The sequence below is a fragment of the Alligator mississippiensis genome, chromosome 10 (genome assembly GCF_030867095.1).
Source record: "Alligator mississippiensis isolate rAllMis1 chromosome 10, rAllMis1, whole genome shotgun sequence".
NCBI lineage: Eukaryota > Metazoa > Chordata > Crocodylia > Alligatoridae > Alligator > Alligator mississippiensis.
In genome coordinates, this window is record NC_081833.1 from 16,040,180 (window position 1) to 16,180,665 (window position 140,486).

The window sequence follows — 140,486 nt, forward strand, 5'->3', positions numbered from 1 at the left end:
AGCCTTTTGCCTTAGCACTCCCTCTACCATAGTCCTGCCCTGCCTTCTTTTCCCATGCTGAGGCAATAAAGGGTGGTGCATGCTTTCTGCTGCGGCTATAGCTGGAGCACTCCTGCTGGCCTGTGCTTACAAGCCTGCCCAAAGCCTCCTACTCCAAGAGCTGCGCTTTCCATGTATTACTGTTTGTTACCTTCTCTCAAAGAAAGAAGTTGATATTGCATGACTCAAGGTACTGGGTCCTGCAGAACTACTGACGGTAAGAAACTTCCATTTTAAAGTCAGGGGAGTTGTCACTATTAAGCCGTTCTCTTCTGCAGAGTATTCCTGAAAGCAAGGAATTGGTGTGGATTGTTTATAGCAAAGATGACTCATCTCTGGCAAAATCCACATGAGGAAAAGTCATATATTTGGGAAAACAGGCACCTGGCCTCTCTTCCTTGATTTTTTTTTTTCTTTTGAGACTGTGTACAAAAGCAGATATCACCTGAGGTAACCTGAGGGAGGACTCTTTGGAGAGAGGTGCTGTATCACCCCTTTCTGGAGACCACAGTTACCACCTGAAGGTTGAGAGGCAGTTTCAAGTCCAGTAGAGTAGTATCAGGGTCTGCCTGTATACAGAGATGCTCTTGACAGTGCACTACTACAGGATGTAAAAGCTCTGCATGGCCACCCACCTCACGTAGCCCAAAGTACCTGGTGGCAGTCCACAGTGTTAGCTGAGCGCTTGAAGAGAGTTCTGTGTGATTAGGCAAGACAATAGAGGGACTAGGAGTGGGGTGCTTTCCTTCTCCATAATGCTGCCTTGCAAATGGCAAGTTGGGAGATTGTTGGCTGGAGGAGGGAACTCTGGTGGCACTGTGTGAAGGGGAATCATTGGCAGCTTTGAAGGGGAGTGTTTAGCTGCTGGCACAGCAAGTGATGCTGCTGTGCTCTCCGTGCTTATAGAGGACCAAGGAAATCCCAGAGGACTGGAGAAAAGCCAACGCAGTACCTGCTTTTAAAGTAGGGGTAAAAAGAGGCCCGAGGGAATTTATAGACCAGTTAACCTAATGTCAATACCTGGAAATATACTGGAACAAATGATTAATCAATTCATAAGTATCTAGGGAGTAGAGTGACAAAACAATCAACGTGCAAATTTGGCAGGAACAAATATAGTTGAGTAGATCTAAGTTCCTTCTTTGACACACTAACTGGCCCAGGAGATGAAAGTAAAGCATAGGTATAATATTTCTGTAGTTTTGCTGTACCCCACAGTGCTTCCGGAGCTATGGATGCCCCAATAAGGCAGATTTATACCTGGTTGAAAGTCTGGCATTTGGCATAGTAACTGTCAAACTGGGAAGACACTGTGAGTAGGGTCCCACTAGGGTCTGTCCCAGACTCAGTTATCTTTAATATTTTCATTAATGGCTCACATGATGGGACAGAAAGCATACTTAACATATATAAGTGATTCCAAGCAGGGAGAACTTGTACACAACCTGGAGGACAAGATCAGGGTTCAAAGCTATCTTGATAAAATGGAGAAGAGGTCCTAAATAAACGAGATGAAATTCAATTTAAAAAAAAAAAAAGTATTGCAGGTAAAAAAGAAATCAAATACATACCAAAAAACCCTAAAAATAAAACAGAGAATGTAACTGGCTTGGCAGCATTACTGAGATTATAATGGATCGCAAATGAAATGCATCAACATTGTGATGCTGCTGCAAAAGAGGGAATCTCAGTGTAGGATCTATGAGCAAGGCCATCATGTAAGACCTAAGAGGTAATTGTTTCCACTTGACTTGGCACTTATCTGGAGTGCTGTGTTCAGTTTTGGGTACCATACTGTATTAAGGTGGACAAATTTGATTTTAACAACCATGTATTTGAGAGGAAAGGGATGAGAATAAGAGTTTAGAAAACCTAACTAATGGGGAAAGGCAGAGGAATTGGTTCTCCTCAGTTCTAGAAAAGAAAAGATGGGAGGAGGGAGGGGGTATGTGATAAATTTCCCCATATGTAAAAGTAGTTAGAAAGAAGGTACTCAGTTTGTTCTCCATATCTGCTGTGGATAGGACAAGATGTCATCTGAATTGGCAGCAAAGACGCTTTAGGGTAGATAAGGAGACCAAACTTGCTTTAGTGTAAGTGTAGTGAAGCACTCAACCACACTACCTGAAAATCTCTCGGGGATTCTCTAGGTTTACTTGATCGTGCCACTGTGCAGGGGAATTTGGATGATCCACTGCATCTCTCCAAGGCTGATGTTACAGTGCCTTGCAGAGATGTTGAACCGAGTCAGTCAAGCCCTTTGGAACGCTACAGTGAAAGATGCTTCTTGAACACGCATGAAAGGGTCTCTCCAGTGGGTGTAAAATATTCCTTCAAAGAAAAGATGTCTACAGGTCAAAGCCTTGGGTGTTTCTTGTAAAATTCTAATATTTTGGGGCTGTCTCTGCAGCTATATGGACCTGCAATAGCAGCAGTGGCAGGTGTCCCAGTGCAGGCTTTTACCTAGCTGGCACAGGTAATCACAGTGGAGGTGTTGGCAAAATGGTTTAGCAGCCACTGCACGTTCCTAGAGTCCTAGTGGGGGGAGCCTGTATTCTGACTGCTGGCTTAGGCCAGCCTCACTACACTTTTTTTTTAGCCCTGCTAGCTGGCTAGATTAAAACTAGCACAGCTCTGCAGACCTGTGCATCATTTTTCTGTGTAAATATACCCTCCGTTCAGAGGGCATGAAGAACCATTACATTTCATTTCTGTTTCTATTCAGATTAAATTACTAACTCACTGTGGGGAAGGCTCAGGTAAAAATGTCCTAGCTGGTCTGGAGCTGGAGCTCCAGTTCAGCACTAGAATCTGACTGAGCCCTTCTGTGAGCAGTCTGCTGCTTTACATTGAATCAGCCTTTACCAGCTGAGTTCAAACAGGCCCATGCTGCCTCCTCCGTTTAGCTCCTATCACAGTTCATGGCAGAACATCTCCCTTGTGCATAAGAAAATTAGTGCACAAATGGGGGCTAGAAAGGTTGTGCCAAAACTCAGTGAGGCTGATTACATCTGACATGGGATGCCCTCATCTATTGAGAGCACTAAACATAGCCTCCTTGTTGCTGTGCCTTCAAGAACAAAGAGCCATTCCAGGGTTCAGGCCTTTGAAAGAGCAGGAGCAGAAGGTTCCCTCAACTTAAATAGGCAGTTTAAAGTGCAGGGGGCTGACTTCTGAGAGAGGCACCAGGCTGAATGGCTCTTCTATTTCTCTTTGAAGGAAGCAATGACCTAAATTTATAGTTGTGGAAAGTGTCATTGTTCAGCTTCTCTAAAACCTTGTACCACTAAGGGGCTTCTCACTTCATTTTTAATTCAGAGTTTAACGAACATTATCCTTCCATGCATCTTTGTCCATGCTGAGATAATGATTTTGTCTGTTGTGGTTTTTAATTGAGACACTTAAAAAAACAAAAGCAAATCAAAACTCTTTTTTTTTTTTTTTTTAAAGCAAAAGCAGCATACTTAACCTTTTGTGGAAAAGACATCATTAGGAAAGGAATAGCGGAGGACCTGGGTTGTCCTTTACCTTGTGTGGGAGAAAAGGTTCTGTAGCATTACCTCTTCTTTTGTATGGCTGACTTGGAGCAATAATTATAAGTCCAGTTTAAGGTTAGTTAACCGGTCTAATGCTCTTGAGGAAAGAGAATCTATCTGCAATGTCACCATCAAATTTGTGGAGGGCAGTGTTGTTCTGTGGTGCATAGTTTGATCAGGATTGCCACAGTCACATTACAGTGTGTAAGGATGGAGAGAGACCAAGATGCTAGACTGAAGTAGTCATTGTGTCAATGGGTGAGCTTAAGTTGCTAAACTTGTTGTTTTGTAGAAGATTGTACCCACCCCTACCCCCAAATCGGAAGATAAAAACTGATGCCTTTAAGGTAAGTGGGCTGGTCAATAGAGCTTCTTGGAGCAACAGGATATTTCATGCCATGGGGACTGCTTCCTACAGTGGTAGGGTAGTTAAAATAGTAGAGACTCTTGTCTATTTCTATTGAAAGGCAACTTGGAGGAAGAGGAGGGTTAAAACCCCTTGGCCAGGGAACCTTTAGAGTCTGATTATAGTTCCACCATGGACTCATATTGGCAAGTGCTACTCACATTTGGGACAGTGTGAGGTGCCATAGAATTGTGTTGCCTTCTTTCTGGGAATTGTAATGGCTGTGGGGCATACCTGAAGCTAACCCAGCACTATGACTCAAGCCCCTTTGTGCCATCTCTTCCATCCTGAGTTTGCACTGTCAGACTTAGAACAGAACACTGGCATTAGTATTTTGGTTGAATTTGCATTTCTGGAGAAAGATAAAATTAAACTTTTTCTTCTAAACTTCTCATCGCAACATAAGAGCTTGCAGAGAATGGTGTGTGCCTGTGGAGTGGTTCGTAATGGCAGTTTTCTGGGTCATTTGATTCTCCTTTTTAATGCTTCAATCTTTTTATTTTTTTACTATGTTCTGGATAACTTAGGCAGCTGCTCTATAATGTGCCAACATCCATGGGATAAGTTACATGCATATTCTGAGCGCTTTATATCAACCACTTGATGATCTCCAGTGATACCACACCACTGGGCGCCGTGTTTGCTGAAAACCCTGTCAGTGCTTACAAGAGAAGAGTTGATAATTTACATTGCTCTTTTGGAAAACAATATCTTGCCCTCTGGGGACAGTCTTGTAGAGCAGAGATATTGTTTAGGAAGTTGCTTGGAGTTTAGTCAATAAAGTGACCATATTTTTAACTGTTCGAGTAAGGAGGGAGGAAAAGGGAACTTTCCCATCTGAAGGGCCACAAACCGAAGGCATGTCATAGAATCATAGAAAATTAGGGTTGGAAGGGACCTCAGGAAATCACTTGGTTCAACCCTCTGCTCAAGACAGGACCACCCCCAAGTGGACCATCCCAGCCAAAGCTTTGTCTATGTGGGTCTTAAAAACCTCCAAGGATGGAGAGTCCATGACCTCTCTAGGTAATCTGCTCCAGTGCTTTACTACGCTCCTTGTGAGTTTTTCCTAATATCTAACCTAAACTTCTCTTGCTGCAGCTTGAGACCATTGCTCTTTGTTCTGTCATCTGCCACCACTGAGAACAGTCCAGCTCCATCCTCTTTGGAACCCTCCTTCAGGAAAGTTGAAGGCTGCTATTAAATCCTGCCTCAGTTTTCTCTGCTTTAGACTAAAATAAGCCTAGTTTCCCCCAGCCTCTTTATAAGTCATGTGCCCCAGCCCTTTGACCATTTTCATTGCCCTCCACCGGACTCTCTCCAACTTGCCCACATTCTTTCTGTAGTGGGGCCCCAAAACTGAACACAGTACTGCAGACATGGTCTCATCAGTGCTGAATAGTGGGAAGAATCACTTCCCTTGTTCTGCTGGTAATGCTACTACTAATGCAGCCCAGTCAGGACCTGTCTAACCAATGAATGTTTAAGCAGCTGGCACAGCTTTCCACACTTACTGTCTACAAGGGAAAGTTTTCATTGGCCTCCAGATGCCTTTGCTTTCCAGCAGCTTTATTAAATTTGGGGGTAAATCAGAGGGCCAGATACCACAAAGGAAGATGAAATTAGTAAAATCTATCATTAGCTGTATTCATGTTTTAATCTGGCATCTGTTTCCATGGCAGCAGGAGCCATCAGCAGTGGGCTTGCTTTAGCCATATGGCTTGCTTCCATGGCAACTGCTTGATTGAACAAGGAGGAGACGGTAGGAGATTGAAAATGCTACCCTGCTGAGTCAGCTCTCCTCTTCGCCTTTTTTTGCCCATCCAGTAGCCAGGGGGAGCTCTTGTGAAGACTTTTTGTTTGGCAGCAGAGCCTTGCATGCCAAACACACATTTCAGATGTGTAAACTTCTCTGTCTAGAGCAGGAGTGGGCAAAATGCGGCCCAGGGGCTGGATGTGGCCCGCCAGGCCATTCTATCTGGCCTGCGGGGCCCCTAAAAAGTTTAGAAAATTAGTTTTTATCTGCCCCTGGCTGCCTATCATGCAGCCCTCGATGGCTTGCCAGAACTCAGTAAGCTGTCCTCTTCCCAAAATAATTGCCCTCTCCTAGTCTAGAGCCTCTTGTACTTCAAATGCTTGTCATTCTTGAGGGAATACACTCAACTCACTTCCTGATGATTGATGCAGTAGTTTCTTATAGAGCAACTTGTGTGGGTTTCCAATCGAGGCCTGTGTTTGACTTCATTCATGAGGACAATCCTAGCCCCTACTCAGTGAAGTAATTAAGCGCCTGTTTCAATCCCATTGAGGTTAATGAGATTTAAGTGTATGCTTAAACTTAAGCAAACACTTAAGTATTTTGTGAAATAGGGATGAGATTATGCCCATGTATAACTGACTTGCTGACATGGGTCAGAAAGACCTGCTGTATTGCTGAACAGTCAGTGCAGCAACCACTAGTTAAAGGAAGTCACCTACCATAGCACATGGGGTCTGGGCTTGATTGTATCTGTTTATATGCCATAATCACTGTGGAGGAACAAGCAAACAAAGCTGCAAAGACCATCAGAGGATGGCTGCAGCATTCATATCTCCACCTGTTGGCTCTCTCTCTTCCCTTCTTGTACTGTCCAAACAATGCTGCCAACTAGGGCACTGAACAGCAGCCTCAAGTCCGTCAGCATGCCTAAGCATGTTTGTTCCTCCTTCCTTTGGTCAGGCTTGCAGGAGGAACAAAGTTGGGTATTATTCTTCCCATGTGTTGGCAATTCACTGGAGCCAGAAGGGCAAGACGCAAGCAATGGCTTATTCCCGGTGCCTTGGATGTGGCTTCTATCCACTTGACTGAGCTGGGTGTTGAGGGGAAGCAGGCAGTTCATCTGGGTATGAAAAGGGAAAATAAGCTGAACAGTAGCTTGAAAATGTCACCAAACACCACTTGGTGCTTCCCTCCCAGGTTATAGGGCTTGTAGAAGGTTTAGTGGTTGGCTGGCACTTGTAGTTACTAGTATATAAACAGAAAATTTTTAGCTGCCCAGAACCTCAGATGCAAAAATGTTGGAAGCCAGACACCTCCACTCCTGTGTTCACCATTATTTGGCTTTCTAGGCCTTCACATCCTCCAAGAATTGTTGGCTTAGGACTGACTCCATGAAAGAGCATGCAGGTTACCCATCTGGACAGGGCTGGATCATGCTGCTCCTTACAGCTGGTGTGGCGGCGAGATGCTGCCACAGGCTCCAGAAGGGGAGAGGGCAGTCCCCACGGGCCCCAAACCCCACAAACAGCCCCCCTGCGGGGGGAAACTTACTTCCAGGGGTGCAGCCGGAGCTGGAGCAGGAACTACAGCTATGCCTGTGTGAGCTGGCCTTACGCTGGTTGTTCAATCAGCTGTTCCCTGGGCAGGGAAAAGCTGAGCCAATAGTGTGGCTGTGGGAAGATTTAAAAGCCCCACTGGAACCCCGGGGGGAGAGAGAGCGAGGGAGCACACTGGCGTGGAGCACACCAGACGTGCTGAGGCTCCTGCAGCAGACAGGAGCAGCGCAGCTAGAGTCATTTGAGCCCCCTGGAGGAGACTGGAAGGAAGGAGGGAACTCTACACCCCTCTCCTCCCCAGGGGTCTCTTTCTTTTGACAAAAAAAACAGAAACAAAAGAGAACAAGCGTAAAACCAGAAGTGCCCTACTCGGAGGCGCTAAAGTAGGCACCAGCCAACTCAAGTCCAGCTTGCCAGTCTCCACAACAGGAAGGCTACTCATTGGGGCAGCCTGACAAGTTCCAACCGAACCCACACTGATGCGGGTTTGCCCCTCTAGGCAAGCAGGGGTCGATCAAGCACGACCAAACCACACCATTGGTGCTCATCTGGTTGGCAAGTGGACGGGGTGTAGGGGAGGCAGAGCCCTGTGGAACATCGCACCCGAACTGTGAGTACTGCCATTGCCAGGAGGCCCCCCAGGAAGAAGATCTCCACTGAACCCTCCCTTTATCTAATAATACCAAGTTGTGGCAGGCAAGTTGAGGGGAGGGGCCCTGCGCCGGACAGATAGCGCGTCACTGAGGGAACCCCCTCTTAAGGCACCTCTTATCACAGCTGGTTAGGTTTGGCCTGTAACTTTTAACCTCCTTTTTCATACAATCAGGAACTGCTGCAAGGCCCTCAGCTTTCCTGTAGTTAATGTTTCCCTGAAATCTGGCCTTTGTACTCCCTTTGGCCCCACCACATCAATAGACACTGCCTTTATGGTGTACATTAAGGTATAGAGGTGTAGCATGGATGCTTTAACTTTGTTGGAAAGCCTTCCATGGTTTCTCTTGCGTGGAAGATGCTACGGCAGGGGCAGGCAGTTATTTCTGGTGGAGGGCTGCTTACTGAGTTTTGGCAAACCATCGAGGGCCACATGACAGGCAGCCAGGGGAAGATAAAAAGTAATTTTCTCAATTTTTTTAGGGGCCCTGCAGGCTGGAGAGAATGGTCTGGCGGACTGCATCCGGCCTGCGGGTCACATTTTGCCGAACCCTGTGTTACGGTAAAATGAGCAATACAGCCAAATGTTGCGTGTTCCAAGAGGGTCCTATTGATTTTTAGGGTTCCCAAGGCTTGCTGCAGAAGCTTAGAAGACAACACGTCTGTCTTCCCACAAAGCAATCTAATTGTAAATTTAAACTTTCCAACTCACAGCTGGTGCAGATCTCGGTTATGAATTAGCCAATCCATCTGAGTGAGGTATTGACTGCATGTAATGTAAATAGCAACATTGCGAACTTCAGGGCTGTTGCACCTCAACTCTAAACTGGCTGAAGTTTGTTTTGCTGCTTCTGGTCTCTTAGTGGGAGGGAAGCCTTGCCCCTCCGACTTGTGAAAAATCAGTTTTCTCATCTAATTTCAGGCTTGATCTCTTCTCTGCATAGTATCTATGTGATGGCTGCTATGGGATTTCCCTATGTTTAAAACCAAGGGAAAGGATGGACAGCCTGGCTAAAGGGCTTGGTCATGGGGACCTGTGGAGCCACCAGGTCAGGGCCAGTCCAGCTCCATGTGGCAGGATCCTGTCACATGCCAACAGATGTGCGGATTCGGCTAAATACCTTATCACAAAGACACAGAAAAGGAAGGATCGTCCCTGATGGTGCATGTTTTTCAATAATTTGTGCGGGTGGGGGAAAGCTTTCCCTCTTCATGCTCCAGCCTGTCATGTTTGAGGGGCGCAGGAGTCACCCATGTTTCTCGCAGGTTTTCGGCGCGTAGGCATAATTGCTCTGAAAACAAATGCGGGCAGGTTTTCCTCCAAAAAGTCACCGGCAGCAACAAGGAGGCAGCAGGCCGGAGGCACTGGGGGAAGACACCCCGGGGGCGCAGGACTTCGTTGCAGAGCCTGGTTACCGGCACAAGGCTGAACACGCGCCTGCGAGAAAGGCCGGGTGCACGCTTGGCGGTGCCTCTCCGGGCCGGGCAGGGGGGCCAGACCCCCGCGCTCTCCGTAACTTTCCCTCAGGAAGCTGCCGGACAAGCGGAGGGCTGCAAGGACAGGCCCCGGGGAGGGCACGGGGCTGCTGCCCGCACCTCGGTGGGCCGGGGCAGCTGAACGTGGGAGATGAGGCGAGTGCGCCTGAGCCCCTCCCACGCCGCTGGGAGCCCCGCGCCCGCTGCCCACTCGGGGCGCCAACCCAGGCGAGGGGCGGGGCGGGGCGGGGCTCCGGCCCCGCCCCGGGCGCGCTCCGGCCCCGCCCGCCGAGGATGTGACGCGGCGGCCCCGCCCCTGCTGCAGGCGGGACCCGGCCGCGCCGCGCCGCTTATAGCCGGGCCGGGCCGGGCGGGAGCCGCGTCCGCCCCGACTGCACCATGGCCGCCCCGCCCGGCCCCCTTCGCCCGCCGCGGTGCCTGGCCGCCGCCGCCCCCGCCGGCAAGGCCAAGGTGACGCACCCCGGCAAGGCCATCCTGGCAGGTGCGTGCCCGGCCCCAGCGGGCCCGGGGGAGGCGTGTGCGCGCAGCAGGGGGATTTTGGGGGGCGTGTGCAGGAGGCTGGGAGGTGAGAGGGTGTGAGCAGGAGGGGGAAGTTTGGGGATGTGGGGGGGTGTGCGGGAGGCTGGGGGTTGTGTGTGTGCAGGAGGGGGAAGTTTGGGGTGTGTAGGGAGGTGTGTGCAGGGAGCTGGGGGTTGTGTGCAGGAGGCTGGGGGTTGTGCGTGTGTGCAGGCAGGGGGGAGTTTGGGGGGTTGTACGTGCAAGAGGGAGTTGTGTGTGGGACAGGGGAAACTTGGGGGATGTGGAGGGTGTGCACGAGGCTGGGAGGTGGGGGTTTGTGCAGGAGGCTGGGGGTTGTGTGTGCAGGAGGGCGAAGTTTGGGGGAGGTGGGGGGGTGTCTGTGCAAGAGGGAGTTGAGTGGGTGTGTGTGTGGGGGGGATGCAGGGAGCTGAGGGGTGCAAGCCAGAGCAGGGGAGCATTGCACATCCTCAAGAAGTACGGTGCGCAAGAGGGATGTTGTAGCCTGGGTGGTCCAGGGATCAGGAGAGGGCCAGGGGGTTCTTAGGATGAGAGGGATTTCTTATTGGACCAGCTGTGGCTGGGATCCAGCGTGACAAGACATCGTTGGATTTCTTCACTCTTAAGAAATCCTTGTCTCGTGAAACATACAGCACCCGCTACTGCTGGGCAGTGGCCCCCCCCCCTGCACGCCCAGCCTGCCCTGTCAGAGGCTGTGGGAGCTTTGTGCATCGATTTGCACCCGGCATGAATAGCAAGGTTTCCTGTCCAGGCTGTGGGCTGAGTCTGGCACAAGCCAAAGTCTTCATTTAGAGCAGTGGTTTTCAACCTTTTTAAACTCAAGGCCCTCCCTCCCCCTTACCACATGCTGGCTTTTGGCTTTCACATATTTTTGACTACAGGAAGACACTAGAGCAGTTCTGCTGTTGCCAACTCAGCTAGCCCACAGCAGGTCAGAATGGTCTTAACACTGTGGGTCCCTGTTTGAAATCTTTAGGTTTATCTTGTGAGCCATGGCTGCATCCCTAGCAGTGCTGACATTGTGCAGTAGTACCCTGTAGCACCCTGGAAAGGGTCTCGAGGCACCCCAGGGTGCTGTGGCACTTTAGTTGAGACGCGCTGGTTTAGGGTTCTAATGTCGGGCAACATGCCATGTGTACCTGGTGTGGGGTAGACTTGTATCCCTACAAATATTGCCCCTGGGGGCAGCAGGGCTCATTGCAACACTGGTTACTCATAAGCTTACTTGGAAGGAGGGGACTCCATTCTTTGTGGTGAGGCGATCACGTGTTCAGTGCACTGCAGGCCCTTGAGGTCCCAAATAAGAGGTTTTTCCTGCTGATGAGTGAAGTTCCCAATCCACAACTAATCAATGAGGGGAATCTGAGTAAGGCCTCCTCCCTGAAGTAATGATTGGGACACACACCTGGCTCCTTGGAGCTTTACTGTGATACTTGGTTTCAGCCCCACGCATGCATTTTCCTTGCTTTCTCTGAGCCTTGCCTTACCTACACCTGTTGCCTTGTTGGGGAGGGCTCATATTTTGCATTCCAGCTCCAAAGGTGTCAGAGACCAGAATTTTTTTTTTTGTGAGGGGGAAAGGGGAGTTGTGAATTGTTAGTATAAACCAGTGATGCCCAGCCTCTGGGCTGCAGGCAGAATGGGTCTCATGGGGCTGTTTTCCAGGCTGCAGGGCTCCCCACAGTGCTGTTAATTGCCACAGCTTCCAGAGCAAGTGTGCTCACCGCCTGGGCAGGTGGATGTGGTTGAATCGACAAGATGCTCTAATCTTGGGCTGTTGCTTTTGGACCTCCTCAGAGCCATGTTCATGGTTTATCAGCAGTGAAAAAGGGTGACCCAGGCAGAGCAGCAGTGTTTAGGTTTGCCTTGCACATAAGTGTAAGTTACTTGTATGCAAACTACTCGTGGGCTGTTATGAGTCTCGGATACTGCCTTGTGCCATTGGAAAGGCAGTTATCCACTTGTTTGGCTGTGAGATCTCAGCTACAGACTGCTATCTTAATTTGATGGTAGGCATCTCTGTCTGTCTCGCAAGACAATAGAATTACACCAAGCGAGGCAAATGGTTACAGGCCTTTTTTTATAGGTTGCCTAGAATTATTTCCTCTCCTGACAGCAAGCTCTCTGAGCACAGCCTATGGTTTCATTGAAGCAGCCTTTGTTGGTGCAAGGTCTCTGCCATGTGCCAAGTCTGCTGAGTTTGTACAGCGTAGGAAAGAGGGTAGAAAGGATGGATAAGGAAGCAAATGGGAATTGGCTCCTCTGGCTTGTCCTGCTTCACTACCTTATTGCGTCCTGACTGAGGAATTGTCCTCAAAGCTGTTCTGCTGGAGTGTTTTCTTAGCACTCATCCAGCTGTCCCTCTGTAATCGCACAAGATGAAATTCCACAAATGCACTTTTTATTTTCCCCTTGAACATTGAATTATTCCACTAGCTCAACATTTCTCTAATATAACCCTCACAAAGTGAGTGGAGTGCTGTGAGGATGAACTTGGCCTATTAATTATGTATCTGCCTACATGTCTGAGCTAAAACAAGTATGTGGTGGTGCCAGGAAAGGCTTGTGAACAGCTCCAAGCAAGTTTTACTAGTTCTCAGGTTTCCTCTGTTAGTTTGCAGGGAAATTCCCCAAGTGGAGATCGGTATCTTCCCTCTGGACTGGCTGTGGCAGGTTGCACACCCTTAGCGCTTTTATGCATTTCCCAGCCAGTTCGCTTCCTCTGATGGTGTCTTTCCTCTGTGTTCATCCCTCTGCCTGTCGGCTCTTCCTCTGTCTGACAGTAAAGCTCCAGCTGAAGAGACTTGAGAGGGTCGAGCTGCCTATTTGTTCTTCATGCAGGGGTGGCCATCATTGCCTCCCTGCCAGTCGAGCTCTGTTTGCTGGCTCTGATCTCTGGCCTTGCTGTCAGTCAAGATGCCTCAGTTACTGCCATTTTCTGGTACCTGCTCCATCCATCCATCCATCCTGCATCTCGACAGACCTGGCGGTCCCAAAGCAGGACTGTGGCATTCCCTTGGACTTGGGAGGGTCTTCTCCAGGCAGCCTGGGGGCTCTGAAAGGTCATGTGGCACAATAAATATACGGGCGCCATAGGCATTTGCCATTTCAAACAGGCACGTAAGCTTACTGCTCACAAGGGAGTCCTTGCTTTTAAATTGCTTATCCCTTTAATTTGAGAGGATGGTGTAGTGGGTCTTTAAGTCCCTTGGAAGATGGTGTTTATGGACTGCTAAAGCACAATGTTTGCAGCTTCTGGTGTGAGGGAAGCGGGGGGGGGGGGGGGGGGGCTGAGGGCTTGGGTCAGGGGGAAAGGAGTGTAAGGGAGCATGAAATTATGTACATCTCTAGCCTGAAGGGGTCCTGCCCTCTCTCCCTCTCCCCCTGCTTTTAGTCATCATAAAGCACATGAGAAGGGAGGGAGGCCTTATTGGAGTGCTGGTCCTGCCCTCACATGCTGTAAATTAAAACAGGTTTTTAATGTACAGCCTGACCCAGCTAGCCTCTTCTGGACCTAATTGCATTAAATAAATGGATCCTCTCCAGATCGGAATGGGCATTAGCTCTGCACTGTTCCTGCCAGCATGGAGTCATCATTCCTTTACTTATGCAGGCTCAAGGGCACCTGCTTTTTGTTAAAAGTGCGTTCTTATATTTAAAGGGCTTGTCAATTAAATGATTACTGATAAACTACCTGACTGCATTCCAGATCCTCAGACTTCAGGGGTCTGCAATGGGTTTAAAAACTTTGCTCCATATTTTTCTATAATCGGAGCTTCTTTTCAAGCTACTGCCACACTGACTGACGGTAGTCCCACACCTCAGTTGATCTAGTCATACCAGTGCAGAAATGGTGTGAAGACTGGGCCTATAGCAATCTGGGCCTCTGCCAGCCTGGGGGCCAAACCTTCCCTTATAGCGCTGTGTTTGGTCTGAAACAGTGGTGCTTGCAAATGTTCCCTTCAGGAGAGTGTAGCTCTTGCTATCAAGGATAGGGCTCTTCCCTTATATTTGCTGCAGTGTTTTTAAAATGAAGAATGGTAACAAAGCTTAATCTTGAGCAGTCAAGAATTAATTGGAGGAAGATGCTCAAAGGGCTTTGCCCCCACCAGGCCTTGGGGCTTAGCTCCAAGAAGCTCTAGAGTAACTAGTCCCATTGCCACCTCTGCTGATCAAAGTCCTCTGCTCCCAAGCAACAGGCTGCTATGGTGCCTTGGTAACCCTTTGGCAAGTAAAGACGTTTGTCTCTAACACGCACCAAGCACTTGGTTCAGCTCAACCATTTGGTTTAAGAAACAGCTCTCAGTTATTTCTCTTTTGCTCCATCTCGATACTTTCTTCATCCCGTGTGGCTTTTGGAGGATGTTTTCTGTCTAAAAAGAATACTTTTATCCTTTTCGAATGAGCCTCTCCCTCCTGCCAGGTTCATTTGAGAATGGCCACCTGTTTTGATATGAAAGATTCATAGTGTATTTCCCAGGTCGTTGGTTTGTGACCTGAAGTCAAGAAATCAAGCTATGGGGAGCTCTAGTTGGAGCAGAGATGTCCAAGGGAGATATGAGCCAGCTCACACCTGCTATGAAGCTTTGGTTTTGGGGGCTTTTTGAGTGATCTGCTGGCTCAGGTTCCTTGCCCCTTTTGCCAACCAGTCAGGCTGAATCAAGCCAAGTGAATGTTATGTGCCCTGTGGCTGTTGAATGCCTTGTAGAAATTTTATTTTGGTCTCCCATCTAACTGGAGCACTCCCAGTTAGGGGAGGTTGCTCAGGGTGGGCTTTGCTTGCTATGTGACGAGATAATTGATCTTTCTGCATTGAATACCTTTCTAGGACATCGCTGGGGTAGTTTGATCTAGCCACTTACAGATGCTACCAGCTTTGCTTGCTGCATGCTAGTGGGTGCTGCTGTTACACATCCTGGCCCAGAGGCTGGACACTGAGCAGCTCTAGGAACCCCAGGTCTAGGCAGAGGCATGTTAGCTGGAGCCCCCCACCCCATAATCCTAGACCCTTCCTGCTCTGGGGATTCACAAGGACCTTGGGTGATGGGAGCTGTTAGTCTGCCACCTATCGGCAATCCTAAAGCCCATTTCTAGATAGGAATATATGCTCTGATGTGCATTAGCAAGTGCCTTATCTACACTACAGGAAAGGGGAGGAGGAGCTGCTGCTGCTCCAGGGCACTCCCACTGTTAAAAGTGCTCTCTTCTCTTTGTGGTGAGCAGGGAACTTTAACTACTGTTTTTGTTGTCTTCTGGCATATAAAAGGTAATTGGGCATCCTCCCCTTCAACTGATAACTTGAAAGCACACTTCCTACCCAGAACAGTGGGCGCAGAACGATGGTATGTCTAATGTTTTAGAGCATGGGATTTTTCTCTTGAGCTTCCTAGCTCTCGGGCTTCCTTAGCTCCTGGGCTTCCTCCCTGTGTGCTGGGGAATGGAGCACAGTCCTGTTGTGCTGGGGATTACATTGCTGCTCTTCTTACTGGGTTAATGGTAGTCTGGAGATCAGAGTACTCAGATTTCTTATTGTCCCTTGCAACCCCACAGGGAAAATGACAAAATGCTCTCCACAGCTCAGAGATGGGCAAAGAGGGTCATAGCCTGGCTTTCGTATTGCCATTGATGCGTCTGGGCTTGGATGCAGTCTTAAACAGTCAAGCAAAGAAAGGCTGGCCAATCCACAAACCAAACTGCTGCAAGGGCTCAGGAGAGGCAGCTGTTTCCATGAGAAGCCCTGTTTTGCAAGCCGTGGGAAGGGAGCAGGTAGCTGAGAAGCAGTAGAATGGCTGACAGTAGGGCAAGAGCAGTGTTTCTGGAGCAAGTGTTACTGAGTTGGATTCTCCACTGTACTTAAAACTGGCCTGAAGGGGTTATAAAGCCAGAGGCTCTCCCTGGCTTGAGGATCTTCCTAATGCAGAAAGTCCCCTGCTATCTGGCAGTTTCCCTTGTTAGTTCCCTCAATGGATTTACAGGTTTCCCTTGCTTTATGCTGTACACACATTCCTGGAAAATGGTGCATAACTCAAATTCACGTAAAGGGAACCCACTTTACAATGTAACAAATAGGGATACGTTCCAAGATCTCGACTGTACTGGCCCTCTGTCCCATTTCTACCATTTTTACAAGACAATTTTGATACTAGCCAACAACAGACAGTACACACAAGCACAGGGTGGTGGTTAATGTTTAATTGGTGTGGGAGAGGGTGGTGATGGACCAGGGAAAGGGGTAGGAGATAACCTAGCAGGATGCTTATCCCCATTAGGGCTTCTGACAGCTATAGAAAACATGTCGCAGACAACTAGCGAGGAGCACCGATCCACCCAGGAGACTATATTTTTGGTGCATGTTACTCCCACAATGCACTGCACAAAGGCGCTGACTGGGCTTCCACCACACTGATTGCATAAGAGTGAATTTATCTTGCCTGTAACAAATTTTTGGTATAAAAAAACCTCATCGCAGAAGAACAAATTCACACGTACTGAACCCGCATAAAGCAAGGGAAATCTGTGTCATCAAGTTCCTGTGAGCCCTGGTTCATCACCTAGCCTAAGAACCATAGCTCGTCTTCATTTTAGAGCAGGCCTGAGGCTGCTCCAGACTGTGCTGGGCAGGTGGCTAGCAGAAAACCACTCCCATTATTTATCAGGGACTTGCAGCCCAGCTGGGCCAACCCTAATTCTTCGGTGCCTTGTCTGCTGCATATTGGACAGTGTATGGGTGTGGAGAGGGCGGTGGGAGGCTCACCATCATCTTTAAATGTATTCAGTTAAATTTTTCACACTCCTGATGCTCCACTTTGTATTCTACAGGCCAGCTCTTTCCTTGTGCTTATATAAGTTGTTTGGAACCAGCCATCACTCTTCCTTGAGTTAATCAGCACCTCTGGCTGACAGTTTGGTGATGTGACAAACATCTTTCTATCTACCTTACTCCTTCAACACCCCCCCCCCTTCCTTTCTCTGGAGGGCTTCGCAATGTGAATGTAAATGGTTTCATCCTGTCACCTGGGATTCATTTTGTAATCTCTTCGTCCTTGGACGTGATTTATTAGCAAAGTCTTGGGGGCCATTGATTTGCTGGTTTCTGTGGCTGTTCCCTATTGAGGACTTAAATCAAGCAGCTTGGGGAAGGTTTTGTTTGAAACAACTGAAAAGGCAGTTTGTGGGGGTGAGTGAGGTTCAGCTCCCAGGTTTTGGGTCTGCACATCTGACTCGGCAGGGAGGTGAGTTAGGCAAGGTGGTGTGTGTTCTCAGGGCTCTTATTGCATTTCCCACCTGTCCTGACTCCCAAAGCTGGGAAAGACCCGGAGCTAGAGCAACTCCCTGCTATGCAAGCATTTTGCGCTGCAGCAGTTGATCTGCAAACCACAGGGGTCTAGCCAACTGTTTGCATGGAAGTGCTTAGTGCAGCTGCAACAAAACAGTGGATTATTAGGCCTTCTGCACCCGTCATTGGCTGCTAGATGAACAAAGTATCTCCGGTAAAATATCAGTCCAGTCTCCTCCTGCTTGCTCTTTTAGTTTTCAGTGCCATGCTTGCTAGCAATATTAACCCCTTCCTTAGGGCAGTTGGTACTTACTCATTCCCCAGGTGGACTGAACTCAAGGGAGCATGTGTCGTAAGATTGGCTATGCTAATGCGGTGCATTTTGGTAGCAGGCCAAGGACAGAGTCCAAGTCAGCACTGAGGCATGTTGGCAGGGAACTTGGAGGAAGTGTGTCCTGCTGATTGTGCTCTCCTGGCTCTGCAGAGAAGGGCGGCTGTCATTCACACTACAATTCACCCACAAATAGAAATGGGTTTGGTGTTTGGGGTGGGATAAATGTATCGGGCTCATCTGCAAGGCCTCAGGAAGGTGTTTTTTTTTCCTTATGGAGGAAAAGTTGTCTTCCGAGGAGATGCATTCATCCACTACTTGCAGCAGATTTGTATCCCACTTTCTTCTGTTCTTGCCTAAAGACCACTTTGTCATATGGGTGGGAGAAGAGGGCAGAACCTAGCAGCTTGAACCTAACCTGCCTTTCACACTTGAGAAATTATTTGGATATTTTCAGTGAACTTAATTCTGGAATTGGGGTTTGGTTCCTTGTCACCCCCCCCCTCCCCCCACCTTGCTCTAAGAACCTTAGTTTATGCCACTGTGTGCCCTTGTTGGCACTGTCAGCCTTTCAAAGGCAGTAGTACATTATTGTAAGCACTCAAGTATATCTTCACCTCATGTACTAGACTTGACAGTGGGCTTGACAAACTGTGAAGGAGAAATCTGAGCTGAAGGCAGATGCAATGGGATCCTGTAGACGTGTTGGGAGCCAGCGTGTCAGAGCAGAATCTATTTAATCAGGTCTGCTGGAGCATGGAAATTACTGCACTCCAGCCGATTCCAGCATCACGTGTATCAGCATCCTTGTGCTGAAAGTGGCGGTGGGACGCTTTGAACTAAAGCTGGTTGGATGAGCTTTAGTTCAAAGGGCCCCACTGCCATTTTTCAGCATGGGGATGCTGATGCATGTGATGCTTGGGTGCATTTAATTGGCACAGCTTGCTAATTAACACCCCCCCCCCCACCTCCCAAAGCATATATAAAAATGCCCAATATCTTTTAGTGAAGGAAAATAGCTTTCTGGACAAGTTGTCTCTGCTCTCTTAAGTCTGTTCTGGTCCCAAAGCCCTTTCTAGAGTCAGGAATGCAACAGTCAGGCAATTAATCATCTGAGCACTTTCTTTTCTTTTGTGTTGCATTCTTTTTCAAGCAGTTCCCATTCAAATAAGGACTCCATGCCAACTTGGCACTGCCCAGGGCTGACCTGGAATACCACAATAGCAGCCGGTTCCTTTCCCTCTTGCTGAGAAGTGGGAAGCAGGGGAGAATAAAATGTCCTCTTGTTTGCTGGTACACACAAGGAAGGTTTCGGAACTGCCTTTGAGCCTTCTGATCTTGTGGCGTGTTACACTAACCCTTTTCTTACCTGTGAATAAAATAATGTATTGCACTATCAGCACATTCAAACCTTAATGAAAAGAAAATGTGAGCCAACCAATTGCAAAAGGACAGTTTGAGGCAGGGACATTTCTGGTAAAGCTGGGTACAGATTACTCCATCCCAGTTCATGGTGTTATCTGCCCTTGTTTACACAGGGTTATTTGACTAGCCTGACAACATAGCATACAGAATGCCCTTTGGGTGGGGGGCTGGACTCGATGATCTTCCGAGGTCCCTTCCAGCCCTAATGTCTATGAAAAATCTAAGAATGGGCAAAGCTAATATTTGTTGTTCTGTGTATTCCCTAAACACCTGATGTAAGGACTTCATTCTCTCCCAACTATATGATCTTATGTATGCAGCTACATTCAAAGTTATTTACCAGTGAGAGTGATGAAATCAGTGTCTAGTACTGTCCTTGCCTGATGACGTCTGATAAGAGGTGATCTGTCTAATCCATGATGCGTGTGACTGGATGGCCAGATCTTTTCTGAGGAGACTGTGATAGAAAGGCTAGCTCTTCCCTCTTCTGGCAATAAACATGATTTACTTAATCATCTACTCTTAAGAGAGAGAAAATGCTGTTGCTTCCTGGGTACAATCCTTCCTGTCCCTTAGTTCTTTTGCATATAATGGTCCAGTATTTGTTTCCTCTAAAGGGAACAGTATTTTGGCTGAAAGTTAATGAGGCAGTGGGTGCATTGTCAGAGTTGCCTTGTAGAAGAAAGTAAATACAGTTTTGCTGCTGATTAGGTACAGCTCATTCTGCTCCTTGTCTGCATAATACCTGGTAAGTAACTGTTGGTGAAATGAACCAGAAGAACTTCATAATCACAAGCCCTGTGTTGAAATATCAGGTCCTTTGAGGACAACAGCAAAATTCCCATTGACTTCAGTGGAGCCAGGATTATATCTCTGGGTTCTGGATCTCTGCAGCTCCACAAGGCATCGTCTGTAGTGTGGGTACCTGTGGTATCACCTGTAGCCAAAGCTGTCCCTAGGGTATGGTGAATTGGGGTAACAGTCCCAGGCATCGCGCTTTTGGGGGGGGGGGGGAGGGAGGCTCTGTGGAGCCAGGCAGAGCGGCCATGGCCCCTCTGGGGCCCACCTGGAGCTGGTGGCTCAGCCCTGTGCTGTAGAAGCACAGAGACACCCCCTCCCCCCTTTTTGTAACCATTCAAGGCCAGCAAAGCCACCTGGCTTTGCCAGAGACCAGCAACCTTGCAGCCTGCCCTCATGTAAACATAACTTACCACTCGTGCAGCATTTGAGCATGCTGGGGGGTACTTGTGGCTGAGCCTTTTCCAGCAGTAGGGATTTCAGGTTTGGTGGCAGTTTGTAGTGGGGGGCCAGTACTCCTTTCCTTCAGCCCTGTACTTTGTGACTGATAACTTGGCTCATTTGACTTCAAACCTTGAAAATAATTCCTCTGGCCTAAAACAAACCCTGTGCAATACAAAGCCAAAAAGTGCTTTTGTTTGGAAGTTAAGGATGTGCATATCTGTTACAACTTGCGCTAAGAGTAGAAGCTCTCTTATGTTCTGAATTATGGAGTTGCAATCATGGCTCCCTGCTTTGGTTTCCTTTTCCAGCTGATCTCTTGTCCTTCCTGCGAATCTCTTGGCTTTTTCAACATCTTTTGTGGATGGACCTTCTCAAGACAGCTTGTTGATCCAGAGAAAGTGTGTATGTGCATAACTAGATGACCCAGAGGATTGTTGTAATGGTATAGAGTGCCCTATTCCTCATCTCATTTTTATTTTTTTTCTGCAGGGTGTAGGGATCTCTTTCAAAGAGACCTCCCTGACCTGCTGATGTGCTAAGTATTCTAATCATTTGCTAGTGCCCAGTAATGATTCAAGCCAGGCGTATAATCCTGACCATACAAACCCTTCATAGTTGGCAGCAAGAAGGAAGCATTAAACCACTTATAAGCAGGGGTTGGTTCTTGTACTATAAAGCTTGGATTAAGCGTTGTGCTTGGGTGTCTTTGCCACTAGAGTCCCTGTGGCTCAGAAACCCGTGTACAGTCATAGCCTCTCTCACTTTCGTGCTGTAGGCTGAACTCAATTTAAACCCAGTCCTGCAGCAGAGGCTGAAGTTTAATGGCCTTGAAGGCTGTGTGTGCAATACGTGTGTGTGCAGATGCAACTAGCCCAGTGACTGAATTGAGATGGTTTAATTGGAAGGCCTTTGGCAGGGTCACAAATGGGCAGTTGAATCAAATGCTTACTCTGTGGGTCACATGTCCAAAGGCCACTGAGTTGGACTCATACCACCCATTAATTTAAAATCAAATGCCCTAGGTGCACACTGTCATGTGTTCACACAAGCGTTGCCTGGACGAAAGGCTGAGCTCTGACTGGAAAAAAGACAAATCCATTTCCAGCCTCTCTTTTCCAGCCAGCTCTCTAAAAGTGTCAGAGCTCTGGGGACCTGTCATAGAGCAACTCTTGGGGAGTTTTATAAAAAAAACAGAATGGCCTGCTCCCCCCAAAAACAAAAAAACCATACCAACCCCAGTCTGGCAAAACAAAAACCTTTCAGCTTTTTGTCATAAATGTCCCAGGTGGAGCCCTTTTCCCATGTTGCTCTGGTTCTGTGGATGTCTTGGAGTCTTGTTCATTGAACACTTTCATCCCAGGACATTGCAGACTTAACCAGAAACAGGCTGAAAGCTGTCTGTCCACCTCCTCCTCCTCCTCCCTGCCTCAACACAGCTCCGTGCTTTGGCCAGATTGGTAGAATGGGAATCCCTTTCATTGTTAGATGCCATCAACTGTCCCAGCTCCTGACTTGATGCTTGAAAGGGTGGGCAAGCTGCGACCTTCCCTGAAGGACGTTCCCTCTTCTTTGGCTCCAGTTAGACTCTGAGCCAAGCTCTCACTCTCTAAGCTGTGCACTCTTCCCTCCCTCCTGCTTGCTCTTTCACCTCCATGATTTAGTGAAGAGTTGACTCTGTTCCTGCTGACTCTAGTGTTGCAAGAAATAAATCTATGGGTTAAAGTCCAGGCAAACAGGTTGTGAAGCCCTCTGCACTCCCCCAGGGGAGGGAGCAGGTATTTAAATGCATCTCCAGGTTGTTTTCTGTCTTGGGCACAGGGCCACAACCTATGCAGGAACCGATATTTCATGCAAAAATAAAATGGCTCATGCTGAGAGGTGTGAGATTGTTGGTACACAAGGGATTTTAAGGATTTTAAAACATCATCTTATTTTTAGTTTTGTTTTTTTTTTTTCCAGTGAATGTTTTGGACTGGGGCTTAGTTGGTGACATGTGCCCTATTATAGTTGGAGGTATCAAAATTGCTTGACCCAGTGAAGAATGGATCCCTTAAGTGGGGGGGATCTCTTTCTTTCTTTCTTTTCCATATTTCATTTAAAAAAAAAAAAAAGTTTTCACTTGCAACTTGCCTGCCTGAATCTAGCTGAGGCCTGTGGTGACTGAAATTCATTACCAGGTGAAGGCTGTTCAGGGAGCTCTGTGTAATAAGTGAGCGGCCTTGGTCCAGTTCTTAGCAAATCACCCTGTCCACTACCATTGTCAGTGCTCATGTGTCTTGGGAATCCTATGTTCTGCTTGGTGTGTTATGTGCACTTGGGTATGCGTACATGTGTACACAGGGGTCAACTTGCAGAGGCTTGTATTGCAGCTGCCCATGCCATCTGTGTTCAGGGGGTCAGCAGACTGCAGGGCTGCCAGTCCAGGATCCTTCCCTAGCAGTGCCTTTGGGGAAACTCATGCTAATGGCTTTAAAAGAGAATAAACCTGTCCTGCTGTGGTAAAGATGTCCTTGTGATATACACAGCAGGTGGTTGGCATGACAGAACAGCCCACTCCAGACCCCACCTCCTACTCCTGGATTATACAGCATAGCTGGTTTCAGTGGGTAATGAGGAATGGCTGGCTCTTCACTCAGTGCTTTCATGTGCACCGTTCAGTGTGAAGATGCAGGGCAGGCAATTATTTTGGGCAGAGGGCCGCTTACTGAGTTCTGGCAAGCCATCGAGGGCCACCTGACGGGCAGCCAGGGACAGGTAAACATTAATTTTCTAAATTTTTTAAGGGCCCCGTGGGCTGGATAGAATGGCCTGGTGGGCCACATCTTGCACACTCCTGGCCTAGAAGCCAGCCCTGAACCCAGCACTTATTTGGAGGAAGTAGGCATACCCATGGTGTCTATCTAGCATGTCAGTAGAGTTCATCTGGGTATTGTTATATCTGGTCAGACCTGTGGTCCTTCTCATCTGACATCCTGCCGTTAGCAGTGACCCATACCTCTGCCTCGAACACGTGGTGTCTAGAATCCTAGGAATGGATGATAGTAAAACAACCTGATTATATTAGAAAACATCTCCCCAACCCTCTCCAAGTCAGAGGTTGCCTTCTATCCCACAGCACAAAGGCTGATATCCCTTTGTTTTGCCTTGCCTAATGCAACTGTGGATGATCTCTCCCTAGCCATTGAAATGTGTAGCCCTTTGGGAATCCTATTTAATGTTCTAACTTTATTTTGTAACAAGGACTGAAGTATCTTTTTGTGCTTCTTTGTGTGACTAGGCCTCATTCCTGCCCCCTGCTGTCATCCAGACCAACACATGTGCAGTAGAGCTGTCACAGCTCCTTTCTTTGGGGGCTCCTTACTGCTGTGAAGGTACCTTAATAAGGAAAGCAAGAAGTCCCTCTTCCCGCTCCTTATTTACCAACTCTCTGCTCCCTTATAAAGGGCTGGTAGGACCTGACAAGGGGCATATGTATACAATGCATGGTTCTTTGGCTGTCTGCTTTATCTGGGACATGTAAGGACATTGTAAAACTTCATTCTGACCTTTGAACCAGGCCCTGCTTGGTGGGGTGGGGAAACAGCAACAGGCCTGGTGAATGTCTGAAACATGCCACTGCCCTGCATAGCATTTCACAGGCTCCGTATGGGGTGGGGTGATCTGCAGCTTGGGTTGCTTAAGGGTGTGAAAAACAATTTCTGCCCACACTGGCCAAGGAAAACATGCTTGGCACTCTTCCTTGTTGCAGCTTGGCTGTAACATTGGTAGGCTGTAAAAGGGAGCTCTGCGTGGGTGGATGCAAGGCTGTAGCAGCTTCGGCATCTCTGCATCTGCTTCTACTATTGATTTGCCTGCCTCTACCTCGGGTGCTGTTTTTTCCTCTGCAGTTTTGTACGTTTTTCAGATGTTTTCCTTGATGCTTGGCTCCTTGAGGTGCCAAGTCGGCAGCCTGGCATTTAGGCTGTACAGGAGCCTGAGGGGAGACCCTAGCTACAGAGCTGAGCAGGAGAAGGGTGGGTTGTGGGGGTGCCTGGTGAGGGGAGGATGCCTGGCTGATCTGTGTAGGAGTCTGGAATCATCTGAGCAAAGGGAAACGTGCAGATATTTGGACTTGAGAGCTCCCTGTCTGTTCAACTTCTTTATGAGCTTTTCTCTGTGAAGGGGGATGAGCAGTGGTGATGCAATGGCCTGAGGCTTGTCCCAGAATGTATTGCAGACTTCCCATTGCTTATGTGTTGTCACTCCTTCAGAGCTCGACTGGGAGCTATGCCTCAAGCTGGTGCCCCCCATAGCAGACTGGCTCTGAAAGACTTGTTTGCTGGGTTCAGCAGTTGTACCCAGCGTGGGGTTGAGCACTTCTAACATTCAAAGTGCTCTGTGGACAGTTAGTCTTCATGACCTTCCCATGGACTGGGAATGCATGACCCCCTAACCCAGCAAGTGTCCCGTGCGATATGGGGGAGAGTTCGGCCAACACATACAAAATAGCAGAGGCTTACAGGGGAGTGTGCTCGGTGGCAGTCCCTGGGCCTTGCACTTCTTCATTCCCACAGAAAATGAACACCCAGGATACTAGCTGTCAATCCTAGCAGCAGCTAAAAGCCTGGCTGTGGGAGCCTTTTGCTTAGGGGCGCTTCAGAGTAAAGGCTGGGTGTAGGGGTGGTCTCTCAGGGTGCTATTGCCCCAGGGTGGTTTAGGTGTCTTTGTTTTGCCAGTTTTCCCACACACGTGGGGCTCGGATTGCAATGCAGTGGGAGGAGGAAGCTCTGCGATGCGACCTGCTGCCTGAGGGGAGATGCAGCTTCTTGCCTCCTGAGAGCTCTCATCCAGTCCTCTCCACCCACCTGGTTTGCTGAGCTCCTATGGAGCAGACCTGCAATTAGCTGGCCCACTGCACTGCCTGCTGTTCCTTGTTCCCCTCTGGATGCCGTCAGCAGTTTATAATCTCAAGCGGGTGTTGGAGGCAGGGTTTGTGGCTGCTGCTCATGATGATAAAGCAGGATACACGCCTTGAGACACGAATGCAAGAACATGCTCAGTTATGAAGTGCATTTGCCGTATGTTTAAAGGCATCACAGCAGTCTGCAAGGAACCAAACTGAACTTTCCCCACTTTTCTCATCCTCCTGCTTTGGCTGAAAAAGCCAAGTGTCAGTGTTAGAAACTGGGCGCTAGCCAGATCTGACCTTTAGTTTGTCCAGTCCTGAGTAATGGAGCAAGCCCTGATGATGGGCTTTAAGCAGGCACCCTACAGCAAGGCTTTGCATAATGCTGCTGTGTGCGCTCGCTGTTCAGGACAGGGGGTTTTATTGCCCACAGGAGAATTGCAAGGCATTGGGACTATGTTCTGCTCAGTAACACTAGTACAAATCCACAGGTGACCTGCACTTTTGTAATTGGGCCAGAATCTGGCCCTTGTTTTAAATGCTGTGGCAGATGCTCTTAAAAGTGACATTCCCCTGAAGCACCCAGGCCAGGCTGGGAATGCAGAAGACTTGGCAGCAAGGAGCTGGTTAAAAGCAGGTGTCTTGCAGGCATCAAAAAAAGCCTGCTCATCTTGCCAGCTCTGTTTGGCTGCAACTCTTCCCTTCCCATGGTTGGCCTTTTAATGTCATTCTTGCAATTCAGAAGGCATCAACTAGTGGCCCTGACTGTCTGGGAACAGATGATTCACAACTCTTAAAATGTACCAGATAAAAAAACATTGCATTGTAGGAGAGGCTGAGAAGGTGACCTTGGCCATGCAGGCTGCCTTGTCTGTGGGAGTAGAGGATGCCATTGAAATGCAGCCAGCCCATGGCTCCTAGCAGCTCTCTGGCGTAGCAGAGCTCCATTAGCTACTCTGCTTATTTATTGACTGCTGAGCTAATCAGTGCCAGCAGGACTGTTGTTCTCTCCATTATGCTGGGTTGACAGATGCAGGTCTGTCCGAAGCTCCAGAAAGTAAGGCCTTGATCAAAGCCACTGAAGCTCTAGACTTTGTGTTACAGTGGAAAATGAGGCAGCTTGTCCTGCTGGGTTCCAGGACGAGTATTTGCATCCTCACACTAGACTAATGGAAAAGGGAAATCAATGATTTTTTTTGGAGGGGGGCAGAGGGAGAAGGAAGTGGGATGGGTATTAAGGAGACCTATTTGTGACCATGCTGTTGACTTGCTGTGTGACCCTGGGTGACTTGCATCCCCTTTCTGTCCTGTCTGTAAAGTGGGAATGCTTGTGCGGCTTGGATGCTTTGAATGTAGAGGCCCATCAAAGCTCGGGTATCTTTATCCCTCGCTAGGAATGTGTGTTCACTTTAGTGCAAAGCCCCATTGGATGAAGGTACTCTAGTGGATGGGAGGAAGCAGGGGATTCTCATCTTGCAATATGCGGGGTGCTTGTCAGCTTTCCCACGCTGACTGTAAAGGGGGGTGGGGATTGGAAGGCAAACAAGCTGCTTTTTTTTTTTTTTTTGTTTGTGGCACAGTTCAGAGGAGTTGGCCTCACTCCTTGCTCTCTTATCCAGCAGTGTGTGGTTTAGAGCTGGGATTGCTTGCCAGCATGGCGCACAGCCTCTTCAGTAAGGAGTTTGCTGCTGCTGCTTTGGCATTACCATAGCTCAAGACAGGTGTTCCTTGGGCACTTGTATCTGCAGGGATGAATAAGGACTGTGTATAGGCCCTGCCAGGCAGGCCAGCATTGGTTAAGCTACTTAAGTTACTGGCAGTGCCAGCAATCGGAGACTCTTGGACAAAGCAGCATGATGTGGAATGCCCTGGGATTACGGGCTGCAGTCCTGGGTTACCGGCCAGTGCCAGGACATGTCTAACACTGCCAGTGCCAGGGCGTGTCTCACGCTGCCTGTGCCCACTGGATAAGATTCAGTGCTCCACTAACTATTGTGGGGTCAGCAGAGTGATGCCAGGATGACTTTATCTGGATCTGAATCTGGGCAAACCCACCTCTGTGCTGTCTAGGCCACATAGCTCCTGGGCTTCCTAATTAAAAAAGAAATGCCAGGGACCAAACTTGGTAGTGACACAAATGGCGTGGCATGTTGTGTTATCATGGTAAAGTGGTCAAGAAGCAATTGTAAGTGGGGAGGCATTCCTGCTTGCACTGCTCTGCTGTCTGGTGGGAGCGCAAAACAGCGGGCTATATGGGTGCATGAATAACTGCTTCTCTGACCCCTGTTTCCCTTGGAGGAGCTGAGAGCTCAGGCAGCTCTGTGTTCATCCTGAGTGATGCCAGCAGCCTGCTTTCAGCAACGAGGGCAAGGTCAGTCTGCTGTAGCCCATGTAAAATCAAACCAGTCTCTATTCTCCCCTTGTCAGGATCCTTCTCCAGGTTTCACCTGACGTTTGCATGCTAGGGAGCAGCTGCATCTCCTAGCACAGGTTCTGCTTGACTGAGGGAAGATACTTGGAGCAAGGGGGTCTCCAGGGGAAAAGGTTGAGCACCTCTCCTTAGGAGGATTGTTGCCTGTGATAGAAAAAGATGCACTTAACTGCTGGAGGAGGGAGGGGAGCTCCAAGGGCGTGTATGTGAAACTGGTTTCTCTAGCAAATGTGGAGGAGGCGGTAAACCCGAGTGTGCGAGGCAGCATGACTCCCTTCAAGAGACCCCTTGTGCTTAGCGGAAACACAAGATAAGGTTACCCGCTTTAAGCGTGCCCTGTAAGTGGCCAAGGTGTGGGGACAGCATGGTAGAAGAGGGACCTGAGGTCTGCTGCGTGCCTGAGGCTTGTCAGTGTTGTAAACTCTCACAGCTTTGTCTTGAGGCTTGTATTATTGGAAGCCCTGGCTCCTGGAGGCACACATCTGCAGGGAGTCTGGCTGTGAGTTTCTAGCCCTCAGAGTAGCCAAGAGCGTCGGAAGGTGACTCCTAGACATGCAGATAAGAAGATGAGACATCCCAAATCCAGCTTTTAATAAGTTCCTGCTTTGTAAGCTGTTCTTGTGGGGTTTTCTGTCAGGGCTCATCCCATGTGAATGCCTGGACTTAGCTGTGTTGTTTCTAAGTTGGAAGAGCTCCATCAAGTTCAGGATGTGAGGGGCCGGGGGCAGCCCTGCCAGTTTCTCCAGAACTAACAGGGCACTTGTCCTGGACAAGGGTGACAGCAGTGGTGTGGTCAGTGCTGGGGGAGGGATCCCCTAGGGGAAGACCCAGCAAGGTGTACATCTCTGGACCATGGGTGTTGACCTGGGAGGCTGTGGGCTGTGAAGGAGAGGATTAAATGTTGAGCCAAGTGTGATGCACAAACTTGCCTTCCCAGCTGATGGTTTCCCTTGAGACAAGTCATGACTTGTGCTGAAGACAAAGGGAGGTCAGTTCCCTTCATCTTTAGAAGGACATGTCTGAGAAGACCGTCCTCACCCCACTGTGGGGGTTTCTGCCTGTCTGCTCGCCGGGAATGACCCCGAGTTAAAAAATAGCTTTGCCTTCATTGAGCAACTGCCTTCTGAGGAGCGTGGGGCACTGTGCAAATGTGAATCGGCCGAGCTGCCAAACTGAAGTGCCCAGGCTCCAGAGCCAGGAGATTGATTCCAAATGACCTGGATTCTTGTTCTCTCTGGTTTGCGAGTCCCAATGGATTGTGGCTTGTGTTTTGGGTTGTTTTTTTTTTATGGAGGCCTAGATGCCTACATTGATATCCTCCTCCGCCTGCCAAGGTTCTCCAAGCCCTGTCTTGGAACCACGTGATTCCAGGAGTTGAGGTTCAACCAACACCCCCCCCCCCCCCCCAACTCCTGATTTCAGGTGTAAGTACCTCATGAGCTGGCCGTGTGACCAGCTTAATCCTGTCAGTGAGGTGGCTGAATTGTACCATCTGTTTTTCTAAATGAATAATAGAAGTACTGAGGAGGGAAAGGGACAGATCTTCAAGAGGTGGCCTCAAATTTTGCTTTGGGGAGCTGGGGACAGACTGTGGAAGCCAAAGGAGGATGTTGTGATGCTAAGATGGCTAACAGTGGTCTCTCTTCCTAGCTCTGCTATTGACTGGATGGGTAGCCTTGGTTGAGTCGCTTCCACCCCTCTGCCTCAGTTTGCCCATCTGTAGAATGGGGGTGATGCACCTGGCCTCCTTTTAATATGCTTTATCTGGTGATGCTCCAAGATGCTTTACTATGCAGTGCATTGTAAGTGAGGCTACATGTGCTAGGGTAGACCTTGCACATCCACCCTGAATTGCAGGGCGTGCTCTGGTACAGCAGCCCTGACAGCTGCTGCTCTGTTGTGGGCAGGGGTGTACACTGTGTGAATCCTGTGATGCGCCCTCTGGCACGGGGTGCCTGCTTTCTCTTTCCTCGCTCTCCTAGCTCAGCCGCAGCAGCCCAGACCCAGAGTCTCAAACTCCTTGAGCTTGCTGCAGAAGAAACCCTTGGACCTTTCCATTTATATGGGAAAAACTCCCCCTCTGCTCCTGTTCATAACTGTCATCATGAACAATTCCCAATCCCTGCCGGCTCCCTGGCAACCCAGCCAGGGCAGATCCTGTTCCTGTAATGGGTGTTGTCTGGGTGTTTGGCCGGCCTGCCAGTGGTAGGGGCGTGCCACGGCTCTGCTGAGTCACGGTCATGGCTGTTTGCTGTTGAAGAACAGAAAAGAAAAAAGGAGGTGGAGACGGGCCTGGGGCAGAGTAGGGAGGAGGACTTTCCTGGGTGGGGGGCAGTTGGTGTCAGTCTGATGGGAAGGAGAAGCAGAGATGAAACCGATGAGGAAATCTGTCCTACCCTTCTCTGCTTATGCAGGCATCACCCCTGCATCTGAGGCGGAGAATGGGCACTGGTGTGACCCTGCCTGTATATATGAATATACCTGTGTATATGAATTTGGGCCCTTAGATTTGGCTGCCGGAGCTGTCTCTCATGGATAAGGGTGCAGGAGGCTGGCTGGGCTACAGGATGCAGGGAGTCGGGTTTTAACAAACCCTCACCCAGACCACTGGTCCCTGCAAATCCAGAAGGCTGTAGGCTCTGAATGTTTAGCATAGTTTTCCTTTTGTAACAGGCCAAGAGTCCTCCCACCGCTCTGATCTGATCCATGTTACTGCAGGGCACCAGGACGTGGCTGTGCTAGGCAATCGCTGAGCAGGGTGGTGCAGGAGAAAGTGCAAGGAGGTGGAATGAGGAGGCAAATAAAGCAATTAAATCATCTGGCCTGGTGTGTCGGCATCAGTAGCATTAGCAAATCGATGCAGGGGGGAGCCGAGGAGAGGGCAAGCAGGCAGGTATGGGGAGCTGGATTTGGGAGCAGAATGGAAGCCAGTGATGGAGTTTGGGATGGGGAGAAGTATTGTCAGCTTGTGCCTCCAATGCGGCCTAGGAAAAAGGTTGGGCTATGAAGCGTGCATGGTTTCAGCATGGCATTACGCATGCTCTTGTTTCCCAAAGGGGCAGCAACATCTGTGGATGGTGGGGATTTCAAGCTGCACCCTCTCTATCCTCCCCTTCTTTGCAATATTTAAACCTGTGGCTCCTTGGTTTGATCTGAACTGGAGGTCCTACAGCTCAAACATGCTGCCTGCCAGTTTCAGTGGGCATGACAGACCAGGAGAGAGCAGTTGTGATAAATGCCCAGACCCAAACGCCCGTAGCACTAGGGCAGTTCTGATCAGGAGCTGACCTAGTTCCTCTTAATGAATCAAACCCAAACCTTAGACCCAAAGAGTGTTGCATCCCTGCAAACATCGGTAGAGCTCACATCCAAGCTGGGCAGGCAGAGCTTAAGAGATCTGGTGGCTCCTTTGACATCAGTATTTTGAGAGAGAAGATTTCTATTGAGCTCAGTACCAGTTTGCTTCCACCTAGGCTGGAAAGCAAGCATGCTCTGTCTCGCTTCCTCAGCTTCAGCCTGTCTGAGCCCTGACAGACTTCTGAGGTGCCACTGTAGGGTGCAGAATAATTATCCCTGCCACTAGGGACTTAACCCAACTTACTTGAGGTTCCAGCAGAAACGCAGGCCTGCAAGCAGGAGAACCGAGTCAGGGAGGCTGGCACAACTGCCCAGGGGTCTGCTCTGTTCTTTTGATTTAATTAAGGCCAGTTTTCCTGTCTGGCGTTGCCTCCTGAGAGCTCAGGCTGGCTACATTTTGTTTCATGGTTGTACCGTGAGTAAGGAAGGCCCTAATTCAGTGGAAATGGAGTTGGAGTCGAATAATAGGTCTTGTTTTGACAAGAACTAAACTTAAAAGGTGGCAGGGAGTGAGTGTGAACAGGGTCTGAGTTGGGTTCTGTGCAGGCTTTCCCTGGTGCCTTTTAATCCATATGAATTAAAAACCACAGGGTCTGTACAAGAAGCACGTGATGGTAAATCTACTTCAGAAATCCCTGTGCCTAGGGGCAGGCATATTTGCAAGGTCCTTTGTGCTAGGGAACTGCTGCTGCAGGGCAAAAATACTTCAATTATTTTTTATACTTAAGCTGCTGTCTATAAGGGTTCTCCATGGCTCCTCGCTCTTCTCTGCAGGCTTTCTGAGGCATTTTATAGTGAGTTTAGTATCCGTTTTGTCCTGACACCCAGAATTGACATCCTGTGAATTCGGGGTTAAACTGATCCTTCCTCTTGAACCAGAACACCTTGCTGTGCTGATATCAGCTAATGTCAACACTAGAGCCCGTAGCATGGGAGCTGGAAATGCTCTTGGAAAGCTTAGAGCTTGGTGAGAGCCCCAAACACTTTCATCACCAGCCACCCCAACACTGCTAACTGCTGAAAGCTGTGATTTTTTTATTTTTAATTTTTGCTAAGGAACATCTTTCTCGAATAGCTCTTAACACACACACCAGCCTCCCCCTGCCCTGGGTCGGAGTCAGCCCTGGAATTACCTGTGCAGGCTTAATTATAATTAACATAGCCCTGCTGGGTCTGCATATCTACAAATTGGCTTCTGCAGCACTTGGCTGAAAGTGAGGTTCCTGTTGCTGATCTCATGCTCACAAAACATCAGGGAGCTACATTTTCTTTGGACCCTGCTGTGGGTTCAGATTCGTACATGCAGACAGCTGCTCCTGACTCCAGAGAGAGCTGCCTTTGCATATTCTTTAGTGCAGCATTTAGCCTAGAGGCATGGGGTATTGAGGTAGATTTATTTAAAGCCTTGCAAGGCACCCCGGGGTTGATTAGCGTGCCCTGGATAGAAGGGGGTCCTGCGATCTAGGAACTGGGGTAGGGCAGGCTGGCTGAGAGATTTAAAAAAAAAAAAAAGGTAGCTGAGCTAACCCATCACAGGCTGATGGGTTGAACAGGATGAATGCCAGAAAAGACCCGTTGGGACAGATTAGGGCAGGTCATCATAACAGATGGACTGTCCTGCTGTGCTGTGCCAGCATCTTGCTCCTGGCACCTCCGTGCTGTCTGACGCACCTTCTTTGTCCCCTTCTTTGCTCTGTTTCCCACCATCTGTCTATGTGCTGTTCCAGCTCTCTTGCTGGCCTCCCTGCTGGCACTGCACTTGCTGGGCGAGAGGAATAAAGCTGTGCTGTGGCTTGTATGGTGACAACACGCTGTGTGAGCTGTTGGGTGGCTTGGCACAGCCCTGAGAGGAGAACAGAGAACTGCCCTCTCCCAGCCCAGGGTAGGACTGCTGTGAAGATGCCACTGTCACGTGAGCACCCTCCTTCCTCAGGATGCTGATCTGGGCAGCCTGGCCTCTCTCCAGTTCCGATGGGCCATTTCCCCTGGACGCGTGGAGACAGACATTGGTGCACTTTGCAGTCACGTTCAGAGATGTGCCAGTCCTGCTTCGTTTCCTCTGGGTTATTACTTCTGCTGCTTCTGTCTTATTGGTCCATCTGTATCTCTGGGGCAGTTAGCAGCAATTATTCTTCATGCTCTAGCAAAGCAGCCAGTAATTTAGTCTCAGTGCCTGCAAGATGCCACCTTTCTACAGATGGGGAAACTGAATCATGGAAGGGATGGGGTTACATGGGAGAGTCAGTGTGCCTTTTTACATAGGGCACCAGACAGAGTCAGGAGACTGAGCTGCTGTGTGACCCAGGACAAAACACTTCACCTCTTTGTGCCTCTGCTTCCCCTGCTGCACTTGGTCCCTCATGCCTGTAGACTAAGCTTTTAAGGGGTAGGGCTGGCTTTCCCTGGGCGTTTGTGTAGTGCCCAGAGTTATGGGCCAAGGGTTACCATACCTCTGGGTTTTCCCAGACGTGTCCTCTTTTTGGGTCCTACCACTTTCTTCTGGGCAGTTTTTTTTTTAAATATGAACAAATGTCTAAGATTTTGCTCTGCTCAGAACTGGAGTTTATCCTGGCACTTCCTGGCTTGCCCTAGCAAGGAGCTGCTTGGGGCTGGGGGAATGGGGGAAGGCACTTGGAGTCAGGGGCATCATGTGGGTCTGTGTATGCACGCGCACATAGCTGGCATGCAGCCCTAGTAGCTGCATGCAGGCAAGTCTTTGAGGGGCAGGGGTGTGCTGGGGGACTGTCTGGGGTGTGGAGGGGGATGGCTGTATTGGGGGGGGGGGGGGGGGGGGGCAGGTGCCTGCCAGTACTGAGGCTGCAGCAGCAGGGCAGGGGAGGCGCCTGCCTCTCCAGGGAGGGAAAGGCGTGGAGGGCTCTTGGGGAGGCAGCAGGGAGCTGCATGGCCAGGCTTGCATTGCTCTCAGGGGCAGGACACCCAGGAGATGCTGCTGGGCTGGGGGCTGGAGACTTGATGCTGTGCCTGTTGCTTCAAGCTACCATAAAGGCAGTTGTGGAAGGTAAAATCCTAAGCAGTCTCCATTGTTGCTCATCTAGTGCATAATCCCAAAGATGAACCTGGGGCTGAGCCTTGCATAGCTGCCCTGGAAACAGGCCAGTCTGCCTGCCTAGCTTCACCAGGATGGACCTTTGCCTGGGATCCAATGAGAACCAGTTTGCTGAGGCTGCTGCACATGCCTCCAGGTTTGTGCAGAGCCTCTGTAGCAGGGAGTCCAGTGCCAGCCCCCCCCCCATGGTGCCGTGTGGGAGGTGAGCAGAGGCAGAGTTTACCAGGCAGATGCAAGCAACTCTGTATGCAGCAGGTCACATCTTTTGCAGCTTGGTCTCCGCATGTGTATGCGCAGACTGACTTGTCAGGGGAGCCCAGGGAGCTGGTAGTGGGAAGTGAGAGGTAGTTCTTAAGTCAGGTGTGGTGAAAGGAGCTGGGAGTGGAGGAGAGAGGGAGGTTGAAGCAAGTCTTGGCAGGAGTGTGTAGAGAACCATCTCTCTGATCCTGTAAAGTAGTTGGGTTCATTTTCTGTGTTTTGTGAGCAGCATCCTTACTGGACACAAGTGGGTGGAACAAGCCCCAGTCAGACGGAGGACTTGCCTGTGGCACTGACTCTGCCTGGGGCCAGAGCTAGGATCAAAAAGTGTCCTTGGCCTGTACTATGTGTGGTCTGCCCTGTGCTCCCTGAATCGGATGGTATACTCCACTGGTGCCATAATGTAATGGCACTAAGAACTTTTCTGCCAGCAGAACCCCCTGATGATTATGGGACAGGGGCACCTGGAAGCCCCATGATGGTTGCAAGGTGCAAGGTGCTCTATGTATGCTCAATGGAAGATGAACCTTGTCCTGAAAAGGTCATGGCACGAAGAGACAATGGGCATGTCCACACATGCAAGCATGAGTGCTTGCACCAGCTCAAATAGAAGTGGTGCAAATTTGAGCTGGGGCTTTTTGCCTCGGCGCATGTGCTTGGACAGGCACTTTGGTGTAGAGCAAATTGTGCCACTTAGGGCAAAATAACCCTGCCTGGCTCCTCCTGGATTTGCAGCCCGGGGGAGCTAGAGCCCGGGACCAGCACCTGTGCTGTCCCCAGCAGTATAAAAAGCTGCCCTGTCCTGGCCCCATCCATACAAAAAGCTGGCAAGCAGCTCGGGGCTACTCACTCTCTGGAGCTTCTGGGGCCCAGCCAATTGATACCTGGGGACACTACCCCTTGTGCCAGCTGGACTGCTGCAGCAGCATCCCAAATCCATTTTTTTAAAATACCCAAAAATCCATGTTCTTCCACAGTTAAAACAAAAAACCACTCCACCCACACATACCCCCTAGAGAGAGAGACAGTGATAAGTTGGGTAATGCTTTATTGGTATGTTTATAAGCCTACCAGTGTCTCTATCATGGAAAAAATGAATTCTGAATACCTACATGTGTTGATCTGTGCTTTTGGCTTTCTTCATACATGATGGGTGTGTGATGGGGGGGGGGGAATGTGGTGTTTGTAGAAAGGGGTGATAAGGGGTGTGGGGGAAAGCGAATGGGTGGATGTGGAGGGATGTGGGTTGGTCTGTGGGTAGGAGTAGGGCAATTGCTGGGGGCACTGGGTATGGGGGACCTTGTGTGGGGGCTGCTCAGGAGGGGTGGGTCCCCTGGCCCCCACAGGGTGCAGCCCACCCCCCCATCCCTCACAGGGCCCCAGCTCCCCTGCCCAGGGCCCATAACTAACAGGAGCAGCGAGGGGACCATGTGCCTCAAAGGGGTTTGAGGCAGAGCAACAGGCAGGTGCGCGCTTGTCTGGACGTGCCCAATGTGTAGGGGGAGCAGAGAGCATCTCTTTCAACAGAGTAAGCAGACACCACTGTGGGCCAGGCGTTGAGCTCCTCCAGCCGCTGGGTCTCAGCTAATCTCGAGAGCTGCTCCTTGTTTAGACACCAGGATAAAAGCAGGTTTGCCGAAGAGCTTGTGAGTTACGGAGGAGGTTCTGAAAACCCGTCCCTTGCTTTGATGCTGGAGTAGGAGCAGAGTGGGCACTCATATCCATCTCCAAGTACTGTGAGATGGGGCTGGGCAGTCAGAAAGCACGGAGATGGGTCATGCCAGGGAGATGCTCGGTGCTGGGATAATAGTTTAGTCCCCTGCTACAGCTCCCTCTCTTCTATCTGCAGGTGGCATTGCTGGTGGCATTGAAATCTGCATTACATTCCCCACCGAGTATGTGAAGACGCAGCTCCAGCTTGATGAGAAAGCACACCCGCCGCGGTATGCTGGCATCGGTGAGTCTGCAGATCTGGAGTTGCCTGGCCATGGGATGGGGGAGTCTGCCTGGATCATGAGCCCATGGAGCTACGGCAGTCAGTTGGGTGCTCCTCTTCCTCTGTAGCTCCACGCTGGCTTCATGGGGACTACAGTGCGTATTTACCTCTGAGCTGGAAGGGGCCCTTGTATTCCCCTGCCACCAAGAAACCCTTCCATTGTTGTGGTATGTCTAGAACAGATCCCTGCAGTCTCTCAAGCTTAAATGTCTACCAGTAACCAACCTTAGAGGCCTTGGTTAGATGAGATCTTCCCTCAGCGCACCGCACCACTTGTGCTATGCAAGGTACCTGGGAGCCAGTGTGTGCATTAGGCAAGGATTGGACAGTGCAGGCTGCATCAGAACAGAGGAGCTGGAGGAGTCCCAGGCATGATGGCTTTTTTTCCAGGCCAGATAGAGCTGCAGGAGTCCCTGACTAGCAGGACCAAAACCTCCTGCTGGTGTCCAGGCTACTTGCTGCATGGTGTCAGCACTGGGCACTGCTGCTGGCTATCAGACCCTTCTCCCAGCTGAGATTTAGGCAGCCAGCCAGGCAGTGGCTGGCAAGGCAGGCTGAGGTCAGGGCAGAGTATGTGGTTCCAAAGCCATTGGTTCTGTGTTTGGATTGGAGCCATGCTCCTGAGGACCTGCAGAGATGTGTCAGCCCCTGACTCGCTCCAAGTCCAGCTGAAAAGCAGTTCTGCAACCCAGTGCTTCCCCCTGCTGTTGCAGGTGCTCCTTTGTCCAGCATGTCTCTGCAGTTGCAGGCAATGTCCTGCTGCATGTGTGCCCCACCAGAGCCCATGTGCTGGGAGTCATGAGCAGTCAGCCATATGCCAGGGACCCTGCTGCATGTGACTTCAACCTCATTGGTAGAGGCCACCACTTCCATGCTCTGCCATGTGGGACACATCCATTAATTGCAGGCAAGGTCGGTTCCTCAGCTCACTGGCTGTAGATATTAGCTGATGTGAGCATGTTCACTGGCACGTGTCTAATGTTCTCCAATGGAGCATTTGCAGCCAGCTTATCACATTACCCTGGCTCTTCTTTCCTGCCCCTGTGCTGTGGATGTTCACTGGGGATGGTGAGGGCAGTGCCTGGCCTGGTGGGGGTGCTGCCATGTTGGCTTGATGAGGAGACTAAACCTTTTGGTCCATGCAATTTTCCCTAGCGGACTGTGTGAAGCAGACTGTGCGTGGCCATGGAGTGAAGGGGCTGTACCGAGGTCTCAGCTCACTGGTGTATGGCTCCATACCCAAGGCTGCTGTGAGGTAAGGAGCTCCAGGGATGGCTTCCTTGGGGGGGGGGGATGGCTCTGGACAATGTTCAGCCAGTTAGGCTGGCTGCAGCAGTATGCATTTGAGGCCCAGTGGATCGACATCACCCATGTGTGTGAGCTGGGTGTCCCCAGCTGACTTGGACACCACTGTGGAGGTCCTTATGGTCTCCCTTACTCCCACGAGTCTCCCAGACCGAGTAGAGCAAACTCCCAAAGAGATCCCTTGTAATCCCCAGGAGAAAATTGTCCTCCCTGCCTTGTGGCACTTTGGGGCTGTCGCCCTGGCCAGGGTTAGTGCTGCAGAAGGAAGAAATGCAAAGCCAGGTCTGTGCTGTCCTGGCACCAAAGGCCTACTGTCTTCCAGGCACCTCTCCTGGCTGGCTGTGGATGCACGTCCCCTGAAGGAGCTGCAGGTTAGGGTCTGTCCTTGGAGCCCTGAGCAACTCTGAGAGCAGAGGAGCATGCCTGCTTCTTAGGCCTGTGGAGCTTTCCATAATAACAATGTGTGGCGTTATTGTTGGGACAAATGGTGAGGGAACAGAGAGGTGACATGGGGCACATCACTAGGACGGCTCACTGTCTGCAAGTTGTTGTTCCGGTACAGTGCTTCAGTCCCCCAAGAGGCAGCAAGGTTGTCCCTATGTACCCTTCACTTTTTGAGCCAGACTGAGAACATCCAGAGCTGCGGCAGAGAGCTATGCCAGGGGTGCTGGCTCAAAGAGCAGTTTGAGTAACTTGTTCTTCACCACATCTCTCGGTGCCACCTCCATGAAGTGACTTTTTCTCCAGTGATGTAAAGCAGCGTGCTTGCAGTTGGCCATTTCTCCTGGTGTGGCAACATGAGGTGATGAATCAGGAGGGAAGGAGGCTGGATGAGATGCTGCGGCTGGCAAGACGCCCTGGCAGAGGCTGCTGCGTCTTTGTTTCTACTTGTCGCTGATAGCTGTCAGTAGTCCCAGCCTGGTGCCAGCCCCGTAGCCCCACCGCCTTGGCTCGTTGGGCAACTTGCACCTGCCTTTCCCGGGGAACTGTTTGGAAACGGGTGCAGCTGGCAGAGGAGAAGGGCCTGAGGGTCTGCACATGATGGATGCAGTGGGGGCCAGGCAATGGCATGGCACTAGGGAGGGACCAGGCCAGGGAAGCCCTTCTGAGCAGGAATTGGGAGTGAATCCCATTTGAAGGGCTGCCCCACACCGGCTCCCAGCTGCCCCCAGTTCTGTGCCCAGCATCTAGCTTTCTGCAGGGTCCAGCAGGTTTTGCATCTGTGGCCTTTCTCCCCTGCCAGGTTCGGCATGTTCGAGTTCCTCAGCAACCAGATGAGAGACGAGCAGGGGAAGCTGGACAGCACACGCAGCCTCTTCTGTGGCTTGGGAGCTGGGGTGGCAGAGGCAGTCATGGTGGTGTGTCCCATGGAGACCATTAAGGTACAGCAGAGACCTGCAGGCCTACATAGGGGCCTGCATGGAGGGGAGCCCTTTGCTGCCCCTGGGATGTTCTGGGAATGAGTCAGAGTAGGGGGAAGAGGCTGGGAAGACTCCCATGTTTGGAGAAAGCTTTTGCCCTGTGACTACCTCCTGCTGCATGACCTAGAGCTCAAGTGCATGCCTTGTGCACTAGTAAACCACTTTCAAACACTGGGAACAGTGCATTGGCCAAACTCAGCTTTTCTGCTGTGAGCTGTGGCCAAGAATGGAGTTGTGCTTTGCTGAAGATGAAATGACTACGGCCTTCTGATGAGCCCTAGTGGTGAGAAGTGGGATTTTCAAGAGAAGACTTTCCCTGGAGGGATTTCCTTGTGGATGGAAGGTGCAGGCAACCCCTGCTTGGCACTCTTACTTGGTTCTGGAAAAACCAAGTGCTAAGTGAAACAGCATTAAGTGAAACCCATTTCCCCATAGGATTTAATATAAATAAAGATGATTGGTTTTTGCACTACCTGCCGGCCCTGGCCAGGCCGCTGTGGCAAGGCACCACGTGGGCTGTGCCAGGATAGGCATCATAGATTTCATTTCATAGATTTCATAGACATTAGGGCTGGAAGGGACCTCGGAAGGTCATCGAGTCCAGCCCCCTGCCCAAAGGGCAGGACGTCAGCTGGGGTCATAGGATCCCAGCAAGATAAGCATCCAGTTTCATCTTGAAGGTGTTCAATGTAGGCGCTTGAACAACCTCCGGCGGCAGGCTGTTCCAGACCTTGGGGGCTCGGACAGTAAAGAAATTCTTCCTTATGTCCAGCCTGAAACGATCTTGTAGTAGTTTGTGACCATTCGTCCTCGTCATCCCTTGGGGCGCTCTGGTGAACAAACGTTCCCCTAGATACTGGTGATCACCCCTGATAAACTTGAAGGTGGCCATCAGATCACCCCTGAGCCTGCGCTTTTCTAGGCTAAAGAGCCCCAGGGCTCTCAGCCTGTCATCGTAGGGTCTGCTTCCCTGATCCCTGATCATGCGCGTGGCTCCTCCTGGCCTTGTTCCCCCACTGTGATGGCCCCTGCCAGCCAGCACCTGCCAGCCCCCAGAGCACCTGTGCACACAGCCCCAGCCACCCACCCATGGGTCCTGAGTTGGGGCTCTGGCATGGGGTATGCAGTGGGGCCACCTACCTGCCCGCACCCTGCTTTGCCCAGTGGGGGTTCCCTCCAGGCCCACCACCACTGGGATGAGCTGCCACCACCAGATGGCTGCAGGCTTGGGATGGTGGCTGTGCCCCACGGGTGTGTGACCTGGAGCAAAATGGGGCATGGGCTGCAGCCCGGCGGTGGGGGAGCTCTCTGGGCTTGGCTTGCACTGGCCCAGGCCCTGCACTCCTGCCAGCCCTGGCCTTGGGCCCCGTCCTCCTGCTGGCTCAGCCCCTGTGCTCATACCACCCACCCGCCCCTTCTCGCTGCTGCTGCTGCCGCTCCTTCCCACCCACTGGCCACTCCAGCACCACATGCCAGAGCAGACCCTGCACTCCCGGGCCCCACTGGCCAGGGCTCTAAGCTCACGCTGCCCGGCCCCCCACCCTCCCCTTCTCACTGCTACCGCTCCTCCCCACCCGCTCCAGCACCACATGCCGGAGCGGATCCCAGGCTTCCACCACCCGTCCCTGGGCTCCCGCCAGCTGTCACTGTCTCACCACTTCCCTTGCTGCCACTGCTCCCACCCCTGTGCTGAGCGAAACTAGGTAGGTATTTTAAATGAGCACTATAACAAAACCGCATTAAGCAAGGGTTGCCTGTATTCACTAGAACTCAGACTGGATTTGACTTTCTTGGCCTACCTGTCCTGTGCTGGGAGACTTGTTTTGAGGCTTGACCCCAGAACCTGATGCTCGGCATACTAACATGAACAACAGTAATGCTAAAAGCATGGCCAGGTACCTCAGTCAGTGGCAGGCTGCTCCATGCTCTGAAGCTATTTCTCTCTCAACTCTCTTTCCCCATATGTTGGGCTCAGTTTTCCTTCCTCGCTTTATGACCCCCAGATCCAACATCTCCCATGAAGCATGGGCTGGAAACAGGAATTTAACTGCAAAACATGTCCCTGTAAATGGTAACTGGGCACAAAGGCATCCTGTAGTGTGTGATATTATGTCTGAAACCTAGGCTGGACAATTGGTCGGAGGAATCGTGACCACCTCCTGCCTCTCCCTGAGAGGAGGTTGAGAACACAACGTGCTGTCACTCAGATGATTTGGGGCCCTGGAGGCTGTTCTTGGCTCTGCCACTGACCTTGCTGAATGACTTAAGTGAATCGCATACAAAAAACTAGAAGTCTTGGTTCCAAAATGATACCTTTTATTAGACCAGTATTTATTAGGAATCGCTTCACTTCTCTGCCTCAACTCTCCCATGTGGGAAGCAATTGTTACTCATGTATTATAAGAGCTCACAGGTGATCAGTAGGTTCATGTGTGATCTGGTGACATGAGTTAGTAATACCCACCCTCCTGTCCATCCCTGGACTTCCAGATTCTCTTCAACAAGTTGCTACTTCTGAACGTTTTGGGTATTCCTCAGCTGAAATCATTCTGGGTAAGGCAAATGATCTCTAGACTGGAGGGCTCTCTTTCTGACTGGCCTCCATTAGCGCACGCACATGGGTAGATACAGAGTTTTAGCCCCGCACTGCTGAATTCCTGAGCAGAGCGCAGCTGCTGGGCATCTGAGTGGGGGTGCCCATGGGGGGGGGTCTGTCCACGTCCTGTAGTTCTGGGGTACCCATGGGGGGTCTGTCCACATCCTGGTGGGGCTTCATGGCAGGCTCTAATGTTTTTTTTTTTCCCTGCAGGTGAAGTTTATCCATGACCAATGCTCCCCCAAGCCCAAGTACCGTGGTTTCTTCCATGGTGTACGGGAGATCGTCCGTGAGCAGGGTGAGTGAGGTCTCTGGAGTAGGGTAGCTTCCATTGCAAAGAAGGGGAGACCAAATGATAGGTGGCTGTAGCTTTCTGGCAGCTCACCAAAGCCATGCAGACACTAGGCTTCACCCCTGCAGCCAATGTGAACTTGAACATCACATCTTTCACAGATCAGCTCTTTGCATCATCCTGTCCAAGCTAAATACACGTGTGAGCCAAGCAGGTGGGACCCTGGGGGAAGATGGTTGCTGTTTGTGCCTGGTGTGCGTGTGGGGAGGGAAGGGCTGTATTGTGGGCCTGAGGGCTGAGAGCCAGGGGGTTGTGGTGGTTTTGGATGAGCCAGTCTTGCTGCTGTGTCCTTCCCCTAATGTTGCCTCCATCTCGCTGCAGGTCTGAAGGGCACCTACCAGGGGCTGACAGCCACTGTCCTCAAGCAGGGATCCAACCAGGCCATTCGCTTCTTTGTCATGACCTCTCTTAAGAACTGGTACAAAGGTATGGGGACTCTGCTCTTCCCAACACAGCTGCTGACTCCCAGCTTTTCTAGGCCAACCCCTGCCTCTGCATGGCTCTGGGAGCTCTAGCTACCATTGGCCAAGACCGTCTGAGATTTCCTGTATCAAAAGGAGTTTTTAGGCTTCTTCCAGCCTCCCCTGAGCTTCAGTCCTTCCCTCAAACAAGAATGCCCCCCTCTCAGTCTCTGCAGCTTTGCTTCTACAGGACTGAGGAAGGGACAGTGCAGAGGTGGGGAGAAGAGGAGCCCAGGGGCTTCAAAATGTAAGCCAGCGGGGGAAATGGAACAGCGCCCCCCTTCCTGTGCTCTGCCTTCTCACATCTGCTTGCTGCACCATTCAGCCTCCTTCCTCATACTTCCAGGGCCCTGGCTCCTTTGGACACTAGGATCTGCCCAGAACTAAGCCACCAGGAGTCGCTTTCTCACCCCTGCCCTCCAAACCAGTGCCCCAGGGCCTCCTGCTCTCCAGGCCCCAAGTCAACTAGGATCTTGGGGGCTCTGTGAGCTTTCAAGTCTCTGTAAACGCCAGTCAGCCTCAAATGGCTGCACCAGCTCCTGCCTATTGCTGGTGGCTGCAGAAAGCTTGTCTCTGGTCCCTGCAGCCCTGTCGTGTCCCCAGAGGCATCATGACTCCTGCTTGTTGGGGCCCAAACTCCTACTGCACTGGGTTGCCACCCAAGCCTTTCAGAGCCTGCACAGCCACTATGTGCAAAAGGATTTGGTGATGTACCTTCCCTTGCTTGGTTTCTAACCATCTTTTGTCCTATGTTTCTCTTCAACCTCCTCCCACCAACCTTCTCTTGCTGTCCCCTCAACACTTGGTCCCTTCCTCTCCACAGGGGATGATCCAAATAAGGTCATAAACCCCTTTATCACTGGCGTGTTTGGGGCCACTGCCGGAGCTGCGAGTGTCTTTGGCAACACCCCGCTGGATGTGGTGAAAACCAGGATGCAGGTACAGTGTGTGGTCACATGACTTCTTGGCATTTATTGAGAGCCTGCTGTTGGCCTCCTTACCCACAGTGCTGTATACCTGTTCAGGGCCCCTTTACCAAGTGTGGAAATGGCAGGATGGGGAACTGCTATACAAAGGAAGAGCAGGGGCAAAGAGCATTCCCTATGATAGTCCTCCAACATTGGTGCCAGTGGGTGGTCATGTCCATACTAGCCAAACTGTTTTGGATTTAGGGCCAGTGTAGTTTTGTCCCATAGCCCTGGCTGTAAGTGGCACTGCCCTCTGGGTACCTTTTGTGCTGCTCCCTGAAGGAGAGATTCATGGGAGATTTTGGAAGGAATTCTGTGCCCAGAGTTGGATTGATGACCCCAGGTGTCTCCATCCACTCCAGCACAGCAGCCCTGGACCCTGATTCTGAAGATTTTGTGGGGCTCTGGCTATGCTGAATGGTGGTGGCCATGCCTTTGGCCCATTGCATATAATTTGTGTGGACATAAGTTCTATGCTAGGGAAACCACGGGGTGGTGAACATGACTGGTGTAGGCCCCAGGTTCCCTTGCCTAGGAATGAGTTTTCTATTAACCCACCCCAGGGCTGTGATGTGAGTGTTTGACCCTTCTCTTTACTTCCTTTAGGGACTGGAAGCGCACAAGTACAAGAGCACCTGGGACTGTGCCTACAAGATCATGAAATACGAAGGGCCCCTGGCGTGAGTCCTGTGTCTTGTCTCCTTTTGGTGTGAGGGCAGCACAGGGGTGCTTGGGGCTCTGAAAATGGGGGAGGAGGGTGGTAGTGTTGAGAACAATCCCTCCACCACAGTCCAGTGCCACTGGCAAAGCAGGTGAATAGAGGAACAGGTGTCAGCTTGGGGTTCCTGGTTAACAGGCACCTGCTTCTGGGATTTGGAGGCTGAGAAGCCTCTGGGCCTGTGTGTATGGGAGGCTTGTCCCTGGTTGTAAGGGGCAGTCTAGAAAAGACAAAAGGGTGAATAGAAGGGGCAGGGAATAGAGGCATGGTCTGGGTGTGAGCTGCTCAGCAGAGATGTAGAAGGACAGGGAAGGGATTGGGGGAGCAAGTAAGGATTTTATTGGCTTTTGTGCAAGTGACACCAGCCCGTGGGTTAGGATGAAATTTGCTGGCTTGCACCAGCTGAGGAGCTGGTCCAGAACCTCTGGAGAAGCTGGGTCAGCTGGGTAGAAGAGATCCTGCTTCACAGCTGTTGGTAGAAGCTCCTGGTCAGGGTCCTTGAAAATCTGTCATTGCTGATTTGAAATTCCTGTTGGAGTTCCCTGGCCTGGAGGGAGCTCCTCCATAACACCTTGCTGCCAGCAGGGACCAGGACACATGCAGCTCACGACTTAAGGGGGAGGGGTTGAGCTGGAGGGCAGGGTGAGGTGTCATAGTCCTGGTCTCTCCTGCTCCACCAAAGGAAGCCCAGGTACTACCTCTCTCCAGTCTGCGCCAGGCTCCCTGCTCACCCCTTGCTTCTCCCTTGCTGACAGGTTTTACAAGGGTACCATCCCGCGCCTGGGTCGGGTCTGCCTGGACGTGGCCATTGTCTTTGTCATCTATGACGAAGTGGTCAAGCTCCTCAACAAGGTGTGGAAGACAGACTGAGCCCATGGCTCCGGGCAGTAGCACCGCCTCCACCTCTGCCAGGCCACAGCTGGGGAAGGATGACCGGAACCAGAGGGACACATCACCAGAGGCGGTGCTGGGGGCTCAAGTCTCCCATGTGTGTGCAGGCAGGGGAAGCCACCCCATGCCCCCCTCCCCATTCCTTCCTTCCTTTAACAAACCCAATGACCTTTATTTATAGGAATGAACTGTGATAGGTTTAAATTATGGATCGTGCAATGCCATGATGGGGGGAGGGGGAAATCTTATATGCAGGCTTCACGGTGGCCAGCTGTGGCAGCTTGGTGGGGTAGGAAGAGCTAGGAACTCGGTGCCCATGAGTGAGAAAGGTGCCACGGTTCTTCAGCTCAGAATTCAGTCAGTTTCCTTTTGCCTTTGGACCAAATTAGCCAGCAAGTAGCTTTCCACTGACAGGCACTGTTATGCCATGTCTATCCTAACAGGCAGCACTGCACTGAGAGAGGCTGGAAGGCTGGTTGCTCCCTCTGCCATGCTGTGAGGGCCCTGGCTGTAGGGGAGCTCCCAACTACTCCAGTGCCAGCCTTGAGATGTAGGAATTGCTAGAGGGGATGGTTTGGATCTCAGCCTATCTCAGTCAGTGATGGGGAACCCCAGCCTGCTCTAGCAGACCTCATCCTTGCCTCAAGTGCAGCATTTCCATTTGGAAGAGGCAACTTAATGCTGTGTGGCCTATATTGGCCATTTCGCACGTGGAAGCTGGGGGGTGGGGTGTCACAGGGCAGCCAGCATTGGTTCGTCCCTCCCCTCTGAGCCAGATCCAGTATGATCCATGGCCTTAAATCTGTTCTGAGCATGCCTGTCCTCTTGTCAGCTCTGCCAGGCCAGCAGCATCCCTTGGAGGAGAACGGGGAATCCATTCTGCACTCTCTCTCCTTGAAGTTGAGGGCAGACAGCATGCCCTGTCCTGTCTTCCTCTCTCACCATTGGCATCTGGCAGAGCTGTTGCAGGCCTGGCACATCCCTGACTCCCCAGCCCAGACACGTAACATTCTGGTATGGACCAAAGGCACCCATGCCACAGGGGCTCGGCGAAGTTTTGGTTTTCATTGCTGAGGAAACATCCTCCGAGCAACCAGAACCTGCAGCACCTCTGCCAAAGCCCCTCTGTTTACAATTTGAAGGTGTGAGGAAGGGGCAACGGTACGGGTGACACCCTCTTGCCTTACGCTTGGCCTCTGTACCACTCGCGAGGAGGCCCTTTCCCTCATTAGGTCATTCCCTCTTCTGCATTCCTGCCTCTCACCCCCTTTCTGCTTCTCTATTCCAGTGATGAGGGCCATATAAGTACCTAGAGACTAAATAAACTCAACACGGACCTAGTAAACACCTGCACTGTATCTGAAGAGAACTCTTTGCCCAGTGCCAAGCGCTTGTAATGATTCCAGTCCATTTGTGCCAAATTGTGTGTCTTGTCTATGATGGAGATGTGGGGGTCTCTCTGTTCAATGTTCTGTCAGTAACAAATGCAGCCTTAATACTATCCTACCAGAGGAGTTAGGAGAATGTCACTCTTTTCTCCAAAGCCATGGAGAATTTTTTTTTTTTCTATTACTTTTTGTGTTCACAACTTGAATAAAGTAGAAAGCTCTTCTGAACAAAGCCTTGAGCCTGAAAAGCCAGCGCACATCCCTACCAGGGTGCAAATGTGAGTGCAGGCACAAGCACACTCGGGTGTGTGTTCAGTAGTTGACTACACTATTCCACAGTATTGGTCCCAGACCTTGCAGCTCCAGCCACGTACGTTACTGCAGCATTGGCAGCCGCTGGTGTGCCATGCATCTGCCGACAGACACCAGTAGCTGTCTGCAGCACGGTGGTTTGCAGTGGTCTGGCTAGCCAGGATGCACCCTGGCTCTCGGGGGAGCACTATACAGGATGCCTGGTCAGGTGCTTTGTTCCACTCCTGCTACTATTGTAGAACCCAGGGGTTCCTTTTGAAGCTTGTTGGGGTGGTGGGTGTTAGTATTGCACTTGAGACTGGATGGTAGAGCAAGTCTTTCTCTTGCCATTTTCAAGGCCAAACTGGTGCTCTTTGGTGAGAGCATCCACAATAAACCAAAGTTTCCTGTTTAACAAGTGTCTCTTGGTTGCTGTGTGTGGGCCAGTGGCATCCCGTGTTTGTGTGAAGCCTTTGCTCACTGGATGTCAACTCCCCCTCGCTTGCCTTTCAGGTGAGCAAAACCATCCGGAGTGAAGTCCTGGGTGCTAGGGCCCAGTCCCTGCAAGCCTGTGTCACTGATGTGGTTGAGTACATAGAAACTGCCCCACCCTTGCCTTCAGGTCACTTGCTGAGGCCGTTTTAGCCCTTGTGCGATGCAGCCTGGTTTACAGTACACAAATAGCCATGTGCTTCCCCTCTGGTTGCAGGGTATTTGCCTTATTGCTGCCTTGACCCCCATGTGGTGGCAAAGAGGGCAGGAGTTCCCACCCAGCCCACTCCTCTGCTGGCCGGGCAGTGAGATCTGGGGTCTGATGCTCGGTATGTGCCACAGGGGAAGGTCCTGAAGGGACTAATCGCTACAGTACACCCTTCCTTAGGCTTCATAGAAATGCCCAAGGGCTTGACCTGGGGAGCAGTTGGTTTCCTTGACTGGTGGCAGCCTTGGCCTCAAGCCAGGCTGGGTTGGTTCTTCATACCTGCTGAGTTCAATGCTGGGAGCAAGATCTGTGCCCTAATCGAAAACTAATGCAGGGAAAACAGTGGGGGGAAGGGCTGCTGAGTGGGGGAGGGATAGGGAGACATCTAGGGAGGGCTTTTCCCATGGGGGGCTAGTTGGGGTCTGATCCTCTGGGCCCAGTATGTTCATATATTGTTTCTTATTTGTTGACATCAGTCCCCAAAGGGAACTGCCGCCTCTGACATGGCCAGAGGGAGGCCAGCTGCTACTGTGCTCCCTGTAGGGACAGTATCAGCTTCTCTGTCCTGCAGCCTGTGGCTGTAAGTCAGTGTGGGGATGCAGGCTGATGTGGGGGTGAGCAGCACAGCTCGGGAGGAAGCTGAGCATGTCCTCTGGTTGGTTGGTTTGCTTTGTATCCTGGATACTCCCTAATCGCACAGGAGCGCAGCGCTGGTAGATTTAAATGGGGGCTTGTGTCGGGTCACAATTCAGAACGCAGCAGGATCCTCTTCACAAGACCAGGCCCTGTTGGGGATGGAGACGTGTCCTCTGGGGGGTCAGCCCCACATACCATGGCCCCTTGCTGGGCAGTGATCCTCCCTTGTATTTCAGGAATCGCTTGGAGCACTAGCAGGATGGGTAACTGGGCCAAAGGGTAATGCCTTCAGCACTTGGAGCAGGGAGCAAAGGATAGCAGGGGGGGGTGCTTCCAGCTTTCCTGTCCTTCCCAAAGATGTAAATCGTCTCCAGGACAGTGATAGAATAGGAGGCTGCCAGCACTTCAGCAGCCCCTAGCTGGAAAAGAGAGGGAAGGATGATCTACCACAGGATCGGGAATGGCAGCATGTTCTGAGGAGGTGAACAGGGAGGATGGAGGAGGAATCCTCACATTGGTTTAAGCCCAGTCCAGACCATTCAGTGTGAAGCCTTGGGTTTCCCACCTCTGCCTCATGCAATTTCTTGCACTGCTCTGAAGAGCTTGGTACTAGGGAAGGCCCCAAGATGGGACAGACCATGGGCTGACTATGATGCTCCTGTGCCCTGTGCATGTGCTTGTACAAAAGAGCTGTCTCTGGCCTAGTACTGAATCCAGTGATGCCCTAACCTACCATAGGCCCCAAACTACTACAGACAATGCCATGCCCTTTGAGTGCTGCTTCTGACCTGTCAAAAGTCACTGATCTCAGCCTTTGGGCTCTACTTACTATGAGGATCACTTCTGCTTTTTACCAGGAGAGGAGCTATAGGCTGTGGGCTGTCAGTTGTTCCTAAATGCTGCCTTTACAGACTGAGTGAAGACCAAGGCTAAGAAGGCTTGTGCAGAATCTTTTCCTCCAGTTGCAGCAGGTCCCATTTTACTGGGTGGGAAAGCCCAGACCTGCTAACTTTTTTTTTTTTTTCTTTTGGGGCCGGTAGGAGGGGCTGACCCAGCTCTATCAGTGTTATGCCAATGGCAGCCTTTAGCAGTCAAATATGAGCCCCCATGATCCTGATCATGCTTGCTCTGCTGTAAACCGGAGAGCGAAGCCCATGACGTGAAGAGCAGCAACGGTCACGGAGAATGAAAGGAAGGCTGCCCAGGTGACTCGATTCCAGTGTGAGAGGTTGCAGGCTCATTTCTAGAGCCCCTGTAAGCTGCAGAGGGAGATACTAAGGTGTAGATGCCATTTCCATTTTCAAACCTTCAGAAAACGGCCCCGTGTGCTGGGAGCTGGGCTCCAAAATACTGAGGCCCTTGAATGGAAGCTGCCATTCGGCAATGATGCAACTGATTCGGTGCCAGGCAGCATGTCAGGGATGGAAGCAGGGAATCCTTGGCCCCCAGCCTGCTGCTCAGTCTCTTGGGCCACAAAACCTCCCACAGTACAATGCCCAGGAACAAGAGGTCAGCGATGGAGACCACAGGGTCTTTAGGAGAAAGCAGAAGGAGCTTGTACAAGTGAGGCTGAGTTGTTTAATTACTTGCTTCATTGCTGAAAAGGGAGTGGGAGCTGGTGCCAGAAAAGGCCCCCTCATTTCTCTGGGGAACAAGCAGCTTTTGGTGCTGCTGGATCGATGTATTCTTCCCTCCCCACAGCCAGCGCTCCCTTTGCTAGCAGGGGCTGCATCAGGCCTGTGTGCTATGATGAGGGGCAACGCTTGTTAGGGTGGCTCGGTCCTCCTGGGAGCTGAAGGGGCAGGAGCCTAGCGAAGAGGAGTGGATGCTGCTGTTTTATACATTGCCAGAGCCTTCCAGCACCTCCACTCTGCATAAAGGTGTTTTGGTTTCTATTAAAGGTTCCTCGGTGTGGGTGGGTATTTTAGTTCTGGAACTGAGGGCAGTGATACTGGCAAGGATCAAGGGTGAAGGCTTTAACCAAAACCCTTTGCTGGGAGTTTTCCTCGTTTCACCATGGTTCAGATGATGCTCACAGCATGAGAGCTACTGCTCAGGGTCCCCTCCCTCAACACTGCCAGTGACCTGCAGCATCTCCTGTCCCCACAGTCATCCTACAACTGGGCTCTGACAGCTCTGCTAATACAGTGCAGTCTTCACCTGCATGCGGCCAGCAGCTGCATTAGCTTTGGACTGATAGACCTTGTCTGAACTAGACCTTGTTACCAGAATTGCTGCTGGAGATGCAGCTATGCCAACAAGGGTGCCCTTTTTGGCATGTTAGCTCAGCTCCATGACACTCAGCCAGGCTAACGGCACCCTGGGGCCCATGGGAGTCTTGCAGCATTACCACTGTGAGGTGTGCCAGCACCTGCGCAGGATTCTCAAGAATAAACCCAGAGATTTCAAAAAACAAATCCATAGCGTTAAAAACATCCTGCCCTGGTTTGAGTTTTCTGAGCAACAGAAGAATTGCTCTGCTGGTTTTTTCATAGTCAAATGAGTGAAAGCTAAGAGCTGGCATTTTCTGAGGGTGCCTTGAGTCTAGGAAGGTCGAGCGCCATGGTTTTAGCTCATGCCTATGGGGCGAGGCAGGGCGGACAGTCGGAAAGCTCCTGACAGCCTATTCGGCATCTCCACAAGAGGGCTGTGTTGGCACAGCTATGTCAGGGCAGTGGGAACAGCAGCGGCTCTTTTTGGCTGACAGCCGCAGCCTAGCCAAGCCTTCATAGCAGGTTTAAGAGCGGGGCTCTGCTATAACCTGGATTAGGGGATTGTCAGTTAACACCCTTGTAGATGCTGGGCTAGGCACTTTTCTTGGTGTCCCATGTGAGCTGTACCTCAGGCTCAGCCAAGCACCCTCGAAGGGCTCTTGAAGTGTCTGGACCTGTCGCCTTTAGCATTTCACAGTGAAACAGCACAAGGGTGACTCGGGCCAGTGCTTCTCATCTATCACCCCTGTAGCAGGCTTGATGTGAATGATTTCTGCCACCGGTGCATCGGGGAAGAAACTTGTGCGGCACAGGATCTTCAAGACACTCATTCTCCTGAGCACAGGCATCCTCAGAGACTTATGAAAAGGCAGGGAGAGTAACCCTGATAAAGGAGTCTACACAGCAATTTCCATGTTGCATGCAGTCTCGTGTTAAAAATGATCATCCAAAAATCGAGGATTATGCCCCAGAGGCTACTGCCTACTCAGTTTTCTTGTGGGCTCCTTGCAATGTCATTTCTATGAAGGGAGCCATCCATTGGGCATATAGGGGCCAAATTGCTGACTCTTAATGAGCATTGGACTTATGAGTAGAGTTTCACAGTTACATATGGTCAACATGGGGCTGGATGAGAACCAATCTGATGGCCAAATACGAACAAACCCCATCTGGTTGATCCCAGGTGAGTGATATGGTGGCATCCATCCCAATCAGCAGTGAAGAAAGGTCCAAGTTGTCATCCCCTCTCTGAAGCCAAGGACTTTTCACCAAAGCAGGCAGCTACTTCTGAGCAACGTGGTGCTCCAACTGCAGAGAGCTTGATAGCCATCAAGACTTTTTCCAGAAATCTCAAGGGGCAGAGGCAGCAGGACTGCAAGTGGAAGCAAGAGTCATTGCAGATGGCACGAGAGGAGGCCATAGGGGAGGAGATGGGAAGAGGAGCAGAAAGGTGATGTGGCCAGTGAAGAGGCTAGAGAAAGCACTCTCGGAGGAGGGGATGCTGGTCCCCTGAGTTGTCCTTTTCTGCGTGGTCGTCACCCTCCTCTCTTTGACTTCTTCAGCACTGATTTTTCTCTTTACTCCCAGATGGCTGAGCTGTGCCTGGTGTAGTACTGATCCTGGTAGCCCCCTACTCAAAGCTGCCCCCCACTCAGCAAGGAATCCCTGCTGTCAGGCCTGTCAGCCAGTTCTTCATCCATTTGGCCCCTGTTCTGTGGATATTGCATGGCACTTATTTTTCCATCAGTGTCCAAAGTTTACATCAGATGCTGTACAGAAGCCTAAGCATGTTAGAGCTCCTCAGTTACCTGTACCAACACAACCTGAACCCTGCAGAGTGAGATGGAGCTCAGATTTGGTTGCCAAATTACTATATTTCACATTCACATATTTCACAATGCTGCGTGAATGCTTCAAACTCGGAATAGTCAGGTTTGAGCGCCTAATGATGTCGCCAAAATCCACATGAAAGCACTTCTGTGAGTGTGGCCTGACTTTCTAGGATGCCGAGCACACACAAGCCCTGCTGGAGTCGATGTGGAGTCACAGATATTTCACTCTTGGGCAGTGGGCTCAGGACAAAATGATGGTGAGGCTGATTTATTTTCAGCCACTGAACGTTTCCTTCCATTTGATTATTTCGCTGCTTGTTTTTTAGTTCAGCAGGTGAAAGTCCATGCTGGGGATCATCCACTGGTTTGAGGTGAAACCCTCCTTCATGCTTTGCTTTGCTAAAGCAACTGCATGATGCCCTGTATATTGGCTCTAAGACCCAGGAGGAGCCTTTGCACTGGGATTATGGAGGGGAGGGGAAGAAAGTAGGTGGAACAGAGAGGAATAGAGGGGTTTTTTTAAGGTCCAGCCAATAGGCTTGTGCAGCCCGGGCATCTTATGTCTGTGACCAGTGGATCTAATTGCTTGTATAAAAGATAGTTCATTAGAAGCTGGCTTGTCAGTGCAATTTGGTACATATGAAGGGCAAATCGGTGGTGTGTGTGTGACCCACCAGGTCCTCCCCGCTGAACGCCAGGCCAGTGCATCCCTGCTGAGAACTGCCTGCCAGACCTGGGCCCTTTGGATGCAAGAGGCATTTTTGGCTGGGAGCTGTCAGCTGGATGAGCCAGGCTGGGCTTCCCTTGGCTTGTGTGCGTGCTGGGACAGCATGTGGTGCTTGTAGTTTCTTTTTTCCACTTTGGAAGTTGCTTGGCCTGGGAGTGCAGCCGGCTCCCTTCTGAGGCTTTGGCTCTGAGCAAGGCTTGGCAGTGGAGGGAGAGGGAGAGGGGAACCTGAGCTAGGCTTTTGCTGGGACGCAGGGAGAGCTGCTGAGACCATGAGAACCCGAGGCACTAATGTAGGGTATTTTCTGATCTGTTGTGGCTGGCTTCTGGTGAGCGGGCAGCTGAGAGGCACAGAGGCAGGATGCAGCAACCGGGGGAGCCATCAGTGCTGCCCTGGGAGGAATAATGCATGCTCGGATCTCACGAGCTGGAGGACTGCCTGCTACTGTGACACTTACTGTGAGAAGACAGGAGACTGCTGTGAAGACTACCAAGCTGTGTGTCAGAGGTCAGGTGAGTAGCCAGGCTGGGGAAAAGCATGGTTTCACACCCACCCCCTTTCCTGCCTGCTTGTCTCATGCAGGTACAGATCAGCCTGGGTTTATCCAAGGAGCTTGCAGGGACTGCTTCTTTTCTCAGTGACTCTGGTGTGGATCAAAGTAACTCCATGAAAGCCAATGGGGTAACGCTGGCACGGAGCTGGTAGAGGAGTGGATAGGGCCCATCGATTTTTATGTTGGGGTGGTGGGGGCGGAAGGTGCGAGTGGTTCCTTAAGGCTCTGTTAACCCAAGTTTGGTGTTCTGCCTCTTTCACACTCATCTCCTCTGTGCACTTGGAGGCTTTGCTGAGAGCTTCAAGGAAGCTGCTTTTTCACGGGCTCATTTTTGCCAGATGGGTTGGATGTGGTTTTGCTTGCAGTGGCCCTGATGCTGCTGCCAGTGAGAGTTGGCGCAAAGCTCTCAACGACTTTACTTGGATTGGGGTCTCTTCCTATTGCTGCCCTGGGCTTTCCTGTCTGTGGCCTTGTGAGCTGTACTTTGCCAGGACTTTTGCTGACCCTACCTGGGAAAGGAAGAGTCAAGCAATGCCTTTTGGGCTGTGCTGATGGAAGAAGGGTGGAAGGCTGGACTGTACGTATGAGCCTGGGCGGCTTTCAGAAATGAGCACCATTGTAACAAGGCGCTGAATGCAGTTGTGTCCCAGGTGTTATAAGGGCATCCACAGTGGGGGAGGAGAACAGTAAGTGGATTTTGAAAGGCGAGGAGTCTGAGCATTGGAGAAGGGAAAGCAGGAGCTGCCCGTGGGTTGTCTAGAAGTTTGACCAGTTAGGAGAAACATCTGTGGCACCACCAGCAGGGCTGTCCCAGTGGGGGAAACCTCATTGATTCTGGTTTCATTTTGGTGGGAGGTCACTCAAATATTGTTGCACATGGAGAGCGTGACTTATTCCCTAAGCACCCATGAAGGGTTGTTGGTTTTTTTTCCAGTGAAGCATCTGATACTGGCTATTGGAGGCAGGAAACTGGACCCTTGTGTTGACCTATTCCTGATAGACAGCATCAGACCAGAACTGGCCTATCCAAGCTCTTTTTTTTTGGCATTAAAGGAATTCATTTTGTCGCACTTACAATTAGTTTCTCATCCATTTACTCACTTTGTGGACCTCCTTCATTTGCTGATGGGCCTGCTGATTTCAGGAGCAAGGTCCTGTGTATTACAGAATTCATTACAGAATGCTTGATATGTATTATATGTAAAGAGCTGGTTAATAGATAACAAACAGGGGAGGTGAAGTCAGAATTGGGCCCTTTTTTCTCTGCATGTGACTGTTTTTGTTCATTTTATACTTTCTTTAGCAAGGTGGGCATCTCTCAGTGAGGGTTGTCTACCCACCAGGGTTATTCCAGAAGAGCTCTGGTGTGAACAGACACAGCAGCTGTCACTCCAGAGTCACTTCCCCTTTAGTCTCTGTGGCTCTGCAATTAGAGCTCCTTTTGGTAGTTTAGTCCAGTGGTTTTCAGCCTTTTTTCATTTGTGGACCCCTAAAAAATTTCAAATGGAGGTGCAGACCCCTTTGAATGATAAGTGTGGGTATTCACATACTTCTGATGGATCATAGTCATATTTCATGGACACCTTAGGTATGTCTCCAGACCGCCAGGGGTCAACAAATCACAGGTTGAAAACCATTGGTTTAGGCTGATCCCCTTCCAAAGTGGATCAAGCTAATTGGGAACAAGGCACGTTTCAGCTGTGTCTACGCTGCTCTTTGGAGGTGTGACTGCCAAGATAGTCTCAGTCTAGTTTGTCTGGGTAAGCACAGCAGGAGAACCTGATGACACAAGATTCGGCGTAGGTTGCTGCAGCCTGCTTGCTCCTGGCACTGGGGACTGCGTATTGCCCAAGGTCTGAGCCATGCTGCTGTCACAACTCCTGGGTGCAGTGTAGACAAGCCTATGGTCCAGAAGGGAGTCTACAGGGGGAGCCGTTGCAGCAAAACTATTGGGCAGTAGCTATTTGGGTCTATTTCTCCATACAGACTGAGCTGTCTCTCCCCATTCAACTAAACACTCAGCTAACCCATTTCACCAAGTGTTTAAGGACAGGGAGAAATGCTCCAGTGGTTCTATTTACCGATTGATTTGCATGTCCTTCTGGAGCGCAGCGCGTTGCTTTCAGGGCATCCTGTGTGGGATAAATTAGAGCAGTTCATTAACTTATCTGCAAAATGACAACAATGATAAATTGTCTAGCACAGTTGTGCTAAGTATTGTCTAGCACAAGAAGTTGTATCTAGAGAGACTATTAACTGGTGTATTTTTTGTACTCCTCTAGTAAATCTTAAACCAAAATACCCTATTTTCTTACATACAACATGCCCAGGACTAAGATACACACCTTGGTTTTGAAAGGCAGGATGAAAAAAAAAAATCTTTCCTTGAAAATATAGTAAGTAGCAGTAAGGAACGGAGTAGCAGGAGTTAGGGAGTGCAGCATGCTCATTGTGGCACTCTCTGGGGAATGCATACAGCCTTACTTTTGCTTTCCTTCCACAGAGGCTTAAGTGGCAGAAATTGCAGTCAACGTATTTCTTTGCTTATAAATGCTCACCCCAGTTCCCAGCAGTTGATTTTTGTGGGGAAAAGGGTGTGTGTGTTGTATGTTAGAAAATATGGTACTTGCCATGAGCAATTTACCATAAAGCCCATGAAATGAGGTGCCACTCAAAACTTCCTGCCTTAGTTTCATTAACTAGCGTGACTGTAAATCAAGGGGTAACCATGGTGTTAACTGGGCTTCACTGCAGATTGCAGTTGTCTGATCATAAACTCAGAGACAGAAGAGACTGAAGGGTGGTTACAAAGTGGATGGAGCTGGACTATTCTCTGTGGTGGCAGATGACAGAGCAGGGAGCAAAGGGCTCAAGCTGCAGCAAGAGAAGTTTAGGTTAGATATTAGGAAAAAACTCTCATGAGGGTAGTGAAGCACTGGAACAGGTTACCCAGAGAGGTGGTGGTATTTCCATCCTTGGAGGTTTTTAAGACCCAGGTAGACAAATACTTAGCTGGGATGATCTAGTTAAGGATGGTCCTGCTTTGAGCAGGCGATTGGACTAAGTAACTTCCTGAGGTCCCTCCAGCCCTCATTTTCAATGATTCGATTGATTCTAAGCTCCAGCGTCGTTCTAGTTGTGTGCTGGGGCTTGCGTTGGGCTGTCCTTGTGGAGCAGGGTCACGGTCAGTGATGAGTAAGACAGGCTGAGACAAGAAGTACCTCTGGAGGCTATGAAGGGAAGGCCTGCTCAGAGCAAGCGTGGGCTAGTGGTTAATACACAGGGTAGTAGTGTGTAGTAGCTTCTAATCCCAGCTGTGCATCTTTGCCTTCTCTCTGAGGCTCTATATCACTTGGCTAGGATCTTTATAGAGGTACCCAAGTAAACTTATTCCCAATTTTCCCCCTTCACCCAAACCTGGGGGACACCGAGCACCATTGTTTTCTGTGCTCAGAGTCAGTCTTCCTCCCAGGCTAAAAACCACGTACGATGCTATGAGACAGTCAGAAACTGCAAGGATCTCCCTAAGGGCACTATGTGAGGGGGCTCCTTGCAGTTTCTGACTGTGTCTCATAGCATCGTACGTGGTCTTTAGCCTGGGAGGAAGACTGACTCTGAGCACAGAAAACAATGGTGCTCAGTGTCCCCCAGGTTTGGGTGAAGGGAGAAAATTTGGAATAAATTTATTTGGGCACCTCTATAAAGATCCTAGCCGAGTGATATAAAGCCTTGGGCCCACACTCACAGGTGGGAGTTGTAATCCAAAGCATGTTTGAGTCCATCTAGCAAAGCCAGGGTTTTGGCCTAATGCTCTGTCAGGTGAGCGCGGGCAATGAGACCCACCTCTGGTTGCTGACGGTGCAGGCAGCAGATCTGTCCTTAACTACTTCTCTCTCATGGGTGTAAATCAAGAGTAATTTTCCCCTGAAGCCCAGGGCCTGACATCAGCATGAGATCAGACTCTCGATCAATGGGTCTGGGTAAGAGAGAAAGTGGGGTGGGGGGAGGAGGAGGGGGCTGAGAGGGAATGAATGAATGAGTGAGTGAGTGAATGGGGTGTGGGAACTTGGTGCTTTGGCTGAATGAAGCACAGTGGGATCTTAAACTGAACCACGGGGCAAGGCTATTGAGAGACTTTGAAAAGACCTATCAAGAGAATCTGTTTTTCTCTTCTCAGGGACTGGCCAACAATAGTTTTATTTTCTCCTTTACTTTCCAAATGGTTTTAGTCAACATCTTTCTTCTTTTTTTTGGCCCAAGGTCGGGGAGACCTTTTTAGAACCAGGAAATGGGCGTACAGTGGTGGGGGAGGATAATGTGGCCCAACCCACTGCCGCCTTTGGTGCAGTGCTCCTATTACTGCCCCAAAGCCCCTGTGTGCGACATAGCTATAATAAGTCTGTTCACAGGCTCAGATCTACATGCATATTGCAGTACCAAAGGCTCTCTGATGTAGTCGTGCAAAGACGGCATGTAATGTCTTTACCCCCCACCTTACCTCTCAGCCCCAGGGGAATGCTGTCCTCTCCATTGTGTAGCGAGCGGCCTACAAAAGGCAGAAATGAAGAGGGGTCAGCATGGGAAGCGTTTTCTTGGCATGGGCTAAGAAGGCTGAATTCACCTAGACTCTTATTTCCCTGATACTTTGAAGATCAGTTGGCCTCTCGCTTTGTCTGTGTGTTTGCACCCTTAGCATCTCCCAAGCAGGGTTACTCCAGGAAAGCAAGGTAATAATGCCTCCTGTCCAGCAGGCTGAGCCACAAGGATGCAGGCTGCCCGCCTCATGTCCCAGACAGCAGGAAAACGGCTCTCAGACCTAAAACTGCAGAGCACTGAGCCAACGAGCTAAGGTGCTTGGCTGAGACTGCTGTTGTCACATGAAGAAAGGCAGCAGAGAAGGGACTGCCTTTGAAAGGGCTCCAGCAGGCTTTGTCTCGGCCCAGCAGGAGATGCCTTCTGTCTTTATCTTCACCGGGCCATGAGGTGCTGCTCTCTTCTCTCGGGGGCAGTCACCAACACCATTCAGGTGAAATGCAGATGCCCAGGGTGCTGCCAATGTGCACGGTTTCCCAGAAACACGAGTTCAGGAATGTCTCTCTTCTCTGGTTTTTATTTCTTGATTCCTCTGCTCCTTCCAGCTCCTGGTCAGATTAGTTCTGAAACACTTGACCCAGAACCTTGAAACTCTAGAGACCTTGAAAGAGCCTTTTTTTTTCAGGACATTTTCAGTGCTTAAAAATGGAAAAGTATAGGAGAAACCTCTAGACTCCCAGGCATCTACCTGAATTAAATTGCTGAGGACATGGGGCTTGCCAAAGTGCATTGCACCACAGATGCATCCCACACAGTGTCCTGCTCCTGCCAGGGGCCAGCACCTGCCGCATCGGAGGGAGGTGCTAGAGAAGCCACTCGGGGGAGGGATGACCTATCCAGGAGGTTCTTCCATTGTGGCTGGGTCTTCATGTAGTCTGGGATGCAGCTAGATAACTGGTTGGTATTAACAAATACCTAGGAAAGCCTCTACGCTTGTAAACTGCTGAAGAGTTGTGTGTTTTGTCCCTTGTGGACTCGGTGACATTGTGTAGTCTTGGATGGCACTTGCTCCATGAGGATTGCATTCCTACTCTGAGAAGGGGCCTCCAAGGTAACTTTTATTGCCCTTTATTCCTTGTTTCTAGTAATTCCCTACTTGATTGGGTAAGAGAGTCCTGCTGATAGCCAGAAATATTTATTTGCTAAATTAAGGCTGAGGCCTTCCAGCTCTTGGAACGAATGCTCTTTGGTCTTTTATTTGCCTTTTCCTAAACAGCAGCATATTATTGGCATGAGTCTAGAGTCCAGATGTCCATGTGGTTTGGCTGCAACCACATGCAAATGTTTCTCTTTAGAGCTCTCCTAGGAGTCTGGAGTTTGCAGAGAGGACCCCTCTCTTGCCACTGTGGGGATTTGTAATCTAGAAATTAATTAACTGGGACCTTGTCTTTACCTGTTTGCTTCTACCCTGCTAGGTCAGTTCTTAATCACTGCCTAGCAGGAATGATAGCTCAAAGCTCCAGGCTTGCATTTCTAATGACTAAGAAGCATTTCTTCCCACATACAATTTTTAATTTGCTCCTTGGGAGTATTACTAATCTGTGTATACATCACAGAGATCCTGGAGACTACAGCTAATGTTGCCACAATACACGTGGCTGTCTCAGGGACTGTGATTAATGGTACAACGATGTACACAAAGAGTATAGAGACTGGGGGCTTATGTTCACAATCTCAGCCAAGTGCTTGTGGTTTGCTCCTCAGATGTCAAGTAGGCTATTTCAGCTGCTAGAGGCCATCAGAATGGTTAGTCTCATGAGACAAATGCATAGACCACACAGTGTTGACAGCGGGGTAAGGCACAACTCTGCACCACTGCTGCTGCTGCCACCCCTGCTGCAGCCAGGAGCTGGTTCCAGTTGGGATGCATCCTTGTGCCCCACCATTGGCACAGAAATCTGGGGGGGCACATGTCCCCTGTGCCCCCCCCCATACGTCACCTGTGGATAAATATGTGTTCATGCTCTGTTGGATTAAGTGGTACAAATACCCATTCCAAAGGCTTTTAGAAATGTTTAAGATACTAACTGTCATCAGAAAGAGAGAGGGCAAGAGAGGGTTTCATTGTTTGGTATAAAAGGAGGGAACAGCCTGAAGCATAATTCAATTCCTCCCACTTGGAATGGACTCTGCCTGTGTCCCAGATCTCAGATGAGGTTTGATTAAACATTGCTTATTAATATTTATCCTAAGTGTTTAGGGACTTTTTCCTGTTGTCCCTTCTGTTAGTTGTCCCCAAGCCTTCATGGTCCCACCTAGATTCCTGTTATTTGTAATTCTGAGGATGGCAAAAGAAGTGACTGTAGGGTCAAAAATCAGAGCTCCCTGCAAGGAGATGGGTCAAATCTCCATTTCAGTTCCAGTGGCAAATGCAGAATCCCATGACTTGGATAGACACTGACAGGTGGGGTAGACCCAGAGCTGGCTGGGATCTGGGATTTCTATTCTGTAGGAAATTCTGCTTTTAAAAAATAAAGTAGTTCCAGTTTGAGATGAAAAGCCTCATTTTCAAATTATTATCCAAATTGAAAATACTGGAGAAATATTGATTTGGGGCAATTGCAGTGTTTCATTTGGACAGGATCATTTTTAGCCCATTCATTGAGGCATTTCATTCAACTATTAAATATAATCTGGCACACATCATTTAATAAAATCCACATTTTAACATGCCAAAATTGGAACAAAATGAATCCAAGCCACACTACCAAAATGGAAAAAGAAGTTTCTAATAAACAAAGTTTTGTCAAAATAGATGATTTTTTGTAAAATGTTTCAGTCTTGGTGAAACGTCCTTTTCCAGTGCAAAACTGTTCTGTCAAAATGTATTTGACCAGCATTGCTTAATCCAAACCCCAAATTCTATTTTATTGCAATACAATGGATGGAGTCTTAAAGAAGTAGAGATGGAATAAGGAAGTCAGCCTGGTTATCTATGGTGGTGTGGGCAGAAAATGGGCTTTTGTGCTGGTTTTATGTGAAACACTAGATACCACTAAGAAGCAGCAAGAGCATGGACAATGCTGAGGAACATATTCCTTTCACAGTGCTCCCAAGAAGCAGCCCAACCATAGCCTGTGATGCCACCAGCAGTTGTATCCTGGATGTGCTTTCAGCTGAGACTGACAGGAACAATTATGTTAATTTTTGGGGGTAAAAACTCCCTTATCAAGGGATGATGAGCTCCTAAAGGAATACAGGAAGACCTTCCCACCCCTGCTCTTTCCTTTCTCCCAAGTCTACAGATGAGATGTTCATTAGGTTTTCTGATCTCGCAGGATGACCAGGAGGCTGCCAGCTCTAATCTGGGATCTACAGCTGATGCTCACATTTTTCAGAGTACAGTGTTAAAAACCCAGCCCCCTAACACATCCAAGTAGCCTTCTTGCCAGCATTTGAACTCCAACTTCTTCCCCGGACTTTCTGCCTTGGTTTGTGGGGATGACAGGGTTGCTTGGCCCTGGGTGGTCTTGAGGGGGAAGGCAGCTGTTCTACAGTGGTACAGTAAATTTGGAGGTTAAGTCAAATAAAAGAATAACAAAAGGATTCAGGAGATTTCAGTGTTCAGTTCAGGCCTATTTTTGCCTACACTAGAAGCCCATGAGTGCAGTGTCCAAATTCAGCAAGGATATTAATTGGGTGCTGCATAATCCATGAGCTTTATTGTTTCAGTGGCCAGGATTACATTGGATAGGGCTGCAGGAAACTGTACAAGTTCTTGCTTCCTTTTCAGGAAGGTTGAGGGATTGAGGAGGGAATTGTTATTTCTGGAGGAGGAATCAGTTGTGGGTTTTTTTACAGTGTTGAAGCCATAGATGACTACCAGACCCTGGGCTATAAGCCATGTACAATGGGCAGGCAATGTATGAAGTTCCCCTCCAAAGCAGTATGTGCGGTACCATGATGGATGGGTATGTGGCAGCAAGGATACACAAGCCTGACACCATGTTTAGGAGGCACTCCAAGCAATCGTTCTTTGATGGAGTGTGTGGTGTGCATGAGCACCCAGAGAGATGGAGGGCTCACAGGACGAGCTTGGCAAGGAGGCATGAAGAATCTCCCACCAATACTGGCTCTGGCTGTGGGCTCCTCTGCTACAACTGTATAGTTCTGCCCTGCCCAGCTCCACTGCTGGATTTGTCTGGGCATTGTTTGAATGCCTCAGCCCCAACAACCCATCCTCTTTCCCCAAATCCTCCTTCCTGTCTGCTCATCCCCTTGCCAGCCAATCAGTGGTCTGTGCAGAGCTTGTGAATGGGACTGAATGGGATGGCATCTCGGTTCTCACACATGGCTTCCCACATTGACACTGAGTCGGAGGTCATTGTCAAGTGCGTAAGTGGCAGCAGTGACAGCCTGGGCAAACACACACAGCATGCCCTTCCCAGATAAAATGAATGTGAGGAACAATAGGAGAAAAGGAAAACATTCACTAGATGTGGAAGGGAATTGAGTCCGTCTGGGCTTTAGCAACACATGCTTCTCATTCAAGATGCATCAGGCTAGTTTTAAACATGTCCATCCATATGCCACCTGTATTATGAACCATGGGGACTCTCCTGGCAGTTCCTGGGGATGGTGATTAGCTGGCTGGAGAACCATAGAAACTGAGGGCAGTTTCATTCATCCTCAGGTGGGTAGTAAAGATCTACTGCCATGGGTCCATTCCCTTAGAGCTGCCAACAAACATTGCCCAAGATTTTCTGAGCAACTTGGGAGCTGCAGAGCCAGAGTGGCAGCAGCAGTGACTTGTGGGTGTTTTCCAGAGAACTTGCTCCAGCATTGCTGTTTGGGACCCAGGCCTGGACAAAAGGGAATGGTGAACAAGATGAGGCAAGCATGACGGCTGGCAGCCCTGCTGGTGAAGCAGCCCTTCTTCTGTTCCAGTGGCATCCATCTGCTGAGCAGTGTCAGGCCTTGGGAAGGGAATCTGACTGTGTTGCTAGGCTGTACCCAGCCATCTGTGACCTCAGCTGCATTTCAGCGGAGAAGAAAGGCTAGGACAGCATTTCCCAGGGTGCAGAGGAGCAGCTCCCTGTTGCAACTCCTAGTGCTTTGCAGGAAGCACTGAGTTGCAATGATCCCTCCAACTGAACAGAAATTTGCTGTTTGGGTCCAGGAGTTGGGGATTCCAGCTGAAACCTGGTGTCCATAGCAATGCCACTCCCCACTCCTAGCCTGGATGCTGTTTTTGGCACTGTATGGTGGGGTCAGTGAATTGGAGCCCCACCACCTCAGGAGGGGGCAAGGGCTCCAATCCACCCACCCCACCCTCCAGTGCTGGCCAAAAAAACCCCAGACCAAGCTCCCTCTGCTCCCTTCCCTTCTTCCCATTCTGAAAACAGAGACAGGCTGGGAGCTCGGCAGACACAAGTTACAGAACGTGCTCCGTTTTGGACTGTGTTCATCTAAACCCTCATGCAATGAAGGTTCAGATTTTAGTGGGATCTGGCCCTTTTTAAAGTGGTCTGCAGCCATGCACTTCTGTTTGGTCACAGCTGTAGAGATCTTTCTGAGGCCAGATCAGGCAAAATTGTCGCTTCTGCCTGCGTCCCTGGTGATGCATGATCCTCTTCACCACCGTGTCCTCGCTGCCTTTCCCACAGCCTGTGCCAGCTGCAAGAGAGGGAGTCCTCACGCATGCACGCAGCACTGCTGGAGGGGTGGAGAAAGTGCCCATGCTGGGCTCGCATGGGGAGGAGGGAAGAGCCCACAAACTCTCCCTAATCTCCACAGAGATTAGCCCAGTCACAACTCAGCTCGATTACAGAGCCAGGGCATCTGCCCAAAAACAAAAGACTCAGGAAGCTGTAAACAATGTAACAGCACCTTGTTGGTTTAGAAATGGATTCGCCGTCAAGAGGTTGGAAGAGTTCAGCTGTGAGAGGCTGCGCTTGGCATCATCTCGTTTCGGCTGGAGCCAACCTCTCCCGGAGCGGGGAGAGCGCTCTACCGCTGTCGAGGAGCTGTGAAATCGCTGTGGTGAGAGGCTGGGGTAAAACCAGCCAGGACAAAGCCAGTGCAGGGCGTAGAAATGGCTCGCCCCTCTACTACTGATGGCCCCACTGGAGCCTCAGCTGGGGAGCTGCACTTTTGGCAGATTTTAAGAAAAATGCTGTTGTGATACTGGGCCACTGGGGACATGAGCGCATCCCATCATCAAGGAGACTCTTTTCCAGCTTGATCATCTTGCCCTCTGGGAAATGAAAGAACTCCCCCCGCTACATTGCCAGTGTCGTCACTTCCCGATAATTATGCTGTCAATGTGTCCAAAGCTGCGTGCTGGACTTTGTTATGGGGTACTTGGTCCCTTTCAAGTGGCCACTGGGAAAGCAATATCAGTGTGATGATCAGTGGAGACTGCTGAGTATGCTGGGCAGAAGGAGATGTGAATGGCAAGGTGATATTGGTGGCATTTTACTTCTGGGACTAGCAAAATAGCCAGCTAAATCCTGCTTGGAGAATCTGCAGTAGCTGGTGGGGATGTGGGAGGCAGGGTCTGCCAGCTTGGTGCTCTGATCTTGGGTGGCATTGGCAGGGCTGTTGAGACAAAGGCTCTGGTCTTCAGTCAGATGTCCCAAAAGGGATCTTTCTGCTTGTGTAGAGTCCCAGGCACTGTGAAGGCCCCTTACCTAGAGATTTCCACTGTAAGACCATGACCTAAGTGTGCAGTGGCACTCTTTGTCATCTCTTTGATATTCTAAAAGGGAATTTTGCTTGTGGCAGTCCAACATGGATGCATCTTTGGGAGAGGAGCTTTATTCCCTGATAAATGTAACGTGACCTGGCTGATCTTCAGCTCTCCTCAGGAGATGGACAATGTTCTCATCTACACAAAGTGCCCTGAAGCCCCGAGAGAAACTGATGAAGCCAATAGCCTGGCAAATATCCCATCTGCCCTGGAATTCCAGCTCTGATTGTCTGGAGCAGCCTGCGGAAAATTGAGGGCTGCCTACTGTGAGTTCTTCTTAATTAATTGTATTGTTTCTGGCCATAATGCCAGAAATATCTTGACGGGATAAACAAGGTCTCTGGCATGGCAGATGTTGGATCCTCCCAGCTGTATGGAAAATGGAAACCATGCCCAAAACAAACACATAGGATGGATTTAGCTCCCTAGTAAGCAATGGGGTACCAAAAGTAACTACATCAGCTTCCTTGTTCCTGCGATCGGGCTGGACCCCCTCATTCTCTGTGTTCCTCTTGGTCTGTAATCTGTCACTCTTCTCCTGCTTCTCTCCCTTGCAGTGCTCTTTTTGTCTGGGACTTGCTGTTCCTATCCGCCTTTGGCTCTAAGTGGAAGAAACAAGCACTTGTGCTCTTAATGGGGTCCTGAGCTGTTGCTTTTATCAATGGTGAGTCACCGGATGGAGTTTGGCTCACCCAGCAGCAGCACTGAGGGATGAAGCACTATGGAGCTGCAAGGTGTGAGGAAAGGGTTGCATTTCTGAGCTTTCCAATGGCCTTTGAGCTGTGGCATGGGAGAGCTGTCAGCTCGGAGAGCTTCTCGGTTGCTGAGGATGCAGCGTGCTGGGCTAGGCCAGGGTTTCTGCTCTTCTGAGAGTGCCTGCCCCGGAGAAGCGCAGAGCTGGGTGTGTATGACTAACTTGGTGTCTCTATCAGGGAATATCACTAGTGCCTCTTTCCTCTGCCACTCTTTGCCTTGTCTGTTTGGACAGGGAATTTGTGGGGCAGGGATGGTCTCTTACTAAAGATGTGCATATTGCCCAGCAGAAGGGGATGCTGGTTTTGGCCGTGGTTTCTAGGGGCTATCGCAATACTGTCCATTTCAAACTCCACCATTAGTTTTTAAGCAGGCAGACTGAAACAGCTCAAGCAAGGGCTGAAGGGGCTAACACCTCAGCTCTCGCAAAAAGCAATTTGTGTCTCACCAGCAGCACCATCCCCATCCTAGAGTACTGCTATCACATCCTTCCCCTAGCTCAGGAGCTGTCTTCGTCCCTGGAGGAAAAGTTGTTACCCAGACCTGACCCCGGAGAGCAGCCTCTGGTGGGTTATGGCTGGAGGGGTTATGTGGTTCAGTATCTGCACCGCTCTGCAGAGGATGGGACGCAGCATTCGGCAGGCTGTGTGCTCTGAGAGCAGGCTTTCTCTGGGCAGCCCGTGTTACAGCAGGTAGCGTGGACATGGCATGATATGACTCGCGAATGGTTTTTGGTGCCCTATGTTCTCAATGTGGCTGCCACTGGGCAGCTTCCAGACACATATCCCCTAGTCTTTGAGCGAGAAGTCACTACCAGGCCATGAAGAAAGGGAGTTTGTCAAAGTAACTGCATGGAGGGAGTGATGCACAGTGGGTAGGAGATGAAAGAGGAGGGGGAGCACAGCCACACAAGGGTTTGGGATGAGCTGAATGCACTTGCTGGCTGCTATTCCACCCATTTCAGCCCTGCAGCCTCGCTCTTGCTCAAGAAACAAGTCTCCCTCAGCCTCCAAACCAGCTTTCTGGGAAGTAGGTGCCAGGCCACTGACAGAGGCACAGGGTTGTACCAGTTCCTTGGGCACCTGTTGGCCTGGGTTGGCCATGGCAGGGGTGCAGTATTTGCTTGGGTAGTAACTGTTCTTCTCATTATGTGGGGCAGGAGTCAGCTCTCTGGATTGATACTACCCTTTCTCTTGATGGGTGGGCACCTACTGCCTTAATTTCAATCTGTCCAGGTCCAGCTGGGTTTATTGTCCCCTGTTTCCTTCAGTGCGCTCTGTCCTGTGGCTGGAGTGATGCTGCCTAGACCCGCTCTGGTGGGGCAGAGTGCTCTGCCAGTGCCCCTCTCCCTCTGCCTTGCCCTCGCCCCTGCTGGGACGCAGCACTGAATGTCGCTCTGGTCTTCCCACTGCTCTTTCTCCCTTTTAGGTGAAATCCTGGCCTTATTGAGCCCCACAGATCCTACCTGTTGAAGGACAAGCACTCGGAGTAGGGAAGAGGCATTTCACCTCCCACGACTGGAGAGGGACAGTCTTTTTTTTTTAACTAGCTGCAGACTATTCCCAATTGCCCCTCTAAACAAAATAATCAGGGCAGCTATTGACTCCAGGCCCCAGTGCTGTGTTTGTAAGGAGGGTGTTTATTAATCTCCCGGAAACTGGGAAGCCAGGTGCCTTGCCTCACGTTTGTCCTTCCAACATGACATTGCTCCTGGGGGCTGCACTGTGCTATGAAAATAGATGGATTTTTTTTCCCCCAATGTTACCCCTCTGAGCCCGGTGAGTGCGGGGCTCGTTGTGAACAGACCCAGCATAGTGTGGTGTTGGGAGAAGTGGATTTCAGACCAAAGTAAATAAGCTGTAACAGGAGATGAAGCGTGCCTAACCCATTAGACAGGGTGCTGTGAGAAAGACAGCGCAACAGACTCGGATACGCCGCGTGCGAGCAGAGGTGCGGGACCGGCCAGGGGCGGCCAAGCAGTCACAAAGCAGAGAGATGCAGTGCGCGCAGCAAGACATTCACTTCCTACATGAGGGAAGCGTCTCCCTCTACACCCGACCTTCCCAATGCCGGTTTCTTCAGTGCCTTGCAAGGCCAGATGTCCCTGCCTGGAAAAGGACCTGAGATTTTTTCACCTTAGTGCTGTTATTGGGTAGCAGGGCGATAGGGCCCGGGGTAGGTCCAGTTTCCTACATAAATAAGACTCGCACGAGATATAACAGACTTTAGGGAGCCTCCATGCCACTTTCCAGCCAACGTGGGGCTGAGCTTCTGGAAACCAGCTGAGTTTTCTTTTCAAAGGGAATTCCCTACGGTCATGAATATGACGGTGTTAACTCCATGGGGGTAGAGACCTCTCCCGCTGCTCTGGTCTGTGTGACTGCCTGCAGTCTTTATCTGTAGGGATAGTTCATGTGTGTATGTGTGTAATTTCTGACCGGCTATTGACTAAGGAAATGTTCAGGATTGAGGTGCACAACAAAGGATTGATCCTACTGCGTTTGCTCCCATGAGGAATGCTTACTCCCACAAGCTTTCCCAGTGAAGCGGGTGAGGACATTACTCATGAGGACAAGGGTCTGACCCACTGTCATGGGGGAAACACCCCGGCACTTGTGTATCCCCTCCCCCCCCCCCAGCTCTCTCCTCAGCAGATGCATGCCCTTTATGTGGGGCTTCCTATTCTCATGGGACCCTCTGTCTCAGAGAAATATCCCCTCCTCCCCCAGCATCCCCCTGCCTCTGCCCTTGACATGGAAATGGGTGGGAAGGACTGTGCACGCTGTGAAACGGGCAAATCCCATTACATGGTGTTCAAGAAGCAAACGTGCAAGTGTAAGAAAGCTCCAAGCGCGCTGGGGACAGGAGCTCCCTTTGCTTCTGTCGGGGACTGGCCTTTGTTGCACAGAGCTCCTTACTCTCAGCATCTGACAAGCAGCCGAATTTACTGAGGTGACAGGTAAGGTGGCCATCGAGGTACCTCAAGAATAGAGGACAGTTGCATTTAGTGCAGCTGTCCCCACCACCATGAACATCGCGTGCCTCCCGAGGCTGGGGGGCATGGCGAGCTCCCACCGGTGATGGCGGCGGGGCATGGTGGCGGTGAGTGGGGAGTTCCCGCAGGCAGCTGCAGCGGTGTTGGCAGCGGTGAAAAATAGAGGACATAAAGGCATCCAGTTTAATATCAATAGAGGACAGAGGGCCAGAAAACTGGACTGCCCTCTATAAAACCGGACTAATAGCCACCCTACTAACAGGTCTGCCCACGGCTTCAGTGGCCTGTCCCGGGATGGGCTCCATCTCCCACAGGCAAGAAGTGTGTTGTCTTCATGGCCTGTTTCTCCAGGATTGTGTGTTCAGCCATAAGCTCTTTGCAAGAAGGTTTTACAGCTATGCTAACACCTCAAAATATTATGGGCAAGTTTCTCAGCCAGCCTAAATTGGCTATAATGGTGGTACACATACTTACACGACCTAAGGATCCAATCTGCTGACTTGATATCACTTCAGCATCACATTTGCTTTTCCAGCATTGAGTAGCTGGTCTGTTTTAGATACAGGTTTCATTTAGTTTTATATACCCAGTGGCCTGACAGCCTACACAAAGTTGCATGCCGCAGTAGCAGCTGAGTCATGAATAGAAGCCAGGGTACCCCCCATCAGTCACTAGGCCTCTATGCTCTCGAGCCCCTTTTTTTTCCTTCCTTTTTCATGTCCTTGTGATGAAGTATTTAGCCCAATTTGTGTATTTTATATCATCTTTAACATAGCACGTAGTGTGACCACCAGGGTTTGAGGCAGTATCATCAGTCTTGATACCCTTGTGACAGCCTGACATGCAACCCAAATGGGTTTTAATTCCCTATGTTTCTTGAGGAACACACTTCACAGCGGCCGTATATCCAAAAGGGCTCGCCCTCGTTTATGTAAAATTAAGTCCATGCAGCTAATTCCAGGTTAGTTTGAACTGAGCTTTAGACTTGCATGAGCAGGTAGAAAAATCTCATTTTGAAACTTTCATATTGAAGGTAAAGTCCAAGAGTTTTGTAGGTAAACATGCCAAGAGCTTTTCATGACTTTGAATCAGCTTGGCCAGCTGTTAAACAGTGGGCTGACTCTGAGGTGAGTTCATGTTTCCAAATTCTTGTGTAAGGCTTTAGCAAACAGGTTTTAAGTGCCAGTGGAAAGAGAGAGATGCTGGAAGAGAGCCAGTGAATTCTAGCTCTTTCCTATGGCTAATCTTCTGATATCTCATTATGGTCTTTAAGCAGTTGCCGTTATCCTGTATTGGCATGAATGGATGCATATATGGGATTTTAGTTAATCTGATTTTGTAATATAGGATCAGGAATATTATGTTCTGATTTCCCTGCATCCTATTAAAATCAGATAATCTGGTCCATTTACCTGTTGGTTATATTTATACATCCATCCCAAATACTTTGTGCAATCCTATAGGTGCCTGGTTATTCTTTTAGAAAAAGGGAAACTGGCGGTGTTCACAGAGTCCTCGGAGATCCACTCCTAATTATTTCATCCCCTCTTCAGTGTTTGACATTGCAGCCAGCACTTTGACTTGCTGATTGCTCAGTACAATATCCTTGCTACTATTTGCGATGGGGTGGCTGTCTTTTGCTGTTGGACTCAGTACAGGCATGAGTCTTCGACAGTCAGCTTGTTGTCAGCACAAGATGAACCTCTTTATTTCTCTTTACCTGCCTCATACCAATGTCAGGCTGCAGCGTCTGTGAACTATCTAAATGACCTGCCGTTGGTCAATTTACATTTCTTTGCATATTTAGAGAAAAATTCTCATCTGCTGTCAATGGACTTGGCTCAACTGAAATCAGAGGAGCTGCATCCAATGACACCAGTAGAGAATCAGCCTGGGAGTATTTAATAAACTAATAGTTATAAAACAACAGTTATTTAACAGCAACAACAGTCATTAAAAATATTACCACTACAATTTGATACCAGTATAATTTAGCTGCCTCTACAGGAAAATTTGGAGTAAAGCTACTTTGTATTTGGCCTATTATCTTTCTTCCTAAAATTAGTATTGCCAATTATCCAAAATGATGTCAAATTAACTTAAAAAAGCAGGGGTTTAAAAAAATCATTTCTCTTTACTTGCCTTCTAGTGTTGTATTTTATAGGGTGCCTGTTTTCAAGCTTTCCCTTGCACTTATAAGGACCAGGACCCTGCTCCTTTTTTTTCTGTCTTTTTTTTTTTCTTTTAAAGAAAAAGCCTCACATGATCTGAGATCTTGGTGCAATCACATGACTACAGGAGCTGGGGCTTTAATAAAAATACAAAGTCGCATGAGATTGATGGTAAAATGCATGTATTGGCAAGACCCTTTTAAAACCCTCCCCCTTTCCCATAAATCATCTGCATTTGGAGAGTTCAGGTACTGGAGAGCACATTCATTTTCCTATAGAAACAGCTGGTGTACTTATTGGTGAATGGTACATGGCCTTTGCTGCATTGTTTGCAACTCCCTCTGGCTATCCAGTTCTGCTGTCTTCCTGCTGCCATGGGCACTGCTGACAGGTCTGTGACATATGATAGGTCATATGCCCCTTCCCCTTCCCTCCCCTCCAGCTGACCAGGGCTATTCAACAAGCCCTGCTGCTGTAATGCGCTGCACACTGTGGCTGGGAGGGAGATGTTCCCTGGATTTCCACTTCACGGTGCACTGCAGCAGGGGAGGGGGTCTCCGCTGGCAAAGGCTACTCCCCGTGCCGAACGTGATGGGAATTCTGGGCAGGAGGCGTGAGTGCAAGGGGAACTGTCCGAGAGCGCGGGAGAGACCTGGGGAGAGGGAGGGATGCAGTGAGTCAGAAGGAAGGAAAGCTGGAATGTTTTGCCAGTGGAGACAGGAGGCTTTATTAATTGACTGGGTTTTCTGGGCTGTTTGGCCTCCTCTAAATCCTCTGGGTTTTAGCTGCTATCTCTCCGGACGGCGCTGTCTGATTCAGAAACAAGCTGCTAATTGAGTGTGTGGAGAGGAAGGCAAGGCCCTTACACTCAGAGAGATGGTGGGAAATGTTTTGTCAGCTTTTGCTGCCATTCTGTTCTTCCTTCCTTCCTTCCTTCCTTTTTCTTTTTCTCCCTCCTTTCACATCTCCCTTTCTCTCGCTATTCTCTCATTCCTACATACATAACACCTTCTTTAAGCTGTTTTCTTCTCTTCCCCCAAAACCTATTTGATCTGCTCCTCATCGCTCACCTTCTTTCTCTCCATCTGACTCTTTTTCCTTCCCCGCTCCATTCCTGTTTCCTCTCCCCACATCCCAACATTGTTATCTCATTTTTCAGCAGCTGTCGACTGCATGGTGGGTCCCTGGGGTCCCTGGAGTAAATGCAGCTCCCTGTGCGGGGTTGGCAGCAAAGACCGAACACGGCAAGTCACAGTGCCACCTCGAAATGGAGGGACCCCCTGTCCAGACCTGAAGCAGCGGCGAGGGTGCTTTGGAGATAGCCCCGTATGTGATACAGCTAAAGGTAAAGCAGAACACTTGGGGGATATTCCCTTGCCCCCAAGGGTATGGCTGCCTGACTTGCTTTCGGTCTTGTTGGAAATCCTGGCTGTGGCTCAGGCAAGCTGTCAAAAGCAGTCCTCCAGGCCTGGGAAGAACTGGTCCCAAGCTCTTCTACCCCCACCAATAAAGCACTACATATGGAGGGTGCCTGACACAATTTTTTCCACAGCAAAGACCTTGTTAGGATGCTTTCTCCATCTGCTGAGTGATCCCAGCCCTGTGTTTGTACTGGAGACATGGCAAAGGCCCCATCTGCCCGCTGGGGCTGCAGCAGAGAGTGGAAACTGCTTTTATTGTGGGGCAAGAAATGGTCTCTGTTGGCACAGGGGTTGAGCACAGCTTGCCTGGCCATGGTGGGAAGCAAAACCATTTTAAAACAGAGCTGGAGAATGGTAGCAAGTGGCCTGCCCATGCTGCCAATGACAGATGAGTCAAGGCACTTACTACACAGAAAACGAGCTCCCTGACCCTGGTTATGAGGGTGTTAATGAATGCAATTTGACCCAAGAGGCCATGTGGTTGGTGCCTTGCTGTTATATAATACTTTTTTTCCTGGTAGGTCACAAAGTGCTCCACAAAGGAGGTCAGATGGGGAACACAGAGTGGGGAAGTGACTGGGCTACTGTCACCCAGCAGGCCAGGGGCAGAGCTGGGACTAGAACCAGGTCTATTTAATTACAGCCTAGTGGTTTGTCCACAGAGACAGATAAACTAGCAGTAAATGAGGCCTCACTCCCTCACAGAGAGCTCCATTTATTTTTTGGTCTTGTCTACGCTGCAAATTGAAATCATGTCATAACTAGGATCCCCACCTGAACTGTAACTGTGGTGTAGATGGGTAGCTCTGAGGTGCCGAGCCACAAACAGCCTCAACAGGTTCTGATGGAGTCAGGAGTGAAAGGCTGAACTGCTTTTAAGATGAATCTAGACACGTTCATGGAAGAGATGAGGTGTTGCCTGCAACAGCAGGGGCTGGTTCAATGGTCCAGTGGTTCCTATGATGTTGAAGGACCTGTAAGATCATTGACACCTTGCAATGTGCTGTTACTTTTCCTGCATCATGCATTATAAAGCTAAAGATGACTGGATTTTTAGCAAAAAACCTAGGTTTTATCAAGGCAGACAAGGTTCTTTGGGTGATATCTTTTATTAGACCAACTTAAATAGTTGGAAAAAAATTTTTTAGCAAGCTTTCGGATTTAAAAACCTTTTGTCAGGCTGAGGAAGTCTCTGCAGTTGGCGTGTGCTCTTCCTGGATGGAATGAATAGCAAAGAAGCTCAGCCTGACGAAGGGGTTTTAAACCTGAAAGCTTGCTAAAAATTTTTTCCAACTATTTAAGTTGGTCTAATAAAAGATATCGGATTCACCCAAAGAGCCTTGTCTGCCTATGTCCTTAGACCAGCACGGCTACAACCTACACCTCTGTAGGTTTTATCAAAGCCTTCACCTTATCTTTTTTTCTGCTTAAACACCTTTAAAGAATTTGTGGGCTACAGTTAAAGATTGCAATGATAAACTGAATTAGTCCCAATCTGGCCGAAGTCCATGCTCATTTTTACAAACACACCCCACCCCTTTCAGCTGTGCATACAAGTGCATGTAGTTCAGAGTTTTACCTGAACCCGTTACAATCCTGTTTATCTTCTATCCTGTTGGACATTGCCAAAGGAATGACTGTGATCACCCGCATCAGGAATATGGGGAAAGTGGGTTCTGCTGAAGTCAATCCAGTTTTTGTTTCAGTGTTGCATAAATACACGGAAGCACCTTATTACCCTATTTACACTGAGGTTAATGGACTCATGTTTGAGCAGCAGCCTACTGTCTCTGGAACGACCACTGCCGAGATCAGTCTCTTCCTACTGGTTGGCTGAGAAATAGTCATTAATTGTCAGAACAGGAGTTGGAGTCGCAAGCACTGGATGCGAGTCTGGGCCCTGCCACCGATTGGTTGTGCGACACTAGGCCAGTTGCTCGTTCTTTCCCCTCGTCTGTTTCCCGACATCCCGCCTTGTACAATGTTCTGTGATTCTTGGCTGCAAATAGCAGCTTGTTCTTATGCCGGGCGGCATTATTAATAATGAAAAGGGGCCAGATCCAAACTCAGGTCATGGAAAAAGCTCCCACTGGGATCTCTGGGCTCTGGATCAGGCCCAGTGTCACCATTACTATTTCTAGTCCAGCCACAGGTACATTTGGCTTTCCCTTCTGGTCTGTGTCCCTCACTGTCGCTCAACCTTGGTGGGACCTTTGGTTCACAGGCACCCTCTGCTCAAATCAGCTCCTTTCTGTGTCTCCAGGTGAGTGATGTTCGCTGCTGTTGAATTTCTTAATTTCTTGCCTTTGCTGTTTTTTTCTGACAGAGGTGGCTAAGATTTTGCCTGATTCCTACAAAAGGGACTTCAAGGACCCCTGGAGAAGACCTCACATGCTGATGAAGGAGAAGCAGCCAAGGTAGGCGAGATTCGTGAGTGACTGAAGTGCTCACAGCTCACGCTCGGTCCCTCTTGTCCAAGGTTTTCTCCTCGTCACGTGCTGCTGGCTCCGGTGAGCCTCCCCGTGCCAGCTCCCTTATAGACCCCAGCCAGCTGGTGGAAGGATCTCGTTGCAGCCACAAAAAGCTTGACCTCCTGCACAGAGGATAAAACAGTGAGGGCCACGGAAACCCTCCTGAGACATTCCCCACCAGGGAGAAATATCTGAATCTTGTGCTTCTCTCAAACATGTAAAAAGCTGCCTGGGCAATGGGCTAACAAGTGTATAACAGGTGTCCCTCCTGCCTTGGCCCTAGGACAGCACAGCTGACCTAACCGCTCTCAGCTGCATGAAATAGGGGCTCTCTCACACCATGGGGAAGGTGTTAGCAGCTCCCCTTCTCCCTCCTGTGAGGGACATGGTGGGAAAAATGCACCCTCCTGATGTTAAACTAAAAGTCTCTCTCTGCTGAGGGATGGTCTCAGAGACAGCCTGTATTGCACAGTGGGGACAAGGGAGTTTACACCTTGTGCCCCTTGTGTGCCATTAGAGAAGCACAGGGAGCCAGTTGAGGACTTTTACCAAGCAAAGTGCTTCCACATGGGCTGTTTGCACAACTGACCAGCAGATAGTGCTTAGGGATCGTTAAAGCACAATTAACTTTTAAATGGAACATGAAATATGAACACAGACAACTCAGTGTCCTAAAATCAAAGTCTAACTTTATTAGTTAAGTATTATCTCAGCAGTTTCTATAGTCAGAGAGAGAGAAAAAACACTTAGTACAATGATCTCACCCAATCCCAGATATTGCTTTGCCTCATAGAAAGGACGGCCGCTCAGTTCCTGAAGCAAAGGGTGTGTCGTTGACTGGGATGATCCAGACAGGTGTTGAAAGCTGGATTCATGATGTAAATGATGATGACAATGACAACACTTAACTTTCTTGCTTCCCTCTTTTATGCTTTTCTTTAATTTGACTCCTTTGATGACTCCTTGCTTTTGGAATGGTCTATCTGCATTCAGCATATTGTTCATATTTTATCCTGTCAGCTTATTCCTTTGTTTAACATCCCCATTACAAGCACACCTCTTAATTTGGCCTTTTTCTGGTGTTTTACTGTTGTCCACTGGTCTCCTTTATCACCTTTCATTAACATATCCAATCATTTCATCTCTCTGATTCAGCTGATTAGTGCCAAGTTCAGTTAATTTGAGCTAGTAACAAACCTATTACTATGTTGTGTTAGAAAAACTTCTCACAGTGATAGAAAAAGGAAAGAAACATCATGCAAGCAAACTCAAGGCCATAAGCTGCTTGCAAGAAACAAGGCCAGCTGATATTGCAGACACCAGCAAAATGAAAAGTTCAGATAATAATGAGGCTATACAGAACTTTAGGCTGAATATAAAGAAAACTTTAAACAATGCTGTAATTTACCACTCTATAAACAGGTGCAACTTTAAAGTATAAGAAGCTGCCCTAACAGGGCCTAATTCCTGTTGATTTTGGTTAGACCAGTCACTGCCTCAGATTTAGGCAGATGCCCGAGTGCTTTGTTAGACCAGGGTCCTGGTGTGGTTTTTTGAAGTGCTGAACAACCCACAGCCTTTAATAAGGTTAGTGAGAGCAGAGGGTGCTTTGGGTAGGCTCAGACCAAGCCACTGATTGTGGCTGTGCCTAACTTGAGCTGCCCACAGTAGATGGACAAACTGATAGAGGCTGGACTAGGCAATCTATGCTGTGGCTACCCCACCGTGGGTTAGAACAGACCGTATGTGCATGCTTCCAGATCCTTTCTTCCTTCCTTCCTTCCATCAGAGCTCTTGGCAGCCCCTTCCAGGTCACTTCAGATGTCTTCCTGGGCTGCAGTATCAAGGTCTCACGATGCCCTTTGCATCCTCACTGCTTGAGTCTCTTTGCATTTCTCCTTGTTACTGAAGCAGAAGGGTCTGTAGCACTAGAAGGCTGGTGGGCATCAGTGGCAGTGATGTAATCTAATTAGTCGGGGTCAAGTCTTGTATTCCCCTTTCCCACCTTCATTGCATTACCCCTCTTTAATTAACTGCTCTTAGCATGGTGTATCGCTTTCCCAGTGAGAGGGGGTCTTGGAGCACTTGGGGGCTGCTCACTGAATCCTTTCATCTTGGCTTTCTTCCTTGCCACCCTGACAACTCTCTCCTTAACCACTGGCTTCAGCCAATGGAGCCAGGAATGTTAAGTAGGATCATTAGGGAAAGATTATATTGCCAAGCAATCTTCAGTGGGTGGAAGAGAAGAATTACTTTCTTCTCCCCCGCCAGCCATTACTGATCTCGGCGGCTGGCTGGATCCAAGCAGTGTCCACTGGCTGGGAGGTAAAGCATAACTCCGCTGACCTGGCAGCTCCCCTTGCAGAGTGACACATTGACTGAGTCACTTGTTGCTTGCAGTTTGCATCAGGGTTTGGGCCATGTGGCAACGGCAGTGCCTGCGGGTGCCCCCCCAGACTCAGGAGGCACCAGTCGCCCATGGAAGGGAGCCTGTTTAAACTGATGACAGCAAACAAAAAGAGCCAGTCCGTCTGACCATTGTACTGTCCTCGTGCTAAGAACAGCGAGTGGGAGGGAAACCTCCATGCACCTTTTATGTCACACCTTGTTACCGTCTTCTTGGTTCCTTTGCTGCAGAGCTGCGAGGCCTTCTGAGCTCTGGATGCTGGGGGGGGGGGGGGGGGTCTCTCTTGTGCTGGTCCAGTTGCTAGATGAGACAGCAGCTGGGCAAAGGGAAGCTGAGAAGAACTGGGAAGTCTTTTATAGCGGGGAATGGATGAATGGGAAGAGGGAGGCTGGGGGTGGAAGGGGAAGCCTCTTAGCAGAAGGGAAAGGGCAGGAGTGATCCTGCCTGCTGCAATCTGTTCTTTTGTGACAGCCCAAGAAGACACTGCAAACATAAACTATAATTGTCTGTTCATAGATTTCAGATATTAGGGCTGGAAGGGACCTTGCGAGATCATTGGGTCCAGCCCCCTGCCCAAGGGGCAGGAAGTCAGCTGAGGCCAACCTGAGTTTGGATCACCAAGTGCTGCAGGGTGTTTGTAATCAGGGATTGGGTTTGGACTGAAGCAGAGAGAAGGGCCCGGGGTGAGGGCCAGCTCTGGAAAGGTTGGGAGCACTCAGATCCCAACAGGAACGGGCCTGAAACACGGTTTATGCTAGAGAGCAGCAGTCCCTGAGGTCTGAGCAGCTGCCCCTTCACTTAGCCGTGATGGATGGGCTAGCTGGCTGGAAGTGGGTCTGTGAAGACGTGTTTTGGTTGAGGTGCTGGTGCAGTGTCCTTGAGATTGATAAGTGATTCATTTAAGCAAATCAAGACATCCAAGCCTCATCCAAGCAAGTGCAGAGGTCAAACACGTTCCAGGAGATGGAGATTTGCCTTGAAATATTCCAGGAATAGCAAAGATCAGGTCTAGCATGGGGTGTTGTGCCAGGGAGAAGAGAAGAGCTGTCTTGGGAAGGATGTGGCCTGGCTGGGATGAGATGCAAGGCAGAGCTGTGTACAAGCTGGCCCAGTGGCTGATATACCTCTATCGCCTGCATGAAAGAGGTGGTGAGATTTGGGACCCCCTGGTCCCTTTGTAGCTAGCTACCTTAATTTTCCCCAGTACAGAGGCTGCACATGAAGGAGGGAAAACCATTTAGTGAACCAGACTCTCTGATACAGCTGAGCAGTGTTGTCAACCAGCAAATACAGTCAGCCATCTAATCTAGTGCCTCACGGCACGTGCCGTCGTCTGAAGGCCATGCCAGGCTCCCTGGAAGCTTGGGAGAGATGCTCAGTCACAAACAAATAGTCACAGCTGGGAAGCCTCATGCTTACGCATGTTGTTCCTCAGACCACATCTGCCCTTCATTAGGAAATGCCTGGCAACTCAGAAGGCTGCCTGGAAGCACATGTGATGTGAGCTAAGCCAGACCATTTGCATGCTGGCTTCAGAGTGCTCCAAATGTGCCACGGCACATGGGGAACAGCTCCAGGGCTGGGGAGCACGGCAGGCTGAGCTCTGTAGACATGACTGCTGGAAAGCCAGGACGAGGCAGGCCCCAGCACCCCCCTTCATGCATTCAAACCAGCTGCTCTGCAGATTAGAGAGGGGCCACCTCCAGCTTCTAATCCCCACAGGAGTAGGAGCTTTGTGGGCTAGGTCCCCAGCTGGTGTAGACAGTACCCAATCAGTGCTGATCTACACCAGTTGAGGGTCTGGCGCAGAGGGTGGTCAGGTATGGCCAGAGGCACTCTGCTGGATATGCATGTGAATCTTGGAAAGCAAAAGGATTGAGTCCCTCTCTGCAAGCTGGTGTGGTTGGCTCTTCCTTTTATTCTGAATGCCCTTTGCAGGGGGTGGGGGGAGTTTATCTAGTGCTAGCAGGGAGACAAGCCAGATTGCCTTCATGGGCTCCTTCCCTCTCTGCTGGCTCTGAGCTGTGCTTGGGACCATCATAGCTAGTTCTAAACCTCCCTTTGCAACTGCTGAGCCCCTTGTGAGCCAGTTAATTAGTCCCCAGGACTGTTAGTGTCCTCCCAGGACATGAAGGGCTGCGTTTTACATAAGAACTTGACAGTTGCTGTCCTGAGGTAGACCAAAGGCCCAGAATCTTTTGGCAAGTGGTAGATATTTTGGGGAAGAGTATTAGACACAAGGCAACAAGGGAACTAGAAGAAACAGGTGCAAGCCAGGATTTTGCTGGGCTGAACTGACATACTCCCGCACATAGGAAACCCTGCTTTGAAATGCAGGCACCCAGATCCTCAGCTCACTGGAGACAGGTGGTATTTCAGGGGCTTTGCTAACACTTGTTCCTCTCTGTACATTTGATTTTCCATCTGCCCCATCTAGCGTGGCCGGTGTATGTTTGGGTAGGCTAGGCCAGTTGCTGAGGTCATGGCTATTCTGTAGGGCATGGGGAATGTCCCAGGGTCTGTGCATTCTTCCCTAGCTGGCTCAGCCTCTGCAGGCAGTGGGAAAAGATGTAATCAGCTGAATGTGGAGGAGGAGTGTGAAGGCCCAGGGGGAAGTGTCTGAGGCCCTGTTGTGCTCACAGATGTTTTCATTCCTCTCTGAACCAAAGTTCTGCTGTCCCTGCTAGGAGGCTGCTCAGTTCAAGCCTCTCAGGGGAATGAAGGACTGCACCAAGGTGCCAGCAGGCATGGTACTGCCAGGCTCCTTCCTTGACAGGATCCAAAAGCCAGAGTCACCCTCAGCACCCTCCCCAGCAGGAAGGATGGCCAAAGACATGCAGCTGTGGGGGATTTCCAGATCATTATCCTTAGAGTCCTGCCCTTGTGGCTTCCACTGCAGTTGGAGAGCCTGCTGGCTGCAGAAAGGGGATGCAGCACCCCCTGAAATGCAGCCCCAGTTGGGGTGGAATACACCAGTCCCCCGGCCAGTCCTGGCAGGTTGTCGGATAGAATTCCCACCAAGGATATAAGGGCAGAGATGCCCTTAGAAAGGTGCCAGGGTATCCTGATATGCATGAAGAACAGACAACACCCTGCTAGGTGCAGTAGGGACTCCACTGCGTAACCCCAGCTTGGATGCCACGAGGCCGTGTCTCAGTTTGTCATGGAGCCTCCCAACAGAATCTCCTTCTATCCCCTTGCCTCACTGTGGATACTTTATATTCAGGTACCAAGGTTCCCATTCACTGGGATCATGGGCCAAACTCCCCTCTGGGGTAAGTCTGCAGGTGCTATCAGGGCCAGCCCAGTGTTAGCCTGTGCTTTACCCCTGCCCAGGCCTCCTCAGCAAAAAGAGGCTTGTATGACAATTCAGAGTGGGCTGTGTGCTGGCTGTGTGCTGAGAAGGGGCTGGCAGTGCTCCTGGCCCATGACTTGGCTCTTCTCTTGGTGCCTGGTGCCATTGCCTTGCACAGGAAGAGCAGCTGGGCTCACTTTCAGACCCTCAGGGAAGAGAAAGAGGATTAAAGGATGGACTTTGCCCTTCAGCAGATGTGCAGACACCTCCCCTTGGAGCAGGAACAGGAATGCAGACTGCAGAGGACCTGCTCAGCCATCAAGCCCGGTCCCCTGCTATGAAGCTGGGGGACAACAATACTCAGTTTTTAGGACGCTTAAGAGTAGGCATCTGGCACGCCTGCATCTTTCGTCATCTAGCCTCAAATGACCTGCAGATTAACTCACTGATCCTCCCAGCATCCCAGGGACTCTATTGCTCCTACCTGGCAAAGTGGAGATGCCATGGGGGCTGGACTCACCCGAACTTGGCCTCAGCATTCATTCCTGTGCCCAATGCTCATCCACCCTGTGGCCTGGCTGGATTCACAGCCCCATGTTATGTGCCTGGACTCCCCATACTCTGCATGGGGGGAGCAGGGCACCTCAGAATGGGATTCACAAAAACCAATGCACTGAGCTGCCTACGCTAGTCAGTAAGAAATACTAAGAAGTGGGGTGACTGAGGCCCAGTCCCTCAAGGGTAGTTTGATACCTATGTTCAGGCTGAAGGAAGACACCGATCTCAGCCAGAATTCATACCCATGTCCCCTCCTCGGGCATTGTGCTCCCTTCCCAGCTCAGTCCTTTGTCTCAGGACTGGTGGTGAGGATTGTGCTGCTGCCTCTTACACCCAGCTGTTGGGGAATTTGCCCGGGACATGGGAGATGTTTGTCCACACCCATCCCCTGCCTGCTTTGGAGCAGAGACTTGAAGCCTGGCTTCCACTCCAGGGTACCAGTGAACTCTAGGGTATTTGGGGGCAGGTCTCTGTCCAGCTCTCATGCTGCAGCTCTCCCACTTTGCGTAACCAATGAAACATTCACCAGAATGGAGGCAGCGACTCTGTTGCATAGTGGCTGGGGCCCTTGTCTGGGCTGGGGAGTCGGGCTCACTGGGCTCTGCTCCAACAAGGCCACCTCTCCTGAGTGTGCTGGTGGGCAGTGCACCAAGAGCGTCAGGCCTTTGGCAGCCTCTACTCAGCATCAGAGGGCTCTGCTTGGGATTCTCATGTAAACAGGAAAACCACAAAACTGATCCGGACCCAAATAAGAGGCCTGGGATAACGAATCCCCATGGGGAGAGTTGTATCTCTACATAGTTGTTTTCCTCATTGTCTTCCCCTGCCGGGAGCTTGGCTGAAACTGTTACTTATAAACAGGGGCAGTGAATAGTCCAAGCCAGCATCTCTGCAGACCCATGTCACATACAAAAGCTGTCTGCTGGGGGCTATATGCTACTTTAGCCTTTTCCCTGTTTCAGGGACCAGATTTACAGGACCTGGGGGAGACAGTCAGCTCCTCTGGGCCTGCTCCCCCTTCTTCTGAGGAGAAGAGGTCATGTTTCTGCTCCTGTTATTTCTGCTTGGGTTGGCACAGACAAGCTTGCTTTATGCCAGCTAGCTTGGTCACTGCTAGCAGGGTGCTCAAGACAGGTTGTGAAGCCCACCTGAAAATGTGTAACTACCCTGGCTTCTCACTTGCACTGAGCACCAAGACTGAGCTAACTACCCATGCCCATGGCAGCATAGACATGACCTGTGTTCTGGGTTGGCTGCAATATCACCCTGTCCTTAGTAGAAGAGAGATGGAGGTTCTTCCATCCCATCATGGTAGTTTGGTGTCACCAGTGTGACTGAGTGGTGTGTTGTAGCAGGGGGTCACGCCAGATACAGTTCAAGGACAGAACTGTCTTTCACCTCCAGGACATCTGCTGTTTTTTGCTCAGGAAAGGCCTGGTTTGCAGCAGGGATCAGACCACCTCCATTAATGGGAGAGGATGGGAGTCCTCTAGGGTGGAACTGAGGTTGCTTGGGCTGGGATTTGTGGTGGGGTTCAGAAGGGGCAGTGGGATTCAGGTGACTAACCTGTCCCCTGAGTTTCCTCCATTACTGGCAAGACTGGCACCATCTTGCTACCAATATCAAAACTTTGCTTGCTGTGAGAATATCTTTCCTCTGGTAATTTGTGCCCCGGGGACCTTGAGGGGTATTGGAGCCATAGGTGCAAAGCTGGTGGATCTCTTGGGTGCCAGTGACAGGTCCAAGAGTGTCAACTATGCCCTTTGGCAAATGCATTTTTCCATCCCATGCTGGTCTTCCTTTTCCACATCTAGGCCTGCAGAAGCAGAAACCCCCTTCACAGGAGTGTTGGTGTGTCCCACCTAATCCATTATGTCTCCCTGTCTCTCCAGCTACTGTGTCTATTTTCGCCTGAAGCAGGTGGGAGCTGCCTGCCGTCTGCACTTCTGGAGCAGCCATCTGCTGAGGGAGCGGCGAGTCTGCGTGGAGTGCCAGGGGGATGCTGTGGGCAGCCGGAGCCGATGTGAAGGGGATGGGCTACAGGGTGCTCGGTAAGCAGCCTCGACAGTGAGGTGCAGTCATTGGCCCCATCTCCGAGCCAGCCCAGCCCAGCCCAGCTCAAGGGAGTGAAGTGCTAAGAGGGATTCTGGCCTTGGAGGGTTTTGTCTGCCTGTCCTGGCAGGTGCTCTCTGCAGGCGCCAGCTTGTCACAGGGCTTGTTTCTGAGCATGTCCAACCCAGCTCCACAGGCTGTGAGAGGGGGCAGGAGTCATGGGAAGAGTGAAGAGCTGAGGAGGGAAAGCAAAGGACACCGAGACCTGGAGACTAAGATGAGAGGCTAAGCTGCATGGGGAAAGCAAGGGGAAGCCAGTGGGATTTTCAAAGTGGGGAATGACACCATCCCAGCAGCTTGCAGGGACTCCCAGCAGTCCAGGTGCATGAAGGGGACTTTCAGGGGTGGTAGAGAAGAGACCCGAGTTTGAAGACACAGAGGGAAACTCTGAAAGGACGTACTCACGGTTGTTTTCACTCTTGCAAAGTTTTATTTCTTTATCAGCGATTTGGACGATGGGGTGAAAAGCAACCTGTTTAAATTTGCTGATGATACCAAAATATGGGGAGAGGTGGGCACGCTAGTAGGGAGGGAGAGACTGCAGAAAGACCTGAATAGGTTGTAGGGGTGGGCTAACAAAAACAGGATGCGTTTCAATACAGACAAGTGCAGGGTGCTGCACTTGGGCAGTAGTAACCAGCAGCACACTTACAAGATGGGAAACTCTCTTCTTGAGAGCACGGAGGCAGAAAGGGATCTTGGAGTCATTATTGACTTCAAGATGACCATGGGCCGACAATGCGAGGTCACGGTCGGCAGGGCCAACTGGACCTTATCCTGCATCCACAGGTGCATCTCAAGTAGGGCCAAGGAGGTGATCCTCCCCCTCCTACGTAACACTGGTCAGGCCACAGCTGGAGTACTGTGTCCAGTTCTGGGTGCCCCACTTCACGAGGGATGTGGACAGCATTGAGAGGGTCCAGAGGAGGGCCACCCACATGATCCAGGGACTGCAGGGCAGACCCTACAATGAGAGGCTACGGGACCTGAACCTGTTCAGCCTTCACAAGAGAAGGCTGAGGGGGGACCTGGTGACCGTCTATAAACTCACTAGAGGGGACCAGAGGGTTTGGGGGAGACCTTGTTTCCCCAGCGCCCCCTGGGATAACAAGGAATAACAGCCCCAAGTTGTTGGAGAGTAGGTTTAGATTAGACATCCGTAGGAACTACTTCACAGTCAGGGCGGCTAGGATCTGGAACCAACTTCCAAGGGAAGTGGTGATGGCTCCTACCCTGGGGGTCTTTAAGAAGCGGCTCGAGGCCTACCTGGCTGGGGTCACTTGAGCCCAGTTTCCCTCCTGCCTAGGCAGGGGGTCAGACTTGAAGATCTACAAGGTCCCTTCTGACCCTGCTTCTATGATTCTATTTAAGGATGCTCACAGAGACAGGCGATAGAACAGAGCAGAGGGGACCGTCACCTCACATCAGCTTTAGGCGGCAGCTGCCACCCCGCGTAGTTCTCTCGGCCCCAGAGTGTCTCAATCTCAGAGATGCGATAGCTTGCACTGGAGCTCCGTGCAAGTCAAAACTTTTGCCAAAGCTAAAAAACCCATTGTACCTTAAAAATGCACAGTTTATATAATCTAGAATACATAATGTTATCTCGAGCTAGAAATTTAGTTATCTTAAGCTAAAAATTTAGAAATAAATCGTAATCTAACGCACTTAGTGTTTATTACGTTCTACTGTATTACAACATTCTACTATCTAGGTTCATAGTTTAGTTACGCTCACAGAGCAAGAAGCTACGTGCTGCTTCACCAGCCTGCTATAAAATCAGCGTGCAAAACTCTTGCTATTAGCAAAGTTCTAACTATTACACCTTCCTACAGATCATTGTGCTAATGCCTCTCTAGCCATGTAGAGCAGCTGATTTTCCTCAAAAGGTGCACTGCCTCTGGGTTGACATTTCTGGGTGCCCAGCAGTTCTTTTGGCTGGGATTATGTTGTGCTGGAGCTCATGGCTGATATCTTATGGTTCAATCATAAGCCTTGCGACATTTGGTGTTTTTCTTAAAGCCTAATCCCCTGGAGTCAGGTGATTACACTTGACTGTCAATTTTCATTGTAAAAAAGTCAATTTTAGCTTAATTTTTGCAGAGAAAAGTGCCAAGTTGTGAAGACTAAAGGCTCAAAAACAGTTGGGTACTTAAAAAGGCCCCCACATTTATTAAATTTTGGCAAATTGTATGATTTTTTCAGCATCCCCTGATGGTCAGATGCCAACATTGTTCAGGCAGCTCTGTTGAATTCTGGGAGACCGAAGATGAATGAGTCTTACCTATTGGCAATGTTTCCCATTTCAGGACGTTCTGGACTGCTGCCTCCATCGCTGGGTGCCAAGGCTCATGGGTCCAAGAGTCTTTGCAAGAAACCTGCATGTGTCCTCCACTGTCCCTCTTATTTGTGTAACAGTCTGACAACTTGGGTCATGAACCTTAAAAGAGGAAGTGAGAGAGTGACACATATAAGCTGGCAACACAGTGGTTTATGGCTTTCTGTCACTAGGACATGCCGGAGGATGAAGGAAAAGCCTCCTCTGAATGAAGTTCTTGCTGCCCTTCTTACCTCATCTCACTTTCTTTATAAACCCACATTTTCTATGAAACTGTTTTTTTCACCACAAACCTATGTATTATTTCAAAGCACAAGAATGTCTCATTCTTTTAAACTTTATACCTCTGAAACCTTGCTATCTACCTCCAGCATTGCAGATAATATTGAAGGCAACTCTTTTTCTGTGTTTCTCACTACTTCGCAGATTTGTAATAAAAGGAGAGAGAGAAGAATATTGCAATATCCTTCTTTTAAAAGATTGTTTTTCAAAATGCAAGAAAGAAGAAAATTGCTAGGGCCACTGCACCAAAGGTAATGATGAAATACATGGGAAAGAGATTAAATCTGAGAGAGGAAGTGATGTCATGGTTACATGGGATAATATGGACATAGTGTCATAGTTAGCAGTGAAGTCATTTCTGAAAAATGAGTCATTGAACTGATTTCCTGGGAGGAAAGTGGGAATAAAATAGGCATGTTTAGTGTTAGACAAAACCTAAGGAAATGCAACCTTTTTTTCTCCTGTGCTGTTGCATGTACCTGTTCAGAGTTGCTTCCAAGGTATTAAAGTTAGGGTCATTGCTTTTCTCTTGACCCTTCAGATGATTTGAGTGGGATGGGGTGCTACTTGCAATATCTTCTTTGCAACCTAAAGGTGGTCAAAATATGGACTTCTACCTTGAGAAAAGCCTAGTGAAATTACATAAGAGGTTGTCATCTTTTGTTATGTTTAACACTTTTCTTACTGATATGATATATTTAAAATATATCATATAATCTCTTCCCCCAGTAAATGTATTTTACTCCCATTCCTTCCTGTGCTCTCTATTTCAGCTCATGGCAAACGCACAGGACAGGGTTTTCAAGCTTTCTATTTAATGAATGAAGTTATACCTACATGCACTTTCCCCAAAGCCTCTGGAGTTGCTACCCTCTCCTCTGAGAACATTAAAAACTCAAGGCAAATGGTTAATAGAGGACTTCAGGTGCTGTTGTTTTGACAATGGATCCTCGTAGCTCAGACCCCAGGATGTTAAAATCCCTGTCATTGAGAACTTTGCTTGACTAAGCATCTGCAAAACCAATACTGGTTTTTGTTTTGTTGCTCCTGGGTTGTATGTGGTCACCTCTGCTGATGCATAGTACCCTGAGGTCTTGCTTCCAGATCAGACCAGAGGTGACTGTCCCCCGTGTATGCTTTCCCCTCTTGCTACCCTGGGCTGCTTGTGTCCTGGTTTCCAGCACTCTGCAGGCTCCCTGGGGCTCCTCTCTCCTCACCCTGCTGTGCTGTGCTTGTTTTTTTTAGAAGTAGGCCAAATGATGGTTTGGTTTCTAGGTGTAACAAGTGATTCAGTAAAAACACACTGAGTGGTTTGGAAGCCACCCAGTCAGAAGCTGGATGCCTCTCCAGTGTTCAGATAGAACTTGTGCATGAAGCCAATGGTCAGTTGCCCAGCAATATGTCTGTAAAGTCCCAGTGTTTCCAAAGCTGCCAGTGCCTCTGCAAATAAGCTGCTTTGAGTTTGACAGATGAGCACACTATCCTGCCTGGTGCTGAGCATTCCTGGCTCCCATTAATGTCACAGGATTGGGCCCCAAGGTTGCCATTGACTTCAGTGAGTTTCAGATTAGGCCTGTGCTCTACTGTCACCCTGCACCGGACCAGTTATATACATCAACTAAAATGGCCAAAACTAGGCTGAGTCTTTATAACAGAAGTAAAGCTGTTTCAGTGGAACATTGTTCAAGGATCAGTGTCTCTTACTACAGCAAGGCGTGCCTTGGCATCGCCTAGCTCCATTAATATAGTAGTGAGACCATTCTTAGATGGCTCCCTTTGTCTGTTGACATTATCTTTTCAGAATTTCCTCCAGTTGAAGGCACCTGCGTAGTTTTATCGACAGATGATCCATGTCCCTTTCCGGGGCTGTTTTCTCCTTGGTGATGCAGTTGCATGTGCTAGTCAGAGCTGTTCTCAGGAAGTCAGGTTCAAACCTCAGGTAAAAAAAAAAAAAAATCCAACTTGGAGAATATGAATGTATATGCTTCCAGCTTGGCCCCAGACTCTTTCTTCTCTGCTGCTGCTACTTGATGAGAGCCTGGGTATATGGTCTCACTGCTAAACGGCATCGCCCAGTGATTGCTGCAAGTAACTGTCTTAGTTTGAATGCTGTACCAGAAGAAATCAGCATGATCAGAACATGACAGAAGGTGCATCTTCATGGATGCTCTCCATTTCCATTGGGCCCTACGGGAATTTCTGTCTCCTGTTGACTTTTGGTGGAAGTTGGGCATCTAACTTACTTAGGCTCTTCTGAAAATCCCAGCCATAGATATTGAAGCCAGAAGGGACAGTTTCGATCGACAGTTTTGGATCGTCTGACAGGTGGTTTCTGCACAAGGCCATTATATTTTTAAGTGTCAACCAACAGACTCAAGATGCTTTGGTTGGCTTTTCCCATTGACATTTCTGTGTGCTGCAGAAACTGGCAGATTGTCGCCTCCGTGTATGTTAAACAAACACATTTCTGGAAGGAACCAAGGAGCATGATGGGTAAAAGCACAAATGGCTTCTTCCTGGTTTTTAATGTTGTAATAATTGTCCTGAAGTTTATAAATTCCTGTATCATTGACAGTCACATCATAAGCTACAGGTCTATTACTGTATGATATCATGTAATGACTCCACTTGAATTGCATTGAATAAAGACATTAGGAAACCTGAGGGTTTTGGCTGGAGACATTTCAGGAGTGGATGAAAGATACCCCTGGCTATTATAACCTGAATCCTTTCTAGAAGAAGCATTGGAAGACTGAAGATGGCTCAGACTCCAAGCTAGGAAAATCCTGGAAGTGGTTAATGCTGGATGCTGAATTCTGGTTCAGCCCTGGAAGTTAAGAAAATGCCATTTCACTTTTGTGATCGAGCTATTCCATGATCCGGTTTCTTAAGGAATATCTGCATCACCTCCGGAGCAGCACCAGGTACACCACAGAGGATTAAGCCAGCATGCTCCCCACATGCTGAAGCTCACAAATATGCTGATTAGATGGCTTGGTTCATCCCTGAGAGCATCCCTCTGCACTGTGCTTGGGCTCTATGACTTGGGAGAGTCTGAATATGGTCCCAGGGTATAGGCTTGGCACTGCCCCAAGACACCAGTTCTGCAGTTTTGTGAGCCTGGGTTCAGGGAGCAGACATAAGTGGGCATGACTTATCTCTGAGCAGTTTGCCTGGTCTCACTCAAAAGGAGATATAGACATCCCCTTTGAAGCTACCAAATGAATCACTTATCTGGATCCTTCCAAGTTCCTGCCTGGTTCCTCAGACAAGTACCCCAGCCAGCCAGTGACAATTTATTCCAGTCTAAAGACTGACTTCATGTTCTACAAGAGCTGTCAATACCACAGGTGGAGATTGTTGTCTCCTCTGCTCCAACACATTGCCTCCAGCAGTGGTTTTTGCCTGAATTAAGCTGAGCTTTCCCAAGTTGTTTAATTAACCTAATCTGAAGTAATGAAACCTTTAGATTTACCGAATTATAATAGAGCTTTTTGTTCACCCATGGCATTTCTCCTGTGTCACTTTATGAGATGATTTCAGCCTCTCTTTTGGAAGGAAAGGGGATCCATACAAGGTATGTTCTTGTTACTTTATAAACAACCTCCTGCAATTTCTCCTGTAACTTTTCCAGCTCTCCTCATGGAAGATCCGTCTGACTTTGTCACTCCTGGTCATCAGTGGGACATACTACCTGCAATGGTAGAAACTTCTTGACATGTTCTCCAGAGACTTCTGTCCATCTGAAGTACTTCTAGTTTTGGATCTGACTGTCTACCAGTGTCTGTAATTTGGAAGATTCCACTAATTAAATCACCCCCCTATTTCCATATAAAATTATTAAATACCTCCCTTTGATAGAATTTCTCCTTAAGAGGTAAAAAAGGCAGAGTAGACTGGCACAGTTTATATACTGACAATGCAGATGCCTTGCCATTAGTATTGCTGTTTATCACAAGGTCAGTAGATGTTTCTGTGATGCCAGTGGTACATATATGGAAAGGCTGAGCATAGCCCCTCTCTAGCCCATCGCAAACATTTGTCCTAAACTGGCCTGCTTGCTTTGCCTCAGCAACAATCCCATGGCATTGAAGCTCCCTCTTGGCTTTCTCTGCATAGCATTATCCACTTTGCAACAGCTGTTGCTCTTAAAAGGCCATTTCTGCATGGTTCATTGGGATTGCCAAGTTCCTGAAAATCTAGGATCAGACAATTAGAGTCACTAGGGGATACTGTTTTTCAAAGACGCATTTAATCTATTTATTACCACATCCAAAAACAGATTTGCCCCGAGGTATGATCAAAGCATGTGGAACTAATTACAGTCCAGACCCTCCACAGCTTCTTCAGACTAGTGTTTTCTCCTAATCCAATCTCATTTTCTACACAGAGTGGCATCTAGTCGCTCCTAATGCAGCTCTGGGGTGGAATGGCTTTGATCCTGAGTTCGTGTGGTTTTATTCATGACTGTTTAGGTGCTTCAGCTTTCTGTGCTGAAGGTTTGACTTGGTCCCCAGTGGTGTCAGTAGGAGCCTTTCCAGGGACACCCGTGGGTGGTGGGTCAGACCATCGTTGTGGTGCACCAGGCTCATCTCTGAACAGTCCTGAGATCTTTCCCGTGTGTTTTGGAGCAGTGGAAAGGAGCAGGGGGTGGCGAGGTTGTGGAGCTGCTGCTTTGAGTGAGATTGTCTGTGGCAGTGAAGGGAAAGAGTTGTTTTAAGGATGCCCTGGGTTGTCTGCTAACGTATCATCTGTCAAATGCCATTGTTGTCATTGTGACCGGCATGTTTCCAATGTAAGGGACTCTGAGATGTCAGAAAGAGAGAAATATGCCCTGAAATTACCTTTGAATAAACATAGGGCTGCTAGTGGCAATTTTTTGAGGGGAAAAAATCGATATCCAAATTGCAAGTACACTTACTGGTGTGCACAGAGCCGCCCCCATTTCCATGCAGCCTGATCGGTGTATGCCAGTGATTCTCAGCCAGGGTGACCCAGCATGAGATCCTTTTAAGGGTGCCATGGGATCCTGCACAATATTAGCACTGCTGGGCATGCAAACACCTACATGTGAGTCGCAAGATAAACCCAGAGTTTTCAAATAGGACTCCAGAGTGACAAAATTACTCTGACCTGCTGTGGGCTTTCTGAGGTCTTTGCAACAGAAGATTTCTTCTGTTGTTTGTCTGTAGCCAAAAGAATCAAGTGAAAGCTAAAAGCTGGGGTTTTTGGAGGCGGGGGGAGCTTGAGTCTAATGAGGAGCGCCTGGAGTATAACTGAGAACCAGTAGTGCATGCTAATGGTCAGATGCACCGGTCAGTGGGGACTCAACGCTGCCTTGCCTGGGAGTCTCATTGGTCCTTACTCATTCAAGGTGGCCCCAAGGATTACCAGGGAGGTGTTCTTTTCCCTCCACCCCTTCCTGCTCTTCCATCACATGGAAAGTTAGCTAGAATAACCCACTGCCTCGGGGTGAAATGGTGTGCCTGCCCCAGCTAGCGTATTGCTCTTCAGTACAGAGGAAAAAGTGTGAAGGCAAGTAGGTTGCTGAGTGAGGAAACTGGCATTTTCAATGCACTCTTAACATGATTCTTTCTAAAACCAGATTCTTTAGTCAGCAACTGGGTTCCCTCCTCAGGGCTGCCCTGGTGCCAAGTCTCAAACTTTAGAAGAAAAGTTTTTTTTTAACTATTGGAGAACAAAACAAACAGCTGGAAATCCCTCATCCCTCCATCCAAGCTCCAAGGCTAAGCCCGTGCATGAATCCCATTGTAGCCCCTAGGTCCTAAGTTAAGCAGATATATGTTGACTCAATGTTGCTGGACAAGGGCTGTGGAGCTGGATAACTGGAATTTTTGTGTGAAATTAATTTTTGTGTGATTCTCCCAAGCAATCCACTTCTGCTTTGTAACTAAGCTGGAGATATTTCAGCCCAAACCACTTTGTTAGCTTTTAACACAATAAACAATGGAAAATAGAGGGCTAGAAAGGAAATGCTATCTGCCATAATTGCCACTGATGCACTGTAATTGCAGCTCATGTTGTGGCTATTCTTGCCTCCGCACATTTTCCAGTTCTCCTCATGGGAGATCCCTCTGACTTAGTTACTCCTGTATGTCATTGTTGTTATGACCTTGGATGGGAGACAATCCTTGAGGACATGTTCTCCAGAGACTTCTGTCCCATCTGAAATAGGTCTCTTCTTTCTTTGGACCCAGCCATCTACCAGAACCATTGCAGGCTAGAGTGAGGAGTTCCCAATGCATCCCAGCCCAGCCTACAGAAGGCTGAGAATCTGGTTTAGGTCTGTCTTTACCAAGTAAACCACCCAAACTGGTTGTAATTTTTTAAGTTTGGAAAATGTAGTAGCAAGGAAAGAATTGATCAAACAGCTGGGCAGCTGTTCAGACAATCTGAACTGGGAAAAACCGAGATGGGTAGTTTGTATTTTAAATTACGAAACTTTAAGGACCTCTGAAAACTCTGCTCTGCTTCCTTGTGACTGGACAGCTCAGGCTGCACAGCCAATCACCCACAACATGAAAAAAAAATAATTACCCGACTCCGCTTACCCAGGTGTAATTCTGGGCCACCCCGGTTTCCAACCCTGCCCAGCAGGAAAGCCCACAATTCAGTCCTAATTCTCATCAAATGGGTCTCCTGCCACAAAAGCAGCTTTCCAACATTGGCCCTCACCCCCAGGAGTCTGTCAGGAGCAGGAATTTCTGCAAGCTCTTATAAACGTTTCATTCAGATAGACATGCCCTTCTTCAGTTGAGTTTCAGTCTGTCTGGGATAAAATAACTGATAGACGGTAGCGTCTCTGGGAGGCTCAGTTTGTAGGGGAGGCCTCTTCTCCCTTGGGGCAGGATGTCCGTCAGTGGTGGGGTTGAGTGGGGCATTCGCTGCCTGCTTGTGACGTTTCGGTTACTGACCTCAGGTCCTTAGAGATTCTGATCCTGCTTGTGGAAAGTCCTGCGCTTCCTTGGCAGCTGTGGGGTTAATGCCAATCAACAAGAAGACCCGCAGACAACCGTCCCCGCGATGCCTGCATTGCTGAGTGCCACCGCTGAGGAAGCTGGGAGCGATTTCCCCTCTTTGTCCATGGTCTCCCCTGTGACAGCACCTCTGCAGCCTCTCTGGAGGCTGGCGAGCTGCCCAGTCCGTCATAGCTCACAGTGCCAGCAGCTGCGCCGTGCAGCTCTGAAGTGTTATCTCTGCTAAGTTGTTCCCATCACTAATGAGCCAACTCTTGGCTGGAGCCCTGGCACGCTGGCTTGGAAGGGGAGCTGTGCCAAGTACAGTGTGTGCTCCTGCGTCAGCTGGCGACTCAGAAAGCCCTAGTTGCTGAACCGGAAGGTGAATCATCCCACAGGTGACCTAAGGGGAACAGAAGTCAATTGGTGCCTCGTGGAACAGCATCCCTTAGTTGTGATGGGCCTGGCCCCGTCTGCCTGGCCTGCCCAAGTGGGGGACAAGCCTGGTGGAGGGAACAAAATGAGATCCAGCCTTCGCTGCAGCTTAAAGCTGGCACCTTCCCAGGGGCAAAGCCCTATTCCTGGCATCTCGGAGTCCGGCTGCTGCCTTCGTAGAAGCAAAGCTGCCTGACGCACATGGCACTGGTGCTGGACTGTAGGCCTCAGCCCCCCAGTGCCCTGGATCGTGGGGGAGTCCTTTGCCAACACTAGAGCTTCTCTAGGCGTTCTGTGGAGAAAGAGATGCCTGTTCCTCTGCAATGCCCTTATCCTTATTTAGCAGGGTGCTGTGATTCCTTCGGCATGAAGGGGCAGGAGCAAGGTCACCTGTATGGTGATAGCCCAGAGCAGATGCTGGCCTCAGGAATAGTTGCAGTCAGAAAGCCAAGCAATGAGGAACCCCCCCTGCCCAAGAACATGACATAAGAATGCCATTTACTGGGTCAGACCAGGGGTCCATCTTGCCCAGTCTCCTGTGTTACATAGGGGCAGAGGGTGGCTGCTGAAAGGGAGAATGAACAGGGTATGACCAAGATTTTACCTCCTGTTCCTCCACCGCTTGCAGCCTTCGGCATTCGAGGATCTGCCTATGGCAACCACTGGGAGCTCCGTGCCCCCAGGACCCTACAAACCATTCAGGCAAGGGGATGTGGGACCTGCCTGCTTTTGCCAAGTCAGTGCATTGCTTTGTTGTCCTGAAACAGCACAAGGGAGAAAGGGATGCGTCAGCCATGTCCCTTGGACCTGGCTTAACCTCCACCGTGGCCTCAGCTTGGGCTTGTAAAAGGCAGCCCTGACTGTCTTTGGCTCGGTGCCTGATTGCCCCTGACAGCAGTGATTCCTGGGATTAGCAGCGCTGAACAGGGGGTGGGGACATTGCAGCCCCCGTGGCCATTGTCACAGAGCTGCCCCCTTGGCTTGTACGAAGCAGAGGGACAGGGTCGTTGCAGCTGGGTTTGTCCCTTATGCACCAGAGCTCTGCAGTGCACGGCTCTGCCACCTGGGCAGCTCAGAGGAAGCGGGGAAGGGCAGAGGAGGGAGATGGCAGTGTGAACCACCGTGGAGATAGACACAGAGAGGAGGGAGACACCTACAGAAGGAGGAAGGGTTCAGGAGGGGTGTGTCTGGGGTTCCCCGCATGTGAACGATTAGATGATTACACGGTCAGGTGGGTGGCAAATTGGCTAATAGGATGCACCCAGAGAGTGGTGGTGGATAGGTTGGTATCAACCTGGAAGGATGTGGGCAGTGGTGTACCCCAGGGCTCAGTCCTCGGGTCAGTGCTGTTCAACATCTTCATCAGTGACTTGGATGAGGGTGTGACGAGCACACCATCCAAATTCACGGATGACACCAAATTATGGGGCAAAGCAGACACGCTGGAGGGCAGGGAGTGGATTCAGGCATTTGGACAAGCTGGAAAAGTGAGCAGAACAAAATAGGATGGATTTAATAAATACAGAGTGCTGCACCTGGGAAGAAAGAGTCACCAACACACATGCAGATTGGGGGATGACTTTCTAAGCAGCACAGCAGCAGAAAGGGATCTTGGAGTCATAGTTGACTCAAAGATTCACATGAGTTGACAACGTGATGAAACAATCAATAGAGCTAACTGCGCGCTATCGTGCATTAAAAGGTGCATCACGCACAGGTCTAAGGAGATGATACTTCCCCTCTATACGGCACTGGTCAGGCTGCAGCTGGAGTACTGCATCCAGTTTTGGGCGCTGCACATCAAGAGGGATGTAGATAACCTTGAGAGGGTCCAGAGGAGGGCTCCTTGTATGGTTGGGGGCCTACAGGAAAGGTCCTGTGAGGAGAGGTTGAGGGATCTGGATCTCTTCAGCCTCTGTAAGAGAAGGCTGAGAGGGAATTTGGTGTCTGTCTACAAATTTGTCAGGGGGGGTTGGGGGCAGCAAGGAATAGGAGGTGCTCTGTTCACCAAGGTGCCCCTTGGAGTAACTAGAAACAACAGCCACAAACTGACAGAGAGCAGATTTAGACTAGACATTAGGAAAAACTTTTTCATGGTGAGGATTACCAGAATCTGGAATGGGCTCCCAAGGGAGGTGATGCTCTTCTCTATCCTGGGGGTCTTCAAGAGGAGACTGGACAAGCACCTGGCTGGGATCATCTGACCCCAGCACTCTCTCCTGCCCAGGGCAGGGGGTTGGACTTGATGATCTGCTGAGGTCCCTTCCGACCCTGAAAATCTATGCCCATATAGGTGTGGACTGAGGATGCAAGGCTCAGGGGCAGGTTTTGGCTCCTGTCTCCAGCAGCAAATTGCCCCTCAACTGATAAAGGTTCCTTCTGAAGGGGGAGCATGAAGGAGATGGGCTTACAAAGTCTAGTGGAGAGGGGGTTGAATATTTCCAGTATTCCTCTGCCTCATACAGTCGTCTTCCAGCTTCTGGCTAGAGGCTAACACCCAGACCCCCCACCCAACCCCTGCAAATCCGGTGTTGCAGGCCATTTAGACAATGTCCTATTCCCAGACCAAAAAGAACACCCCAGACCCCCGGCCAAACCCTTGATACCCCTGTGAGCCTGGCTCAGCTAATTAAAATGGCATTACCCAAAGGCCAAAGCTATAAAATGCCAAGGCTCAGACTGTCAAACATGGGTGCCCACGTTCAAGCTTTAAATCCAAAGGGAACTGCTGCCAAAAAAGGTCCTTGTCCAGATGCCTCCAGGTGGCTTTAAGCCCAGCTCCTTAATGGTATTAAGACACCTAATTAAGGCACAACACCATCACAGCTCATGTACCTACATCTACCCCAGCCTGAGCCACAGTCCATAGGGAAATGACAGCCCAGAAAGCTTCTTGTGACTTCTGAGGTGGCAGAGGACAGAGCTCATCCTCCCTCCAAGAGTCTGGACACTGCCTTTAGGTTGTGCAGGGGGAACACGGGGCATTTTTAAAGCCCTGTCGGCACCTTTATACACTTCCCACCACAGATGCTGTCAGATGTGAGAGAGAAACCGCAAGCTCCTCTCCGTGTGACAGGCTGGCCCCTGCTCACCCTCCCCACCCCACAGTTACCCATTATGGGGAGCTTCTTCCCAGCCTGCCTTTTTAAGGCCAGCCCTTTAAATCCACCAGAGCCAAGCACCTGCAGCCCCTACAGAGCCATTTTGCACAGGTTGCTGCCTCTCTTCTCTATCTGGTGAGTCTCTTTTGCCACTATTTTGTTTTCTTGCTGAGGAGGAGACGTGTTGTCAGGGGCACAGCCGCTCCTTGCCAATGATTCCTCTGAGGTCCTTTCACTTTTCCTGCCCCCAAAGCTATTGTGTGGCATGCCAGTGCTGCAATACCCCCCAAGCTATGCAACTGCTGCTAGGATGCTTCTAATGCACTGACTCCATCAGCGCTGGCAGGCTGTGGAAAAGGCAAGGAGCAGGCCGCGAGCGCCACACGCTTTCCTCCCAACCAACTAGAAGTAAGCGCGTCATTTCTGCTTTGGCGAGCTGACAGAAAGTCATCCAGCAGGCTCCTTTTTTGTCTGTCCCCTATCAATGGGAATTCAAACCGTGCTCATGCAGACTGCTGGATGTGAGATTGTCTCTCTGTTCCTTCCGACTCATTCATTGTTTGTCCGAGGAAGTCTGAAGTGTTTGGTGGATACGAATAACTAGTGTCAGGATTAGGCTGTGAATTAATTAGGCCAGTTAAGCCAGATGCTTTGACTGCTCGCTTACCTCCCACAGCTCTGGGGTCAGCGCAGGAGGTCTGACTGGTACCAGCTGTTTTAGCTGGTGGATGATCCATCTCAGCTGTGACGCTGCTCCGGGCAGATGCTTGGTTGCTGGAATGTCTTTCATGAGATCACGGTGGGATATGCAAGGTGGGAGTGATGTGAAACCGAGCCATAACTTCGTACAGACATTACGGGATGTGTGTCTGAGCCAAAAGGCCTGGAAAGAGTCAAAAGATGACAAATTAATTTGCTCTCGCGGGTTCTGGCTGGCCTCTTTGTATGATGGGCTAATCCAAACTCCCTTGCATTTTGGGGAAGGCTGGCACCTGATCCGAATTCCCCCTCTTGTGTCGGTCTCTACAAAGTGAGCGTATGCTGGGATGGGAAAGTAGATCCAGTTAGCGGGCTGATTAATGTGTTTTGGATACAAACACTCAGCCTGATCCTGACTCTGAGACCACGGAGGTGAACCAGCAAACCACGCTTCGCACTTGCAGACTCTGACAGTAGCCAGCATAGTTTTCACTCAGTTAGTCCTGTGTCCAAGATGGGCAGTTCTGGTCGCAGCTGAGGTATAGGGCCATCGCAGCAAGAAAACTATCCACTTGACAATGTCACCAGGTTTGATCAGTCCCTACTTCCAGCTGTTTAACTTGCACTTTCAAACTCTAGAAAACAGGAGCGCCGGGGACTAGGCGGCTCCTATTACCTGGTGCCCCTGGGGTTGAACCTGGAGTCCCGGCTCTACAGCGAACCTGGCTGTGCCTTCCGAGAAATACATGTGTAGCACCTGTGCTTTAATGCGTGAGAAGAACGGTGATAGAGTAGGGACCTGGGAGGTGACGCAGGGCCTGTTTTTCCTCCTGTATAAGGAAGGGCTTCCCCAGCTTCTGTTTAGGACCATCAGAAATAAGTGGTGCAATGCCAGGCATCTAGTGGGCAGAGCTGGAGGGCAGCCGATGTGCCCAATCTATGAATCCACAGAGCTCTAGTACCTGGTCTAGTTTGCAAATGGGTTCATCTCAAGCAGCTCACTCGGTGCCTGGGTGGACAAGAATTGGTGCCATTCTCTGCACAGAGACGAGGGCAAATGCCGTGAGCCTGGGAGTCTGGTTCAGATAATGGTGCTGGCAAGTTGACCCATACTTGCAAACCATGCATCCGCACTACCCAGCAGATCTGGGGAGACTGGACCCTCTATCATCCGCCTCCTTCAGCATTTCGCATGACGCCTTGGGAGAGGCCCGAGGAGCTGGGCATCGGCTTGTGTTGTAACGCCCCCTGCGGGGCAGACGGGGTACCCGGCACCCTCATTCGAGCAACTTCACACAGACAACAACAACATCCTGTAACACACCCCACAACATGTCACTTGCCCGGCAGAGCTGGCCTTTTCCTTGGTGTGCTACCATTGGAGGGGATCTTCTGTCCAGGCCTGACTGTATTATCTCAACAGGGAAGCAGTTTTCAATGAATGCATTTCTCTAGTACATAACTATTATCCCCCGTCTGCAAGTGGGGAAATGGAGACTGGAGTGACTTGCCCAAGGTGACGCAGGGAAGTAGTGTAACAGCTGGGAGCGCCCCCCCTTGACATCTGGCCTCCCAGCCCCCTGCTCTGAGCCCTAGGGAGCACATACCCCGTCTATGGCAGCGTGTGGTAAGTCGATTATTTTCAAATTTAGTAAAACCACTTTAGTATTTCAATCTTCAGAATGTGATACAGCTTCATTGCTAGTCCTGGGCCATGATCCAGTCGTGATGTGCGAGATGGAAAGCACCCAGCAGGGCTGGCAGGAGCTGGGTTACGTTAGACTTGGCCTAGTTACAAGGTTTGGAAGCCCTGGGAGCCGACAGGCCTGGCAACAGTGGCGCTGTTTATTTTAAGAGCAAAATTTCACCTTATGAATCATTTCCTTTGTGTTTTCTGGGTGGCTTCTCATTTTAATTGGTAAACCAGGTGGTAAATACGTGAAGGAAACCAGTTATTGTTCAAAATGTGGATGCTCTGCCTGGGGCAGGAGGTGCTAATTGGCGGAGGCATGAGGCTCCTTTTCAGGTATGTTGTTCCATGGAGACAGCCCCAAACATGGGCCAGCCTGTCTCAGTGTGGGCCAGGGGACATGATTGATGAGGAGAGGTTGAGAGAACTGGGCTTAGTTTGGAGAAGACTGAGGGGGGATTTAAGAGCAGCCTTCAAGTACCTGGAGGGGGTTATAAAGAGGAGCCAGACCATTCTCGGTGGCAGATGACCGAACAAGGAGCAACGGTCTCGAGTTGCAGCATAGGAAGTTTAGTTAGTTATCAGGAAAAACTCTCTCACCAGGAGGGTAGTGAAGCACTGGAACAGGTTACCCAGAGAGGTGGTGGTATCTCTATCTTCAGAGATTTTTTTAAAGACCTGGCTAGGTCAAGTCTTGGCTGGGATGATCTAGTTGGGGACGGTCCTGCTTGGAGCAGGGGGTTGGACCAGATGGCCTCCTGTGGTCCTTTCCAACCATTATTTTCTATGAACGTTGCTAAATATTTGCCTCACTGGGAGAGCAGCTAGGTGGAAATCTGCTTGGTGTCACCAGACTGGTTCTCTGATGCCAAAACTTTTTTTCCCCCTTCTCTAAGGTCTCAATATTTTTGCGGGGGAAACCTGGTCTGATGCTGTCCAGTAAAGACATTTCAGGTGTGCTCTTTCAGAAGAGATCAGTTTTGTTCACTTTGCCATTCATGACCATTGCCAAGAACAACAGGTGCTAGCACAGCTGCTCATCAGATCACCCTGTCTTGATAAAAACCTGGACTGTAACAGGCTATGTCAGACCTCCTGTTTTCCTGGGACCAGAATGCAGACTAAGTGGAACCCAGTGGATTCAGTCATCACCTGCCTCTAGCAACTCCCATCTCCCTTGTTGGTTCATCCAATCGATGCAACGCTCATCCTAGCTCCCGTCACAGAATTGGGTGTATCGGGTACATCTACACAAGATGTTTGCTGCAGATTTGACTGCATGTGTGCCCCTATTGGGCTGCAGTAAACTAATTAGCTCTGCAGCAGCGTAGTACTTGTAAATACAAGTACTACCTGGCTGCAGAATTTTTTGCTCTGTAGCAGCACATGTGTAGATGCTGATGTGGCTGGCTGGCCCACAAGGGTGCTTCAGTATGAGGACTGCCTGCTGGTTAGCCCTGCACCGAAGCACCCTTGCGTCCCAGCTAGCCCCTCTGCAAGATGTTGAGCTGGCGGGGAGCAGCCCCAGGTTGACCCCCCCCCTCCCCCCAACTCCACCTGACCCAGGTGAAGGCTGACCCAGCCAGGGCTGCTCTGACCCTGCTCAGTGCTGCAGTTTTGCGCACATGTTCAAATGGCATCCCCAGCTTTACGTGGATAGAGCACCTCTCCCTTAGGGGTTTGCACTGCTATGACTGCCTCCGAGTAATTACAGTGCTGGGCTTTTCTCTGTGACGTAGTTGGCCCAATAAAAGCTTTCACCCTAAGAAATCCTTGCCTCTCACAATTTCTAGACCATCGCGGCTACATCGCTTACACTCCCTTTAAACAAACTCCTTTAAACGTTAGTGAGATGTATCTGTGTGTGTTGATAATTATATCCATATGTATACATAATATAGTTGTATATAAAGCACATGGCTCTTTGTAAAACAAAGCAGACAGGGCTTCACTTGAGAGTTCATAGGCTAAAACAATCCAGAAGGAAACCCTCAAACATGGAAAGGCAAGCAGAACAGACAGGTGAGGCGTTACCATCCATCCTTACAGTGATCAGATGAGTTCACTGTAAAGGTCAGAAGTGTTGGAGCCCTGCAGTTCTTGCTTGAAATTAGCCTAAAATTTACATTCAGTTAGAAGTTCTGACACTTCAAAGCTCAATAAATGTTATTTTTAAAATACTTTGAGGAAAACATTTATCTGCCATGTCTGTTGCCTTAAAATGTAGAATCAATGCATGAAACAATAGCACTGATGAGTCAGCTTCTACAACAGGTGTTTACTCGTTTCTTCTGCAGTATCTGTATTTCAATAAAAGCTGTCAGTGAAGCTAGGATTCCTTTGCTTTCCACAAATTGGGAAGCAGAGGAAAGCTGTTGGAGGCCTTGCTGAGTACAAGTAGTAAAATATCGACTATCCTGTGTGCCAGTAACTCTGGAGAAGGGGTCGTACTGGGGAGGCACATGCTGCACAAGATGAAGTCTCTGGAACCAGGAGGTCATTGCTTCAGCAGTTTGGACTAGACCATGGGAACTGAGTAAGGGAAGCTGAAACTAAGAATGTGTCAGGACCCTGGGAGATCAGAGGGCATTTGCTAACTTACTGAAACCCTTTTAAAACAGAAACCCCACAGAATGCCTTATAATAGTGAACAAAATCTGAGCCCGACTGGGATTCTTTATGCATGATAAAATCCATGGCAGCTATAGTTTATTACATCATACGGTGGCTCCTTATAACAGGAGACAAATTCCTGGTTAAAAACTGTAAGTTCAGAAACTTAAAAAAAGTAAGTTCAGCTGAGTAGATGGATGAGAGCTGGAAATGACCGTTGTCCCTTGGGGAGTAGCTCGCTTTATTCTCATGAAAACAGAAGGCAGCCTTCGTGTGGGTTTTGGGAGCACCGATGAGGCACTTGGAGCTCTTTATGAAGAGCAGGAATACAGGCTCAGGCTGACACCTTACTAAAATTTTGTCCTGTTGGGAGATCTTTATAAGGTTGCTACTAACGAAGAACTGAAAACTGTCACCTCCTAGTCTGATTCAAAGAACACGGGGCTGATAAAAGAAGTCTGATCTGGGATACATTTAAGATAAGGAGAAGGTAAAATTATTCCAGATAGTAGGCCCTCAAAGCACTACCCTTTCCTGCCTGTTGAATTGGGGTTACCTGAGTTATGTCAGTTAATCGACCATTCTGGCTGGCTACCAGCAGAGGACAGAGCAGAGATCCAGCAGTGTCTCAGAACAGACACACGGTGCAGCATTCATATACAACTCTGCACTTCCGCTAAGGCTCTCAGTGACACAGCACAGCACTGTCCTGTCACAAAGGACTATCAGAAAGCCCTGGCATCTGTTGCCCCATGGAGTGAGGTGGAAATAGGAGCCATTCCCTGCTGAGCCAGGAGTCCCTCTACCAGCACAAGCTCCTGCCTCAGCTCCTGGGAAGAACAGCTGATTTCGGAAGCACTGGCATTGGTCTGTTCCAGAGTCTCCAGAGCACGAGCCAGCAGCCTCGCGTTCACCAGCAGCACAGTGGTGGCAGTATGCACCTTGGCACATGCCAGTGCCTTCATGTGCAGTGGTGTAATGGCATCTACAACACAGGGAGCAGAAAAAAGATACATTAATTGGTTATCTGTGCACGTCAGTCACTTGTGAGGACAGATGTGATGACAAACATTCCCATCCTACAGCCCTGTTTCTCTTCTGCAATCTGCTAACTGACAAACCTAATTCATGCGTCAACAGTGAAAGCAGACAGAGCTACTGTATCAGAAGCTGAACTACCAATGAGAAACCTACAAAGCAGGACAGGGGGTCACTCTAAATTCCCCCAATAGACCACTAGCTTTGTTCAAGGACAGGTGACTCTAAAGAACAGCCATCACCCCAGACGTGATTTGGTGCTTAAGCCTGTTCTATGCTGCTCAGTATATTTAGTGTCTTCATTTACAAAACTCTCCAGTATATAAGATGGAGCCTGGCAGCTCCACTGGCTGTTTGCCTCTCTGTACCCAGGGATACATTGGGCACAGCCAGATAGCTCTAGGACTCAGATGCTACTGCATGTTTCCTGGCTGATGGCAGAGAGCTGATTATGGAGGTAACAGTAGGGGGATTTTGAGATGCAATTCCCAAGTGACCAAAGCCTCCAAGCCCATATATCCTTGAAAGCACTGTTCATGGTCTATTAACAAGATGCAGCTGAACTCTGGAAAGCTGGTCAGAAACCAGTTTGTGTTCTGCTTACTCCATCTTTAGAGCCATAACTCCACTGCTAGAGAACTGAAAGGACTGGCGCATCATGTAGGCCCTGTGTATAATGAATCCTGTATATTCTGAATGGATGTTGCATACGTGCTGTGGGCTACCTACCAGCCCACTGTGGAAAAGGAATTAGATGCTCTGCCAGTGTAGCTACATACCTTGGCTCCACCAGTCCTTGCACTGCTGCAAATTGTGTAAGATACCAGGACCAGTGGCTCTCAGCCAGCATAACACAGACTCCCAAAGCTGGGTGGATGTGGACACACCGTCTAGCAGTTGGAGGAGGAAGGGGAGCAGTAGTCGGGATAAGACAGCTGGCTCTGCAAAAACATTTGGTTCATCCTCCTTATACAGACTGATGACTCTGAAAGGCAAGCCAGGTCCCATGGTGAACCTTGTGTGGGGTCTGATTCATCTGTTCCTTTCCCCACCATGCACACAGAAGCTACTGTTGAATTTCACAATGACCTGTTGGGGTGATACTGAGGCAGTGGGGGCTGTATAACCAGACAAACACCACGTGGGGATTTTCACATATATAACTAAACCCACAGGACTGTGGGCCTCTTGTATTTATTCTATTTCCCAGTCCTGCTGCTGCTTTGATTCCTCATGGCATTTAAAGATTGCAGGCCTGCTTTTTAGGAGGATGGGTCCCTCCTCCTGCTTGAAGATGCTGCTAACAACATAGAGCACTTGTAGAGCAAGTTATCACAACCTTATACCATCATCAGCTCCTGATTCAGAACAGCTCCCTTGGAAGAGACTTGTGTTCAAAGCCATGATGGTCAAATGTGGGTGCAAGGTGCTGAGGAAGCACAGCCAGCAGTGAAGTCCTGGGAGTTGGGTATTCAGCCTCTCGAAAGAAACTTTGGACATGGTGCTCAAAAATGGACCTTCAGTGCCTGACCTCTGGCATCTGTGTTTGAGAATCATGATTGAAGCGACTTGCCTGAGGATTGCTTATTCAAACTGTCACAGAACAGGAATCGGGTTTGCCTCCTAGCCCTGGCCCCTCTGCTCTTGCTTGGTCTAAATCCCACTTGGAAATTTTTATCAAGGACTTGACCTAAGCTGATCAGTCTTTTTGCAGGGCCTATTTTTGCATCTGCTCTTAGCAAAGCGATTCTTCGGTGAAACCTCTTAAATACCACATGAAATGGTTTCTTACCTGGGGATAGAGAAAACCACACTGTATTTGTTCTCTTCAGAGACAATGACTGAGCACCTCCATATTGGAATTGCTAGTGCACAGGGAACTGGTGATCATGTTTTTAAGCTGGATATCAAAAACTAGTCATTTGGTTTCTCTGATAAAGCTTTTCTGATTTTCCTTACTTCTTGGAAATGCATGCTTCTTGGTCCTTATCTGCATAATGGTTGCTTTGTGATGCACTGCTGGCATAGCTAATGATGGGCAGATGGCTCCAGCATATGGGTTTACTACTGTTGCACCGAACCATCATAGAAGCATTCTTGTGTCTAGAGCCAATGCGTGGGGACATGGCTGGGAGAAATCAGGCATGCTCAAAGCTTCCTTTGCCATAGCAAACCCCAGTGTCTGTATCAGCCCTTTGAAGCTATTAAGACAGAGAAAGTTGGAACAGCTATTCTATTATATACTGAGAGTTTGGACCAGAGTGAAGTGAATCTAAGATAGGAGGAGCACAAAGATGCATTTTCTTTTCAGTTGCTTTGTATCCTTCTTGGCCACAACACAAAACTTCAGGCGCATGGATTATGTGTGTGATGGACTGCATGCGCATGAGCCTATGCATACGCGTGCATCTGACCTTATCGGCAATTTTATGATCATAGCTACTCACTTCTTGGCCTCCAGCTCTTTCAAAATGCTGCTGAGATCTACTTGGGGGAGATGGCACAGCAAAGCATCAAAGGTTTTTTGGTGACCCCCAAACTTTTCCAGGAGAAGCTGCAGCAGGCACGTGAGCCCTCTGTTACCCTGGATGAAGACAAAACTCTCTCGAGGTGATGTTCCTGAGACCTGCTGGACATAGCTGGCAAAGACTGCAGCTTCCCGCCTTACTTCCTGAACCTCATCCTGTAGCAGGTAAATGCCCACATCTATCAGCCTGAGTGGAAAAAGAAAGCAAATGGCATTCCACAGTGCAGGGACTATGCATTCTTAAGCCATATAAATACAGTGCTGGGGGATAAATTGTTTTTTTCGCTGTGAAGAATTAACAGGAAAGGCCTGCTGAACCATTTAGAGGGTCTCTTTTTTTTTTCCTGCTTCTGGGAGGCCTTGCAGTATGTTGTGTGTTTACCTAAACAAAAGCCACAGGCTCGGTCTACAAGAGTTTATATTCAAAAGAAATAAAGGAAGCAGCTGGAGAGTAGGGAAAGGCAGATACAAGAGGGGTTATTGGCCACCTCTAGAGATTGTTTAATAAAGATGCTATCTTTGCCTTTTCATCTGAGGACATGCTGTATTCTTGTAACCTTGTCACCACTGTCACTTGGGCCAAAGCATCCACAAAAAATTATTTTGAGTATTTCTATACAGATGCCATGAAAGAGTTTGTTAGAGTTCTGTTGATTTGTGTCACAAAACAAAAATGTTTCAGGAATTTTTATTCAAATCCCAACAGGTCATTTTTTTTTAATTTAACCTTTCCTACACTGTGTACAACTGGCTATGGTGAGGGCAGAGAACAAAGGAGGGCATTAATGTGAAACTGAGTAGGGTACTTTCATTGCCCAAGCTGAGAAATGTAGAGAAGAAACGTGGGGTACTCGGAGGGAAAAGGAAGCAAGATTTTTGTTGGGTGTTAGCAGTAGTCCAGGAAAAGGGCTGATGGCAAGGAAAGCCTGATGTACGTGCCAGTGGGATAAGTGGTATTGGCTACATACCGCACAGCCACTGATGTAAGAGATGGGCAAAAGGTTTCCAAGGCATTCTGCACCATATCAGCTCCTGCTAGCTTGAGAGATCTTGCTGCTCCCAGTCTCAGCACCTCACAAGAAACAGATTTACTGTATTGCTCAAGTATTAGGCACCATCGCTCCAGCAGGGAATCATCCTTGGGTTTGGAACTGTCACAGAGCAGAGAAAGAAGGAAGGTTCAAGGTCAAATTTGGGTAATTTATTCTACCTAAATCGTCTTTTCCCTCTAGCTGTGTACTAGTGAACCTGTTGTCAGTCCCTTGGCACTGGAGCAAAACAAAAGACTGCCAAAGTGAATAAAAGAATGAAGGATGAGGAAAACTTTGGTACAACAAAGAGGATGGAAACAATGTCCTTCTTTTCACTGCTTTTTTAACCCTCCTGTTTTGGTGAAGATGGTAAATTAGCATCACACCCATCATCATGCAGACCAGAATGCTAATGCTTGTTCCAGTCAAGCAGGTAAGAGTTGGGATGGCTCAAATCACCAAAAAAACTCAAGCAGAGAGTGGAACTGCAAACCAAGTAACAGTACAATAAACTCCAGGATAAAAGCATAAAGGAAATAGCAGGAAGTATTTGCTGCCATAAGGGCTCTGTGCTGCCCCTTCTAAACCCTGTCGCAAAACTTCTCTTGCCTTCAGGCCATTGGGCTGCTTCAGTGAAAAGGCTGATAAGAGTCCTGAGAATCTACTTACCCCAGGACAAAGAGCAAGCTAGCCACACTCAATGCCTGGAAGATGAGATCTGGGCCAGAAGAACCTGTTTCCGCCATAGACAACAGGACACCAACACATGCTGATGTAGACCCCAAGAGTTTATGGGAAACAACCTGGGTCCGAGATGCAGGACTGCTGTGAAGATGCATCAAAGCCTCCAGATATGACTTCAGGACCTCTCTGTTCCTTGTATTTTGTAGTGCTGACCATAAGTTGTCCTAATTAAGAAAGGGAAGGAAGGTGCAGGGTTAACCTCCAGAGAAAGAAGGGGTCAGAAATTCTCACTGAAAAAGCCAGTAAATCTCAAGAGTTGGGAGAAGACATTTTTCTTTTTCTTTTAAAAAAATAAACAACTAAACAGGAGCCTAGGAGAAGCAGTGGACTAATGCTCTAGCCACTCCCCTCTGAAGACATGGGATCAAAGTCCCATCAGGGTAAGACTTGGAAAGCACCACAGGTGATGGCCCCAGCAAAGCGCTCTCTAGGAACCTCTAACTAGACAAATACATCAAAATTCAGGATGCCCAATCTGTCCCTAAATGTAAGGATCCATTTACATTAACACTGAGCAGGGCTTGTAGGTCCGCTCTGACTTCAGGTCTAAAGCAACCCCTCACTTACCAGTAACGTTTGCCGGAGAGCCTTTTCCAACTCTTTGCACCTTTCTTCTTCCCTTTCAACCACCCAGGTCAGGATGGCTAATTGTACATCAGCATCCGCTTCTTGGAGGAGCGAGCAGACTGCGCCAACTCTCTCAGCGCCAGCCAGTCTTGCTGCCTCGCTGCAGAGGAAGCAGGCGATAACTTGATGGAACACAGCAGAGCCGATCTGGCAGAAAAGCAGAACAGCCATTCACATGCTCTGAATGAAGGTCCTGGATCCCCAGAGTGGGGCAGGATCCCACTGGTACTGACTAGCTCTGAGTGAGTATCCTACCTCTGTGCTTGCTCAGGTAATAAAAGCACTGAATGAAATAACTGTACCAATTCATCATTTTTGTAACCTTGGTGCAGACTTTTTATTTAAAAGCATTTCTAACATCAATATGTTAAGCCTCAAAACAGCACAGGAAGGTGGACAGGCACTGTTCTGATTGTACATATAGGAAAAGTGAGACCGAGAAAGCTCGCATGAAGAGGTGGGAACAAAACACAGGAGATCCTCCAAAGCACTGGCTGGGATCTAGTTGGGAATGGTCCTCCTCTGAGCAGGGAGTTTGACTAAATGACCTCTTGAGGTCCCTTGCAACCCCCATTTTTTATGATCCTCTCTGATTCCTGGACAGTTCTCTTTCCCAACAGATCATGCTCTGACCCCCTGAGTTTGAGAGTGATGATGACAACTCATTCCCCTGCTTGAATCCACACCCAACAAAGAGTTTCCAGTGGTCAATGATTCCCCTGACAGTTGGACTCTGTGCTAGGAACTTATTCTTGTTGTACTGTATGATTCTGATTATAAACAAACACAGATTGCACTCTGCTTAAACATGGGGTCAACCTATTAGCAGGTCTCAAATAATCCGCCTAATTTGTGACACTCTAACAGAAACGTTTGAACATGTTAACACCCGGAGGGTGGGGAGCTGCTTTTTCTAAAATGGAGCCTGAAAATGTGGGGTCAACGTATATGCAGAGCTGGTTTGTAATTGGAACATGATAGTGTATTCCTCATGTTTGACATATTTCTGTGTTTCCACTCAGGATATCCTCAGGAAAGACAATACCTGGACATCAGAAGATCCTGCTTTCTGCCCAGGCCCGAGGCTGCCCAGTTCACTGCTCACAATCCTTTGGATATGCTCTACAAAACTCTGGGTGCAAGTTTCCACTAGAAGGGAGATGACTTGGAGGTAGGCAGAGCGAATCAGGGGGCACCGCTGTGCAGGGGTGACCATCCAGATGTGACCTTCTATCTGCTGAGCAATGGAAAGCCTGGCATCTCTTGACAAACTGTAAGGAAGTGGCAGAACTTAGCACATGCCAACAACAACAGTTACTGTTCAACAATTAAATGACTAAGATGTAGGTGTGTTGGCTTGCCTCTCCCTGTAGACCTCTGCCTTACAACCTCTTGGGAGGGAGGAGGGCTTTGCCTTAACTATTCAGCCTATCTTGCCTGAGTCAAGCATGTTGTTAATGGTTTCTTTTCCCTTGTTTCTAGGGTATGTGATACAAACCTTCTACCCACCCTTGCACTCAGCTAGAACATGTCATCACCATACAGGTTCCTGCACTGTCCACTCTGTAAAGCAGCCAGAAGCACACTTCAAATGTGATCTGCTTTAAATAAATACCCACTTGCACCATTTCCCAAAATGCTGGATTGCCACAAGCAATGGAAGGGAGTCACCGGTTGAGCTGCAAGTCTGCTTGGCTGGCAAGTACTGCTCTGACATGAATTTCAATGTTAGATTGGCCATCTCCATACTAGGCCCTTCACACTATCAGCCTGGCTTTGGAGTCAGCATCACAAGGCTCATCCTACAGCCAAGGGAACTGGAGGTTGTAAAGGAAAGACAAATGGAAACTCACTCACCAGTTCATGGCCAAAGCCTGAGCCAGCACAGCCCGGATCTGAAGGAGCTGCCCATGGAGGGCATTGTGAGATAAGACGCTTCCTGGCTTATTTAAGTCACCAGCCAACCGCAGCAGGACATTCCCATATTCAGAGGCAGGGACGACAGGAACCAAAGCCTTGGCTGCCATCGCTCGCACAGCATAGATAGGGTTTCCTGCAAGCTGAAGCAGGGGCTCCAGAAAACAGGTAGAGATGCTGCAAAGTAAAGGCATAGTGGGACACAAAATTAGGCCCCTGCTGGTCATTTTCCCTGCTGGATGGAGTTTAAATTAAGAACTAAGAAAGGAATCTCTCTATTCCTGGGCTTTACTCCTCTGTATTGGCTGGGTTAGGATAGTGTCTCTCTGCCATGTGGCTGTACTTACTAACGAATCTTGTCCTGTGTCACCATGTCATAAACCTACAGAGGACAGCACCCTTCCCTGCTGCTGAAGAAAGCCTCTCCAAGCCACTAGTGTCCAGATGTTAACTTCACTCTGGACACAGCAGTGACCCCAGCTTGTCAAACATTTGCCCCGGAGAGGTGGCCCTATTCCCATTTTCTCTACCTGTCCAAGGAATCTGCACCAGGCTGGAGTTTTGCCAGAAGCGTGAGGATGGCATGGAGAGAGGGGCAGAGGCGAAGCCTCCCTTCCTTGGGCTCTCTTTCCATCTCCAGAGCAGACTGCAGTTCCCCCAACAAGATGTCTTTCAGCTGGGGGTAGTGGCTGAAGAATGCCTGAGGGCTCACCCCATCCTGGGGGCGGCTATCGTCCCGACTCCGCTTCTGACCCAGCATTCGAGTGGTGAGGGCACCTGAAAGACAACAAGCAGAAGAGGCTCAGAAACTGTTGGGGGCTCTCTCCAATGAAACTCTGAAAAGGTATCATCCATTCTGCTGAGCAGTAAAGATCCTCTGGCATGTTGGCTTGTGTCCCTGTCCAGTACCTCACACTCCTGCAGCTGTGCCACTCTCCACCCGACGTGGCTACGTGTGAAGGATGCTGTGTGTATTAGGACACTGAGACAAGTCATGAAGCTTAGAACTCGCCCAAGGGTTGGCTCTGGATCATGCATTTGGCGAACTGTTACACTCATCCCCAACCCCACCCAACCCTATCATCATCCTAACTTCTGACATGCTTTTCTTGCTCACTCTCCAGTTAGTTTCTGAGAAGACCCTAAAGGGCAGACAGGAGCCAAGGTGTGGCTGCCACAGAGGTTCACTGACAATGAGAAGATGCATGCAGGCACACAGTGTATAGTTTACAAACATGTTACTCACTGAAGAGCTGGATGGCTGCATTTCTCATGGCCCAACAAGGAGAGCCCAGTGCCTTCAGGAACAGGCTCATCATAGGTGTGACATATTGCAGCAGTGCGTTTCCCAAGCCAGAGCCGCGCACCAGGGTTTGCAGCACATGCAGTGCAGAGACCTGCAGACAAGAGCCATCATCTCAGGGCTGCAGAGCAGCTTTCCCTGGAAAGGTTCTCAGCGTACTACATACAGTTGCATGGGTCAGTTCTGGGCCAGGACAGTGAAGCAACAAAGACAAGAAGGTACTTTTGGGCAGCAAGAGGAAGGCAGCCTTTGGTTTAAACTAAAAGGGAAAGGGAAGTGGGTGCCACAGTGTGGCCAACAGCCCTACTCTCGTGAGAAGCGTTGGGACACTTACTGTGCATAGGAAGCTTGTATCCTGCTTTTGAAAAGAATACTACAAGCAGTACAATGACCCCATTCCCATACAGTTCATCACAGGTCAGCAAGATGCCTACTCCATCAGCAGCATCATTACTTAAGCCACCTGGCTGGCTAACTAATGTTGCTGAAGCAGGGCTTTCCTGCTGAATCTGTGAGATTTTTCACCTGAGGCAGGTCCAGGGTCTGATCCCAGTTCTGGGGAAGAGGCGTGTTGGCCAGCACCAGCAGAGTCTGAATGCAGTGAGCTAGCAGAGGCCGTGACCTGGTTGAGTCCTCCCCAACAAGGATGCATAGAAAAAGCATGGGGAAGCCAGCTGCTCGGCGAGTAATGGAGCTGCTCCTGGGGCCGCTGAGTAAATCCAAACCCTGAGAAACAAAGCCAGACAAGGAACTGATTGGAAGCCTGTCAGCACCAGAAACTGTGTGTGATCCAGAGAGGGTGAGTGCCATGAAGAGGTCAGGATGTGAGTGGAGCCTGGGAGTTCCCAGTTCCTAGCCCTGTGCCCAAGGGCACCAGATACCTGCTAGTGGCCTGTTTCTTCCATGACCAGGGCCAGAAGTGATACAAGGGCTCAACAGGGCCAGGAAGGGTAGGGGCAGGGCAAGGTCTCTGGGCACTGTCTGGAGGCTGAGTTGGGGAAAGGCAGCAAGAAAGGTGCCAGGGATTCTCAGAACTTTGTCTGGGTATACAAGGCCCAAGCAAGGGATTTGGGAAATACAACTGTTGTCTCTGATGCTTTAATGTGCACCCTTTAAGCCTTTCTAAAGTGGGGCATGGGGTGTCTGGCCTGAGACCTATACTATTCTAATATAAACTTAAAATTGATTGAAATGTCAACTGGTATAATGGTTCCTTCCTCTGTGTCTGAACAGTGCTGGGACAAGAGGCCCTAATTGTGACTGAAGTATTTGGGTGGTTTGGGGATTGTAAGAGTTATACCCAATACACGAGTCCAGAACCAGTCGCATCCTTTGGCTGAATTCCCAAGAGCAGGAAATAGCTGTGGTACCTGTGCTAGTATTGTGCCTGGGATGGCTTGCAGCTCTGCATCAGGATGGTTCAGCAACGCAGCACAGAACTTGGTGAATCCCATACTGCAGCCTTCAACAGCTCCCTAGGACAGAACAACACGCATGCAAAGGTCGGTCCAGCTGGAAGTGAAACAACCCTCCCAAGGGCCCCAGAAAACACACATTTTATTTTCAGATGGGAAGACAGAGGCAGACACATATAAAAACACAGTCAAAGTTACAGAAGATGTTGGTGTCAGAGCCAGATGTAAAGGGCTAGAGACCCCCGAGTCACAGCTCGAAGCTTAAATCAAACATGGTGGCTGGTATGATGACCCACTGAAGCAGAGGGTCATCAGAGAAATAAAAGACCCTCTGTGGGTGCAGCTAATTCCCAACATGTGGGATCAGGTAAGCCAACTAAACCATTCAGCTGTCTCAAATGAGGAATCATCAGTAACCACCTAGTCTCAGGGACACCAGACCTTTCAAAGAATTTTTAAGAGTCATCAGGTAGAGACTAACTACACTGTGTGCATCTGAAGTGGCTTAATTCAATATGTCTCAGAGAATGACTGACAAAGTCCTGATAGCTGTGTAAGTAATCAACTATATCCATTAAAGACAATTAGGTTTGCTGCTCAGACAAAAGGAAGGTGGGGCAGTAAAAGAGAGAAGTGTACACTGCTTTAATTATTGCTCAAAGGGAGACATCACCCGTTTGCTTTGGCCAAGGGTTGGTAGGGACACAGGTCACAAAAACCCTTCCAGAGTAGCTTGCTACTGAAGGTTTTCATTTATGGTGTGTGTGTTCATGACCTGCACTTAAATGGAAAAATCCCATGCACTGCTACAGACTTGGGACTCACTGGCTAAACAGCAGCTCTGCAGAAAAGGACCTGGGAGTTACAGTGGACAGTAAGCTGGATATGAGTCAACAGTGTGTCCTTGTTTCCAAGAAGGCTAACAGCATACTGGGCTGCATTAGTAGGAGCAGGGGCGACACGTAGGGGGGTGCATGCACATGAACCCCCTGAGCATGGTGGTGCACCCCCTGCAAAAAGTTGCCGTTGACACTACTGGCAGCACCTGTGGGTGGTCACCGCTTGCCACCCCACCTCTGACACTGCCGGCAGCATCTGTGGGCAGTCCGTATTTGCTGCTGGTCACCGCTGCCAGCGGTGCCTGTGGGTGGTTGCTGGCCCCTGGTTGGCACTTGCCATGTCCCCCTGCCAGTGCTGGCAGCGTCTGCAGGAGCTCCCTTGCTTACCGCCTTGGGGCTCCTGCTGCTGCCAGCACAGTCATGCCCCCCCCCCCCTCCCAGCTGCCAGGGGCACATGCTGTTCATGAGTAGTAGCACTGCCAGCAGATCAAAAGAAATGATTCTTCCCCTCTACTCAGTGCTAGTGAGGCCACATCTGGAGTACTGTGTCCAGTTGTGGGCCCTCCACTACAGAAAGGAAGTGGACAAATTGGAGACAGTCCAGCGGAGGGCAACACAAATGGTGAGCGGGCTGGGGGACATGACTTGTGAAGAGAGGCTGAGGGAACTGGGCTTATTTAGTCTGTGGAAGAGAAGACTGAGACGGGACTTAAAGCAGCCTTCAACTACCCGCAGGGGGTTCCAAAGAGGATGGAGCTGGACTGTTCTCAGTGGTGGCAGATGACAGAACAAGGAGCAATGGGCTCAAGTTGCAGTGATGGAAGTTTAGGTTGGATATTGCAAGAAACATTCTCACTAGGAGGGTGTGAAGTACTGGAACGGGTCACCTAGGGAGGTGGTGGAGTCTCCATCTGTGGAGGTTTCTAAGGCTCGGCTGAACAAAGCCCTGGCTGAAATGATGTAGTTGGGGATGGTCCTGCTTTGAGCAGTGGACTAGATGTGACCTCCTGAGTTCCCTTCAATCCTAATTTGCTATTATTCTACAACCTATTCTATCCTTAGCCCTTCGGGGAGGAAGCTGTTCTTACCCAATGCCGGCACTTCAGCAGGATTTCCTGAAACAGGTTAGCTGTCATCTTCAGGATGGGAAGTGTCAGGAGCAACTCAGGCCCAGCAGATGGTGCCAGAGGCAGAAACTTCTCAGCAAGGCCTCCCAAAAGTAGCCCGATTTCCTGAGAGTGAAAGCAACACATGTCGAGAGTGAAAGAGCAACTCAGCCTGAGGGGTATGATCCTTCCTCCTTGGTGCTGGTGATGTACTTGGTATGCTCAATTCGCTCCAAGAGCCTTGTTACGCTGCCAAGTTCATTAAGTCGGAAAAGGAACAGTGACAGGCAGAAATGAAGGAGCGTTTCGGTGGCAAGATCAGGACCTGGATTACAAACTGACGTGTGAATGTCTGGGATCCAAATGGCTTCCACACAGGCAGGAAGCAACATGCCTCTATCAGTCGCACAGGGACAGGGCAAGATCTGGGGGGCACTGGACTGCCAATGCAAGTCTGTCAAGATATTTATTAATGCTAAAGAGAAACAGATGAGAATAGCCCTTTTGCAGGCAAGAATGAGGAAACCTATTCCTTGCCCTGAAGAGCCGGTTTAAACCATGCACAAAAGAATAAGAGAGGGGGAAATGGACAGAGCAAAGCCATCTGGCATGCACAGATGAGCAAAAGAGAACAATTAAGGGCTGGTGCCAAAAGACATGAATTGTCATGAGGGCCCTAAAGAAGCCAGAGGGTGGGCAGAAAACAGCTCTTTGCTGGCAGCAGCATGCTGCTCAAAAAGGTGCAAAACTCTCTCCTGCTTTTCCAAACTTGCCAATCAGAGAAATATTCATGCTCAGCCTGGGCCCCATGTCATTCAGCGAGTAGCTCAAGCAACGGGAAGCACCATAGCCGGCATGGGAATGTGCTGATCCACACAGGGAAATGATCAGTTAGCAAACCTTTCCCGGTGGTGAGGGTCAGCATTTGTGCAGGTGAAAGCTGTTGTTCTGCCAGTGTCTTGTGACAGTCCAACTTAGAGAGCTCCATAACCTCCTCTGAGCACAGCCATTATGAGTTTATGATGCAGTTAGGTAGTTACACACAGGCTTTTGAGCATTAGATGCAAACCTGCTGTGGTACAGATACATATACCGGACAGTACACTGCTACAAAGGCTCTATGGAGCTGTACTGGATCAGGCAACGGCATGAATTGCTTGTAAGAACTGTCTTCCTTTAAAGACAACAGTCCTGAGTGTCTGTCTGGGAAAGGTCATGTTCCTCATCTGGGGGTTGCAAGAAAAACCACCAAGCCTTGGGCTTTGATGCTGAGAGGTGAGGGCTAACAGGGAGGCACCTAAAGTAGCTGGACCCAATTAGCTTCATAGGAAACCAGCCCAGAGGGTTTAAAAGGAGATGGCAGTCAGACAGAGCTTTCTGGAGAGCTGTTGGAGGTGAACCTTCAGGTGAGTGAGATGTGGCTAAACCAGCTGTGTGTTTGTTTGGACTGGTACTTAACCCTAATACAAAACTTGAGGCTTTTTGTCTTGCTGTAACTTGAAGCAGATGCAGCTGTAGCCTGCTTGCAGGCAGCCATGAGGGGGCTTTTTGTTGACCTTGCCCCCCAGGATGAGGAGCTCTGGCACTGGGAGTAGGGGAAGCTACAATGGGTATCCTCTCTTGAAAGCATGCTGCCTTGGCTGTCCTCTGAGGCTGATAGCTCAGTTTGCACAATTAATCTTACAGCTAGGTCAAACAAAAGGAAAACATGTACTGGGGAGGAGTTCATGCTCTGCTTACTGTCCCAGGTTCCCAAAGACGTTCCCTCTAGAAAAAAGTCTTTGAAGATGCTTGTTTGTTCTCCTGCTCTCTGCTTGCTTCAAATCACTTACAGGACCTTCTCACCTTCACCGAGACCCAACAGCATGTCAGGATAAGGCTGTGCTCCTCTGACAGCAGAACTGAGTCCTCTTCCCCCTCCTGCTCCTGGCCTTTCCCCATCATGATAAGGGAGCCAATAGCATTTCCCATGTCTGCAAATGAGGGAGCAGCAGCTGCAAAAGAAGGCAGAGATATTTTAGCCAGGGTTGGGATATGTGGGGACACAGTAGTGTCTGTCAGGGGTATGAAATCCAAGTGAAGGGAGTTGAGAAGTGGCTTTAAGAAATGCATAGTTATTTGGGGGGGGGGGGGGAAGAGGTCTCATTGAAACCCCTGGGAGCAGAATGAAGCCAGTGATGTTCTGATCTGTATATGTATTGAACACCTCAACTCGCAGTGCAAACATCTATGGTTCAGACCCATATTCCCATCCAGACCACGGCCACTGTCATCCCACCTACTCCCTCATGCCCGGTAAATGCAGTCAATGCTGTGTTTAAAGACAAAGATCAACATCATCTTTCCTTAAAAATAAGGGGCTCTCTCTGTCCTTATCCCTTTCCCTGATGTTTTGTTCTCCTCATGCTTCTTCACCCTGATTCCCATCTGTGTGCATGTGTGCTTTCTTGTCACTGAGCTGCTGTATCCCTTGCATCCCTGGAGATGGTGCTTTGTCCCCAATCTGCTCAACATACTGCCTTGTTCCAGTCTTAGGCACGCCTCCCTTTTCCAATTCCTTGGGCCATTCTGGTTGACTCCTGGGAAGCAAGAGTCTCTACTGCTGACAGTCAGCTAGAAACTAGAGCAAGCAGCCAGTTTTTACAGGCCTCTAGTCAGTTTCTTATTGCAAAGAGCCAGATGGGTTGTGAAGGCAGCTGGGATTAGGGAGAATCTATGATCAGCCACAACTTTACAATCCAGTTTTTAAGAGTCCTTGGCATGTGGGATGGAGGCATCTGTATGACACAATGCTGCTGCAATGTTTGTAGGTGTAGATTGTTGTCTGCTAAAGGCTTCCTCCTTGAGTCACCTCACCTTGCTGGCTGGCGCTGGGCCCCTGCCTGCCTTGTAGCACCCCAATAAGGAAGGCACCGATGTCTCTCAGCGTCGTCACCAAACTGCCAAGGAGCTCCTGCCAGCTCTGCCTGCGCTGTCCCTCCAACATGGAGACGGCCACCTCTGGTACCTCGAGCAGACACCTCCGCAGGGCTGCGATTGGTCCTACAGTAACAATGCCCAGTTACCACAGTGTTGAGCTATCTGGGGTGTTCTTACCTATAGGATACTGTCACTAGCCTCCCTTATTAACATCAGTGGAAGCTAGCTGCAGCCTGTAGTGGGGAAACAGGGTCCTTAGATGAAACGTGTATACTATTAACTATACCTCATGTATTTCATGTAAAGGTGGAAAGTCAAGATTCCCGTTCCAGAAATGTTAAATGTAAGAATATTAGAGGTTTATAACCCATGGCTGGGATGAAAAAATGTGGAGAAATTACTGTTTCTGGGGAATTTCTGGCATGGAAAACATTAGTTATCACTTAATTTCTTGGCTAAGTTTTTTGGTGAATGCTAGAGCTTGGCAAATGCACTGAGATGACTTGCACTTTCTGTTGAGCACCCCTGCTTTCCCTTCCATGACAAACTAGACCTTTCAGTTTTAATCTATGCATCTGTACTATGCTTAGTCTCAACTACTTGGGCTCTGTGTTCAGTGTGTAGTGTAAGCAGGGCAGCCCCAAGCTGCAGTTGATACAAAAAGGTGATGTGATGTGCCAAAGACCACTGACTATGTGGGTGTCCTATTTGGGATTAGAGCTAGGGCAGTTTTTCTTTTTTTTTATTTTTTATGATTCCACTTCCACCCTTACAACCCACTTCTGGTCAGCTCATGACCTTGCTGAGGCTTGAACCCATCTGCAGTGACTCAATTCCCACTGGGCCCATGTCCCCCAAGTTTAGAAATTGCTGGGGGAGGGAATGTCTGTCCAGTGCTCAGCCCTGTTTCTGGCTGCATAACTTTTTTTTTTGAACTACGGACAAAACAAACAACATATGGCTGAAAGGCTCACTGGGGATGGGAGGGGTGTGGGAGCTGTGTTTCTCTCCTCTTTGAAGCCTTGGGACGCACCATGCATTGGTTTAGTGCTTGCTGCCTGCAACAGGTCTTGACAAGCCAGGGTATAATGAGCTTGTAGCAGGAAGAGGAGATGTTGAGTGAAGCACAGGCTTTGGCACTCCAGGGTTGATGCTGATTTTGCCTCTGGGAATAATCTCTTCAGGATGCTGCTGTCTGACCTGGAGAGAGAGGCAGGTGATGCTCCCATTACAGACCAGTCCCAAAGGGAATCCCTGGACTCACAGCCCACCGACCAGTCCTCCATCCCAAAGGTCACAGGCCTTGCAGCCTGTTGCTACATACAGCACCATTAACTTCAATCTTTATGCAGCTACTTCAGACCAAAGGCCACTGTTACCTGGCACCATCTGACCTGCACTATAAATACTGCCTCTTAAAATATGGGTGTCTGTTCTCCATAGAGGTATTTTCAGGAACCAAGGGGATACTCTTGGATACTGCTATCTCCTGCTTTTCTCTCTCTCCTTAGGATTTCAGCTTTAATGCTTAAATTCTTGAGTCTAAGGCAAATGCCCCTTTCATTCAAAAAGGAAACAAGAACAATGGGTTTGATTACGGAAACCAAGGCATGTTGAGATGCTGAGAATGAATTTGAGCACTTGTTTTGCTTTGGGCAATAGGGGGCAAGAATGATGCTTCACAGATTATACTTAGCATGAGCATCTATCTTCTGTGAGTGTAGCAAGAAGCACAAGTTGGGCTGGTTATGTCTTGTCAAATCCTGAGGACAGGATCAAAGAACAGTTAAGCCAGTCATGGGGAAACTGGATGGGTAGACACATGGCTAGCTTTTTAACTCCTTTGCTCTACCCTCCCCAATCCCAAGCTAAGTTTCTGCTGGGTTAAATGAGAAAGTTTTGTTAGTCCATACTTCTGCAGAATGGTTTTCATCAACACTGCTCCTGCTTCTGCCTCCTGTACCCTGGGGCTGCTCAAGCCTTCTTGGGCACACTCAAACAGAGCCACAGCAATAGATTCTGGGAAAACTGGAGGAAAGTAGCGGATGAGCAGGTCCGACGCCAATTCTCTTATCTGCCAAGAGAAGAGAGGATCTTCACTGCCCACTCAAGCCCCATTTATTCCTGGAAGTAAGTGTGCACTCCATTGTTGTCTTGTTACCCTTCTTGTTACCCTGCAGTGATGTGGTGGGGAAGGAAGCCCCATGCAGATTAGTGAGGTATGAAGTGAACAGCAAGGAGGGACAGCCATGCAACTTCTGGCACTGCATTGAGCCCTCAAACAGGACCACCTGAGTGGATGCACCTGCTCTTCATCCTTGGGGATGCTGTGGGACAGTGTGGCTCTAGCTGATTTTGCACATGAGATGCTAAGTAGGAATGTAGCAGGAATTGGTCTTGAAGGCTACTCTCCTCCAGCACTGTGGCAGGGAACAGGATTGTTTAAACACGGGCTACCAGTAGCAGCTGGGGCACTGCCACAGGAGCAAGAACAGCAGGCAACCAGTCCTGGTCCTGCTTCCTGAGGAGTTCAGAATGGCTTGGGTACCGTCTCTGCTGAACCCAAATCCCTCCTTTTAGTCAAGCTGCTTCTGAGTACCTATTTCTACCTGCCCTCACTTGAGGAATGTGGAAATGCTGGGGACAGGAGGCTGCTTACCTCGTTTGTGCTGTCCTGCAAACAGCTCAGCAATGCCAACAAGTTCCTCTGGGAGAAAAAGTCCCAGCAGCCCCTCTGCCTGGACCAGTTCAGCAGCAGGGTCATGTTTTCTGTACAGACAGAACAACAAGATGTAAAGGTGCATACACAAAGCTTTCTCTGGGCTCCGGTGCTCTACATGACAGGGGCAAGGAACAAAGGAAGCTAGTCCCATGTTTTAGTAAAAGCTTCTGGCTTGTTGTGTCAGTCCCTGGGAAAGAGGGGGTCCTCACAGCCCAAAGTCTGATCTAGGGCAGAATTCAGCTGGGTAACAACACAGCCAAATACACAATTCTTCTGGGAAATTTCAACTCCTCTAGTGTAGGGTGGCAAGGTGTGTGAAGACTATTCCCAGTGAGAGGTTGTTGGGACTATTCCCAATGTGGATTGTTAAGACCCAAACATGCTCCTTTAAACTTCTGCTAAGAAGCAAATCTCCAATCTAAGGTGACTGGCCCAGGTCCTGCTTAAGTGAGAGGCAAAGCTTGGCTAAAAGCCTTTTTGTCTAACATCAGAGCAAAGCAAGAAATAAGGGGCACAAAAATCAGAATCAAACAATCATACTCTTCCTTGGAAAAAAGCCACAGTTCCTCATGGCTGGAAATGGTGCTATAAGAAGCTAAAGGTCAAAGGCCTTCAGCTGGCTGGAAATGGTAATAATTCCTCAAGGCAACTCCCTTCAAGTGTGAGATTTGCCATGCTGAAAGGTTTGTCTGTAATATGACTATCTAGCCCTAACTCTGGGCCTTGTTCTTGAAGGTAAACCTGTTCACGCCTTACCTGACCAGCCAGATTCATTTGCGCTCTATGTCGCCTACTTTAAAAAAAAAAAAAAAAAGGGGGGGGGGGGGGGGCTCAGTCCATGCTTGTGAAGTAGTAAGCTCTGGCTCCACTGGGAATTGATAGCACTTGGCATCTGGCTGCCCACTGGTAACCACAGGATACTGGACAAGCTTGACCCTAAGAACTAATATGCAGGTCAGGGAAGATGAGCCACTACAGAGATGCTATCTAACTAAAAGGCGCTCCTGTGTCAGTGAGGCAATGGAGTTTCCAGTTCAGCTTCAGTTTCCAGCAACAGCACATTGGTGCTCAGAGACAACAATCATTTCTATTTCTCCTACCCAGTTAACTCAGCCTGGGTCTGGCTGCAAACTGGTTTGTATCAGCTGAGCTTTTGGGTGGCTGAAGACTTTAGGCTTCACCAATCATTCTTGTTGTTGAGAGAGCCTCCTGGGTCTTCCCCTCACCCCGTGGTTCATTGATAGCACTCTAATTTTGGAAGGCCAAAATAAGTAGACAGAAGTTCAGTTAATAAAAACAGCTGAAGGTTTGCATTATCTCTGGGCAACACTCCTCTGAAATGACCCTAATATGACTCGCACAGAATACTGCATATGGTGAGGTCACTATGTAGTAGCATTTTAATTTGGGCAAATGCTGATCACTGTTTTTGAAGCCCCAGGGCAGGCCCCTCTGGGCCAAATGGGGCTGCAGCAGACAATGCGATCGGCCTATTCTAAAGGACGCAATCTCCTGGGGAGGGGGGGACGGGACACTATTACTCACGAGGAGGCTGCCCCTTCTTTTTCTCAGGGCTCCAGGTATCGGTGCAGGTCTCCAGCACAGCTGCCAGGAGGAGCAGGGCAGTTTTCTTCCTCTGGTAATTTGACCCTGGGGTCAGAAATGAAATGCTGAGCTGCAGCAGCCATTCCACAAAATCTGCAAGTGGAAAGAGAACTCGGGGTTACTTGGGAGCAGCTGCACGGAGGGAGGAAGGGTTGGGGGCACTGGATCCTCCAAGAATGAAGGTGCTCTGAAGAGATATGCAATAGCAGGATGGCTGTGGCATTGGGGGCAGGGGGCTGATTTCAGCTTTCACTGAAAGTGAGTCCCTTCAGTATATGTAGGTTCCAGCCCAGATGTCTCACTGAGGAGGGTGTTAGATGGTGGCTTGCATGGGGAGGCAGGCAAACTAATTGTGGCAGACCCCGAGGTGGGAGGAGATGAATAATAAATAGGAACAGGAGCAAGATTCATAAAAAAGCATGAAGCAAGGTGCTGGAAATGGCTGGCTTGCAGCTTCCTCACCCACTGCTTGGGCAAGTGGCCTTTCTGGATCCGTCTCTGCCGACTTCTTAGCTGCTTTGTGCATCTTGCCACGCAGCTGAGAGAGACAGCTGTCTCTCAGCCTGACCAGAGCCTTCTTCACTGAGGCCTGAAACAGCTGCCGGAAAGAGGACGAGTCACAGTTCAAGTTCAGTGGCAAGAATTCTTTCAGGAGACGGATTTCCATTTCGGACAAGGCCTGATTGGTCCTGGGGCTGCCGCACAGGAGGCTCAGCACTGCCAGGCGAACATTCTCCTCTCCAGAGTGCAAGCAGCAGGACAGTCTTTTCACAGTCTCGCTATCAGATGGTAAGACCCCAGTGATGTTTTTTCGAACGTTCAGAAGAGTGACCCAGGCCCGGAGCTGAGCAGTGTCCCCGCTGCTGAAGGCCTCTGCGAGTAAAGGATATGAAGAAGGGAACAGCCGCAAAGTCCAGACAAGAAGGTAACTGGAAGCATTGCTCTGAAGGATGGAGACGGGGGAGCTCAAGGCACTGGAGAGCGTTGGCAGCCAGTGCAGTGCCCACTTCTGAGCCAGGTCCTCCTCTGTAACCTGTTCCTTTCCCTTGGCCCACTCCTTGTGCTGCTGTTGCAAAATAGCCTTGTACACCTCTGAGGCAGCAGGGCACAGGTGGTTAGTAGAAAGGCAGTTCAGAAGGTGCTGGGGAAGATCCTGATAGGTATCTAGTACCTAGAAAAATCATTGCAAATTTACTAGCCTCGTTTGCTTTGGGAAGCCCCCTGAATTCTCTTCATACATGTAAGAAATAGACACAGCCTTATTCACCAACCTACCAGCTAAAGTTGATGCTGCATTAGAATAATGGCATACCTACAAGGAAAGAATGATCCCAGAACAGGTGACACCTCCTGATTAACACAAGCAGTGAGCAGTGCTTGGCTCCACAGTAACAGGTGCCTTTTACAGACAAGGGCAGGATTCAAATCCTCTGCCAAGTAGTAAAAGACAAACTTGTCTTCCCCCAAGCTATAGGCTGCAATGGCTCAATTGTTCTGTCTGTCTGTTCTCTGAAGAACTAGTTGTTCTCAGTGTGGTGGGAGGTCGGGTGGTAGTTGGAGAGAGAACCTGAATCTCCTGATTACCACATTAGAGAGGGTGGGAATACATCCAAAGTCAGACTGGGTTAAAAATCCAGAGACCAGACAAACTGCAAATAAAGTCTGCTCACCTCTTGGATTTTGCTAGCTGCCAAGAAACAACAGGCATGCCTGCCGTAATTGGAAGCATGACTGCAGTACAGAGGTGCATGTCTGTGGCTAACTTTACCTTAGCCATTTACAAGAGAAGTGAAGACAACAGACTTCAGCAAGCCCTGAGTTTATATTCAGTTTGCTAACAAAATTGATTCAGGTGCCCAAACTAGGTAGACTAATGCCAGCATGGGTGTGCTTACCCCTGTAGCATCAATCCCTCTGACTGCAGTTGGATGTACCCACAGAGCTGGGTTTTGCTCTGGAGAAGGTGTATGCTTACTGTGTGAACTCTGCATTGATGTGCAAATTGACATCTAGAGTAGCAGGCTGGTGGTGGAAGGAATGAGGGTTTAGCACCTCATGATGGATCTCAGCAGCAGTGATGATACAGCTGGACTTTAGCCAACTGGATATACACAGCAATATCACAGAGGGGAAGTAAGAAAAGCACAAGCCCCTAACATGTGAACCAAAGGAAGTTCTCCATTTGCTGCTAGGTTTAAGGCCTCTGATGCATGGAGTAAGTTGTATTGCATCTGCAAAGGTGCACATGCTAGTAAACAGATTGATTCCCATGCCTCCCCTTCCCTCCCAGGGTCACTAAGGAAACTTGTTACCCAAGCACAAGCTCTTTTCCTCCTCTTGGAGGAGGATATGCACCAATGAGCCCTTCAAGTTTTAAGCAGTGACTGAGGAACAACAAAGTACAAGCTGTGCTATGCATGGCTTTCATCTGGCCCTTTGGTGTGGGCTGCTCCCTCTCGCTTGTGTAATGCTGTTTTCAAACCTACCTCTGGCTTGCTGCACTAGCTTAGCCCACCCCTTTGTCCCGGAGGCAGCACGTCCCCAGCATGTTTTCTTACTTTTTCTGTGCCCACGTAGGGTAGAACTGCGCAGAGGGGGAAATATCTTGCTTTGACCTGCCAGGGCATCAGGATGATTCTCTGCAGGAATTGTTCATAGAGGGGTCTCTTCGGGTCCTCAAAGTGCTTGCACTCCAGACAGTAAATCTCCAGGAGAAGTTGAAAAGAACTGTGCACAAACTCCGACACCCCTTCCACCTGAACAACCAGGAAAGAAATGCAGACTGAAATGAGATTTTTTTTTCTGCCATGTCATTGCTGAGAACTGTCAGAGGAACTTCATATAGGACTATGTCCTCCCTGCATTGCTACAGATTTTCTGTCCTACTTGGTAAACATCAAAAGTTATGCAGCCTTGAAGCATTCTTGTGCCCACTGTAGCATGGTGAAATGTGCCTGAGTCTGTGTCTAATAAAATGACTCCTTAACTTCATGACCCAATGGAGAGGTGCTATTCTCCAAGTAAGGCACTGCTGGGCATAAGTGTTGGTATTAGTATTTGGCTTACTGGAGCTGGGAAGCAGCTGGTTGACTGATGCCTTAAAAGGACAGAACAGACTGTCAGCCAGGATAAACCAAGTAATTCTAAGGTGACCCACCCTTAAAGTGAGTATTGTAGCAAGATGTGTTAGTGAAGAGCAGGGGGGTTCAGTGTAAGGGCAATTTAGTGTGCCTCTTAACTTGATGTATTCTGCAAAGATACAGTGAGTGACATGGGTTGGGAGGGTGGGGTATTGATCAGGCCAAGTAAAAGGAGAAAGGATGGAGACTTGGTATCTGCAAGTGTGTGTGATCTGCATGAGCTGTACTATGTGGACAAGGTTTATCTTACCAGGCTTTCTGCGTTATTCCAGACCAACTGGGTCAGCTGATGAAGAAGTTCAGAGTTCTGGGCCAGTATGCGTCCCTCCTTCACTTCCCAGATCGTGGTTAGGTTTTCTTGGATGCGTTGTAGCCAGAGGGAGAAAACTAAAGGCACAAAACAGATTAGTACAGTGGTTTCAAACTTTCATTTGTGGACCCCTCTGGAAATTTCAAATGGAGGTGACGACCCCTTTGAATTGCAAGTGTGGGTATTCACATACTTTTGACTGATCATAGTAATCTTTCACAGACCCCCTAGGAGTCTGTGGACCACAGGCTGAAAGCCACTGGATTAGTACAAGAGAAAAGCAGCAAAAATTCACACACAGCCCTTCAGAATAGGTTCATTCTAGCTGGAGTGAGCCTTTCTGTGCTTAGGGAATGCCAGCCTCTTGGAACAGAGCTTCCCTTAAGATTTCTCATTTATTAAATATCATTTTTTTTTTTTTTTTTTTTTTTGCCTTGAGCCCCAACTGGGTTAGCTTCACTGCCCCCCCTCCAAAAAAAGGGGAAAGACTAGTGTATAAATGTGTAAGATGGGTGGTTTATAGAGGGCTATAGGCAGGGTTTGATAGTAATCTCAGAAACAAATGTCATGTTTCCTCTATGCCTTCAAATGTGCTATACAGGTGAGCTAGAACCAAGTCTCCCTCAAATGCATCTCCCTGAGCAGCACACCAAAAAGCTATGGGAGGTTTGTGGTTTCTGCAACAGAGGATTGGGAGAATGGCTGGCCTCTGAAATACTCCTTGTGGAGCCACATCCCTATTACCTTGGAAACAGTAGTAACGATGATCTTTCTGCTCTTTGTTCAGGGCGTACACAACTGGAAATAGCACATCCAGCAAGAGACAAGCCTGCAGAGCAAAAAAGAGCATTATGCAAAAGCACTTGGTAAGCTGCAAATACCATGGTTCCTCCACAAGAAATCCATGCAGCAAAGCAGTGGTGACAGCAGGTATGAACATGCTTACAACTGTTTGTGTGGCTAACTGATTTTCTTGCTGCTTTTCAGAAGAGTGGTTTGAAACTTTGATCTGTCCCAAGAGGGCAGGACTAGTTCATCCTGTCACCAGTGGCAATGTCCCTGGGGAAGGGGGGTTGTCTTCTAGAGTATGTTTTCTAGTTTTTGTCCTTCCTGTAACAGTCCCTAGCAATGAAGCTTCTTCCATGATTAGAGCTAGTCTAGGTGCTACACAAGTTGCTGCTACTAGTCTGCTTGACTAACCTTGCAGGTCTTCAAGAGGCTTGACAGACACCTGACTGGGGTCATCTGACCTCGGTCCTCCTTCCTGCCAGGGGCAGGGGGTCAGAAATAATGATGATCCTTTGTGGTCCCTTCCGACTCTACAGTCTATGAAAGCTGGCAATACTTTCGATACACTAGATCAACCTGCCTCTGAACAATTTTGTCTCAGACTTCCACTCCATGGAGGCTTCCTCACATGTCCCCCTAAATGGCCAGGTTTAACTGTCATGTGCTAACCTGGCAAAGTTCTGGCCAAGACAAGAAATGCATTTCTAATCTGTCATCCTTTGGCCACTGAACTTGGCCTTCTTACCACTGCTGCAGGGGCAACCACTTTTACAGTGACATGAAATGTTCCTATCTTTTGACTATGGCCCTCTCTACAGTAGCACTCCTTCCTTTACTGCTACAGTTGAGAGGGGTTTGCTTCCCCTCCCCATCCCACGCACCAACACAAAAAAGAAAGCATGTGGTTAGGGGGCCTTGTAACAGTCCTATGGACAAGCTCTAATACTGTCAGCTGACAGCTGCTGCTTTGCCCAGCGGATGGAGTCTTGTGTCTTTGGAGCTGCCAGGCCTCGCTTCTATTTCCAGTGAGTAGTTTAGCTAGCAGCTGGGGGGTGGTTACTCTGATACAGGTTACCCGCGTGATATTTCTAACCAGCAAATGGTTGTAAGTGATGGTTCTAAACTACAGAGCCATGTAGCATGTCTTGAGGGTGCCATGGCTTGACACAAGAAGCTTGCAGTGTTGGCATGCTCCCAGGCTTGGGGGAAACAGGTCTTTGTTCTGCTCAGACACAGGCAGTGTTGATCACAGCTATATTTTAAGCATGTGACTAGCATGTGTTAAGGTTTCTGTCTGCACTTTTATTTTTCAACTCTCTGGGCTAAATACGCTACAAGTGCAGAGTGGCACAGCTCAGCTGAGGTAAATAGAAGGGACTGCGCTAGTAGTGATGATGACAGCCCACGGTATCTAGAGCCGTCCCTAGTACTTGCTCAACTGACTCCCAGTGTAAGAGGTGAAAGGCTTTCTAAAACTCCAGTCCAACGCCCCAGCTGCCTCACTCCTGTGGGTTCCCAGATCACTCTGCTGACTTGGAGATCTCTCCTACCTGGTGTGGGTGGCTCTCCAGCCTGCTGCTCAGGATTTCGTTCTTGCAGCAAGTTAGCAGACCCCTGGTAAGCACCAGCCTCTCCAATCCGTCTGGACTTGGGGCACAGGTGTCTACCTTCAGTTCCCCAAACCTCAGCTCTCCTGGCCCTAGATGAAATCATGACATTAGAACAGAGTAGAGATGTCTCCAGTTTGCTGTTTCTTTCAGACTATTTTTCAAGCTTGCTCCAATACTTCTAAATGTGAGAGGCTAATGCCTGGCATGGCTTGACAAAGCACTGCTCTTATACAGCCAATGTGAAGCTGAGCTGGCTGCAGGCTGGGGCCTCTGTTAGGCAGCCTCTTGCTCTCAGACTGATCTGTATGACTGAAACTGCCCACATTCAATTCATATGGATCCTACTCCAGATGGGGGACTCAGTCTGCAGAAAAGGTCAGAGTGTAATCTACCATGCCTGAATTAGGAAGCCTGACATCTAGTTCTTATTAGTGTCTTCAGCAGGATGGAAGATCCCTGTTATGAATCAGGCTAGTAGGGCTCTGTTACGTAACCATGGGTAGGTCACTTCCCCTCTGCCACCACAGAGGCAATGAGGCTTGTCCACCTGAATACACCCCTGGGAGGCCTAGCACTATGCAGGATTGTTGTGAACCAGCACGCACCTTGGTTGAATAGCTGGAAGAGAGTCAGCACAGACCTGGCTCCTAGTGCTGGCTGGAGAGCAGTGTTCACTAGCATGCTCAGAGCGGTGCCAGCCAGCAGGCGGGTGTCCTTGTTGGCTGTCTGAAGTCACCAGAAGAAACAATGCATGGTTTTTAAAAAACTTTCAGTCCTTAGAGGCCATTTGAACACTATCTCTTGCACTCTTCCACTTACTTAGGGCACATGCACTTTTAAAGTCTAGTGTGCTTAGGCCGTGCTTTTTTGCAGCACACAGTGAAAGCCAGGAGACCTGCTACTGGCACAACTCCTAGCCACCCCCTCTTTCTGCATTCCCACTTGTGTTTTAGGGGACACATTTGCACAGACACCTCAAACACCATGCCAACAGGGCTATCCCTACCTACATGGATGCATGTTGCCTGGAATTATCACCTAACAAAGCACCAGTGCTGCATTCTACTCGCACTTAAGTGTTACAGTTGTTGCATGAACTCCACTCATATCAACAGGAGCTATGAGGAGCTGGTACTTTTCCATAGCAGGAACTTTTGTTAGAAGACTATATTCCTTCTGCCTGTTTTTTCCCCCCCATTTATAAAGTAGGAATTCCAGAATGAAGATCTGCTTTTGTTAATCAACTTAAACTGTTAGGCTCACCTGCCCCCTCCCCTTATGTGGACACAATTTCTCCACTCAAATAGGCTTCTTGTGAACTCAGGTTTACAGCTCCAGCTTGGTTGCTCTCATTGTGGCTAGGGTCAGATACCTGCCAGGACTATAATTACCTTCCCCATGATGACTTGCACCAGAGCTCCCAGAATACTCTGCAGGGTTTCACTGCTTTCTACTTCACTCCAGACCAGAGGGGCCACTTCCTTTGACATTACCTGGAAAAGCTGCAGGCATGTCTGAGAAAGCAGAAAGATAACGCAACTCTTGTCAGCTTCTGTAGACAGACAGCGTACAGTCCAACAATTCACCTCCTCACAACTGTGGGCAGCCTCTTTGACCCACTATTTCCTTTTTTTCTTCTGGAGGAAAACACTAAATGGCAAGGAATATCTTTAACCCCTTTGGTATTTGTGTCCCAGTTGCCCTCATGTTGGAGGGGATTATAGCATCTTCTAAGGCTACTTGTACACGTGATAGGGGTTTAATTTTCCCTAAATTGAAATGGTGGGTTTTTAATTGTGTCGATTTAAAAACCCACCATTTCAATTTAAGGACTTCCATCTCTGTTATGGAACAGTGACAGCCTGCTGGCAGCTCAACCCTCCTCCCCCCGACTGCGGGTAGGCTCCACCAGAAGGAAAAAACCAAAAAACAGCAAGGGGTTTGCTGCTTTATTTTTTTTCTGGTGGTGCCTGCCTGCCTCTCCATGGCCATGGGCCGGGCTGCTGGGGGCCCTGGGGCGGCACTTGCCCACTAGAAGCTCACCCAGGCAGTCCCGGCAAGCGTTGCCACCATGGAGGGAAGGACCGCGCCCCCCAGCAGCTCAGGGGCAGCTCATGCAGGCAGGCTCCGCTGAGGAAAAAAAAATAAGAAAAAAGGGGCAAAGGGTCTGATTTTCCTTCTTCCCCCCTCATGAAGTTGGCCATAGCTCAGCTGGGGAGGAGGCAGCCAGTGGGCCAAGCTGCCCTTGAGCTGCAGGGGTCCCTGGTGCTTCCCTCCATGGCAGCGGCTCCCCTCATGGCCAACCGGGCAGGCTGCTAGCAGGTGGGTGCTGCCCAGGGGTGCTGCCACTGCAGGGGAAAGGGCCAGGATCCCCCCACAGCTCAGGGCCCGCCAGCTGCTCACCTCCTGGTTGCAGGAGAGATGGGCAGGCTCTGCTGAAGAGGCAGGGCGGGGGTGGGACGGGACCCTCGCTGCTTTTTTGTTTTTCTTGGTGAAGCTTGCCCATGTGAGCTGCTGCAGGGTCAGGCAGCCCCAAGCTGCAGAGGGGCCTGGTGCTTCCCTCCGGCGGTGGTGCCCCTGGGCTGGGTGCTAGCAGGCAGGTGCTACCCCAGGTCGCAGGCAGCAGCTGCCGGATCCAACGGTGCCCGGGTGTGCTGGGAGAAACTCAGGCTCGGCAGACTTCCAGCACCCCATGCACCATCCCCGCTGCCTAGGACTGCCCAGAAGTGGGCTGGCTTGCCCCTGGGGCAGTGGGGGAAGGCGGCTGGAGGGCAGCTGGGTGAGCTGGCAGCCAGAAAAGGCAGCGGGGATGGTGCACAGGGGGCTGGAAGTCTGCCAAGCCCAAGCTTTCACAAGCATGTCGGGGCTTCCAGTGCCCTGTGCACCATCCCCACCACCTTCTCCAGATGTATTGCTGCAATTTATGTAGCAAACTAAAATACATCATGTGTTTTACTTCACTATGTAACAAAGTAACTTAAATTCATACCCCGCTGCATGTGTACAGTGTGACATTAAAACATAATATGTCGCCGCAAATGTAAATGGTAATGACATTAAACCGATTTAAAAGGGGCAATTAAACCATGTAAAAGGCCAATTCTGTCACTTGTATAAGTGCCCTAATGCCAGAGGAGACTATACCCCTTTAAAGGCAGAAGTAGCATGGCTCTTACCTTGACTGTGATGTAGCCCCATTCCCCATTCCTTGCTGTAGGGTTCTGCAGCACTGAATTAAACGTGGCAGCTACAAGCTGCAGCAAAAGGCACAGGTGGTGTCTCCAGTAGCATCGTCCCAGGTGACTTTCTTCTATGAACATGCACACTGGATATGGAGAAGAAAGGTGCATAATGCGACCTGATCTGGAGATGCTGAGTTGTACACACCAGAGGTGGCAAGCTGTATCTATAGGCACACGGTAGTGAACTACAACCAATTGATCCACCTGCTCTTCCTCCATGAAAACACCCTACCGTTTTATGCAGGTCTAGAGACTCTCTCTCTTGCTAAGAAAAGTTTTGAGGCCAGAGGTCATGCATTCTTTGTTTTAATTTATCCCTGCCTGTACAAAGGTCCACTCATTGTCAGCAGTGCAGCTTCAAAAATAAAACTTCTTTGACTAAAGGAACTTGAAGTAAATTTGGATAACTGGAGAAGCATGAGGTAATGGAGGGGTCTGATCTGGCTGAGACTTGCAGCAAGTTCCCTTTTACGTCTGGATGTCTATCTATACGTAGCAATTTATTGCACTTTCCATCACTCAGCTGTATATTAGCTAATCCTTCCCCCAGGAAGAAGGCAAGTATAATTATCCCTTATCTTGCATATGGGAACTGGGACATTGGAGGGAAATGTCTTGCAGGTGACTCAGTGAGTGATGTGGAAGAGCAGGCAGTAGACTGTGTATGGTCTTGACTTTGCTGGATGTGCCCTCAGAGTTGAGCCCGTACTCAGCCGGCAACAACGTAGGATCAAGACCTCAGCAATACTTCTTGTTTCCCATCTGGTCTGAACGAGTGGGCAAAGAGGTCTAGCATCTCCTCTGAGAACTGTACAGTGCACTGGTAGTTCAGCCCATATGAAAATTTAGGATGGTTCAACCTTACTCTCCTGTTAATGCCAGCGGACTGTTTCAGGCATTTGGTACATGTTGTTCAGTGTGCCAGAGTTAAGAGTTGCTCTACAACCGAGGCCAAGAGAGGGTTCCAAAAACGTAAGGAACTGTTTTGAGACTAACCTGTCTGGAGGTCTTCAGGACACAGCACCTGCAAGGAGGAGGAAGCACAGGCACACTTAAGAGGACTGCAGGATGCATGTTCAGAGCAACAGGGATACTGTATGTGAGGAACAGTGAGACATAAGGGACCCAAAAGGTGATTAGATGCTTACTTGAAAATTTAGGCTCTATCTGCTGAGCTTTGTCAAGCTACTCTGCCAAAATCACAGCTCACAATTCAGCCATGCTAATGGGAATGCGCAGCCAGATGAGAAACAGAGTAAAAACTCTTAGATTACTCAACTCGGGGCCTGAAGGATCAGGAGCAGTACTGACATTCACCCTTAAGTGAATGAAATATCACACTTAAAATCACCTGGTTATTGTGTACACTTTCTGTATTCTCCTCCCACCAGTGATGATTAACAATACGTATTTTTGATAAACAGAAGTATATGTTGAGGGATTTGGGGTGGGGGGTGCATGTGCGCCCTTCATTATAATTAGACTCTTGTTCCTACCAAGTTCTTCTTATGGTGTTACAAATTACAGTAGCTTGTGATAGTACACATAAGTGCCACTAACCTAGGTACATCTCTAGCACTGGCAGGAAACAATGTAGGCTGTAACAGGAGGATTCTGGTTGTATACAAGAGTAGTTGCTATATATATGAAAAGTTGGTAAACCTGTGACAACGGCTTAAGCCCCCTGGAGTATGCTAGCACTTATCTTGCTGCAATTGAGGATAGTGTGAGCATTCAAATGTCACGGGAGTGAATATATGGGCTTCAGCCACCCCCCCAATTTGGCAACTCTGCTGCATCAGGATCATTAGCTCAGATCTTGCCCTTGAATGAATGTCCTGACCTACAATTCCATCTGCCAAACAGACCCCTGCAGTGCCCTGCTGAAGTCAGCCAGCCTCTGCACAGCTGCAAGACTTCAGGCTTGCAGATCCTGGTTCATGATGGAGACCTCCTTTTGCATTCTGAGCCTTTCTTTAAAAATAAAAACATCTCTCACTTGTTTGCACTTGACCAGACTCCTCATTAATTTGCTCACTTCTTCAGAAACCAGGGATTCTTTACCTTCAGACAACTTCATAATGATCTGTATGGGAAAGGAAAGGTTTAATTGTCTGGTCATTCCAGTACCAGGGATAAGCATCCCGACCCACTATGTCAGTGCTTCCCAAACTTTTCCTCAGCAGGGCCCCTCACTCCCGACCCACAGCCCCCTGGCCCTGCTGGTGCCCCCCACTCTCTCCCCAGGTGCCCTAGGGCCAGGGCCTGCAGCCCCCTGCCCAGTCCATCCCACCCCAGCAGCACCTGAGCCCCAGCTGCTGCCTGCAGGAAGCAACAGCAACTGAGGCTGGAGTGCAAAGCCTGGCTCCCCGCCTGCCCCGTCCCATCCCCTTTCCCACAGGTGGCACAGCCACAGTAGGGAGGTGAGGATGCAGGCTGCCCACCCTAATACCCTTGCCCTGGGTCTCTGCAGGCCAGTGGGCAGGACCTGGCGTGAGAGAGAGCACAGTACCACGACCCCATCCGCTTCTGGTGCGACCCATAGTCTGGGAACTACTACATTATGTGCTTTAACTACGTCATCGTACCCAAGTCATCCTAGAGAGGGATCTGCACATGCAATTAAGGGACTTTTGCCTGTGCTGATCACCTAGTGCCGCCTCCCGAGCTCTTTGTGTGTAGCTGCTAACCTCAGTGATCTTCTGGGCCAAAAGGGACCACTTTAAGGTAATCTTATCTGAACGTTTGCAAAACACAAGCCCTGAACTTCCCTCGCTATTCAAGCTCAGAGACCGGTAAGTGACACTGGTTCATGTTTAGCTTCATGCAATGCAGGTTTTTTCCCCTAATATAAATTTGCCAATAGCAATTACTGGAGTTGCCACAAGATGTTATTGGATTGTCAGTGGGGGAGGGGAGGCATTTAGATAAGAAGCGAGGCATCCAGGAGACTATCTCTCTCTGTCTCAATATGGTCTAAGTCAGTGTTTCTCAACCTGTGGGTTGCAAAAATATAGGAAAGGGTCGCAAGCAAGCTTTAAAAATGGATCAAGGAACTTTAAAGATGGATTCTCCTTTGAGAAGAAAAATGTGGGAAAATGGCTTTTCACACTCACACCCAAACACTAGGGAGCTGGTGCCTGGGGACAGCGGGTTGGGAGCAAGGGCTACTGGGTCGAGACTGACCACTGATGCTTACAAATGGGTCCTGGTACAAAAAAGGTTGAGAACCATTGGTTTAAGTTGTTGTTTTCCTACTGAAGATACGCACAAGTAGTTCAGCAACAGGGCAAAGTCTCTTTTCTTTCCTCCCCTCAGTTTTCTTTAGAGGGAAAGCAGAGACAAACCTCTTCTATAAGGGAGACCCTATTTAAAATGCAGTATCTAGTTTTCTGTATGGTGCCTGAGGGACAGGTCCACCCAGTAAATGGAGAGTTCAAGCAGGAATCTAACTTGGGTCTCCAGATCCTTCAAAATTAACTTTTATTCCCAGCCCTGTCATTTACTTGCTGAGGCAATGTGTAGGGGGTGCACGTGGCTGTGCACCCCCTGCAAAAAGGCGCCGCCGACACTGTCAGCAGCACCTGCGGGCAGTTGCTGCTTGCCACCCCGCGGCTGGCAGTGCCTGCGAGTGGTCCCTGATTGCCCCTGGAGCACTGCCGGTGTCTGTGGGTGGTCGCTGACCCATGGTCGGTGCTTGCCGCCACCCCCCCCCAAACAGTGCTGGCAGCGTCTGCGGGAGCTCCCCGCTCACTGTTGCCAGCGCAGCCGTGCCCCCCAGCCACCAGAGGCACGTGCCATTCATGTTACTTGCTGTGTGACTTTGGACACATCAGGAAACATCTCTCTGATTTCAGTTTCCTCTGATGTAAACTGGATCTCCTACCACTACCTTGTAAGGCTGTTTGTGAGTACCTGTGACTGAAGAGCACTGACAGCTGTAAATAATGGGTGTTAGACGCACTAGGTGCTGTCATAGTTTTGCAAGTATCCCCTGCAAATGGGGTGGCTTGTTCAAGTAGCCATAAAATTACTTTGTACACACCCAGAGCCACGGAGCAGCTGCTGCAGAGCGCTACATACCTGTTCAAGCTTATGGAAAGAACTGGAACTGCAGGTCGCTTCCATTTGGAGAGCAAGGACGCAGTGGATTAAAGGAAGCACGTCGGCATCGTCCAGTTCCCATAACTCTCTGCTCACCTCCCTGGACAGCACGAGAGCCTCTTCCAGACTTTTATCTTTACACCTTTTCACAGAGACTCTGAAAAAGTCAACCCAAAGCCTGTTAATACAGATCTGTCCCAGTGCAGCTGACACCAAGTCACTGGTGAGAGACATGGCAACCTGCTGCCGTGGTGGCCAATGCGTGGCACTGGTGTCACAAGCGGCAAGAGCTGCGTGTGTCCGTCCGCATGAGAGACGCTGCAGCAGACCGGGCAAGATGCACAAAGCAGAGCAGACCAGGCAGGGGAAGGGGAGCAGGGAGGCACGGGAGGAGAGCAAGACTATTGTGGCCTGCCTGCCAAAAAGGCTGGTCCCCTGCTGCTGCGGCCTGGCCACCACTGCCATCTACATGGATTTTTACATGTCAATCTTTAGGCCTATGGGTTTCCAAAAGTGACTGTTTGAGAGGTTTAAAGTTTTTGCCCTCTATTTAAAAAGATACTACAGCAGGGCCGCCCATTAAAAAACAAAAGTACACAGAAACAGGAGGGAGGCGATTACACTGGGATCAGGAGCGCTCAAACCGGGTCAGGCAAACCCAGTGCCAGAAAAAGGCTGGAGCACAAAGCTGCTGGGACGCGGTTGTGTCCGTCACCTGAAAGTGCCCGGGCGCGCCAGCGCCAGGGCCACCAGGAGCCGCTGGTGGCACTCGGGCCCTCGGGGCGCGCAGGGCTGTGGCGTGGGGCAGGGGCGCCTCTTCCAGGGGCTTCCCAAACACAGAAGCGACGCGGGATAAACCGGGTCCCCCGCCCCGCCTCGCCACCTGCCCCGAGGGGCAGCGGGCCGCTCCTCCCCGGGCGGCGGGCGGTGCCCGGCCGCAACGCGCTCTCACCCGGCCGAGCGGCGGAGCAGCTGCAGCAGGCGCGGCGCGGCGGGCGGCCCCGACAGGGCGGCGCAGGCCCCCGTCTCCTGCTCGGCCCCCATGGCCCGGCCCGGCCCGGCCCGCACCAGTGCGCGCGCACGCGCCCGGCCCCTCCTCCGCGCCTGTCTGCGTGTGCGCGTGTGGACGTGTGTGCCCACGTGTGCTCGCGACGCGGGGATGGGCGGGTGTGTGCGTGTCCGCATAGAAATGTATATATGTGTGTCTATATATATAGACACACACACATTATCTGTGTATGTATGTATGTACACACGCACACATGTAGATACGATTGTGTGCGTGTGTACATGCAGCGTACGTGTGTGTGCGTGTGTAGACGTACCATGCAGCTGTAGAGGTATAAATGCATGCGTTTATACATGCAGATGTATGAATACACGCGTGTGTGTATCCGTAATGCACATGTCTGTACACGTAGATACCCAATCGTGTGCTTGTACGTGGGTGTGCAGTACATACATGTGTGTGCATGTGGATGCGCGTGGATGTGCAGATATGTGTGTATGTATACTGCATGCAGGGGTGTGTGTGTGTTGCAAATGTGTACTTGTATGTGTGCGTGCAGTGTGTATACACGTGTACGCAGATATGCAAGTTTGTACTTTTATGTAATGCACATGTAGATATACAAATACACACTTGTGTGTATATGTAATACATATTGTGTACATGTAGATATACAATTATGCACTTGTGTGTGCATGCAATACATGTGTGCATACACGTGTACATGTAGATATGCAAATGTGTACTTCTGTGTATATAGTACATATGTGTACATGCGTGTACATGCAGATACACAATTACGTACTTGTGTGTACATACAATACATGTGTGCATACACGTGTACATGTAGCTATACAAATATGTACTTGTATATGTCTGTATATGCACCACGTGTGTATACAGGTAGATATGCAAATGTATACTTGTGTATATACTACATATGTGTACATGAAGATATGCAAACGTGTACTTGTGTGTACATGTGTACACATGTACATATAGATGTACAAATAACACACCTGTGTGTCTACATGTGTACATGTACATACACAAATACACACATACACACAGCCGAAGAAAGAAAGCAAAAATAGGAAACAAGACCTGAATGGGGGGGGAGGGGGAGGCTGGACAGGTGGGGCGTGAGTCTAATGAGGAAGACCTTGAGTTGAAAAAGGGTGAGAATCACTGCAATAAAAGATACCAGAAAAAAAACCAAACCCTTGGCTTTGTACATATGCGTGCACTGACACACACACACTCATGTGTACAATGTTAGCTGATAGGGGCCGACATGCTAGTATAGACAGGGCACACTTTTTCCTTTATCTTTTTGCCAGTCAAAGTGATGGTCAACCACATTATCGTGCAGTTCCTCTTACTGCCCTGGGGGTTTTCAAGGTGCCAGCGGATCTGCTTTCAGAAAAATAAAGTAACCTTTCGGTCATCTTACCAGACCTCGAACAAGAAGAGTTGCAGCCCCCCCTTTGCAGGTCTCACACTGGTAGCGCGGGTAGCGGAGAAGCTCCCCTGCAAAGAGCTGGGGAATGGTATAAAGGCCTGGTGCTGCAGTAGGGAGGGAGGCTTGCAGAGCCTTTAATATGTGAGGAGCACAAGAAGCATTTCCAGTAGGGCTGTTTGTGGTGGTTGGTGGCATGTTAGTTATGAGCCCTTTTGTTTAAAGGCACCTTACAAATTACATAGCCTGGTGCCAAAACTGTTATCGTTGGCAATCCCTTGATTCAAGGATGATCTCTACCACGATTAATTGATGGGTCTTGAGAATCTAATCCTTGAGCCACAGATCCGTCTGCAGAAGCTGCAGGTCTTTCCACAGGGGAGAGTAGTCTGTAGGTTGGGATGCCTCCCCTTTTCCTTCCTCCGTTTTCTCTTCTCCACTTCAAGGATAAGACACTTTCCCTCGACATGGGCGGCTGCTTGGTTGAGGTTGCAGCGCCACTGGTGATTTAGTTCTGTCACGAAGAAGTAACACAAGCTAACGATGCATACTTAACCTCATAAATGTACAAACGTATGGTCTGGAGTTGTGTACTATTTTTTAACAATCTAGTCTTTTTTTTTTGGTCCATTAGTTTCCAAATATTGCAAAACTCAGAAACCTCATGTCATGCTGCCTATCTTCCTCCTGTACTGGAGCTAGCTAGAAATGGGTTGTTTTTAAACCAAAGCTACGATTCTTCCCATATCACGTGATTCCAGGAGCTGGGGCTTTGGAGAAGATATCAGTGATCACCAGACTAGGGAGAAGATCGCAGGACCTAAAAACATCTGTTTGTTTAGCAGAGAAACAGGGCTAGTACGGCACTCATGGGAGGGGAATGTGGGCTCCCAGCGGGGTAAGGCCAGTCTGATGTTCAGCAAAGGAGAAGCGCATCAGGGTGTCAGGGGCTCTGTAGGCGAAAGGCAAACTAACAAAGAGGCCATAGAAGGGCTACTGGGTGAGAAGAAGCTTTATAAAGGGAGCTCTGGTAAATTTATACTCATGAGGAGATAAGAAGCTTGCACAGCTGCTGATTAAGCCACTTACTGTAATAGCCTGAGTCTTAAATCACTTTAAATTTCAAGCAGGAATCCCATTGAAAACATAAATGACTCCAGCAGTGCTGGAAAGGGATTGGAGTCAGGTCTTTGCAGTGTTAGGAGTAGGATGTGTAATGATTTTCTTTCTTTCTTTTTGTCTAGGAAGCTGAAAATACTTTCTGAAATGCCTCCCTGGTTGCTAAATGATGAAGCTGTGGTATCAGATAAGTACAAGTATTTGTGTACCACTGATATTAGATCTTGGGCAATAAAAGTTTGCCTGAGGAAACTGAGGAAATAGGATGGGTGGAGAGACCCTTGATAGTCTTTAGAAGAGGCAGAGTTTTGTGCATTTGACATTTTGTACATTGTCCCTGAGTCCTTTGGAAGGGCGTTTTTCTAGGCCTCAGAATAAATACCTGATATAATTTCTTTCAGAAAACATTATCCTGCCTTTTTTCACCAAAAGCATTTAAAACTGTCTGGCCTATACAAGCACTGTTTCTCTATAAATGCAAGACTCTGCTGTGTCCTTGAACATCAATAATACTTTTTACCTTTCTTTATACAGACCTGCTTTCACAGGGCGAAGTACCCCTTGCTCATTTAACACATTTAATAGAAGTCACCTCCAGGCTTTCCTTTTATTTCCAGTCTTGTATTTTATCTTCTTGGTGTAAACTGTTTTGCTGGTCTGTCTTACAGCTCCTTGAAGACAAGCTGCGTGAGGGCTGTATACTCTTCTCTTCATTCAAATGTAGGATCCTCTGATGCCAACTTCTCTAGGATGCGTTTCACTTGCTTTGCTTGCATTTCACTTTAGAGAAAATTTGCAGCTGAAGACAAACCTGAATACATACTTATAAACTCAGTGAAGAGTATAAATGTGCTATATTTTCAATTGCTGATTGTTTGTCTTGTTTGTTCCAGTTATGTCAAGTATGTCATTATAATTGTATAGCTTTTTAATTAACATTTTTGCCCAAGGGCACAATAATTAGTGCATGGCTTGGAGTTTATTGAACCTGAATGCAATCAGTGCCAACGTTACCAACAAATCAGTGTCAGGGTTTTGCCTTCAGAGACCTGTGACCAAACCTGTAACCTGGGATAGAACTGGGTTAGAAATGAAGCATCCCTTTAATGCTTGTGGTAATAGTCAGCCAGGTTACAAGGCTTCTCAAACTGCAAACTTTGCCCTACTCAGATTGAAGTGAAGGTGAATTAAACAATCACAGCTATCCACAAGTTTCCTCCATTTAGTCACCCAAGGCTTTTCCTCAGTATTTCCTTAGAATTGGGTTAAAAATAGACCTACTGTTTGATGGTCTTGCATTGATTTATGACAAATGTGACTTCTGTCTGCTGCTACAGAGATCTGACTCAGCCATTTTACCCCTCATGGATACATACAATATCCCTTCTACTTTGTTTGCTTTTTCAGCACTTTTTAAAGAGTTTGCTCAACATCATCAAATACCAAGCAATTTAAAGCAGTAGGGTTTTTTTGGACAATGCTGACTTCACCTTTTGCCAAAATATCCGCAAGATAAGCCCCATTTTTAGCTCTGATATTGTTAGTGGCTCTTTGTTATTAAATATTTATTTTATTTGTATTCTTGTAGCATACAAAAGCCCTCGTTGTGGCTCATACACACAGCTACATACAGATTCAGAACAAAAAGATGGTTCTTTACATTAAAGAGCAATAACTTTGCTATCTTCAGAAGAGGTACTGAATCTTGGTGGTTAGTTTCAAGCTTCATCTCTTGTGTCTTGTTAGTGTGTTGGTGATACCACGCCTTTACAGCAGTAGGTTTTAACTAGGGCCATGAGATCCTTTTAAAGGTGCCGGGGGGGGGGAGGGGCAGGGGAATCCTGCACAATAATAGCATTGTTAGGTGTGCAAACACCTACACATGATTCACAAAATAAACCGGAGATTTCAAATAAGAATTTATTCTGACCTGTTGTGGTCAGAGTTGTTTGCAACAGAATTGCTCTATTCCTGGTCTGTTGTCAAAAAAACAAGTGTAACCTAAGAGTTGGCATTTTTGGAGAGGTGCCTTGAGTCTAAAAAGATTGAGAATCATTGCTTTACAGAGTTGGTCAAACAGATATAGTTTCATAGTTGGAAGGGACAGAAGGGACCTGAGGAGTCCGACCCCCTGCTGTGGCAGGAAAGAGTACTGGGGTCAAACGACCCCAGCCTCCTGATGTCTAGTCTGAATCTACTCTCCATCAACCTATGGCTGTTATTCCTTGTTACTCCCAGTAGTGCTCAGGGAAACAGGGACTTTCCCATTGCCTGCTGGTCTCCCTTGGCCAGTTTATAGACAGCCACCAGATCCCCTCTCAGCCTTCTCTTGTGGAGGCTGAACAGGTTCAGGTCTCGTAGCCTGTCCTCGTAGGGCCTGCCCTGCTGCCCCCTGATCATGCGGGTGGCCCTCCTCTGGCCCCTCTCCATGTTGTCTACATCCCTCCTGAAGTGCGGCGCCCAGAACTGAACACAGTACTCCAACTGCGGCCTGACCAGTGCCACGTAGAGGGGGAGGATCACCTCCTTGGACCTGCTTGAGATGCATCTGTGGATGCATGACAAGGTGCGGTTGGCCTTCCTGGCCACGTCCCCACTTTATCGGCCCATGTTCATTGTGGCATCAATGGTGACTCCAAGATACTTTTCTGTCTTGACACTGGCGAAGGGAATTCTCCAGCCTGTAGGTATGCCGCTGGCTCTTCCTCCCCAGGTGCAGCACCTTGCGCTTGTCAGTGTTGAAACCCATCCTGTTCTCATCTGCCCACCCCTGTAACCTGTCTAGGTCCAATTGCAGCCTGTCCCTCCCTTCTAGCGTACCCACTTCCCCCCACATCTTAGTGTCATCTGCAAATTTGAACAGGGTGCTTTCCACCCCCTCGCCCAAGTCACTGATGAAGATGTTGAATAGTGCGGGCCCGAGGACTGAGCCCTGGGGGACCCCACTGCCCACATCCCTCCAGGTTGAATAAGACCCATCCACCACCACTCTCTGGGTGTGGCCCTCTAGC

The 140,486-nt window shown here is 49.3% G+C and overlaps 3 protein-coding genes across 8 annotated transcripts; 2 read left to right on the top strand and 1 right to left on the bottom strand.

Moving 5' to 3' along the window:
* The first annotated feature begins 9,784 nt into the window (after nt 1–9,784).
* SLC25A1 (solute carrier family 25 member 1) lies at nt 9,785–47,058 on the top strand. Its single transcript, XM_014598848.3, has 9 exons — nt 9,785–9,925; nt 36,103–36,210; nt 37,405–37,504; nt 38,798–38,936; nt 41,785–41,869; nt 42,245–42,349; nt 43,208–43,323; nt 43,959–44,032; nt 44,826–47,058. Exons 1-9 carry the CDS (start codon nt 9,823–9,825, stop codon nt 44,938–44,940), a joined length of 945 nt encoding a protein of 314 aa, XP_014454334.1. The 5' UTR covers nt 9,785–9,822; the 3' UTR covers nt 44,941–47,058.
* Nucleotides 47,059–47,788: 730 nt separating this feature from the next.
* LOC102573233 (somatomedin-B and thrombospondin type-1 domain-containing protein) lies at nt 47,789–88,049 on the top strand. 4 transcript variants are annotated; one of them, XM_014598842.3, is made up of 5 exons: nt 47,789–53,260; nt 71,664–71,849; nt 74,252–74,342; nt 82,549–82,707; nt 85,075–88,049. In XM_014598842.3, exons 1-5 carry the CDS (start codon nt 53,020–53,022, stop codon nt 85,178–85,180), a joined length of 783 nt encoding a protein of 260 aa, XP_014454328.1. In that variant the 5' UTR covers nt 47,789–53,019; the 3' UTR covers nt 85,181–88,049. The 4 variants fall into 4 exon arrangements, with proteins under 4 accessions (XP_014454328.1, XP_006260172.2, XP_019354714.1 ...); XM_006260110.4 differs by having other exon boundaries at nt 71,667–71,849; XM_019499169.2 differs by lacking the exon at nt 47,789–53,260 and adding an exon at nt 68,489–71,117.
* Nucleotides 88,050–100,931: 12,882 nt separating this feature from the next.
* LOC102574337 (thyroid adenoma-associated protein homolog) lies at nt 100,932–134,971 on the bottom strand. Of its 3 annotated transcripts, XM_014598850.3 has the most exons (31): nt 134,841–134,971; nt 133,868–134,045; nt 131,784–131,870; nt 130,781–130,808; nt 129,719–129,867; nt 127,934–128,056; nt 127,148–127,268; nt 126,483–126,631; nt 124,888–124,972; nt 124,084–124,220; nt 123,252–123,449; nt 121,156–121,864; nt 120,634–120,786; nt 119,026–119,135; nt 118,280–118,440; nt 117,400–117,566; nt 116,304–116,489; nt 115,293–115,441; nt 113,430–113,573; nt 111,458–111,562; nt 110,613–110,813; nt 110,031–110,181; nt 109,315–109,561; nt 108,725–108,961; nt 107,913–108,138; nt 106,808–107,014; nt 106,166–106,404; nt 105,434–105,616; nt 104,386–104,652; nt 102,718–102,923; nt 100,932–101,885 (listed from the first exon to the last, which is right to left on the bottom strand). In XM_014598850.3, the coding sequence occupies exons 1-31, from the start codon at nt 134,930–134,932 to the stop codon at nt 101,626–101,628; spliced, it is 5,655 nt and encodes a 1,884-aa protein (XP_014454336.2). In that variant the 5' UTR covers nt 134,933–134,971; the 3' UTR covers nt 100,932–101,625. The 3 variants fall into 3 exon arrangements, with proteins under 3 accessions (XP_014454336.2, XP_059569472.1, XP_059569473.1); XM_059713489.1 differs by lacking the exons at nt 129,719–129,867; nt 130,781–130,808; nt 131,784–131,870; nt 133,868–134,045; nt 134,841–134,971 and adding an exon at nt 128,586–128,652; XM_059713490.1 differs by lacking the exons at nt 100,932–101,885; nt 102,718–102,923; nt 104,386–104,652; nt 105,434–105,616; nt 106,166–106,404 and having other exon boundaries at nt 106,849–106,967.
* Between the last annotated feature and the right edge of the window lie 5,515 nt (nt 134,972–140,486).

Bases quoted from the DNA above. Each gene is read 5' to 3' on its own strand.
- LOC102573233 (XM_014598842.3), top strand. From the start codon at position 53,020: ATGAGAACCCGAGGCACTAATGTAGGGTATTTTCTGATCTGTTGTGGC. The intron at 53,261-71,663 runs GTGAGTAGCCAG...CTCATTTTTCAG, and splicing joins AGCTGTGTGTCAGAGGTCAG to CAGCTGTCGACTGCATGGTG. The intron at 82,708-85,074 runs GTAAGCAGCCTC...TTCCCATTTCAG, and splicing joins GATGGGCTACAGGGTGCTCG to GACGTTCTGGACTGCTGCCT.
- SLC25A1 (XM_014598848.3), top strand. From the start codon at position 9,823: ATGGCCGCCCCGCCCGGCCCCCTTCGCCCGCCGCGGTGCCTGGCCGCC. The intron at 9,926-36,102 runs GTGCGTGCCCGG...TTCTATCTGCAG, and splicing joins CGGCAAGGCCATCCTGGCAG to GTGGCATTGCTGGTGGCATT. The intron at 43,324-43,958 runs GTACAGTGTGTG...TACTTCCTTTAG, and splicing joins TGGTGAAAACCAGGATGCAG to GGACTGGAAGCGCACAAGTA.
- LOC102574337 (XM_014598850.3), bottom strand. From the start codon at position 134,932: ATGGGGGCCGAGCAGGAGACGGGGGCCTGCGCCGCCCTGTCGGGGCCG. The intron at 124,973-126,482 runs GTAGGAGAGATC...TTTGCTCTGCAG, and splicing joins TGGAGAGCCACCCACACCAG to GCTTGTCTCTTGCTGGATGT. The intron at 101,886-102,717 runs GTATGTAGCTAC...CCTGTGTTGTAG, and splicing joins CAAGGACTGGTGGAGCCAAG to ATGCCATTACACCACTGCAC.